This window comes from Theobroma cacao, chromosome 2, assembly GCF_053813885.1.
Source record: "Theobroma cacao isolate CCN51 chromosome 2, ASM5381388v1, whole genome shotgun sequence".
Lineage (NCBI taxonomy): Eukaryota > Viridiplantae > Streptophyta > Magnoliopsida > Malvales > Malvaceae > Theobroma > Theobroma cacao.
Genome location: NC_142640.1, coordinates 2,609,438 through 2,746,463, shown reverse-complemented (window position 1 = coordinate 2,746,463; position 137,026 = coordinate 2,609,438). Strand labels below are relative to the sequence as shown.

Sequence of the window (137,026 nt, the reverse complement as noted above, 5' to 3'; positions counted from 1 at the left end):
TTGCTTAATACCAAAAAAGGTTAAGATGAAGTCTAAAGAAACATCAAGTTCAAGAAAAATAAGTAACATTGGAGTCATATTTTACAAAGGCATTCTAATTGAATTATGTATATATATAATTTTAATGAATAATGAGATTATTAATTTATATATCAAGTGGGACCTATATGTTTTTTTTTTAAATGTATTATCTTATAAATTTAGAAAATTATTAATTTATCACATCGGTCCTAACTCGGGACCAGTCAAAAATATTATTTAATAGAGGTTATTAATTTATCGAATATTAATTTATAAAAGTTTTACTGTACAGCAATAAGCACTCATCTAGTTGTCTAAAATGGAATTTTTAATATGACTCTCAAGAAAACAAAAATAATTACCATCTAAATTAACAAATGATAGAATCCATAAGTTGAGAAACAAATAGCATATATAAAATTTTGGAGCAATAATAAGAGCAGTTATTCTGACAGCTAAACATAAAATATTGAAAAAACCAACCATGAGAGATTTTATTTTAGTTAAATGGTCATTGTATAAAACAATTACGTCTATAGCTATAGAAGTAAGATATTAAAATGAAAAGTACCTCATATGGCCAACCTTCAACAACAAAAACATCTAATGAGTAACCATCTACTGTAGAAAATGCATGTGCTTCCTGGATGTTCAGCCCAATCTCAGCAAGCAATGCGGTCAACTGCAAGTAATGCACAGGCATGACCCAATAGAATGAGGAGCAATATTGAATGGTCAAATATTTAAAAATTATGTCCATTTCACATGTAAGCTCACTGACTCTCTAGTGGAGTAATTCAAGCATGGGTAACAACAAAATGATAGTTGTTTTGACATGAAAAATAACCAGAGAACAATATTAGATGCCAATTGCTTGAACCAAGAGCTCAGATGGAACCTAAGATGAATTTTTTATCATTAATTTTATTCCAATATAATCTAAGAGTGTAACCATCTCGAGTTCACAAAGCACTAACTTAAAAATAACAGGATGATAGAATAAATTTACACTTCTAGTTCAACAAACAAACCTATCATATACCTTACTGAGAAGTTTTGGTTTGTCTTCTGTTGAAAATGTAATTTCGTGCATGGGCCTGCATCAGCACCAATTAAGAAAAGAATGTAAATTTCACCATCCAAATGAATAAGATAGTATCTACAAAGTTTCAACAAAATGACACAAGTATCAGGAGATGAACAATAAGGCAGACGGACAAAAGGTGAACATGAAAATAGATGTCATCACACACAGGCACAGCTAAAACTGAAATCAACAAAAGATAGCAGGTGAGGAAGAATGGCTCTGAGGTAACAAAAGTATCAGGAGATGAACAATAAGGGAGACAGACAACAGGTGAACATGAAAATAGATGTCATCACACACAGGCACACCTAAAACTAAAATCAACAAAAGATAGCAGGTGAGAAAGCATGGCTCTGAGGTAAGAAAAGTTGGACTTTTACAAGAGCTTATCAATTAATGCACTCCTAAATATTTGAAAGAACCAATATAAGAATATTCCAAAACAATAAGTTGATCAAGTCCAAAAACCAAGCTACCACTAACTTTTTTAGAATCTTAGTAGAAACAATCAGCCCTTGCCTAAGGACATTTCAAGGCATAAATAAATACCGGGAAAATTTTGAATTGGCATGTACAGAATTATCTCCATCTTGATCTTGAGATTTATTTGCTTCCAGTGCAAGGGCTTCGAGATTTGGCGATGAGCCGAAGGCAGGTGGTGGATGTATGCTGACAATTGAAAAGCCAGCTAGAATTCTCAGCATCATTAACAACACCACTCAAGGTGCAAAATGAACAACAAAAATATTGAAAGAAAAAATAAGAGGTATATAGAAGTCTTAAAGACAAATTCTGCACCAGACAAGTGAGATCTGCTTTAAGAAATTAACGCATGTACATTATAGATGACAAAATTTTTTGACAAGCAAACCTTTGTCTGCTAGAGTGTTTTGGAGAACTTTGAGCTGATTCCTCACACAGGGGGTTTGAAAGAGTAGAATAATCTAAACTCCCATCAGAAATAGATTGGACCTACACATGCAGGTAACCAACATTAAACAGTTGAAAACAAATCAAGACCTGGGAGCTAAGTATAGCATTGAAATCACATCAATTCAAATTTATAACTTGAATATTTAGAAGAAATCCTCAAGATGCTCACATGAATCTGTTCAGTGATGGGTACAAAAGAAACATCAAATAGAAAAAACAGACATTAAATTTATCCATTGAAGAGTGAGAGAGACAAATGCATCTAAAAAATAACATTGAACTGCATAAGAAATTACAAGGTTAGGGTTTAGAAAGTGAGGAAAAGGAATGACAAAAGGAGTCTGAAAATCATTGAAATAAAACTGCTAATATGTCAATTATGCACATTACATACCGAATAGAACCATTTCACAATCAATTAGCTTCACAACCTCTTTAATAGTTTATGGCGAAATAAGGAAGCATGCAGGAAAGGATGATAGTAGTAGCAACTGCAATCCTCAACTTAATAATTGATGTGTTTATTGACAAGTATAATTTAATGCTATAGATTTATTTTTAGAAGGTTCTAAGAGGATAATTTACAATTGGGATAAATTGTCAAACTGCATCTACAATGCCAATATGCAATTGAACACATTATTATTTCGAAGAACATTCTATATTTCATAAAAACCTCTCTATCTTTCCACTATTACCCTGGAAAGAGACAGCATGAAAATTTACCTACCTGAAGTGAAGATGAAATATACAGGCACAAACCTAAAAATAAATGTCAGCTTCAGCCAACTAAATAGGAGACAAAGTCAAGATTGAATGGACTAGGTCTTTTGAAAGTGACAACTACAGGCAACACCAACCTTGTACTAGCCTACCAAGATTCAGTCAGCTTCGAAGTCTAAAACCAAAAACCTGACACTTATTAATGGAAAATAATGCATGCATTTTCGCAAACATTCTCAAAACGTCAAAGATAAAGCAATCTCACCAACTGAATGTAGTGGCTTGATTACAAAATGTAAAGAACAACTTTGATTTTGTAGCCTACCGTAGAACTGGATCTCAAAAATTGTGAAATATTTTCAGCTTCCAAATTTTTTAGAGATATGACCCTTATACACATAATGAATTGTATACAATGAATGTTTCTAATAATCTAAAAAAGTTAGGTAGTGGGATGTGGGACCTGACAACTTTCAATTTCCAAAACCTGATCAGGTAAGGTGCACCACATCAGTCATAACATGACTCATGACATTAACCACACACCGATATATCATTCTAAGAATGACAAAGAGATTAATGTTTAGAACTAACTAGCAATACCTTTACTTTCACCTTTACCAAAAATGTAGAGCTAATTAATTAAAAGCTTCGTAATGCTTTGTTATGAAATGTAACAGAAAAAAGTAAGTCACTACCTGCACAAGACGAACTTCCATTGCTGGTCTGTTAGCAGGATCATGAGCCAAATGCAGTAACCTCTTGTGCATAAGAACATCTTCTGCTCTTTCCACATTCACATCTAATGCATATCTGCAACGTATAAACTCACGCTTAATAAAAACAACAATTTATTAATTCAACAAGAATCAGAATATTGAATTTTTCAAGAAGATATAATAATAAAAGAAAAAAGAAACTATGAAATCTGCTTCTCTCTACTTGTTTCTGATCTCATCGGCAGCAAGCCAAACACCAAAAAGCAATAAAGAAATAAAAAAAAAAGTTATAATATGATATTAATCCACTAATCAAAACAAACAAAAAATTCCTTAGGCAAGTTAAAATGCATATTAAACGCTACTGATTTACCATAACATTAAGCAAACAGTTCGTTAATGGAAACTCAAACGCTAATCTTCGAAGCACAGAATCCAAACAGGAAAAGAGAGCAAAAAAAAACTCCGTCCCTGAGATTCAGTATTTTGATAAAAAAAACCTTCATAATCACACAACAAATTACAACAGATATAGATGTAAGATAAAAATAAATGAAAATGTTATACATGCAGTCAATTCTGAAGAAAAAAAATTATAAAAGATATACCGAGTAGGGAGACGATGGAAGTGAGTCCAAAGTTCGTCGTCGAAGCCAGGCCGATTAGCCTCTTCTTTGTCGGATTCTCGAAGCCGCCGGAGCACCTCATTGTAAACCTTGAGCTTTTGCCGCTGTTGCCGGCTCTGCACCGGCGACGACGTGTCACTCGCTTTGCTCCCGCAACTCTCGTTATCCTCCATCACCATTGAAAAAGAAACATACAAAAAAGGAAAAAGCGACAGAAAACCAAAAGCAAAGAAAGGCGCAAAGTAAAGGGAAATCAAAGGGCAAGAAAAAGGCGTGATGATCTTTAGCTTTTCGTTTACGTTGAGTTTATATGGAGACGCAGATTTAAGAAAGAAGCTAATCCTTTTTCCAAAATTAAAAATAAAATAAATAAATAAATTCTTTTTTTTATTTTGGTTCCGCGGAATGTTTAACGGTGCAGTGCGCACCACTCAATCACTGCACTGAGGGATTATGCCAAAATGCTTTTATTGTGCTTTCCATTTTCTCATAAAAAAAATAAAACTAAATGGATTAGATGAACAAGCTCGACCCTTGATTTTACTAATTAAGTGGACTTTTTGGGGGGATTTAGGGGTAGGTCAGATCTAGGATCAAGCCGAGTGAGGCGTAAAGGGTGAAGCCACATCAGACATGATGAGGCAGCGCCCCATCATAAATTTGTGTATCGAAATATATTAATTAAGGCAAGATTACAGCACTAATTGAATATTTGTTGCTACTACCCTAATGAATGAAATGACGATATCTTTTAATTAAATAATAAATCCCTATGAATCAGTGATGCCAAAACCAGGCCACCACCCTCCTCTCTGCCCAGTGAGTTTTGGCTGTTCCTCTCACAGTCCACTCGTAACAAAAGAAACTCCCAATTGGCATATTCTGTGTGCCCCCACTGATTTTGGATAAGCTCTTCATTCAGAATGACGATTGTACCCCCACCCCCTCCTCCTAAAGATTACACTTAACCTCATTTTAGGTCAACAATCCAAAGGATTCCAAGGGAGAGGATAAAGTTGGCAAAAAAGAGGATTAATTTATGCCTTCCTCAGTGCTTGGAGCAGTGGTCAATTGGTAGGGTCGCATTTTGATTTTTTGATAGGATTTGGATCTTGATTAAACAGTGCAAGTATCAAATACTCCTATTGTAGAGTTCGGTGAGTATTACACTGATTAAATCAAGCTCTTATTAATAATTATAAATAATAAGGATATTGATAACTAATTTATAATTATGTATCTTATATTATCCAACTCGACTAAGTAAGATCATAATAGCTTATAGTCATATTTTACTATCCGTCATGCATTTCAATAAGATTCAAGTAGTGGTCTTAAGGTACAAACATTACACAAATTTGAATATAAATAATAATTTTTAATATTAAATTTTAATTTTATATATTATGTTATATTTATATATTTTTTATAATTAATGTAATACTTACTAAAATTTATAAATTATTTCAAATATATTTTTAAATTTTCATTTATTTTTTATGAACTAAATTTAATTTATTAATTTACTTTTCATTAATAATATGCATAAAAATTGATTTTAAAGTCATTTTAATCAAATTCAAAATTTTAACTGAATAATGTCTAGAATATTTGAATATGAATTCAAATAATAATCTCAAAATTTTAATCGGATAATTATAAGATTCAAATACCTATATACCAAATAATATATTTCAAAGTAAAGTATTACTGACATTTATAATAATGTCACGGATCTTACATCAGTAATAAATTAAATGGAACTTGAGAATATAAATATGATTCTTTCACCACCTATTAATCATATATTTTGGGTTAGGAACGTCAGTCTGTAATTTATAGGTTTACTTAAATTTTATTTTATAAGTTTAAAGGTGCATGAGATTGTATTTAAATTTCGACTCATGACAATTGATATTAAAACATACCCATATTTTCATTGATGTAGGATCTCCATAAGAAATACAATGGTTGAAGTAGATCCAAATTCGTGTAAGAGTTCCTCTTCTCTACGGGTAAAATAACTAGTGCAATGAGGGTGTTGCATAATTTGGTGAAGTTGAATGTCACGGATTTCACATCAATAACTATACGTTTGATTTGTAGAATAAAATAAAATTAAATAGTTATTTTGTGAGAATAAAATAAGAAATGAATAGAATATAATGATTATTATGTAGTTTGATTTATGGAATGAGATAGAGTAGGATTTGTTATTATAACTCATTTTAATCTTTGATTGGTTAGAAAAGTTTTGAAATAGTTTTGGAATAGTTAAGGAATAAATAATAAAATAACAAAATTACCTTTTATTATAATTTAGTAAACTAGAAAAAATTACTCATTATTATAATTTAATAATATTTTTTATTTTTTAATACTAATAATGTATTGTTAAATTATTAATATGATTTTTTATTGTAGTTTCTTTTTATTTTTTTCTATTTGTATTTTCATTTTTTAATCTTTTAATTTATATTTTCAATCAAAACTTAAATATTAATAATTTATTATTAAATTATTAATATATATTTTATTTTAATTTTTTTTACTTTTTCTTTATTTTTATTTTTTATTTGTAAGTTGTAATTATTTTCAATAAATGGAGACATTTTTATCCAAAAAAATTTTGACTCTATTCCATAGTCATGGAATAGCCATTAACATGGGAGAGGTGGGGAATGGCTAAACCAAGAGTTTGGGTAAAAAACTAACCAAACAAAAGAATAAAAATGATAAAGGAATAAGGAGGGAATGGCTTAGCCATTCCCAGGTACCAAACGTGCCATAAGAGATGGGTTGGGTTTTGAAAATATAAACTTAGGTTTTTCACTAAATATTAGACATATTTTTTTGAGTTGAGAATATGAGCTTGTAATTTATAATTTTATATAAATTTTATTTTTAGAGTTTAAAATCACAGAAAATTGAGCTTAAGTTTTGACCTGTAATGATAAATACTTTTTAAGAAGAGAGATAATTAGGTAAATATAATTACCTCACATGAAATATGTGAATTTTTGCTGAGAGATAAAAAGGTTGGGAAAAAAATGAAGAAATATAACAACAAAAAGGTTCTCTTTGTAGGTGATGTGATGCTGGCTTGTGAGGTTGAGAAATGAACGTGAATGATAAGAACATGATATACATATATTTCGTACAACAATAATAATGGATGGAAACGTGGACTATTGTCCCCAGTGTATGCAACCTATCACCGGCAATACAATCCCACTACGATCCACCAAACACCTGCTTCGTCACCATCATTCTTTTGGCTTCTTTAGGTATCACTTCGCCACCTGTTCTAACCTAGTTCATCGGATCACATTATCCATCCCTGGTTCTTAATAGACCACCTACGGCAACGCTCATTACTAGTTAGACTGTAAGCAAAAAGTTTCATGTCAACTTTCCATCGGTTAGTTAATTTAAATAAATAATATTAGACTTAACGACACAAAAATCGTGAATCGGTTGATCAAGTTGATTAATATAATTGACTTGTACAATTGATTAAAAATTATTATCGACACAATAAGAATCTGACGAGCAATATAATTCACGTTTTTTTGTATCTAATGTTTTTTAACACATAATCAAGATATTTTTCTCAAAGTCTTTGTTTATAATTAAGTTAAGTAACCAATCGGCGCAGGCCCTTATTCACGGGGATGTGGGAAACAAAGACAGCTTAAATCAGGAAAATGAGATTAGTTGCTAATTATTATTATTAAGATTAATTTGCAGGATAGATAATCACGTGGTGTGGGAAGAGGGGACTCGAATTCGTACGTGCACGTGGCTCGAGGAGAGAGGAGGAAAGGGGGAAGTTGACTTGGACAAGCATGCAGACGATCCTAATCTATGTAGGGAATAATCCGAGTTTGGGTCAGATTTGGTGACATGGATGGCCCGTGGAAGATTACGAAAGGTTGACGTGGCAAAGTGACCTTTAGGGGTCTCCAAAGGTCAGGTTGAGGTTAACGAGGTAAAAGAACGTGACGGACATCGCCAGCGAAGCGGCGAGTGGTCGCCGCCGGGATAGCTGGTTTGACGATAACAAGGAAAAAAAAAAAAAACATGTTTAATTGTTTCATATTTAGATCACAGCAATAATCTATAACATATATAAAAAAAAATTCAAAAAAAAATTATCATTTAACCACGTGAAAGGCATAAAAAAATAAAAAAAATAAATAGAAAAAGATCCGCGTGCAACGCACGGGTCATAATCTAATAAATGTTATGCTGGAACCCTTTTCTGCTTAGAAGGTGGGAGGAAAAAATGGGTGAAGTTATTTAGCGGGCAAAATAATTTGAACATGTGGGACCCGATGGGATGCTGATCTGGATGATGCAGATGGCGTGGTTTCTTTTTTTAATATGTTTGGAGTTTGGATTAAGAAGCATGAATCACCCACCTCAGTGAGCATTAATGGGACCCAGTTGTCAGATAAACCTACGTGTAGATAAGTATATGGGTGTCAGCCTGATCGGAAAAGGAATCCAAGTTGACAGCTTGCCAGCCTAACTTAAGTGCATAACACCATTTCTTTTCATTAATTAATTTTTTGACAAAGGACCGATTTTAGCCTTTTATCATGAGAAGAACGTAAAAGAGAACAACAGAATTGAGCATTTCTAGTTTGTAGCCTAATTAATTTAGCAGTTATATAGTTGGTAATGTCAAGTTTTGAAGATGCAGGCACAATAAAATAAAGACATTATTATCACACAACAAATAGAATAAAAAAAGTTATCTTTTCAGTATTTTAAAAGTATATATTTGTCAAATGCAGGGAGGTTGCTTTAATAGTTAGACGTGGATTTACAATTCTACAAGTACGTGGGGATGTGTTACTTTGAAAGATAATGTTATTTAATTAAAATTTTCATATTTATTGATATTTAAATGAGTTTTTAAATTTTAATTTAAATCTAAATAAACTTTTAATGAAAAAAACTCAATCATTTTTATTACATGACATATGATCTGACGAATTAATGTGGTACCTAATAACTGACTGACTAAATGCATTGTATTTTAAAGTCATTTTACCTAACCAAATAATGTGTTGTGTGAGGAAAAAAAGTCTATTAATATTAAATCTGATGAAGGATAAATTTTTGTTAAATTTAAAAATTCATTTGAATGTAATAAAAATAAAAAGTTTGAATGAATAAATAATTTTATTAAATATATATGGATTTATGTCAATAATAATATTTTTGCAAGTAAGCTGGTCGGGCCGTAAGCCATATTTAGGTAGCAAACACTAGTGTTCCTTTGGAAAGGAAATGTTGGGGCAATGCCCGTGGAACATAAAGCATGCATCTCCGATCTTAGAAGAGGATGAAAAATGATACAGAAATCGACAAGGATTTTGTTTGCTGTTTACAGTTGCATCAGTATAAAAATCCAGGATATGTATGTTAGGTTTGTGGTCCAGTCTTTTTCTCCAAACATGGAGGAGAACAATCCTGCTATCTGTCTTCGCAGTCTGTTTTTGTGTTGTTTACTTATATGTTGATAAAGAGGAATATCCACCCACTTTATTTCAGAACAGCAAGAAAAGTGTTATTGGTCAATAACGGCAAATTTAAAACTTTACATAAAAAATACTTAAAAATAAAAAAAAATATTGTTTTACAATTTCAAAGCATATATTAATAACTCCTAATTATTTTTTTTGTTTAAATGAAGTATTTAAGAAAATTTAAATAAAATTATTTATTTTTTATTATGTTTAATTAAATTTTTATATTTTTATTTTAAATCAAATAAATTAACAATTGATGATCTAACATTAATAAAAATATTCCTTATCTTTTTTTATTAATGTGATGTTAACGTGAAAACTGAAAAGTAAAAAATTATCATAAACCATGATAAAGTAAATTCATATAAAATAATTAGTATAAATAGTTATCCATTACTATTATCCTAAAAATTACATATAGTAAAATTATGCCAATGTTTTTTTATTATTATTTTTTTATAAAAGCTGAGGACTTGCAACTCATTCCATGTGATGGGGTATTATATCAATTATCACTGTCTAACTTTTCTTTGCATGATTGATTTTTCTTTTTGTATAATATTTATTGAGTAGGGAAAATGGTATAGATGTACATTGAATCTAGACATTATTTGTCAATTCATTGAATGAAGACAAGTTACCTAATTCTTTGGGTGAATAAAAAAAATTAAATATTTTTGTTCTCGTTAAAATTAATTAAATTAACACCAAGAATAAGTCATTATTCTTAAACACGACATGCTTTTCATGATAAAGATTATTTTCATTTAAAATTTTAGAATCACGATAAAGATTAGTTTCATTTAAAAATTTAGAATTTATGTAATATATATATATATATATGTATAATATATAAATATCATAGATTTCATATTATTAAAAGATGAGAAAAATTTTGAGATTATAAATAAAAATCTTAATTCATTTAATAAATATACCTTTTGATTTGAAAATGTAAACCATTCACATATACATATAATCAAAATTTTCGTCAAAAACGAAATGCTCTTCATTTAAAATATGATTTGGATTATTTTAATCTTCAATTATTTTCATATTGTTTTGTAAAAATAGTTACTAAACGTGCAAAATATTGATTCAATAATCATGACCTCAAAATTATATATACAAAGAGAAAACTTTAAAGGCATCTTCATGTAGCATGTGAAGAATATTTTATTTTTTTTATAATGTGTGAAGAAACACTGTGTTTAGAATATGATTGGCACAACTAATTGCATTATTTCAAATAAATATATTCATTATCGTCTTGTTGTGGTAGTTCAATTCCAAGATCGGCAAAAGATCATTTAGAAATTAGTAACACATGCTTTGCATGAAGATAAGAAAGCATTACAAATAGAATATAAAAGGAAAACCTAAGTTTGACTTTCCTTTAAAAATTCTGCGTTACGTGCAAATTGAGTTTAATTTAGTGTTTATTCGACCGTATATATTCTGTATGTTTTGAACTTTTTCCATGACTGAAAAAGGATTCAAAAATCATTACTGCACCATGGGTTTAACTTTTAAATGTTTTGAAATTTATTTATTTTATAACAGAATAATATTAAGTTAATTTAAACTTAATTTCTATGTGTTATGGATTCGAATAAAAGAAAATGTTACATAATCTTATATTAGATAAGTAAAGATGAGTCATGGGTTTACAAATGCGAGCATTATACATCTTATCAAATTAGTGGCTTTTCCAAGGTCATCAAGACCAGGCAATGTTGTTTGAGTAGAGATTCATCCAACTAAGGGAATGAAGCTCAAGAAAATAGATTTCGACTTGAATTTTAGAAAGAATGAAGAAGAAGCAACTTGAGGCTGAGGCCCACAGACAGTTTTTACAAAGCTGCCACGTCAGATTCATGGACTTGCCAAAAATATCAATCTCAATACGTGGAGGATAAATGGATAAGACTTGAAGCTGAAAGGGCCTTTCACTACAGCTTTCCATGCTGTAGTACTTCTGTTGACCCCCATTAGAATTTAGAAGACCCGTATCTGAGACTGATGCTAGAATTGCACTGGCTCACCTTCACTTTCATCATTTCAGCTTTCGAAGTACAGGTTGGAATGCTGTGGTATATTCAGGACAGAATCGTCTCCCAGTGTCCAAGAGGATTGCCACCGACGCATAGAAGGTAGATGACAACATCACTTTCTGTGGCCGCCGCATTGTTGCGATAGACGGCATATGTGACTTGAGAGGTCTCTAGTCCCTGGGAAAAATTGACAACAGAATTTTACGGGGTTGGGATAAATCGTTGATTGCCAAGAATTCACAATCACCACAGAAACGTTTGCAGTCATGAGCCAATGAACAACAAGGCCACAGCCTACAGACAAATTCATCAGCCCATTGGAATGAGCGGCCATTAGTTTTTGTCCAAGAACTAACAAATTCACACTCTGTGTTTGTAGATGATAAGAAGAAAAATCTATAACCTGAAATATATCAAAGCTTTATGACTGTCAGTCCATGATTCCTTGCTTGTCCTAGCCAAACCTATTAGATTCGGTTATCCAGGAGACCAATGAACACTGGGCAAAAGCACTAGTTCACTGAATCCTATCAAAGAAAACCTTCTGCATTTTGAAAACTAGCAAGGAAGCAAAAATCACCAATAAAACATCCACAGTAATATATTACAGGCAAAGGATTCTAATGGGTCAATGTCTCATCCAACGGTAGGTAGTTTACAAGACTAAAATGTAAATATACTTGCAGATATTATTCCATCAGCAAATCATCTTCAGCATCCTCCATCTCTTCATCATCACTCTCACCCTCTCCTTCCTGAAGCCATTGTTCAAGTTCATCCATCTCCTCATAGTCATGCATGTATAAACCATCTGAGTCGTTCCACAGGTCAGTCCCTAGTTCCTCACCATGGCAAGCAACATGCAAGTATGGTCTATTTCTAGCTAAAGCATCTACAATATCTCTATTTACACTCCCTGTCACGCCAAGCCATCTCAATCTTGGAAAATAAGGTTTCTTCAACCACCGGAATGAAAGTGGTGTGATGCCACCACAGTTGTAAAGATCCAACAATCGCAAACTACTACCATGCCCTCTGTCATCCTCAACCTGCATTGAGGCTAGTGCCATGACTGAAGTGTCACCTATGAGTGGACATTGTCGCATTCGGAGTTCAGATATTGGAACCCGGCTTTTTGCAAGTGTTAAGACTCCATTGTCAGAGAGACCAGGAAGATTAGATAGGTCCAGCTCTTGCAACTCCAGTTTAGAAGAGCCATCAAATAGAGCAGAGATGCATTTATCTGTAAGTTTCTTGCATCCTCTAACAGATAATGAAACCAATGAGCTGATAATTCCCCGATTTAAGTATGCTATTCCTGCATCAGTTACATCAGAGCCATCCAATAATAACATCTTCAATTTACAGAGAGAGCTGATAGCTCGTAGGGCTTCATCCCCAAGACTTTTACAGTCTCTCAAGTCAAGAACTTTAAGACCCAAGTTGCAGACCAAACTCCTGACAGCATGGTTGCTTAGAAGATTACACCATCTCAAGCTAACATGAGTCAAAGAGAGGGACGTTGCAGCAATGTCATGAAAAACCAGATCAGTCAACTGGGATCCATGGGACAACTTAAGCTTGTACAGGCTTGAGCAAGAATGCAGAATTGTCTTGAAACCAGTATCTGTAACACGACAAAAGCCACCAAGGCAAATGCTTTCCATGTTTGCACACTTGTCAGCCATAAGTAGGATCCCAAGATCATTTACTCGCTTAAAGTAAGTAATGACGAACTCCTGGCTCCTGACAAGAGAAAGATGTTTCAATCTCCCATGCTGATTGATCTGTTGAAGGCCAGAGTTGGTAAGATCAAAGGTAACTCTTGGTTCTATGAGGGGTGCATCTCGAAGTTCCAAGTGTGTCAGTAAGATGAGACCTTTTGATATTGTACTGACCATTGTATCTGTAATATAATCTACAGAAAGCGATAATTTCTGGATGCCAGGCAATATAGATGGTCGAATTTGATTTGGGCACTGATGGGGTCCAACATTAGGGCTAAGCAATTCAGTCACTGTAACCGAAGAAATGTAGCCAATCTCAAGAGAAGAGAGCTTTTCTGAAGCTAAAGCCCAAACCCTAGCAAAGTTATGACGAAGAAATAGTGATATGTCAAACATCAGATTCAGTGCCTGCCATAGAATCCAGGAGAAAAATGAATGAATGTCAGGTGGCCTGTGTTGGATCATTCCAAAATGACACAGATGTAGTTTATGCATGAGAAATGTACATCAAGTAACAAGAAGAATATAAATTCAAAAGTCCGCCAGTATTCAGGGTAAGTTTTGTACATGAAACATAGACAGTTTGGTATGATGCCAATAAACAATTGATTATCAGAATGGCCAATAAGAAAGCTAATTTACCAATCCCAGTAAATGTATGAACTAGATGAATATTTCCACTCACTCAACTAGATGAATTCATCCCATACAAGTGATACAAATTCATACAAGTAATATATTACACTTCAAATATGAAACCCTTCCATACAAGTGATACAAATTCATCCCATTAGAAAGTATAAATTGGCATTTCCATCTATTCAAATATATCCTGTAGTACCATTGAATGATATGAATTCAGCAAGGAATCAGAAGATGATTATAATGATTTTGGTGAATATTAATCTGTAACTTGAGAATAGTGTAAAGTATTTTTTGAAAATGCCAAGCATTTCATGCCCTAGCTCTCAGTCCAGGGCTAACCCTTGAAGGGGACTAAAACTCACTTTTATATCAAGGCACAAACATAGAAAAAAGAAACCATAATAGTATATGTCCAAAAACTAGAAACTCTGGGTCCTTTGAAAATATATCAATTCCTCCTCTCTTTGAAAATGAATCAATATAGCTAACCGGTTCCATCTTTATGCTTAATGTATTACCAAAAATTTCCTTGGATCTTCGACTAATTTTTTACACATTTTTTTCATTCATTACTTTCACAAATAAGCCTTACTTCTAATTGGGTGCAACCCCTGAGTAACTCCTCCAGGTCAGAAATATGTACTGCCCGGCCCCTTTTCTCAGCCACTGAACCCAAGTAGAGAGACCTGAATGAAATTTAACATATAAAGCTAATGACAACATCTTTGTAAGTGGTAACAAAACCATCATCATAAATCTATCATCAATACTTTCCCAACAAATCTAACACAGAAAAAGTATCTGTAAAAACACTATGAAAAGTGATATGCACTCTTAATTCAAAAGAAGATATCTACCTTACGTCCTTGCATCGTAATCCAATCTCAGAGAGTAGTTTTCCACTAAAATCTGCACAATTGTGTAAGCAAAGTTCCTGCAAAGAAGGTCGAAGTAAAAGCTCAACTGATGAATCATTAAGCAGACCACAATCAAGCTTTAAGCTTTTAAGGTATGGATTTGGTGGCAATAGTGGCTTGATCAATTCCATTGATGGCGAAATATCCTGCCAAAAGATCAAATTACATCAATGCGCTGTTAAAAAAAAACCAATTATGATTTAACTTGAAACTCCAAAAATCACATCCGAATTCAGATTTTCTTTTGTTCGTGGAGGAATGGGAACCAAAATAATGTAAAAAGTCAATACATTTCTGCCATTCCAACCCCAAATCAAGAATAAACAACTGAGGGAATTTGAAGTTTTTCCCTTTCACTTTCCGCAGCATCCAAAACAAACATCAACAATTTCTTTCACCAAGTAAAGAGAAAGCAACAAAAAAAAAACAGCGTGAGTTCCAAAATTTGATGCAAACAAGGACGATTATACTTACAAGGATATGGAAATTGGGTAGAAAGGAGAGGATATGGGAAGCACAGGAATTGAAATTCCTGCATGTGACAGCCAATGAGCTGATGGAAGAGATATCAAGCTTTGTCATGATGGTAGCGAGAAGGGCCGTAGGCAACTGATCCAGGCTCTCCACGCTCCCACTCGCCATCCCCCTTATTTGCTTTCAGCTTCTTGGTGTTCGGTTCGTTTCTTGGGATTTTTGACTAAGGATTCGATCAGGGTATCTGGGTAGTATTTAGCGTTTTGATTTCTTTATTTTGTTGGGACAGGAGGGGGGATAGAACAAGTGGGGTTCCGTCGCAAACTGTGGCGCATGTTAGATGTTGACCCCCCAACATGACATGGCAGATTAGTAGTAATTCTTTATGGATGATGTAAGGTGGTGGGTAAATATAGGATCCTGTCTTTCTCTTAGTACAGACAATGTAACGTAACGTAGCGTGAAAGTTAAAATTAGTGATCTGTTTGATTAATCAAATTGATCATTCATGTCGAAATAATGGAATGAATGTAACATCATGGGGCTCGCTGCCCTGCGTGACAGACTTGGAGAAAAGCTTGATCTAGCCCTAACCAATATGGCCTTATGGGCTTGCTCAAGGACCCTTTTGCACTTTTCTATGTTTAGTAAGAGGAAAAGAGAAAGAAATGAAAAGAAAATTGCTCACAAGCTGTGGCACTTTACTATCTTTCGTAGGACTAGGAGGCCTTTTTGCCTTCACCCTATTTTCTCCAAATATGGAGATTCACTGGTTGGTTTCAACCAATCTGATATGGGTACAGATGCCTCCCTATTAATATTCTTGGTTTTACTTTGAAGTTAGGCATTGCGTCTTCAACTTACCAAGTCTTTCACGCATGCTGACAAGAACACACAAAAGAATATATTCAGGCTCTTCATGACAACAATTGCTTGTAATTATATTTTTTGACCAATCAGTATCAAGCATCTTACATGTTACTGGCCCTCAATCAAATGAATATAAGTGGGAGAACAAACAAGAGACTCCAGGACTCCTTTAATGACGGATTGTTTTCTTTGTCGACGTCCAATTTGCAGCATTTTTGCTGCCAAAAAGATAGTGTTGAGGAACAAACTAAATGAACTGCCAAGAGGCCAGAAATAAGCACACCTCTGGCCATGAGGCGTTAGCTAAATGCAAACAAAGTACCCTAGGGGCTCCAAAATATCAGCGTGTACTCATTTTTTTCCCCAAACTATGCTGATGATGTATTGTAGCAAATTTCAAGATCAACTAAATTCAATAACATTAAGCGCCTCATCAATTGCAGAATGCAAAAAAATGCATCATTAGCTCAAGTCATCAACATTGAAGTCTCTATAAAAAGCATAATCTATGAAGCTATATAGTGCTGCTACACTCTCACCATACTTGTCAAACCCATCCAATTCGCCCTTAGACTTGGTCTGAAGGTCTTCTGCCACCTCCATCGCCTTCTCAACCCCGTACATACTCACATAACTTTTACCTTTCTTTTGGTTCTTCTCAGTTTCCTCCTTTTCCACCAATTTTGCCTCCAAAACATCATTAACCACTTCATACAATACACCAACAGCTCTCCCATACCTTCTCAACCTTTCTATCTCATCATCTTCAGCACCAGCCAACAAACCCCCACACACTGCAGAGCACTCACTCATTTCACCATATTTTTTCTCTTGAATAAAATCAACAGAATTGGCGTCACCCTTGAGGTCTAGGAACTGCCCAGCAGCCATGCCAGCAGATCCCACTGTGCGGGCAATCTCAGCAATCACACGCAAGATGCGTGCCTCAGGAACAAGTTCAGTAGGTGTTTGAGAGACAATATGGCGGAAGCCAAGAGGGAAGAGTGCATCACCAGCCAGGATTGCCATGTCGACACCATAAATTGTATGGTTAGACGGTTGACCTCTGCGTACTGGATCATCATCCATGCAGGGAAGATCATCATGAATTAGTGAAGCAGTGTGAACCTGTGAAAAAGAGAGTGAAATTCAGTTATAACTTGCAGCTAAGCCAATGCAGTTTTAATAAAGTTATTGGAATTATATACTATCTGGTATCCATTCTAAACTACTTACAGACAATGTAAAAGCCAACTTCACTTTATATAAATACTTCCATACAGCCAAAAGATATCTCCTTGACTTCAGGGCTTAATCTTAACATAGAGATTGGTTATTGTCACGGCCTCTATTCAAATTTGGATGTTTAATTGCTTTGCAAAAGACAACATGAAATATTAAAACAAAGCTAAAACTATGAAGTTATATTGAAGTCTGAATTCCATGGCTCATGAATCTTAAACACTGTACTGAGGATAAAGGACTGAGTGTTTTCTTTCTTTTCATGTATTTCTCTGAATGAGTAAGATGCTTACCTCAGTTCAGGCAATGATATTGTGTAAATGCAATCCAAAAAGTCCTCAGGAAAGATTATTCTTCCCAGGTCAAAGTCAAACTTTAATTCTGGATAAAAAAAATGATCAGTCCTATCCCATTTATTCATGAATTAAGTATGATTAAGGCTGAACTCAGTGGACCAAAAATTTTAAAAGTATACGGCACAGTGAGTTGGGCATCACTGTATATAATCCTGGGAATCGTTCTCATTTTAGTATTCATGAGTTATTTAGGAGATTGATATTATTCAAATAACAATCCTAAAAGCATTGGGAAAGGTTACTTGTTTCATTAGATCCTAGTTCTAGTTGCAAACAACGATCAAATGAACCTCGATTCTATTAAAATTAAAAGGCATGAAAAAACTAACTAGGAGTCTATATTCCATACAGAACCTACTGCAGTACCAGCAAAGGAAGATTCTAAAAAAATTATCGACTTTTTTTACTTCAAATCAACAAATCCAACCAAAGTCTTGTACCATAATCCTTAGACAGATTCTTAAGCCTTGTTTACCCAAAGAAGGATCATATTTAACAGAAACTTACAATCTGAAAAACAGAGGAAGTTGGATAAAAGGAAAAAACAGGACCAACCATTTCAAGAGCACAAGCTGTAGGAAAAGCAGCGAGTCGGTTACCACCAAAGAGTTCATAAGCGGCGACACACATAACGGGAGGGGCTCGCTTAGCACCCTTTGCAAGAACAGAGTACCTCATAGCTTCATAGATCTGCTCTGGGTACTTGACCGGGATTGCTTCTTCAAGCTTCTGATTGATTTCTGCTATAAGGGTAGTCCAGTAAGTCTTTAAATCGAATTGGGTCAACTTTGATGGTTGGCTCGAAGCTGATAAAGATGTCGAAGAAAGGCACCGAATTGGGAAGTGAAAATTCCGGGGTTTCTTTGGAAGGTATAGATTTGGCCCTGATGTTATCACTGTTGAAAAAGCCAACATTTTTTGCTTCTTCTTCGTTCTCTGTTTTTCTCTGTATGAATTGATTTGAGATATTGCTGGTTGGATTTGTAGAAAGTGAAGTGAAATCGAATTGGAAAGTATCAAAGTCAACAGAGGGAAGCTACTGATTTGCCGAATGGACAAAAAAGATGAGATTTTTGGTGAGACAATCCACATACAATTAATCTGCCACGTCAGCATCTCCAAATAGATGTGGTTCATAGTTTTTAGGTCACTCTCTATCAGAGTGCAAGGTTCAAAAGTAGAATGGATTGAAACCTGAAGCACTGTGTTAGTAGGAACCCATTTCCTCCTCAGAGCCCAATTAAGTGCTCAAAAAGTTAAGTTCTTCGACTTCTGTCCCTCTTCAGTAAAGTTTAAGGGTCTTTTGTCAGAAAAAGGATATGAAAATGATCCATCTTTTTGATAAAAAAAAATTTCTTGAACTGTTAAAGGTGATTATATCCGACTCTCTTTCGGCAAAATCAGAGAATGGTCCATGCCCATCCGATACCAATGTCTGCCAGATTATTTGTCTGAATGTCATTGATCTCAAGCACAGGTACAAATTACTAAAATAAGAAACCATTTAGCTGAGCTTGTGTTTCAGATTTCTTTCATCCAGATCGGTTTTGGTTTTAGAGGAACAAGAAGAGCATACATGAAGATTGGTATCAAACAAATGGAACAAAAGAGAGAAAGCCCACTATTCAACAACAGAGCAAACATCTTTCACACTCACACAACAGGTTCTGTGGTTGGTTGGTAGTAAGTACAAGAACCATTATTTTATCACAATATGGGTTAATTTCTAAGGATAAGCTTCAATCACAGATTGCACTGCGCGGATGCGTTTTACGTTGATTCGGGTAAATCCGGCATGTCCAAGAACATACCTCCATTCCTTTAAGGTCCTCTCTTTGCCTTTGTTAGTGTGAGCCATCATCACCATGTCTAGCATCAACCTCAAGAAATCTAGCTTGTCATCTGTATCATCTTCAAGCACGGCTTCAACAATTATAACCTTCCCTTTGTCTTCCGGAATAGCTTCTCTGCATTTCTTCAGGATTTTTGTGCATTCTTCATCATCCCAGTCATGCAAAACCCACTGCAACAAACATATAGATTCATCAAACTTAACAGCTGGGGATTATTATAAGTAGGTTTAGAGAACTATTGTTTTCAGTTAAATTTGGTGTTGGCAAGTGTTAAATTGAAAGTCATTATTTGGTCAGGCAATAACTTTTTAAATTAAGCTTCAAGATTTTTTTTTTTATTATTATAACATCCATGGCCGCATTTCCTTTTGTCGGCCATGCATGCGCATAACCAAAGTTTAGGTTGAGGCCAGATCATACTAACCATAAAGAAAGCTGCATCTGCCTTTGGGATGGACTCGAACATGTCTCCTCCTACATTTTCAATGCCATCGAATTGAGTTGCAGCAGCCACAACATGAGGAAGATCAAAGTTGATGCCTCGAATCCAGGGGAATGCCTTAACCAACGTAGTCAAAGCAGTCCCATTACCTCCACCAACATCAACCAAACTTCCGAGCCCGTCAAACACTTCAGGACATCCTTCAATTATGGCTGGCACCGACACTCTAGCAGCGCAAGCCATCGCTTCGTTTATGAGTGTGCTATGACCAGGGTTCGCCTCAGCGTAGCTCCATATATCCTTCCCATGTGCTGCCTCGAATGGTGAATCCCCGCTTGCAAGGACGCGGGCTCTTAGACTATGCCATGGTGCTAGCATGACAGGGCTGCTCTCTAGTAGAACGAGAGCCGCCATGCTATTTACACCGCTGCTAGTCAAACGGCGAGACAAAGGTGTTTGTGCATAGCCGATGGAGCCTTGGCTGATAGGTTCCTCTTTGAACACTTGGTTGTGAACCATGAACCTCATAATGCGGTGAAGACGCGATGGTTCACACCCGAGGGCAGCCGATAGCTCGGACAGTGTCATGGGGCTTCCATGGTTTTCAATAGCATCAGCAATCCCAAGCTCAATGGCACACTTAACTACTGCCATCTCAACAAATCCGAAGATGTATCTCCAAACATCTATTGCTGCTTCAGCATCTTCTCCCACCCCTACCCCTCTCATTTTCATTTGATCGCCCATCTTGATCACTTCTATCTCTCTTTGAAAAACTTAGTACTTAACAACTCTTGACGGAGAAAGGTTTTGCCGAAGCTTCAATATATAGGGAGCTAAATGTAATAAATTTGGTGATGTAGCTCTCACCAGGATCCTAGAAGATCTAATGACTATTTACTTTCGAATTATATTTATCAGGAAATGGATGCGATTGAATATAGTTTGTTTCCTTTAGCGGCAAGAGATAAGTTGCATGGGCAGATTTTATGGTATCATGACACGTTGGGCTCACTCTGTCACCCGCACACTGTCTTTTGCTTCTATCTTCCCATCTTTATTCTTCAATAGGATCAGAAAAATTAATTAAATAATATAAATTTGATTATAAGATTTACATATTTATCATGTGTTTGGCTTTATGTTATATTTTTTACGATTTTCCATTTTCTTTTTCTCGTCCCTCCGACAAGAATAAGCTGAAATGGTGCATTACATGACCCTCACTATTACGTCTGCCTGGGAAAAACAATAGATTATTCATCGATTGGATTAGCCATGTGAGTATCCTAGAGGTGGTCTAATCAATCATGGATTATTAATTTGATCTCACCTTTCCATTGAATGGAAGGAGGGATTAACGGTTCATGGGTAAAGATACGGTTCACGATATTAACAATTGGATTAATGTTCAAAATATAAAGATTCGATTTATACAAATTATAATAAAAGTCTTAAATTTAACATTTTGATAGAGTACATAGATTAAATTCAGAATTTCACTTTTAAAGAATTATGAAAATACTTCTCAATCAAGAATACATGCATATTGTTTAAGACATTGAGATGCTAACGGATTTGTCATTTCCATTTATACATTTCAAGAATAGTCATATAATTAAAAAATAATTGTTATCCACATTACATGTTTTTTTTTTTGTTTTAAAAATTTCTTATCATTTTGATCATTGTCGATACATGGGTCAAAAATTTTAACTGAAATAAATTTTTACGATATTAACAATTAGACTAATATTAATAAATTTTAAGAGTGCATGGATCATCTCTAGATGATGAAGAAGCTGGGATCATCTATAGAAGATGAAGAAAAAAAAAAAATTCAAGTGGATTAACATGAACATGAAGTTGAGGACGGATTTGTCATCTCATTGATACATTTCATGAGTGGCCCTGTGAAACAAATTTTGCCACAAAATGTAGTATAAATCAGTTCATGTAAAATGTCACGGTTAACACTAACTCCTATTATCCGTTTTAGTCTGTTAGTCTCATGATTTTATCGTATAAAAAATATCTCACAAGTTAAAAGTAGTGTAAACCCTTATATACACAGTATCACTCTAGTACATAGTCGATGAGAGATTTATGACTCTTTTCTCTAAGATCATGATATCGTCCCTTACTCTCTATTCAAAGTTTCTTTTTGATATAAAATTTTATAACTTTATTAAGAGTATTATCATTATTTCAATGATTTGAAATTTATGTCATCAATCAGGATCGTGACACAAGACATTGATAAATGGCATGCGACAATAAAAAATTTGGAAAAAGAAGTAAAAATGAATTAGCTGTGTAGTGTGGGTCTCTTCAGAGATGTCAACGGGTAGAGTACCCGAACCCTAATCCTATTAAAAATCAAATATCCTAACCCTATTAACTACCCGAATAATTTTAAAAATTACTACTTTAACCCTAACTTTAATACATTCCCACTACCTTATAATTACCTTAACTCGTTTAAATACCCGATTAGATAAAAAAATTATTAAAATCTTCTTCATAGGTACCCAATTACCCAATTAACTATTTTAACCTCATAACTTCCCTTTAGATTTATATGTTATAAGTTTACATAAACAAATGTATATATATTATAATTAATAATTTTATGAGTTATAATTTTTGTAATGTAAAAAAAAAAAAAAAAGTAAATATGTTTATATTTAAAGTGTATATATATATATATATATATATATATATATATATATATATATATATATATATATGTATGTATAAACATGCATACTTAAAAAATATTTTAATATATATAAAATAGTAATTATATTCCTTATAAATGAATCTAATATATAAAAACTATGTATATTAAAAGACATTACAAGTTAATTAATAATTATAGTTTTATGAATTAATTTAATTAATTATATGAGTTTGTCCTTAATTACATAAAATTAAAAAAAAAATTTAGAACTATTATAATCTCACAACTTCTCTTTATATTTATATAAGTTTATATAAACAAAGTTATATATATATATTATAATTAATTATTTTATAAGTTATAATTTTACAATATTAACACAAAATATAAAGTAAATATATTTATATTTATATAATAGTAATTATATTTCTTATAAATTAACACAACATATAAACTATATATATTAAAAGACATTACAAATTAATTAATAATAATAATTTCATGAATTAATTTAATTAATTATAAAAATTTATTTTTAATTTTATGAAATTAAAAATAATATTTAATTTTCAAAACTATTCGAATTTTAAAAATTTTATATATGTATACATATATATATATATATTAAAGGGGAAAAAAGTGATGCAATGATGGAACAAAAAAGAAGAAAAAGTGCAGTAACCGTTCCCAAAGCAGGTGCCTTATCGATATACACTGTCGAGAGGATATAAAGATCAAAATCTTTTTCCTAAAGCATTCCTAAAGCAGCTAATTTCATCAATCAGGATCGTGACACAAGGCAATGATCAATGGCATGCGGCAATAAAAAATTTGAAAGAAGTACAGACGAATTAGCTGCGTAGTGTGGGTCTCTTAGCATTGGGGTCATGCACCGATCAACATGCTTGCTTACAGTGTGGTCTTTTCACATCAATATTTTCTTGCTATATTTGGGCTTTGTGTCATTTACTGTTATATGGGCAATGAGTAGGCCGAGTATTCACTCAAACCTTAACTTCCCTTCTTGCTGCTACCGTGCGTTCTTGCACATGCTCGTTATAGAATTTCTCACCCCTTAAAATGACCAAATTAATCCTTACTTGGGATTCTTAACTGCGTTTTGTTCCTATACACAGAATGTCTTAGTTCACAACTGTCCTTTGTTACAAGAGGACTTTCAGTTTCTCAACTTCTTTCAAAAGAGAAGGATTTCCTTCACAGGCTTCCTTGAGTATTTCCAACCTCTCCTCTACATTGCTCCTCTGCAGTGACAAACCTTCCCTCTTCTCAGCCAGTAGAATTGCAGATGGCTTGGTATTTTGAATAAACTCCAGCATCATTCCCTGATATTCCGAAATGATAAACACGTAAATAACGAAACTTGTGAGCACTTATGCAGACAACTTGATAATAGAACATTAAGAAACATCTTTCTTGCCTTCCAAAATATCATCTGGAGAACAATCTATACTAAGAAATAGCGGCTGGCTACACTATAGAGGTTGTATGTCTTAACAAAACCTCTGTATACAGAATACAGTATTTAGTGAGTGGTAGCATAATGCCACCATAATGCTTGTCATGCAGAATTGGTAGATATATTTGAAGCAGTAAAGAAAGTGAGCACACGTGTTTTTACTATTTCTCATTACTTATTGAACTAATACCAAGTTAGTTTGGAGGACTTTTCACAAAAAAACTACATACCTCATGCTGCTTCTTCCTGGAGTAGTCTCGCAGTAGAGACTTCACAAGCTTATTCCGTAGCAATAACTTCTCGCTTTTATGAGAGTTAAAAACAAAAGATGAAAGGTGATGCAGAACTAATGTGAATGCAATTGATCCTCGAGTTGCAGCTCTGTCAAGGGCACCAGAAACCCACGACTTCGCATAAGCCTCCAAAATTCCTTCATTCTCCTGTACAGCAACCAAAATTTCAGACATTCTTATAATGTATAACTTGAAAGTAATCTCCTCTCTGTTAAGATGCAAAATCAGACAGAAACAGCAGTATACAGCTCTATCCTATTTAACAAGTTGCAGTGTAAAACAAAATCTTGTTGTAGGAAATAATTCAACATTCCTCTAGGAAAAGAAACCAGTAGTCTTGCTTTCTCTCCAATTATAATATCACAAACAAAATGGAGTTCATATCTCAGTTAATACCAGAGGAGTTAAAAGCCAGAGCAAACTTTAAAGCAGTTTATTATTTCTATTTCTCCACCTTATATAAAATTTAAAAATAATGTAATATTAAATTTACAACGTTCTCTTATAAAATTTAAAAATAAGCTAATATTAAATTTGCAATGTTCTCTTTGCAAATTTCACACGTTGCAGTCAAATTGGGGTTTCATTATGACAATAGCAGAAATTTCATGAGAAGCGCATTCAATCATATTACCATATACCACAAATTGCTATGCACTCTAAACAGTACCTCAACAGGTTCAAGGTATCCTTCAGCCTCTCCCAGGCATTTCTGCAATGGTGGCAGGAGTTCAAGAACACGAGAATTAGATAATGCATTCCAGGCAGCAAGTCGCACAGGAGCTTCAACACAACGGTGTAAATATACCGCAACTTGCCGACCATAGATCAAATCACCAAATGATACAGCAGCATACTGCTCGACAAGAGTATCAATAAATGTTGAGTAACTTTCATGAATCTCTGTTTGAAACCTTAGAAATTCCCCATCATATTTCTTTCCAGTTTCAGGTAGTAAACTAATAGACATATTCAAGATGGTTTCAGGCCTTCTCTTAGACCTTGTCTTATCAAGAAGCTGTCCAAAAATCTCTTGCAAAGACTCATAAACATCCCTACTCTTCTCCTCTTCAAGCACTGCCATTCCAATGAGTAATATTATGGATAAAGAATGCAGTTTCCAGATTAATGGAACACTCTGAACAGGTGAGGCAACATCTTTAGAAATGAAAGTGGACATGGCTTCCAAACCTAAAAGGAAAAACATTCCAGCTTTCACAACTTCAAGTATATCACTGGGGTCCTGCATAAAATTTTGTATATCAGAGACTCTTCCAAGACCAGCATGTTTGCTATCACAAAGGGTTGATATTGGACTGAGAAACCAGTGCATGGGAAGCGGCAGTCTCTGGTGAGCCCATTCCGTTACCAACAAAGTGGAGCTATGATCTTGACACATCATATTTGATGTGTCCGTGTCCTCTGGTATGGTTTCCAAAGAAACACGACCTTTTGATGTTCTATCACCACTCAGGGCTTTCGATTTTTTCTTATTAGACAACCATCTATTTCTGAAGTGAGAAGCCAATGCCTTACCGAGGAGCATGTAGTCATCTTCCTTATATTCCCACCCATATAATTTCATCCTCCCATTACCCTGGATAAAACGCTGAATACAGAGATCCAGGAACTTAAACATAGGTACTTGAAGCATAACATCCAATGCTTTCTCCACAATAACCTTGTCTCTTGGCCCAGCAATTAAGCATAATTCTAAAGCAGAATGGATCATTTGCATGGTGAAGGTCCTCTCTTCAGTTAGGGGTAACACTTCTATAGACACAATCTGGAAGATCTCAAGCAACTGACTCAGCAATCGTGCATCTGTTTGTGCCAATAAATTAGTTTTTGACCAAAATCCTCCACCAGAGGAACCCCATCCAAGTCCCACCCCAGGAGCAGGGCCTCCTCTACCAAAGATCTCAACTGACTGCATAAAGTACCACTCTGATGCAACACACTTTGAGAAAATACTAAATACACATCTCAGTTCAAACAAAGATTCCATCAGTATCCCTCTAGCGAGTATGTTCTCTTCTTGTGAGAAACGGCGTACTTGAGAAGGATTACAGATCCCAGCCTTAGCTAACTGGATCAAATTGTTAATGAAAATAAAAACCTGGAAGAAGCCATGAAGGCAGCATACAGAAGCTAATGATGTTTCAAATTCACTTTGCTGCCTTGAAGAACAGAGTTGCTCAATAAAAGAACTACATCCAGCCCAGTTAGTTCCATATTCTGCACTGTTCACACATTTAAAGCTCAAAAACCCATTTCTAATAATTTCAAGTCCAACCTTAGGAACAAAATCTGGCAACCATGGCATATGACCACCGTCTTCTTGCAGGCTGATGGTGTCCTCAGGGATCACTCTTCCAAGCACTCTGGAAAGCATGTGCATAACAGCTGAGTACACCCACAATAAAGGAGAGAAAGATTTATCACAGAAAAGAGAGTTTCCCTTCATTCCATTCTGAGAATCAATCAAGCTAGACTTAAATGATATCCACTTCATGGCTAAATCAACCATAGGACCAACATGGCTCCAAGACCAGGTCTCCACATCATCATCAGCTCCTTTAGGTATTCTATCACTTAGACACTTCTGTGAATAAAAATTTGGAAGTGTTCTGGCCAAAGATTCTAGAACAAGGTATGCCTCCTCAGAGACGGAAGCATATTCACTTAAAACATTGTTCTCTACCAGTTTTTCAATAGTAGGGGGATTCAACCACAAGCACAAAGCAGGAAAAATATTGGAGAAGTATGAGACACAGTACCCATTCTGAATGCAGACCTTCCAAAAACGTAGCTGTTCAACCATTAAAGCAGATGAAAGTTTACAGTTTTCTCTCCCCAACTTCAACCATTGTTCAAGAGAGTACGCATTTTGATACAAATGCCATGTCATAGCCTGGAAAATCCCATTCTCTATGAACTGCGCACAGTTCTTCCGGTCAGATTGTGCCAGCACCTTTGCAAAGAAAAAAGAATACCAGTATAAATCCTTTATGTTAAATGTTAGGAAAATGAGCAAAGAACCATTTAATAAGAAACTAGGAACATCTCACACATTTTTTCCATTTTTTATGCAAACACAATGAAGCGGCTCAGGCATCCTCACTATCCCAGAAACAAATGAATAAAAGCTTACCTTCAAAAGGCAAACAGATTTGATCTTAGAGGGATAAACCTCCACATTGTTATTTGCTGCAAATCGGTGGACAACAGTTTGAACTAGTCTTTGGCATTTCATTATTGCATTTGCACACATTGGGGAATGTCTTGCTATTGCAATAAGTATTGAAATCATGCATTCTTCCAGAGGTGCTGCTGGTTCTATCTGAAACCATGCGTAAATACATATCAGAAAGATTCTACAAAGCAAGCATTGATCTTGCCAGGTGAGAAATTATCACTACTATCTTGTTAGGAGTTAGAACAACTCAAATAAACTTGTCAAATTAACATAGAGATTATTGTTAAACTTACTAATTTCTAGAGTCTCACAAAAGTTCTCCAAAAACAAGAAAAAAGAAAAAAGTGAACATAAAAATCTGTGGGAGAGAAAGAGGCAGCTTGCATGAGAGTTTCTCTTCTCACAACCCACAAAAAGGTCAATGGTTGACACTAGACAACAAGTTTATTAAATTTGAATGACATAAGCAGAAACCTGAGGGCAGGTGTATCAAGGCTTTGCCAATCGGATATGAAAATGGATGTTTTCAACAAAACAATGCTCACCTCCAAAAGATATCGAATCCTTGGAAGGACACCCATCCTAACCAAACCTGCAGTAAAATCTTGGCCAGCAACAACAATATCATCCTGAATTGTTTGCTTCCCTTGAGTCTCATCTTCCACAATATCATCACCATAAAGAAGAATATTTGAAGGTTTAGCACTATATTTCCAATAGCCACCATGAAGGAAACCAACATCAATCTCTGGTTTACTTCGAAATATAGGAGCAGTATAAGTATCCTTTGCATCAATTGATGTTTTCTGCAAGTACGTAACATTTAAACTCAACATAACATATAGAAATAAATGAACATGCGTAAATAAAAAAGATAGAAATCTACCTCCAAGAAATCAAAGAAGTTCTCATTTAAATCACAGCTCAATATGCATTGAATAACTTTGGCACTTGCTAAAACAACAGAATTGTGGTTATCATCAAGAGACATCCTACAAGTTTAAAAATATTCAATTAAGGCTCAACATTTCAGAAGAAAAGTTATTTTTATGAATCAATTTATAAATTCTAACAGAAACAAAAGGTGTGGCATAACCTTAATGGTACTTTTAAAAACAAAAATTCCCTTTCATCACCTTAATGATAAGATTAGCTCAGGTTCTGGGCCAAGTGCAAAAGCCCAAACAGCTTCCCAGTCGACAGCATTGTCAACTTTGTTATTATTGGCCAGAGTAGAGCCAACTGGATTGAGATAAATGTTATGTAATGCCTTATAAAGCACAGATGCAAGGAGATGCAGTGCAAGGGCCCGTTGTCCTGGAATCTGAATTCAACAAAATCAGTAAATAACAGGGATCACTATGGTTATATCAAACAGAAATACACAATCTAACTTGTAACTCTGCAACATGTAGTTGCATTCACATTAGATATCTACAATATAAGTGCATATCATCCAATCAACTAATAAATGAAATAGAAACTTACAGTGCTTCTTGAGAGTGCAACTGCTTCTTTAATTGTGTAACCTGCTGCACCTGGGTCTCCCTCAGTCCGTAAGATGTCACGTTCAGCAACATTATCACCACCTGCAATACAGTAATAAAAGAAAAGAGAAAATAATATAAATCTAGTCATATTCTGTTCCTTCTATGGCAAGTACCCTTTTGCACATCTTTTTCTAGACAGCGAAAGAGTACAGATTTTTTTTGAAAAAACAAATGTTGGCAAATCAACCTTAGAAAGCTTATGAATATAGCAACAAGAAGACCCAAAGTCTACCTTAGACACATAAATAAATGATTATTTATAAAAATGTGTGCATGGTTATCTAATCTAAAAATAACTAAATAAATGAACATAAGAATGATTGTGATTTTGCCTTACTTGTCTCTGGTATCTGGAAAAAATCATTTTCAACAACAGTCCCATCCAAGGAAAATCTTAAGTTCCTAACAGCCTCAACTCTTTGGCGCCAAGCATTCCACAAGCTGCCATTCATAGGGCCTAAATTCTGCCCCAAGCCATTATCAAGGCCACTCTTCGTAATATTTGAGCTAGTTGTCACCATCTGGGAATTACTGCTCTCTGTATTTGGAGAGTTTATAGCATTGCTTGACTGATTTTCACTGGTAATATCCCGTTCAATATTGGCAACCAGACTTGAACTTGCGCCTTTTTGTTTCTTTAATTTCTCCTGGCCTCGCTTTTTAAGTAAGTTTAGTAAAGCAGGATCCATCTTCTCCATTATCTCAGCCTGTGCTTGTGCAATTTCTTCAGATGACATGTTCTCTAATCGGGTACGATTCTCAGCATCAATTTCACTCTCAAGAGACATGGACCCTTGTTCATTTCCAAAGTTGTGGAATTGTTTTGGCACCATGGTTTGTGCATGATCTATCTTCTCCGTTCTCCCAAACTGCACATTGGTACTATCATTATGGAACATTCTTTTTGCACCGACCTGGCCATCAATGGCCATCAATCTTGATTCTCTACTAAAGTTATCTGAGTTAGCATCTTTAACATTCTCTTGCAGGTATAATTGAAGCGAGTCATCTAAGTCCATTTCACTGACTGAACTAACACTCGATTCACTCCTCATGGCTTCTTCAGTTTTAGTCAAAGGCCTATGGCCATTTAAATGTGATTCTGCATCTACCTGCATGGAAACTACCACATCTGCATGTGCACCCAAGGAATCACTCAATGTGCTTTTCTTGCCTACAGTTTTCATTGCTTCTCCATCCATCCTTTGACTTTCAGTTTTCCCTAAGCGTGACTTGTTTGTTTCCCTTCCCTTACTCTTGGAAGAATCATCACTCTGCATTAGCTCTTTCCAAAGGTTAAGATCCAAACCTTTTTTCTCTTTCCTCTGCACTGGTTCAGCAAAAATTGATCTGGGATCGAAGCTAGCAAATCCACTTTCATCTTTATCATCCACTTCATCTTCTTCATCAATATTTCTATTGCTTCTTGGAGTCCAATGCTGTGAAAACAAATCCAAATCAGTTTAAACAACTTCTGGTTTGAAAATAATCAAACTCACCAAATAAACAACCCCCTATATTAGTTCAGTCTCCAATTACAAGAGGAAGTGAGATAAAACCAAAAAGAAGCATCTTTAATACACCAGAATTAGCTGATCACAAAAACCATTTATGTTATGCTTCATGATTGGCTTTAACTAAATGTATAGTATCTCCTTCCTCCTTCAAGCAACAACCTTTCCCAAATTTGAAGTAATCAACAACAGTGTACTACCAAGATAACTGAACTTCCCAAAGTATAAGCTAGACACCTCATCATAGAAATGGTGATTCTATGTATCCTAAAAGTAACAAAACAGCATAAATAAATGTGTACACAAGAGTTGTTCATATATCTAATAAATGTTTAAAATTTCCTGAATATGTATAACTCAAAAGAAAACAGAAGAAAACAAGCAAAATAAAACAGGGCTTTTAAAACAGATAACTAAGTAATTGCAAAAGAAGAAAAAGAGTGAATTTGGTGGTGGCTTACAGGGCCATAGGAGCGGTGGCGTGCAACAGGAAAGGGAAGAACTGATGGCTGAGGCGGTTTAATGGGTTTACTAATATCATTGTTTGATGAAACAATTCCCTTTTCGATTATGCTCCCAACTAAGCTTGAAGCATCGTCTCCATTGATCGAAGTACCCCCAAACATCTTCAAAGAACCACCTTTTCTTTCATTCCTTTTGCTGTTGTTGCCGTTTTGTTGCTCCTGCTTCTGCTCCATATGTTCCTGGGTACTAGAGAGGTTCTTCGATGTTGACGCTGAGCTAGAAAATGAAAAACAGTCGCTTTAAGCTTTCAACCCAAAGGAGAGAACTTTCTAGCTGGACTTGGCCCAACGCAAAAGCCCATTTAAACAGACCTCCTCTTCCTTTAACATAGAAGGCTCCCTCGCACTTACGTTGTTCTATTTCTTTTCCATCACTTTCGCGAGAAAATCAGCTATGGCAGATTGGACCCAGCTCCCCAAGGAACTCCTAGACCTTATTTCCAAAAGTCTAGACAAATCCTTCGACGTCAGTCGCTTCCGTTCCGTTTGCTCCACGTGGCGATCCTCCGTTACTTCCCCCAAACGCCACCGTCTAGCTCCCCGTTTCCCGGTCCTCCCGGATGACGGTGGCATCTCGGACACCTCCTTCGGTTTTTGCCTCTCAAAACGTATTGTATTCCTCCTCGGATCACCCGAAACCAATATCCAAGCAGACTCTTCAGCCTCCTGGGTAATCAAAATCGAAGAAGATGTGCCAAACAACAGAATTCAGCTTTTGAATCCTCTCTCAAGGTCCCGTTTCGATTCTCTCCCTTATAATTTCCCCAAACCTTTGAACTTGTTGGATTTTAGAGTTTTTGAATTGGGTGAAGAATATGTGCTTCATTATTTAAATTACCATAGTTATCTAGGTGATGTGGGAAACTTATACATGGAAAAAGTTGTGGTATCTTGTTTAGATAACAATGTTAATGATTTTGTTTTACTTACTATTCATGTTTCTGGGAAATTAGCTATGTTTAAGTCTAGTGAGAAAAAATGGACTATCATTGAAGACATGCCTTCTCCTTATGATGATGTGATATTGTATAAAGGGAATTTCTACGCAGTTGATAATACCGGTAGGACTGTGCATGTGGGAATGGATTTTGAGACAAGTGTGGTTGGGATGCCTGTGTTTGGTGGTGACAAGAAGTTTTTGGTTGAGTCAAAGGGTGAGTTATTGTTGGTTGATATGTATTTGAGTTTTGAAGCTGAGGAAGGTTCGTGTTCATGGACGGGTTTAGGGTTTGTTGAGGAGTATTTTGAGAACCTTGCTATTTATATGAATGAGAGGACAGTTAGGTTTAAGGTTTTTCAGTTGGATGAAGTTGGTAAGGAATGGGTTGAGGTTAAGAACTTGGATGATCGTGTGTTGTTTTTGGGTGATGATTTTACTTTTTCTGCATCGGCGAAAGATTTGTCAGTGTGTAGAGGGAACTGCATAATTTTTGCAGATAATTTCTTTTATTCACTTGGGGCAGAAGATGGGCAATCGGAGCGTTGTGATGTAGGTGTATTTGATTTGGAAAATGGTTCAATAGGACCATTGGGGAAGTTTCCTCAATTTTCCAAGCTGTTCTGGCCACCACCTCGTTGGATTTCCTCAACAACATTGGATGTGAGTATTTTACTTTGCATTCTTGTGATTTTGGTTGAGTTTTATGTACTTTCAATTCGCTATGGCTATTGCAATTTTGATGAAGATTCAAATTTCAAATCGAAGAATCATGCTTAAAATTGGTCAATAATTTATAATTTAAACTTGTCTAGAATTTTGTCTTTTGCAACTGAGAATCCACATAATTTTTTCCAATGAAAAAGCAAGTATATTAAGCATTGGACCTCCTGAGTTAAGAGGAATCATGGATAGAACAAGCACGAAAGCATGACCAACTCCTTGAATATGTTTTGAATCTCATGTTCTGTTATGTGATTACCATTTTTCTATTAAAGTTATGGACTGGTAGTCAACTATAAACTACTGTCGACAATAGAGGAAAGCACAGATTTGATGGTATGGCCTTGTTAATTTGAAGCTATGTCTTGAAATGGTGACCGTTGATGCTATGCATTTAATGTTAACTTACTGAATAAGCGAAAGAGAAATCTTCATGTTAGATGACTCTTGAGTAGCTGGATGGAGTTAGCATGTGGATTTCTTTGCATAGCCACTATTCTATGAGTTTAAGATTGTTTACTTTGACTTTTTGTTGCAATTTGGATCCAAATTCCCTTTGGATTGTAGTTGTATGCACTTTGTCCATAAGGTGGTCACCAAGTTGTCAACTCATAAATGCACATTTTTCCATGTTATTGCACTGACTGTGAATTGAGGATATTTGCCTCTTGTAACTAGTATTTCTGCAGTAAATTTGTACTGTCTGCCAATGTTTTCTTTCATTTCAGTCTTATGTGTAACAGCATGTTAAAAGCTGATTTGGTGAACACAACAGGCACAAATAAACACTGAAGAATCCGCCTAGTACATATTGTACTTCTGCTTCACGGTTGGGTTGTATTTGCCTGATTATCTTGCTATGGGTGCTCTTTGTATATGCATTTGAGATTTGAAGTATTTGGCTGTTCATTTAGCACATCCAGCCAAAAATCTGTCTTTATTTGGATTGCTTACTTGTGGGGCAACAGAAGCTGCTATCATGACAAGAAACGCTTTTGATCCTTAGGGAGTTCAATCATGACCAGATCTGTTGGTGACTTGGCGGTATCCCAGTTCCTTTGAAGGTTTATCTTTTCCCTTCTAGCTTTGAGCACAGGGGCCTAAACTGATTGTCATTTTCTTCCAGGATAACATTGAGGCTGTATCTGTTCCTCCTCATCATCTTTAATTTAATCCCTTATCTTGTCACATGCACATGCATTTGTACAGACTTATCTTAATTTGACAATTGTAAGCAGCTGATTATGGAAAACAGTATAACAGTAGACAAGACAACTATGCAGTCTAACGTTATTCTCTTGAAAGCTGTTAAGAGTAACCCCTTTTAAGGGTTTTCTGTTCTTTTTTTAATTACTTTTTCAGTATTTTAAAAGCCAAAAACAAAAAAGCAGAGAACAAAGCTTTCTTTTGCCTCTTTTCCCTTGTAAAAGCAAAAGAAAAACGTTCTTATTGGTAACTGGCTGGCAACACTTGCCCATTTAAAAGAATCCTGGTTGGTCTGTAGGATCCATCAGGTTGCGCTGATTCAGCCCAATTTTTTTACACCACCTAGAAGTAAGCTCAAAACCACCGACTTCTGATTTATTTTTTCATTTTTTTTCCCTTAATTTCTTGTTTCTTTGTTAGTTGTTTTTGTCGTAAAGTTCCTTAAAGTGGCAGCAAGCGTCCCTCACCAAGTTCAAAGTGCAGCTTCTTGTTGTTTCTAACGTTTGATTTTTGCTTGATGACAGATTGACGGTGGTGCTTGTTCAGTTCATTGTCATGAGTCATCAGCAAACACTTTCTGTTGCTTTCTTTTGTTGGCTACTTAGAAATGAATTCCTTTTTCGGGAGTAACTAGGTCATTTGAATGACAGCTGCAGCATTTATAGAACGTTGACATTAAAAGATTCAGATTTTCTCCTCATGTTTCTTTGATTCTTTAATCTGGAACGTTGCTTGGGTTTAGGTTAGAAATGCAGCTAAGCTAATACAAATTTTTGCTTTATTCTTTTCTGCCATTAGTGAAGCTTGAAGTCGACTATGTGCTCTGACAATTTGCTATGCTATGCTATGCTATGCTATTATGTGTTACCTTTGTCTCCAAATGCAGATGCAAGACAAATTCCTCAAGCTATAATTATTGTTTGGCCTGACATCTTTGCTTCTGTAGTTGCACCTTCTCATGCCATGAGGCATATAAAAACTTTATTTAGTACAAAAACGTACAGTATATGAAATTTTTATTTTTATAAATAAAAATAAATTTAGAGATTATCATTACATTTTCGTTAAATTATTTGTAAATCAAATACTACAATATATCTTTTTAATATTATAATCAATACGAAACATTGTAATGCTGCAATGTTAGTTTTTCAATTTCCTGTCATCTTCAATTGAATCCCTTATGTTGTCACATGGACATGCATTTGTACAGACTTATCCTAATTGCCAATTGTAAGCATCTGAATACTGTCAGAAAATACTATAACAGTAGACAAATCAACTCTGCAGTCAATATTATTTTCTTGAAAAACTGTTAAGAGGAACTCCTGTCAAGGGTTTTCCTTTTTTCTTCTTTAATTACTTTTTCAGTATGATCAAATTCATTTCCAAAACCCAAAAACAATGAAAGCAGAGAGCATTGCTTTTCTTTTCCTCTTTTCCCTTACAAAAGCAAAAGAAAGGCGTTCTTATAGGTAGCAGGCTGGCAACTCCTGTTGGTGCGTAGGGTCCATCAGGTTGGGCAAATTCAGCCCAATATTTACTACTGATTTATTTTCTTTTCCTTGATTCCTCGCTTCTTTGTTAGTTGTTTTGTCGGAAAGTTCCTCGACGTGGCACAAATCCTTGTCTTTTGCTAATTGACTTTCTTGGAACCTGGAAGACAAAAAAGGGCAAAGTATGGAAGCCTGGACGTGCCCTTGACCTTTAGAGCTTGTGCTTGCTCCTCGTCTTACTTCCCTGCAACAATTTTCAAGTTATGGCAGATTGGTCTCAACTCCCACCAGAACTTCTAACTCTAATAGCCAAACGCCTTGAAACCCGTTTTGATGTTCTCCGATTCCGATCTGTCTGCTCTTCGTGGCGCTCCTCTTTTCCACCAAGAGTGTTCCCTTTACCCAAATATCTCCCATCGAAAACCAAAGGTAGATGTGATTACTCCCTCAGCCATATTACCAGACACACCTTTTTCCTTGTTAGATTGCCTGGGAGCCAAAATCATCAAACAGCCCCTGGTTGTTGGTTGGTCAAAATCAGAGATGGTACCGACCGTGTCAGAATGCGATTGTTGCATCCTCTTTCAGATTCTGAGTTGAAACCTCTTCCAGTTCCGATCAATTTTCCTAAGGTATTGGATTTAACGAACTGTCAGGTCATTGAATTGGGTCATGAATTTGTTGGTCGGTATGATGTATACATCGATCATCCCCTAGAGCCTCAAGCCCAAGACTACAGAGAAAAAGTCGCCATCACGTGGTCTAGTACCAACAGCGATGATTTTATGATTGTCGCCTTATTTGGCTTCTTTGTCCAGTACTTGGCTTTTCTGAGGCCGGGAGAAAAGGAATGGACTCTATCTGAAATTGTGCACGGTGCTGAGGATATTATTTCCTTTAATGGCAAGTTCTATGCTATTGAGCGAGGAGGAAGAACTATAGTCGTTGACCAATCGTTAAACGCTAGTTTCCTAGAACATGTTGGCTCTCCCACTAGCAGGAAGTTCTTGGTTCAGTCTTGTAATAATTTGTTGGCTGTGGAAATGTTTTTCCTCAGAAGTTCCAATTCAGATTCTGATTTTGGGAATCCTGTGAATTGTGGTAGCTCTGGAGGCGATGAGGAGATTGGTTTTAGAATTTTCAGGATGGATGAAGAAGAGCAGAGGTGGGATGAGATGGGAAGTTTGGGGGATCAAATCTTGATTCTGGGTATGCGTCAAACCATTTCTGTATCAGCTTCTGAATTTTCTTGGGGTAAAGGAAACCTTATATTCTATTCGACTGATCTCTGCATCTCTCCACGAAATGGTCAATCTCAAGAGATGGGTATGTTTGTTTTTGATTTAGAAATTGGTAGTGCTAGTCCTTTAGAGAATTGCCCTTCCTACTGTAACTTGTTCTGGCCACCTCCTGAGTGGGTAACTTCTGCATTACAAAATGTTGAAAGCAAGGCTTATCCTTTAGTAGTTTCTCCAAGAGAGGTTATAAGAAACTCTACTTCTTCAGCAACTTCCGCTGCAACAGATTTTGATTGCGAGGATCCTGATTCGAGTTCAGCAATCTCTACAAGGGAAGTTGGAGGTAAATCTCCTGGAAGAATAACTTCTGCAGGACAAGAAACTGGCAGCAAGCGTGCCTCTCCAAGTTCAAAGTTCTGCTTCAAATTTTGTTGTTTCTAACTCTTGATCTAAGTCTTTTATTTTTAATGCTAAATTTTCAATTGGCTTGATGACAGATTGACGGTAGTGCTTGTTCAGTTAAATTGTCACTAGTTATCAGCAACTCTTTCTGCTGTAATTCCATTTTGTTTTGCTCTAAGGAACTTGGGTCATTTGAATGACAGCTTGTGGTTAGGTGCACTCTGTTAATTCATATAACAGTTGGATTAAAGCATAATCTTCTTCCCTCGACTAATGCAGTATGAAGTGAATGTCATTTTCTTCCAGGATAACATTGAGGCTGTATCAGTTCCCCATCATCATCTTTAATTTAATTCCTTATCTTGTCACATGCACATGCATTTGTACAGATATGAAAATACTATGACGGTTGACAAAACAAATCTGCAGTCAACGATACTTTCTTGAAAACTGTTTAGAGTTTCCAATTTTTTTCCATAATTTCTTGTTTTTTTCTTCGTAAAATGGCTCAACCTCGGACAATTTTTGTCTGAGTGTGGCTCAAGTGTTCTAGCACGTTAGCACCATCGCTTTCTTGGAACCTGCAAGACAAAAGGAAAAGATAAAGCATGCAAGCTTTGGAAATGCCCTTGACCTTAAACTGCTTGCTGCTCGTCTTACTTCCCTGCAAAAATTTCAAGTTATGGCAGGTTGGTCTCAGCTCCCACCAGAACTTCTAACTCTAATAGCCAAACGCCTTGAAATCCGTTTTGATGTTCTTCGATTCCGATCTGTCTGCTCTTCATGGCGCTCCTCTTTTCCACCAAAAGTTTACCGTTTACCCAAATATCTCCCTCCACAAAACAAAACTCGATATCAGTGCTCCCTCGGCGGTATTACCAGAGACACCTTTGTCCTGGTTAGATTGCCTGGGAGCCACGATCATCAAGCAGCCCCTGGTTGCTGGTTGGTCAAGATCAGAGATGGTACCGTCTGTGTCAGAATGCAACTGTTGCAACCTCTTTCGGATTCTAAGTTGAAATATCTTCCGCCAGTTCCAGCTAGTTTTCCTAAGGTGTTGGATTTAACAAACCTTCAGGCCGCTGAATTGGGTCATGAATTTGTTGGTCAATGTAATGTATATGTCGAACATGACATAGAGCCTGAATACCGTCAATACACAAAAAACAGTTGCCATCATCTGGCCTAGTACTAACAGTGATGATTTTATGATGCTCGCCGAATTTCACGTCTTGGCTGTTTTGAGATCTGGAGAAATGGAATGGACTCTACTTCAAATGGGGTCAAGTGTTGAGGATATGATTTCCTTCAATGGCAAGTCCTATGCTATTGAGCTAGACTGAAGAATTATTGTCGTTGACCAATCTTTAAGCGTTAGTTTCCTAGGACTTGTTGGCTCTCCTACTAGCAGAAAGTTGTTGGTTCAGTCTGGTGTTAATTTGTTGGCTGTTGCTGTGTATCCTGGTAGCCCTGTAGGCGATAAGGCGATTAGTTTTAGAATTTTCAAGATGGATGAAGAAGAGCAGAGGTGGGATGAGATGGAAAGTTTGGGGGATCAAATCTTGTTCCTGGGTATGCGTCAAGCCATTTCTGTATCAGCTTCTGAATTTTCTTGGGGTAAAGGAAACCTTATATTCTATTCGACTGATCTCTGCATCTCTCCACGATATGGTCATTCTCAAGAGAGGGGTATGCTTGTATTTGACTTAGAAAATGGTAGTGCTAGTCCATTAGAGAATTGCCCTGCCTACCGTAACTTGTTCTGACCACCTCCTGAGTGGGTAACTTCTGCATTACCAAAAGTTGAAAACGACGCTTATCCTTCAGTGGTTTCTCCGAGAGAAGTTATAAGCAACTCTACTTCTTCAGCATCTTCCACCAGGGAAGTTGGAGGTAAATCTCTTGAAACAATAACTTCTGGAGGACAAGAATCCGGCGGCAAGCCTCCCTCTCCAAGTTCAAAGTTCAGCTTCAAATTTTGTTGTTGCTAACACTTGATCTAAGTTTTTTGTTTTTCAATGCTAAGTTTTCAGTTTGCTTTCAGTTCATTGTCATAAGTCATCAGCAAACTCTTTCTGCTGTTTTCTTTGTTCTCTGGTTAGAAATGAATTCCTTTTTCCGGCCACCTACTGTTTTGCTCTGAGTAACTTGGGTCATTTGAATGACAGCTGCTGCTCAAGTGCACTAATCAAACTACATTTAATGAACAGCATTAATAGGAATTCGATTAAAGCATAATCTTCTCCCTTTGACTAACACGATTTGAAGTTGAAAAAAAAATATTAAAAAAATCAAAACTTTGATATTTCTACTGCTAAGAAATATACAAAAGATTAGATCACCAATTTTCTCTTAACCTGTCAGCCACCCAACGAAACTGTGCAACTTCTTTTCTACTATTCATAGAACACAGAAACTTTATCTCACAAAGGGTCATGAATCTCTTCATATCAATCTCTCTCAGGAGCATTTTCAGAAATTCTTCTTGCGCTAAGGCTCCCCGTATATGACCACACCCTCTCGAATTCAGCCCCATATGCTTTTTCCAACTTCCAGTCAGGTTCCTCCTTAAGACCATTTCTCTTCAAAGAGGAAGCTGCCCTTCCTGGGCTCCCAGTGAGTGGAGTTGAAGAACAGAAGGTTGGCGTTGCAAAAGGAGAGGCATAAGGGCTGTGCTGAATTGAGAAGGGACTCGGAGACATTCGCTTCTGGATTGGAAGACCACTCAAACTGCTCCGGCTGAAAAGGGAAATTGTTTCTGCCGCAGCACAGCGCTTGATAGCATCATCAACATAGAGGACATCATCTATTCTTGCCATAATGTTGAAGGCCAAGCTCTCCATCACCCTCGAGTAGCTTTCAAGAATTGATTGCCCTACATCCTGCAATTAAAAAATAATAAATGGGGGCTACTTTCAGTGTTGCCTTCTAAGGTCGTCTCCATAAAACAAGAAGTAATGCAAACCGCAAATGTACCAACATTGTGGCATCCACTGCTTACATAATGTACCGAACTAGTGGATGAGATTCAACTTTCGCTTTAAGAGAGATTACCAGAAAAAGATAACATTTATTGTAAATTCACTCATTATAGGCCCCATTATACCACTAAAAAGCTGTGGTCCCAAGATGACGATGCACATTTGCAAAGAAATAAGGAAGCATCATAAGTTGGTCCTATCCTCACTAACTCGACAAGGAGCTCAATCCTATTTATTAGGCCACATGGTTTGACAAGACACATGCTAGAATAATACTCTGATGATAGTGGATAATACAGACAATACATACTTCTTAGGTTTTTTTTTTTTTTTTTTCATAAAGAATAAGTGCAAAATACCTTATTATATTGAATTTTGTTCATATCTAATGCTGTCTGTGGAAGACCAGGAAAACGAAGCCTCAAGCTATGTAAGAGAGTCTCAGCTCTTTGGGCCAGAAAATTATTCTTTTCATTGTCAGCTACAAGGCCCTTGACCTTTCCACCCCACGATGAGCGCCTAACTTTTCCATGAGTCATGTGTTTCCTATGATCTTTCTGCTTCCAAACGTGTACTGCTGCCTCAATTCTGTTAGCTATTTCCAGGGTGTGATGTTCTGTTGACAGATCAAGGCAATCAAGGAGACATTCTGGCGAGAACTGGTCGGCTGTTACATAGCGATAGATGATATCTCCTAGACAAGCTTTTCCATTCTGATGGCAATTGGACATCAAATGGCAAGGAAAATTTGTTAAAATTTAATCAAATGTAAGAAAAGTTATGCTAAAAAAAAGTTGGTTTGTGAGAGCTGTCAAAGAGGGTCAATTTTCAACTCAATGCTACACAAAATACACCTGTTATTTTGACATTCCATGGAGAAATCTAATCATACATGTCCATTCCCTTCCAAAGCCATTCTTAACTTTTCATTCCTACTTTGAGCACCTTCCTTGATTAACAGGTTTCTCGATAACGATTCTCATATGGAGATTAAAATTCCCAAATTGACAAATCAATTCGAGTAGTAACCATTAACATTCAAGTATTATAACCCAAGGTACAGAACCAATGCAGGATAGCTAATGTGGTTTTCAGCAAGACTGCAAAAATATCATTATTTGAGAAACACATACACATACCTTTGGTAAGGTCTCCAAGTAAGCAGTAGGTATCTCCATCTCTGCAAGCACACTGCTATTAATTGCCATGGCTGCCTTCAGTATTTGGTTTGTGCAATCCCTACATTGCTGCAACTTCTTCCTTGCATCCTCTGACAAACCATTCGGTGGCACTTTTGGACAAGGCAACCACCACTTCTCTTCCTGCCTAATTGAGGGCCTCCCTCCAGAAACAGATGATGGATAAGCATCACAGTCACCACCATCACCCACAACTATCCCCCGATCAACATACCAAAACTCAGTCTCGAGAAACCCATCAAGCATGCTAATCAACATTGCGTCCAGCTTCTTAAGGGCAGGAAGGTTTATATACAAATCTGAGCGTGGCCTTGTTGCCATGACTTCATACGTGCCCCCTCCAGGGAATTGCTGTATCGATGGTACAAGTTCAACAATCGAATCGCTCACGCACAAGAGCCACTCCATTTCTCTCCTCCACATTGCCTTCTTCTGCGGTGCTAAAGGCTCTAACCTCCACAGCTCACCAAAGACGGTCGCTGCCATTACAAACAAGAATTCCATTTAGCTTAGGAGAAAATTTATAAATTACATAAAAATAAACAGTACAAGAAATTATAAGCAAAACTACACTAACCAGAGAGATTTGTGATTGCATTCGAAATGGCAAGCGCAGTACACACTCCTTTCCCACCTCCAGACATGTCTTCTCCTAGAAGAAGCTTGGCAAATCTCTCCTTCATCAGCTCAACTTCTACATAACATTGAAAAATACTAAGAAAATCAGTGGAAATTAAAAGAACATCACTTTTGGCTTTCCTTGTTAAAACAGAGACAAATAAAAATGAAAAAAAAAACAATACAAGGATAACTAAAAATGGAAATAAAATAAGTTGTAAAAACTGCAATTTTATCTTTATTTTTCTTCCATACTGTCTCTTTTTTTTTTAAATTGTTTACATTTATCATTTTTGCAATTATAAGGCACAGGAAAGATCATAATTACATTTTTTTGCTACAAATAGAAACAAGGAAAATCATTTCACTCAAAAATGTAGTAAGCATAGATCCCCATCTCGCGTCAGCCCATAATTAGCCAAAATCTTGGAAGAATTTATTATATCTAAGGCAAAAAATACCAAAAAATGAACAAAGAAACCGAGAATACCGGACAAGTTGTTGTCCCGTTTCTCAGGCTTCTCATCATCCCAAATCACGACATCCTTCCCCCCGATGACCGGCAACATCACCGGCACCTGAAAACCGAACCCTCCAGCAGCCAGTAACCTCGGAGATGACGTCATCGAACTCGAACAACCTTCTCCGTCGAAACGCCGACACGAAAAGCTACTGCAACTCTCGGACTCGCTGACGTCAGCACTCAAACTATAACTCCCGCATCGCACGCTCTGCTGATCAGAGCCATCATCTGAAGATACACTTCCCATCACAAGATCCAACGGCTACCAAAAAACAAACAAATCTCAGCCGCACATTTGCTACAATGAGAAGAAATTTGGCGCTAGCTGTGGTGGCTGTGTGGTGAAATGATTGATTGGAAATTTAGAAATAGAAGAAGAAGAAGAAGAAGAAGAAGAAGAGGTATAAAGACTAAAGTGAAAGAGATAAGAAACCCTTTCACATTCTCTCATAAGTTTTTCTCTTTTCTTCACCTTTCTCTCTCTATAAGTACTGAAACTTTTACTTTGGTTTCTCTCTCTAAAATTGTTACTGTGTGCTTAATACTGTTACTGGTACTGATGTGATGTTTTTGTGTGCAAAAGCAAAAGAGACGGCGTTGCCAGTGCTTGTCTTTCCGTCACAGCTCGGCCTCACCACCCGACACGGGCCTTTTCCACTGGACCCCTCCCTATTTCCCCTTTATCATGTTCCTCCACTGCCACCGTGGCTTTTGTTGATGATGTGGCAGCGTATCTCCCCACGTGGCACATATTTTATTTTATCAGAAATTATTCCATAATTGATAATTGCTTCATATCGAGCCTACCGTGAGTTTAATAAATTCATCATGAACACATATTCATCAATGAACCACCTTACTTTCTCTTTCTCCTTTTTCCTCTGCTTGCCACCGTGTAATATTTTAGATGCCTTGGCTTAATTTTTCTCAGCCATGGCGCGAAGTTTGCTTCCGTGGACGGGTGGTGTGGGGCCCATGTGTTGATTTTGGAGGGAATGGCGTGTGAAAGGGACCGAACGGCGGTTAGTTTTTTTGCCGGTGGGAGTGAAGGTTTGGAAGCGGACATTAATATTAAAATAATGTGAGCTCGCATCCCTAAGGCGTTGGATCGATTGGGAACGTAATCGGGTTTTAGAATTCATCTTTCTCAGTGCTAAGTGCAATTAATGGGGTTTGGAAGTTTGGGGCGGGACAGTTTAATGCAATCTCAACCGTTGACAATAAAGTGGGACCCTTGCTTGATTCGACGGTCGGGATGTGAGGAATGTAAAGAATCTTTAGCGGCTAAAAGCCTGACATTGTGCGGACCAGAAGTAATCGATGTCGGATATGGTTACGTCTACAGCCGATACTACGTTTTGAACGTTAAACACGCCATACATCAGCAGCTGATATCAACCAGGAAAAGCTTGTTCCAACACGTGTCACTGTATCACTTGTCGATTTCATAGAAGCAGATTTTCATGTTTGCGTCATTAAAATCGGATCAAGCAGACGGGGTTAAACAATTTGACCAGCGGTCCAAATCAGATCGGACAGTTAGATCATAGCCGTCAATATAGGACCCCAAGCGCATGCTGCTGATTAAAAAGGCATGGGGGAATTATATTGTTCCTAAGTGAGGACCACATCGATAGCGATGGAGCTTCATACACGTGATTGAGCTGAGGCTTATAAAACATCATAGGCCGGCTGGTCGGGTAGTATACATGAATTAATGGTGGTAAGATAAATAAGGTGCCGTTTATTTTGTTTGTTTCTTTCCCATGTAAATCCAACGGCTGATAAGGCAATTTGGATCGTTGATCATTTATTAACGTATGATGGTTGACCCTGGTGAGACTTCAATTAATTAATGGGTAATTAATTAAGTATTAATCAGTTATTGAGACTGGAATGTGGAGTTAATGATACCGCTGATTACGAAGTAATTAAATAAATTAGTAAAATCCCAAAGACGTGTGGGGATAAAACCAGATATGTTTTCTTTAAGCACATGCATGACGCAACTTGTGGTACCAGTAGTCACTACACTTGCCCACTTGTTAATGTGAGCTTTACTCTTCCCAATTAAGTATCCATCGGCATATCGAAATATTCACTGCCACGAGGCTCAATATAAATATTTATTTATTTTATTCAGACGTTAAAATATTTATTAATAAAAATCACAAAATTTTATTGAATAGCAAACATATTTTAAAAATGTTTATGAAAATTTCGATTAATGAATAACCTTACTAATAAATTTATCAATATGTATGTAACTATTAAAAAAAGGTTCAAGCACTGGTAATTGGTATAATATCATATTACTTACATAAAAGGTAAACTTTTGAATATAATCAACTAATTAACCATGAGTGAGTTGTAGCCATTTTTATCATATGAATATAAAATGATAAATAACGTCTGATTAATGATAATTAATTAATTATTAATTATAAAATTTTATTAAATACAAAATAAAAATATAATTACTTAGTTAAATTTAATAAAAAAATATCATTTGAATTTTTTTTAAATAGTTTAAGAGTTTTTTTATCACTTTTATTATATGAATATAAAATGATAAATAACGTCTGATTAATGATAATTAATTAATTATTAATTATAAAAAAATATTTAATATAAAATACTTAGTTGAATGTAATAAAAAAAAAGATATCATTTGAATTTTTTTAAATAATTTAAGAGTTTTTTTAAAAATTACGTTTCATGAATGTGCTAACAAAGTAGGAGAAGTAAAGGTGAGCAATTAGGCGATTTGATTGGTTCGATCTATCATACCTCAAGACCAAACGAATTAAACATTTTTAGAAAAATCGATCAAAACCAAGCAAACATAAAAAAAATCGAATTGATCAAATATCAAATTGACTTGATCGGTTTGATTTTAGATCAAAATGACTAAAATTTTAGCTCTTTTTTTTTTTTTGCAAATTACAGTGTTAAAATTTATAAAATTCATCAATAATTATAAAATATGAAATGAAAATATATATTTTATATAGATTTAAAAATAATATATAATATTAGTTTGATCTTTTGATTGATTCGATTTAAAAATTTTAAAACAAAAAATCGACCAAATAAATTAATTGGATTAAACTTTGTGGACCAATAGGCCTAATAAACCAATTAGATTAAACCATTTTACTCATATCGTATTCGATTCAAAATCCAATTTTTAGTCCGAACCAATAGTACGAATTAATTCATTTTGCTATCACAACTTTTTTGTAACTTTTGTGTATAGTTCTTTAAGGTTCTAAAGCTAGAAACTAGCTGTTGGAACATGTCTGTGGAAAACTTTCCATTTTCAAATCAAAAGCTGTCCAAAAAAAAAAAAACCATGTAAGAGAAGGAATAATGAGCAAATAATGGATCATAGAATAGGAAAAAAGCGGTTGGTGTTGGGGTAGGGGCCAAAGTGAGGAAATGCTTAATGGCAAAAAAGGGTAGAGGACTGCTATATTTATTAAGACAGTTAACTTGTTCATTTTACCAATTTAGTTAGGTGGCTTGACTATGAATGGTTTGAACTACTATTTATGGATTTTTATTAGCTTTGGTCACTTTTTCAAGCTTTCATGCTACTTTGGTATGGTTGAAAGTTGAAACCCATTCCAAAATTTTCTCCCTCAGTGTATAGGTTTTATATATTATTAATAAATTAAAATATTATCATCTCGTTAATAACATAATTTTAAATATAAAAAATTCTAACAAACCAATACTCATAATTTTAAAAATTACTATTGTACATTCACAAGATGACACTCCGTGGTTAAATGATAGTTTATAAATATTTTACTTTGATATTATATTAAATATAAACCCATTCTAAGTTTATATTTGGAATTCTGTTAATGTATACATTCTGTAATTTATCAATAAACCAAAAATTACAACCTCGCTAAAAAATAAATTTAAAAAAGAGAACCCTAAAAATTGTATTCATAATTTTAAAATGATTTATTTTGATTTTTGAAAAAAAAATTATCTTTTTATATTTATGAGGTACTCTGTGATTATTATAAATAGTATAATAAAAATACAAAATACAAAAATTGCAAAGAACTAAACCAAACGAGGCCCAAGGGCTGAGAGTAGTGGGCAAAGGAATGGGAATTATGGGCCCAATTACTATTGACGAGTTGGATTCTACTTAAGAGCACTGGGCCTTCGGTCCATAGTGATAGAAAGCAAGCATTGCAGAAGCCCAACGGTAGAATGTGGCAGGGAATAAATAAACAAAGAAAAGGAGAAAGTATCAAACCCGGGAGTTCGCTCATAACTGTAACCGCTCTTTTGTGATAATCGGTTAAAGCTTCTAAGGTTCAAATCGGCAAGGCAATCAGGAAGTCTTCTGGAATATTCTCACTTCTCAAAATTTATTTTGGATTAATTAATTTATGAAAATATTAAAAAACAAATAGGGATAAAGGAAACCGAAAACCTAAGTCACCCCTAACTCGACGACGAGATGCCGAAAAAGATGGGGGTAAACAACAAAGCCGAGGCGGCGCGTGCACGCAAGAGCGCTACCGAAGCAGAGCGTAAAGAGCGGGAATCTCGGGAGAAAGAGGAGCAGTACTGGCGCGAAGCCGAGGGTCCCAAATCCAAGGCGGCCAAGAAACGCGAGGAGGACGCGGAGAAACGAGCCGAAGCGGCGACTCGTCGTGCGGAGGCGCGTCGTCAAGCCGAGATGGAGGAGAAGGAGATCGAGAAAGCGATGAAGAAACCCGATAAGAAGGCGAACCGCGTGTCGATTCCGGTGCCGAAGGTGACGGAGGTGGAGCTGAGGAAGAAGAGAGAGGAGGAGCAAGCGGAGATGGCGAAGAAAGCGGAGGAGGCGAAGAAGAGGCAGACTAGGACCGCTGCGGAAGAAGAGTATGAGAGGATGGTGTTAGTGACGAACACGAATAGGGATGATTCCTTGATTGAAGCAAGGAGTGTGGAGGAGGCGATTGCGCAAATGTCTGTGGAGGATAATCTTCCCGCGGATCGCCACCCTGAGAGGCGGCTTAAGGCTTCCTTTAAGGTACGTTACACGCGCCGCCTTTCTGCTTTGCTGAATTATCAATTACTTTCTTTATTAGAATTGTAGGTTACTATATTTAGTGCCTTAATCTTTATACCATGCAGCATTAATTATATTATTGAGTTATTTTTATGAATGAATGTAGGCATTTGAGGAAGCTGAGCTTCCCAGGCTGAAAGAAGAGAAGCCGGGTCTTACTCACAATCAGTACAAGGACATGATATGGAAACTATGGAAGAAATCTCCAGACAATCCTCTGAACCAGGCAAGTATGTAGCCAGTTTTGAACCAATGCCGTGTCCATGCCCTCTGCTAACTGGAAATGATCTGATGGGTTGATTTGGTTAGGTTGTGTCAACTACCAATGACAATTTTGTAGTGTTTCTGTTGTCTAACATAAGTTTTATTTTGCTTGTGCAGATTGCTGAGTGATCACTGCTGAATTTTCCTCAGGCTAGAATAGCAGGCGAGTTTTACTTGGAACATATTGGGTGCCGAGATGCATTTGTGGTGTCTAAACTTGTGTCAGTTGCTGGCCTACAATATGTGCAGTGTCTGCTTAAAACTAAATAAAACTTGATTGAACTGATAATGCTGGCTTCTTATCATTACTGTTCAGATCATGCCTCTCTTGTTTAGTTACATAAGTCTGGTTTTTTGCCCTCTTCTTTGTCCTTTTCATAAGGGCTGGAAAATATTGACTGTTGCACATGCAGAGAAATAGTTCTGGGCATGGATTGTGCAAATTACAGATTAAGCTTGTTTGGAAGGTTTTCCTTTCTCTCAAGGATTAGCAAAGATCGATACATGATGTGCATTTGTGACTTAAATAATGTTAGGCTTGCTTCTGAGTCCTCTTCTACTATCCAAATTCCAAAGTATCAATGCACGAATATGTCAGTAGATTTGCTTATTTACGTGAATATCTACCAGCCTGAGGAATATAGTGGGAAGATAAGGCTATGCCTCTTAGTGATATTTCTCAAGTAGCTCAGATCAATGTGATTGGATTATTGGAATGCTTATCGGTTTTTGGTGATTCTGGCTTCAAATTTTTCCATGGACAAATGTTGTAAATTCTTGGATGCCAAGTTTAGTGAAAATTACTGAATGGCTGTTTTAAAGGTATTTATGCTTGAATATTGCAATTGCAAACTTGAAATGCTGATCCAGTAAATGATATTTATCTTGTAGTGGAGCAATTAGATCCTCATGCATTCATTTAAATCTTGTAAGTTTGTTCTTGTGGTTAAATGCTGAACATAATAAATCATGTGGAGCTTTCTTGCATGAGCTTATTTGAAGATGCTTTACCTGGAACGTCATTTGGTTCTCTGGGTGAAAGAATATGGTGGCCATCAACACTTCCGGTAGGGTCAAGTCCACTGGTGGTTGAGCAACATCACTTAATGTGCATTAACTAGTTTCTTTTAATGACCATACCATACCATAACCCCATATTTGAATGGTATAATTTCTTGCTGTGTGACTAGGTGCACTGAGGGAAGAGTGGGGGTACATTTCACCCGCTCTTAACTTATAAGGATGAGAGCTAAGCAAGAAAGTTAGAGAGATATCTTGGAACGTCTTACACCCGGAGATAATTGGATTTTGCTGTCGTCTGATAAATGACTTTTACCAGATATTTCATTGCATTCAGCCATTCAGTGGATCTGGCACATGTTGCAGCAACACCAGCTTCAGGATATCATGGACTGATGCCGACCATCCTGAAATCTAATCCTGACTGTCACTTGAGATCCAATCCTGAAATGCATCCAAACGCTTCTTTACAAATGCAAGTACTACTGTTCGTTCATAACACTTCGCTTGTTTACCATCACTGTCATCCACATTGTATATGGATGCCCTGGTCCTCGATGATAATAATTCTGTTACCGTTTAAAAGCCTTGAACAAATTATCCTGATGCTCAATAGTAAGCCTGTACACCACCTTTGTTTGTTCTTGTCCCTCTGAGGAGTTGAGATCATTAAGATTTTGCACCATAAATCTGTTACAATCAGGCTACCATTGAAAAGGAAAACGAACTGTACACGATCTTTTTGGCAATTAAATGGAATAGAAATGGAATCTAAAACAATGAATAGCTAACTACTTTGTGGGATGGATCCCACAATGTATTAACATCGGATTACAGACTTTGCAACAAAATTATAGGTTCCCCTTTGGTCTCCGTTTAAAGAATCATGGTTAGAGAGTTTTGTTCTCGTACAAGGGAATCGTAAGACCTTAGGCATCTGCCAATCTGTAATTGTATTTGGGAGTTGTGAAGTGAAGGCTTAGCTTTGTCCGGGAAAGTCGTGGTCAAGCATTTCTTGTCTTGGGCAACAAATTAGCCCCATGGTGCTTCAGCGTTGGTAATGTTAGATCTTGCTGTATCTACTTACCTAACTGAAGTAAGTGCTCAGCCAATCAGGGACAACATGTATGTACCAGTCCCAATAAATAGATTTAAAGCAGTGTGTTCCGGTGAGAGGACAGAATCTTATAACTTAAGATGTGCTAGAAGTTTGTCAAACATACTCCCTTCGTATGAAATGGAATGGTGCCTGAAGATCGTTAGTTCTTGATCATGGTTGGAAATGCAAGCATCAATTGCAGAATTATGTCATACCTGAATGGCAGGACAGTGAAGAACAAAACTATTATAGTTGGCCTCAAATCTGATAACAACAGTCGAGAAATGCTACTCCAGTTACTCAGAACGTTTGCCAAGTCAGGGGATAATGTGTTAGCAGTGCATGTCCAAGAAAGAGACGATGCTTTGGATCCGAACAATTTTCACATCCATGAAGATCTTTGTAAATCCAAGCGGGTAAGCGTTTGTTTTCACCAATTTAGCGAAATCAGAATGACGTTAGAGATGTATTGGCTGGTTTACTCATGGTTTACCAATGCAGGTTGATTTTCTTGTTAAAATTTGCACCGGAAACTCCTATATCTCTGCGTTATCTCATCAAGTTCGAGAAAATTATGCAACAATCCTTGCAATTGGATGCAACCTTTCAGGGTAATGAAGCTGACAACTAAGAAGACTGTTTTTTGTATTTTTATGTCTAATTGTTCTATGGTTATGTTTTCCTGTAGCCCAAAGGTTTCAGCTATAAGCAATTGTCTGAAAAGTTTACCTCCCACCTGCACCCTTCTGGTGATGGACGATGCAGGAAGAATCCTAGTCCGGAGGCAGGGAACTTCCCAACAAGGTTCTGCAGGTGTAACTCTTCAATCTTATTTATCATCTACCCAGACAAACTCTATGGTTGATCAATCAACAACCTCCCGTCTGTTACATAAGTCCTTGACAGTACCATCATCCTCAACATCCCAATCAATGTGTCAAATTGACAGTGAAGGACAGCACATTCTCCAGAAGACGGTACAGGATCAATTTAAAAAGTCATTTACTATGCCATCTTCTTCTGCATCATCTTCGAAATGGCAAATGGATAGTGGAGGGCAGCTGAGTCTGAATAAAAATGTGAATGCAAGGAGGAGGTTTCACAGAATCGCGTTCCCAGAAGCAGAGAGATCCTGCAGGTGTTTCAGATCAGATGAGCTCAGTGTTGCCACAGATAATTTCAGCCCCAGTATGGTGATTGGAAAAGGGGGAAATAGTATGGTGTATCGAGCTATGCTTGAGGATGGTAAAGCTGCAGCTGTGAAAGTCCTCAAAACCACACATTGGTCAGCAAAGGATCTTCTCCGAGAAGTTGAGATGTTGTCCAGCATAAAACATGAGAACATAGTTGAGATAATCGGGTACTGTGATAGCATAGAATTGCGTGCAATTGTTTATAATCTTCTGAAGGGAAGCTTGAAAGAATGTTTAAAACAACTCAAGTGGGCTGAGAGGATGGGTATTGCAATCAGTGTAGCTAAGGCTCTGGAGTACCTTCATCATTTTTGTGACCCTCCCATCATTCACAGAAACGTGAAGCCATCTAACATACTTCTCTCTGATAATTGCCAACCGCAAGTAAGTTCTTCACCAACCTTTGAATGTCTGCAATGCTTATGCTATCTCATTCAAGTCTGCCCAGAACAACTACTGATAAGATACAATTTCTCTTCTCTATTGCACCTTTTTGCTGATAAGATTTTCCAAGAAAGACTAAAGCAGCTAAAGTAAAGAAGCTACAATAAATCACCAAACAAAGCAATTAGCCCCTAAATGGATGCTGACCCATTAGCAATGCAAATCTTTGTTTTTAGGAGCCCTCAATTTGAATCCTCTTTTGTGTTTGTTCCTAAAACACAATGTTTATGAAGACTGAATATGATCTCTCAGTAGGGAATTGATCAAAGTGGAACTCAGTGAGAATGTTAGTTTGAGATGACTGTAGCAGAATTTGTGGACCTCAACTAATTCTGTGGAGTAACTTCTTTTTTTAAACATTTCTTGGGACAAAGAATTTGGCCAATGAAAACTTCAACTTGTGCTCTTAACACAGTCAACATTAAATTCTTAAATCCAAGGTATATGCTAATATTCGATATTCTGGATTTCCTTATTAGCTCTCAGACTTTGGAGCAGCAATAGTGCATCATCAATCTTATCAAGTTCCAGCAAACACAAAGCCAATTGACATTGTTAAGACTTTTGGATACTTGGCACCAGAGTACATAGTGTGTGGAAAGATTGACGAAAAGATAGACGTTTATTCCTACGGGGTTGTGCTCCTGGAACTTATCACAGGGAAAGACGCTATTCAAAAAAACCAGAAAAATCATGAAAGCTTAGTGCTTTGGGTAATGTATAGACAAATTATACCTGAAATCATGTTTTTGTATCTCAAAAGCTTTAAGCATTTCTGCATAACTGACATGCAGGCAAGATCTTTACTCCGCTTTGGCCAATGTGAGCGTCTAGTCGATCCTTCCTTGAGCAGAAATTACAAGACAGAAGAGATGGAAGTAATGATGTTTATAGCACGCCTCTGTCTTATGCATTCATCTTCTCAAAGGCCAACAATGAAAATGGTGAACTTTTTTTCTTTTTTCATTTCATAAAATTGCTTCTCACTCACTTCTAGGACATTATGTATGATCTTTGAAGTCTACCATAATCCATTACTTTGCCTGCTTTCTCACAAACAGTGACCAAACTATAATTGCATAAGACCCTGGAATGATATGTCCATTCTATATTTGATTGAACGACCACTAAAAATCTAAAGCAGCTAATTTATTTTTTTCTTCCTAAAAGTAGAAGAGAGCCATGTAGTAGGAAGCACAAGGCATTAAGTAAATGTGTTGGATTCAGATAGTTACTACAGTGCAGAAACTGTTCTAATCAATCTATATGGACAGATATTAAGGTTATTCGAGGACTCAGAGTACTGGCTAGAGATGCAAAGGGAGAAAGATCAAGTCCTAAATGGGTTTGGTTCTACAGCTGAAACAGATTTGTGGAGACTATATGAGTTGTCAAGTGTTGGAACTCTGGCATTGTATGATACCTAGATTAATTGTTAAAATTGTTGGACTTTCTTTCAGAACAGAAGTGGATCTGCTCATGCAGAATTGAAGAATGTCCAACCAGATTTGATCTCTTCTTACTCATTCAACATGTAGATATATCAAATATAGGTCAGAATGAGCTATTTCCGTAGTTATGCTAACGGCGTCATATGTGTAAGAATACATATTCTTTCGTAATCTGTTTCTTTGTTTTATCATCCAATTATGATTTTTCATTAATCTTTCCACATTGTTTCTCATCCAGCTTTATGCACTGTAATCTTTTGCTTGTTATAACCAGTTCTTATATCTATGAATTCAAGGTAGAAAATCCTGGTTATGCCTATTTTTGAGATATCAGGTTGATCTTGGTAAACAAAATTACAGTAATGCTTGGAGTATTACAATAAGATCAACCTCTTATTATTCTGCTTCAAGCAGATAAACTGCAGAGAGCAGTTCAGTTAAGCCTCTGGCAGCTGAGAAAAATTAATGGGGGCTACGAATCTTGGTTCCCCGCTGTATAGGGTAAAAGCTGCCAACCTTGAAGCAGTTTGTGTAGGGTGGAACAAATCCCAAAAGAAGTATCGACGGCGATTTGAGCACAGATTGGCTGTCGGAGTACAAAAGGATTCTGCATTCAATGTGCCGTTCCCACAACATGCGGACATGACATCTGTAATGTCTGAGAGGAATGAAAATTGAGGAGCATTAAGATCATATTTACGATGGGATCTCTCTCTCAGAATATAGATGCTAAGGAGCCAATTTGTAAGGGGCCTCTTGATGTTTCAATGTCTGGGTAGATATGCATGGGTCTTGTTAATATGTAAATGTAGTTTCAGAGTGAAAGCTTACTGAAATTTAGATGGTTGTCAATAACATCAAGTGCCATCTCAACCGCATTTCCAAGAGAATACTTCATGTCCTTGAACTCAGAACTGAGGTTGCGCATGAGGGTGTCCACCATTGAAAAGAAGGCCCTAGCTTGGTCGTTTAACTCCTCCAAGCAATCCCAGTTAGCTGTAAGAAGTCTTTGAGATGGGCAACACCCAACCGGTGGAACACTTACTATGCCAAACTTCCTTGCTCCAACACTAATTAGATTCTGCATATATTTTAAACATGACTTCAGTTCAAGCATGACATAGTTCATCATTATATACCTTAGGCTCGCTTATATGATGGTGATGATCATGATTCAAAGCACAAGAAAAATGGAACTCTCACCCTTAAGTGCTGCTCATATACAAGTCCTAAATTGGGTATGAACTGTTCTTTTGGCATGGGATTGCTCGAATGGTAATTGCCCAGAATGTCATTGCTACCGATGGAGATGAAGAACAGAGACTTCGAGAGAAGATTTTTTGTTTCTGATGGACCTTTGATGGCCAAGAGATCATTGTAGACTGTAGAGAATTGGTATACCTGCTCCCCCATTGGAACAACATTCTTTTGCTGGGTCCATGGAAATCAACTTTCGTCAATGTTAACCAAGAAGCAATTCAGTAGCAAGCTTGAAATAGAAGTGAGGGATGAACAACCAACTTTGTCTCACGCTATGGAGAAAATTAAGAGGCCTTACCGGTGTTTGCCCGGTTGTATCAAGCAGGCCAGATCCTGCTGAGGAAAAATTTATACCTCTAAATCTACGTCTCTTAATAGCAGATGTTGCGTTTAGAGAAAGATAAGATGGTGGACTTCTCTTGAAATTAAATTGTTTAGCTGACAATAGAAACCATCAGAAAAGACAAAGCCAATTTAATGTAATGACATTGCCAATGATCACATCATTGTATATATATACTAACCAAGAAAATCAGCGGTATTGAGGCCATTGCTGAATCTGCCAGTAGCTCTTGCAAAAGGAAAATCGACACCGTTGTGCGGGAAGTCAGCTCTTATACCACTTTCAGGCAAGTAATTGTTGGTTCCAACATCAGCTGTGGAATCACCTAGTATGAAGATGGCTGGAACCTCTGCATTTGCTGATTGAAGAACTCCTATGACCAATGACAACGCTACAAAGACCTCCAGCCCTTTTGCCATGGGAAATCGAGAAAAGAAACCTTGTTTCCTATGAACCCTTCTAATCTTTCTCGATGGAACAATCGATATTTTGGTACATTTTTATATGCGAAGAGGTCCTAGAAAACTATATGGAATACCGAAGGTGCTCAAAACTACAAGGAGTATAGTTGCGTCCTATTAGGCGGAATGTCGTAATAATTCCAAGGCCGGATTGACCCTTCTTGAACGGTTCTTCACATCATTGACCTTACTGACTTTTTCTAGGGAGTTACGATGGAAACAAGGAAACGTATTTCGGTTGCTTACAAATTTTTGTCCTCGAGAATCTACTTCCTTTCAGGGTTTGCTTATCCCGTTCTTCTCATGACAATGAGGGTATCTTTGCATGTTAGGGTATCAAAGGAGTTAAAAGTTTGTGTCAGCAAGTAGAGTAAGCTTTACACAGCTTGTTTACAACAGGAATTGAGCCTTACAATCTTCACTCAGCAAAAAAGAATGTTTAATTTAAACATTTATTGACGATTCTGTAGTTACAAACCAAATACAAATTCTGTTGAAAAAGAATTGAGACCTTAAAAGCTGTGGGTCATTTTTGTACTTGTAATGGTTAATTCAGAACAAACTTCGGCTGCAAATTTGTTTCAGAGAGGTCTTGTGCTTTTTCCTGCGGCTCTGCCACAGAGCAGGGCATTCTTTGGAATGGGGTATTCATCCCTGACTGACTCCACGGGTGAGTATACTCGCAAGTAAAATTGTTGTCCGAGATATTGCCGTGCCCAAAATTCAGTTCTCACGTTCCACATTCCAACATTATCAAGAGCAATGTAGATAGCAGTCCATGATCTAGGATATACCTGCAACACCAACCATAATTTTAGTTTCCTTCTATGTTAGAACAGAGTGGATCTTTATATTGGAGAAAAAGAGGTACTGGGTTTACTAACCTGTGTGGTACTGCGTGAAACTGCATCCCTTAAGTTGTACTGTTTACGACTATCTGGAGTCCACAATCCTCCATCCATGCTGCCATAGAAAAGTAGTGTAAGTTTAGGGAAATTCTGGGATTGGCGTCAAAATTTTGACTCGGTTATTTCTGCAAGTTCTTACCCGACAACCCAGAAGGCGTATCCATTAATATGCCAGCTCTGGACAATGCTTTCATGGTTCTCAAACACAATTTCCACAAAGGCTCTAAAATCAGCACCCATGACCGATGTGTCAAGGTACATCTTTTTGCCGGCTGGACTGTCTGAGATGCTTCCAACTCGAAAAACACCATCAATCTTGAAGTAGTCAGCTAGCTTGAGGGGTGTATCAGCTGGGACAAAGGACACGCTGTTAACTGCGTATCTTTGCTTCCCATTGACTTGAGCAGCTGAACTCACTAGCTTGATCGTTCTGGTGATGTTAATGAGACCGTAGTGGTATGATCCCTGTGGATTCGGCCTTGGTCCACTTGCTGTCAGGTTAGTCCTGAAATGCACCGAAATGAAATACTTACATGAGTTTGATTGGACAAATATGAGTTCCAAGTGGATTTGAATGGAGTAACTGGATCAAGTTTTTACCTTATGGATCGAGCCTGGTTAAGAGACCAATCTATTTGGTCAGTAGGTCCACCAGGAATAGGACCTGACACTGCCTTGTTGGAGTTACTGTAGTGAAGACTGGCAGTGGTGGTAAGGATCTTGTCAGTGAAACGGGTTGAGGCCACAATGTAGAAATCCTTGGCAGTTTGGTCCATTGTAACAAGCACAGAGTAGGACTGACCCACATGGACATCAAGAGATTCGTAGATGGTCTGGACGGTGTGGGTTCCCTCTACCTCGACGAGCTTCATTGAGTGACCTTGAATGCGGAAATTGAGTGTGTTCTGAAGCCCAACATTTGATATCCTAAACCTGTAAGTTTTGCCTGTGGCACACAGAAGAGTACCAATTGTTACCACTACCATATCCCAGAGGCAGATTAAAGAGTTTAAACTGTCTAAGTCCGTCCAAATTTACCTTGTTCAACTGTGAAAATTGCGCCATTAGGTCCATGGCCATTTATCAGAATACCGTCTGGGAAAGGAAGCTTATGACCACCATCTAACCTAGCTTTCAGTTGCTGCAATAATAAGTAAAAGAAATAATGAATGTCAAGTTACATAATTGATTTGGTGATCAGCATAGCTCCGTATGTAATAAGTAACTTGTTTGTTTACCCTGTGATCAGTCTTGTACCAATCTCCAATAAGAACTGTGAAATCACCAGCAGGGTCCGGGAAAGGGACAGGAATCCTGGGCCTACTGAGGATCTTGATGCCTCCAAAGCCGCCAGCAGCCTTATGGAAAGCAAGGGATGGAAAGTAGAAAAAGCTTCCGATTTGATCTTTCACCTGTAAAATGTAAGTGAAGTTCTTGCCTGGAGGGATTGGGCATGTAGTCCCATATACTCCATCCTCATACGAGTTTCTCCTTTGCTGCACCCCATTCCTAGACACATAACAAAAAAAAAAATCTAAAATTAGTATATAACCTCTTGTAAGAGTAGCTGACCAATCACGTTTCATGATGGGAAAACAAACTAAAGTCAAAAGTTAGGTCCGAAGGATGATCATGGTCGCTTTCACAACTTTAATGTACCAAGAATGATCATTATCTGCACATGCTATATGTTTAAATTTTGTACTTATGCCTAGAAATGCAATCGGCAATCACCATCAAAAGCTGGAATGGTGCTGCACTTTGGATTTGATATTCAAGAAGTTTTTAAAGTATTTGTCTCTTGCACGCAAGATTTACACATCAATTATTCTTAAATATCTTCTTCTATAATCTATAATGACAAATAAGAAAAAGAAGCATAGTCATTAATTAAAACACGTTTATTGTCCTGGAATTTCTCACAAGCCAGATATACTCTGCTGTGTAAACTGTTGTTTTTAATAGGACTATAGGAGGTCCGTGGTGCAACAATATTATAACTTTGGGAGGCAAAGGCAGCTTAATTTATAGATACTGAGTTGTAAGCTGCCCAATGCCTAGTATGCATGCTAGGCTGCCTAAGTGTTCATCTTCAGAAAAGATATCTCATGATATGTGAAATCCATTTTAGAAGAAAAGGAGCAAAACTAGACTGATCGGAGTTGCTCACCATGATAGAAGAAAAGGTTCATCCAAGTTGTTGTAGACATTGATGATGAGGTTGTCATTGGTGACAGAATAGAGTTCAGGCCCTGGAAATTGCCCATTAATGAGAATTCCCTGTAAACAACAAATAAAACGTCTCTTTTCAGATGATCTCAGAAGCCTTATATAACCCCAAAGAAAAGAAAACTGATAGCATAAATAATATTAATTTCCAAACCTGCTGGCGAACCCCAAGTGGGTAAATATCACCATAAGTAACATTCCAGTTGAAGAACCTGTAAGGATCCTCTGCCTGAACAACAACAACAGCAGCAGCAAGAACCAAGAAGGCAGCACATCTTTGCCAAAAGCTGGATTCTATCATCAGCAACATTTTGTGATTTGTCCTGGTGGAGAAGAAGAGAATTTGGGATATTGGTTTAAGGGCAGGGTCTGAAGATAGAGAAGGTCTAAGGAAACTAGACAGACAGGCTTCGGTAAACCTACTAAAGAAAGGTTATGCCTTTACAGGACAAGGGACTTCAATGTGGCCTATAGTAACTGATACGTACGTGACTTATTTAAAGTGCATTGCCAAAGAGGGAACCCCCAAAAAGAAAATGAACGAATGAATGAATCAAAGTAATAAAACCAACCAAAAAGAACTGATGATCTGAGAAAGAAAGAAGAAGAGAAAATGAGAGAAGAATTGAGAAGCTTTCGTGTTGGTTGGAGGAGTGTGATCATGTTTATATAGTGTGCTTAGTGGGGTTTTGAATGCGGTGATTGACCCACCAGAAAGATCCAAATTTCGGTCCATTCACAAACTATCCAATAGGAATTTGATACGTAAGCGACATGTCAAATGTAGTGACGAAAATGTCCTTGTTAGGGTGGAAACGAGAGTAGGTAATCAGGAGGAAACCGCGTTGACGGGTTTAAAATTTCACAAATGCATGAGCTGGGGACGAAATGCGCCCGTGATTTCTGACGCTACACACGGCATTTCCATGTGGGTTTAAAACTCTGGTCTGGGTCCTAACAAGCCCACCTTAGGAAGATCAACGGCTGGTATTGCTGCATATCGTTTGGACCCACTATACGGACGGTGGTGATGGCAGATGATCAGCATTATTGTTTTTTTATGCTAAGGAAATAATTGTACACGGAGAATGTAATGGGAGTTGGGACATTCTTTGCTTACACTGCGGGCTCTTTGTGCTGTTGACAGAATGATGACAGTGAGTTTTCATATTGGTTGAATTGATTGGTAAGTCAAATATAATACCCTCATTCATATCATGCTAAACAAATCAATGCTTTTTTTAATATAAGGATGATTTTTTTATATATTAGGGCTTGATTTGTATCTATATGACTCTATATCCCCACAAAATCATTGTAAATCACTTGCCATAAAAGAGTTGGAAATCATAAAGTAATGAAATAAGTAGCAAACACAAGAATAAAACAAATTAGGATGGTGATGAAAAAATCTCTTTTTGTTGTTTTTCTTTTTGATAAATTGTCACGTAATAAATTTACTATGATCAGAAAGAAAACTTAACTTTTAAGTTAGAGTATCTTGAATATATAAATATAATAAAAATTATTCTATTTAAACTCAATTGATTTTAAGTTAGATGTTTGTCTTAAAAATTCAGTGTTGTATTAGAATAGGTATTATCTATTCAATTACTTATTTTTTATGTGGTAGACTGTTATAAATAATAGGGTTTGTTATATTTATACGTGAGAGCATTAGAACAATGATTAAATTGATTAAAAGATAAGCAATCTCACATCTATTAAATCGGATTTTTTTCTGCTTTGTGCTCTTAGTCAATACGTGTTATAAATTTGATGGAGCCTTTTACTCAACACTTTTGTCACAATCTGATCTTTGTATTAAATGTGAAATATGAAAATTGTTCAAATTTATAAACACGACTTAATGGGTGTGTTAATATCGAGAGAAATGACATGAAAACGATAATCATGCATAATTTTTAAAAAAATATTTTCCAAATCATTGTTTTTAAGTAGTTCTCAAGAATTTAAATTTCCAGCTAGCAATTGACAAATACAGGGCCTTAATATTTTACTTTTGGTTCCGTAAGTTGATTAACTAGTTGAGATCAACATTTTTCACACTCCAAAACCAAAAAATGTATGCATGGTTAGTACCCATTTGTGTTCATTGTCAAATTGTTCATACCACAACAAGATTGAAAAGAAGAAAGAAAACTAGGAATAAATACACTGAATAAGACTGGTTTTCTTTTAGCTCCTTTCAGGCGTGATTGAAGAGGCGAGTCTGCCAGTTGGACTCTTGTCCATTTTAGCTAATTTGCTGAGCTGTGTTGCCGTGAGGAAGAATCACACACGGGAAAGAAAGTCAGAAAGGATTTCTTTTTTCTTTTTTTTTTTTTGTATATTGGCAAATATATCAGTTTGCAACCAAATTTTCCAGCCTCAAATCAAGGATGATGATCAACAGGAACTCAAAAAGAAGTTTAATGTATTTGTATCTAAACTGGCTGCTTGATTAACCTGAAAATTGAAGTGATCACTAGAAGTGGTGGATTGGCCTCATTTAGATCAAAAGCAAATTGTCATCATTTCATTACTTTACAAAAAGAAAAGAAGGGAAACAGTACTAGCAATCTCCATTTCAAATTTTTAAAGGGTGTAAAAGGACACCTGTAACTTGCAAGTAAAGTTTAGTCAGATTTATCAAGTCAGTGTCATGAATTGATTTTCCCTTTTTCTTTTTATGGAAATCATGATTCATGAACAGGGAAAAGGAATTCAAGTCAGCAATTGTCAATTGGGATACACTTCTCTGGAACCTGAGTGAAGCCCCAAAGGGGAGATCTAAGCAGGCCAATCTCAATCTGACCCAATAGTTTAACCCAGTTGCTGCAGCCTTTCGGTAACCCAATTAGACTTGGATGAAAATGGGTGAGGGAGATTGGGAAACTTGGTCCATCATCTGATGCAGTCGGGGACCCTGGAGAGTTCAGCCTGGTTACTCCTCAGCCACAAAAGGAAATTGCTTAAAATATTTTACGTGGACGAAACCCAAGCTGAACAACGCAATAAGCAACACCAATGTTATCGTCCCATCCCCGAAAAGAGACCAAAAAATGGATGGCGTTCCTTATCCCGAAATCTCTCCTTCTCGAGATTACACCCAACAGGCGGACGCCACTTCACTTTGCTTAGCTAACTCTTCAAACTCACTTTCCTTGCACTTTCCTTGCACCAGGCATAGGCTCAGGCATGGAAACTCTCTTCGTAAACCAAACTCTCTCTCGTCTCGATCTTTCCCCGAAACCGAAGCTCCCACTTTCTATCTCTCCCCAACCCCTCCAGTTCCTTGCTACGAAAACAAATCTCATCAAACCCAACAGAGGTTTGGCTCTGTTCGCTGTCCAAGACCAAGAAAAGAGCTTCCAAGAAACAGGGTACACACTCCAAGCAGACATTAAGGATGAAGCGGATGAATCTTATGGTGTAGTCAGCAAAATCATCGGCAACAGAGCTCTCCCAGGTGGGAAAGGCATGGAATACTTGATAGAGTGGAAAGACGGTCATGCCCCTTCATGGGTTCCACATGATTTCATAGCCAAGGATGTGGTGGCAGAATACGAAACCCCATGGTGGACAGCGTCTAAGAAAGCTGACGAGAAGGCTTTGGCGGAGCTCTTAGCAGCCGAGGAAGATTGGCGTGACGTGGATGCTGTAGACCCAGATGGCAGAACTGCCCTTCTCTTTGTATCAGGTCTTGGCTCGGAGCCATGTGTTAAGATCCTAGCTGAAGCTGGAGCTGATATTGACCATCGTGACAATGCTGGTGGGTTAACGGCTCTTCATATGGCAGCTGGGTATGTCAAACCTGGTGTAGCTAAATTGTTGTTGGATCTCGGGGCGGATCCTGAACTCGAAGATGACAGGGGTTTGACACCCTTAGCTTTAGCTAAGGAGATTCTAAAGGTGACCCCCAAAGGGAACCCAATGCAATTCGGTAGAAGATTGGGGCTTGAAAGTGTGATAAAGGTATTAGAGGGGGCAATATATGAGTATGCTGAGGTGCAGGAGATATTGGAGAAGAGAGGGAAAGGTGAAAACTTGGAGTATTTGATAAAATGGAAAGACGGTAGTGACAATGAGTGGGTTAAAGCAAGGTTTGTAGCTGAGGATTTGGCGAGGGACTTCGAGGCAGGGTTAGAGTATGCTGTGGCTGAGGGAGTTGTGGGGAAAAGAATGGGTGACGACGGGAAGAATGAGTATCTCGTGAAATGGGCGGATATGGAGGAGGCTACTTGGGAGCCAGAGGAGAATGTTGATCCTGATTTGATTAAGGAGTTCGAGGCAGGGCAGATTGAGGGCAACGGTGCAGTCAAGAGCCAACCAAGTGTTGATGCCTCGGGACAGATTGATGGAAATGGCGCTGTGAAGAACCAATCAAGTGTGGACGGTTCATGAAATCTTATCCTATAGAATTTTTGTGTTGTAATTCTCTTTTCCTCATCAGGATTATTTCGATTGAAAATCAATCTATACCGACTATTAAAATCGAGTGTAAATTGCACTGTAGCTACAATATTCCTTTTAACTGAGTTTTTTTAAATCAAATTGAAAGAGAGAGAGAGAAATAGGGAGAAGGGCTCAGGAGACAGAAGGGTGGTGGAAAAGGTGGTGCCGCCGTTGGCGAAGCCATGGCCGGCGATGGCTAAAGAAAGAACAGGGGTTTAAAGTTTTCAGGGTTGAACTTGATCAGGCTAAAAAGTACTTTTTAAATCCAGTTCTTTTCAACAGCAATAGCAATGTCAAACTAGGTTTATGTGGCATCAACTATCCACCAATGAAGATTAGGTTAACAAAAATAATATTAAAATCAATTAAAAAAATTGTTTAAGAAATAAATATACTCTTACATATTAGATGTAAAAATTTTTAATAAAAAATTTATAAAATACCAATTAAAAAATATATAAAAGAGTCATTTTCTCATAATTTCAAATATTCATACTAAATAATTAAATATTGAAATAATTTTATACACTTCTATTTAATAAAAACATTTACCAACAATTAAGATTAAAAAAAAACCAAAATTTGTCTTTGAAAATGTCAATGGTGTAGACTCATTTTTTAAAAAATTAATTACAATAATTGATAATTAATGTGATAACTTTAAAATAATAAAAAATATATTTATTTAATACAATTTTTTTCTTATTAGAAAAAAAAAATGTAAATTTAGAGTGGTCGATATCATAGCAGAAAATAGTACATAAAGAGGAAGTAACGGTCCCTGGCATTGATGAATGATGATTAATGACCGTTGGATTTGATCTTGCGTGGGGCCCAAAAAATAGTGTCAGTGATACACAGGACCGGCATCCCAAAGTCAGGTCCGCATGCAATGTGCTCATTCCACTCCTAAGAAAAAAATAGACAAAAACAGGAACAATTTCCGTGTCTCGTGACTCGAAAAACCTTGAAGTCGGAAGCACATTAAACGCAAACAGAGCAACTCCTCCCCCTCTGTAACATTGCTTCTCGCTTCCTTCCTTGCGTCACTTTCCTTTCTCGTTTACCAATAATTAATATAAACAAACCCCCCCGAAAGGCTTGTATTGGAAAACCATAGCCTTTGATCTTCTTGATCTTTGTCTCAAAGTGTTGGCCAGAAAAGGGAGGAGAAAAATGCATGCGAAAACGGATTCTGAAGGGACGAGTATTGATGCGTCATGGCCACCGAGGTCCCCTAGAAGGCCTGTTTACTACGTTCAGAGCCCTTCGAACCATGACGTCGAGAAGATGTCGTATGGGTCGAGTCCCACGGCTTCACCAACGCACCATTATTACCATTGCTCCCCCATTCACCACTCCAGGGAGTCGTCTACGTCCAGGTTCTCGGCTTCGCTTAAGAACCCGAGGAGCCTTTCCGCTTGGAAGCATGTGCAGATTGGTCATGGCGATGATGACGATGACGATGACGATGAAATGGACGGTCGCGATGGACGCAGGGCTAACAACGTCAGGCTTTATCTTTGCCTTGTTTTCTTGTTTTTCGTGCTGTTTGCGGTGTTTTCTTTGATCTTGTGGGGTGCTAGCAGAAGTTACAAGCCTAAAGTCTTCGTCAGGGTGAGTTATTTTTTCTGTAAATTGATTTCTACTGAGTTGACTCAGTTGTTCCCGGAGTCGGGTTGGTCAATGGTGATCGTAAACATTAAGCTAATTTTGCTCTTTTTGGTCACTAAACTTTTCCTGTGAACTGAGTAAACTCTGTGATTGCAGTTGTTTTACTTAAAATGTGTAAATCAATAATTACTGATTAGGAAATCATAGTTGGCACTTGGCACCTAGCATTGAATGTTTCCTGAAACCAAAACGGAATTCCCTCTCCATCGATGGAAACGTTTAACCCTCTCTTCGTTGTGAGTCAACTCAGTGACTCAGTTCACGAGTTTCCATCGCGGAATGAGACATTTTGCTGATATCTAGGGGCTAGGAATGTGGAATGGGCGCCGTTTTGATTGCTCAATCCCGCAATTTAAGCTTTATTGTTTTTTTAATTGAACTAATTAATTTAATCAAGTAGTAGTACTAATAAACATTCTTCTCTAAACTATGTGTGTTGGTGTGTGAGCAGCACATAGTGTTCGAGAACTTCTATTATCAGGCAGGAAATGATCAATCAGGGGTGCCAACAGATATGCTTTCACTAAATTCAACGGTCAAGATTTCATACAGAAACCCAGCTACTTTCTATGCCGTCCATGTGACCTCTACCCCTTGGGAGCTTCATCATTTCCAGCTCAAAATTGCCTCTGGACAGGTAAAAGTAAAACCCATTTTTCTAATCCTTGGGGTTGTGGTAAGTAGTAGTTAACATATGGTGGTTCTCGTTAGACTAGGCAAGGAAAGCATTTTGGTCCAAAGTCTTTTTGGGCTAGCAGTTAGCAGCCTAGAGAAGTGGGAAAAATTTTAGCAGAGGGCTTTTGAATGCTATTCGGTTTCTTTATTCGAGTGCCATTAAAAAGGCTGCAAGAACTGCAACTAACATATTCTCAATAGGGCCCCACAGAGAGAAACCCTATGCTATTCGTCTGTTTCGTTATGGAAATGGCCGTTTGCTTTGGAGCTTATCTATTTGCTTTCGTGCAGGGCACAGCTTAGCTGTCTTCCAGGCATTGGGACAAAACATTAGTTCACACTTCACCCCTAGGATAGGAAGGAATGTTCCACAGTTTTAAACTGGGGGGTCTTAACATTGTCAGGTTTGATGGAAAAGATGGTTGGCTTTATGCAATGAGTTTTCTTTTCTTTAAGTCAAGTGTCAAGCATGAGCTAGGCTTTTAGGTGAAGATGAAAGGTGTTAATGGGAAGGGAAAGATTTGTAACTGGAAACTGGATAATCAATTTTCTGAGTAAAATTCATGTACCAATAACATGAAGAAAATTTTTTACCAGGAGTTTAATAATGCTTTCTTTATCTAATTGGTTGGTTATTAACGTATGGAACAGATGAAGAAGTTTACTCTATCAAGAAAGAGTCAGCGGAAAGTGGTAACGATTGTGCAAGGGAATCAAGTGCCACTATATGGTGGGATACCCGCTCTTGTGAACTCTAGAGAGCACTTGGAAGGCATAGCAGTGCCCCTGAACCTGACATTTGTGATGAGGTCAAGGGCCTACATTTTGGGCACATTGGTAAAGACCAAGTTTTATGGGAGATTCAGGTGCTCTGTCACTCTTAGAGGAAACAAACTTGGGAAACCCCTTAACTTGACAGATTCATGTGATTATCAGTGAATGCTGCACTCTTATTTTCAGGTAAAATCATATTATGAGGCATCTGATATTGCCAACCTGAGTTATCACTTTTTGGCCTTTCGGAATCTTTATTTCCCAAGATTTCCAAGAGCTGAAAATTTGAATTAATGCTCCTTGATGCACTAAGACTTGGAGGTAGATGGTGGAACTCTGAGTATATAGAATCTACACTTTTTGCAATGTAAATTTTTGTTTTGTTTCTATTTCTGGAAGAAACCAAGATGAATTTTGTTCAATTGTTAACTTTTCATAGGCTCCTCTTTCTTTGCAAGTTTATTGTTTACAGGTGTGGTTTATTTGATGTTTCTTGTTGTGATCAGTTAGATGTTCTTCTGTATATGGTTGATAAACATGAAGCTGTTTCTGCTTAGCCTTTATCTGCTACTTGTTCCTTGTGTGTCGATTGATGAGAGATGTCTGTTGCCTGTTATATATCTTTTTGCTCTTTTTGCTGCTAAGGTAATAAAAAGTTAGCTTGTCTTTATTTGCAGCCTTCTGTTAGTTTAATAGGTAAGTAAGTGAAGCCTATCCTGTAGCAAACTATCTTTCTCACATGGAATTTTGAGCTTTGAAATGTTAGATGACCCTTCACCAAGTGAAGACTTCGAAGACAACTACTATTACATTACTAGACATTAGGAAGGAAATATCAAATGACTGATGCAACACAGGAATACGACACAAAGACTCCCAAAGCACAAGAAACACTTGTAGGGAGCACATAAACACAATGCAAGCACAAAGACAACATATTCCAAGATACAGTTTTAGTGGCAAGTTTTAACTTCAATTTTCCTTGCCCTTATCCTCTTCAGTCTTGTGTCCATGGTACCCGGGAATCTTCTCCTTGATCTTCTCCAAGATTCCTATCTCCTTTGGCTCACGTTCTGCAGGATGCCCATCCGAGGCATTATCTTCTGGTTTCTTGTTCTGACCAGGAAGTTTCTCCTTTATCTTATCTAGAAAGCCTTTCTTCTCCTCTGGATTCGCAGTTGGGATTGATGTGTCTTTATGCTCTCTTGCCTCTTTGTCGCCAGATATCTTTTCTTTGATCTTGCCCTTCAATCCTTTCTTCTTTTTTTTCTTCTCACCATCTTCTCCTTCCTCTTCTTCATCACTAGACTGCAAAAAATAAATGAAAAGTTCATAAACAACCTGAATAATGATCCTTGGCAAAATGCCATTACGATCCTGCTGAAAAAGAATGGTGCAGTGATGTATAGCTGGCTTTAGTTTAGTGAGTAGGACAGAAGGCTTACTGAGCTAGAGTTGCTATCAGCACGGTGGAGTTTTTCCTTCGGCTTCTCCTTCTCCTATGCATTGTCTGGCTTGTGGGCATCTGCCATGGCCACATCCTCATCCTCCTTCAAGAAATCGAACATACCACGATCTGTTGTTTCCACTGCCTTGTTGTGATCTCCCTCAGCATGGTGACCCTCCATATTGTTGGGAATTAGCAGAATAAATATCAGCAATAAGACTAAAGTGCTAAATCTGTGACGTTTGAATGTCAAATTGTGGTTTCACCCTGAGAAGTGTGTTGTGGGCATTTATAGGTGAAAAACCAAGGAAATCCAAACTCAACTCTGGGTAACATGGCTTACAAATAATATGGACTTGGTCGTCTGTCGGCCCTCGGAGGAAGATAACCAAGATGGTCGGTGTGGACGCTCCACACTAATCAAGAGATGCCGCGTGTGTTCTGATGTGGTGGGGCTTTGAGATCAGGACTGGATTAGTAGGCTAAAAAATGACTCATCTTCTTGTTAATGAAATTAATAGCTCTACTTAATTCAGGGACAAAACATATGAACCTAGGATGCTGTGTAAACTGATGGTAGTACGATGACAATTGACTCGGAAAATGGAACTTGAATATTCAAAGTACATGAGAATCAAGGAGGTCTTGTGGGAGATTGCAGGGTGTCACGTCCTTCAGTCTCTTTTTAGCACTAACTGCTGAGCCAAGCCAAGTAACGAGGTTCCTGATTTTGTCTCTCAACTATTTCAACCTATACCAGGTTTAAGTCAGTTGGTTTTTGACACGTACATTGGTCCCTATGGGCCGAACAGACCCATAAGGGGATTCTGCTTTTTGGGTCAGGGGTCCATAAAGGATTCAAAGCTTCTCTATTAGGCTCAGCATAAAAGCCCAAATAATTTCTAATAAGCCCACCGAGTTGAACTTGAGCCATCCAGAAGACAAGATGCAGCCATCAACCTTCGAATCCATGATTGGGATGAATGAATGATTCTTGAATATTTTGTCAATCCACTTCTATCAAAGTTTTAATTTGAAATCCCAACTTAAATCTTGGTTTACTTATTTATTATATTCATTATTTTTTAACTTGCTAGATTAGCCATTATCACTCAAAATAATGTAGAAGCAACCTGTGTGAGCTTTTTAAAATCTCTTTACTTGTTTTGTATGAGATTGAAATACCTTTTTGAAAGACTTGATATGACATTTTCTCTCATCCAAGTCGAGGATACCCTTATCATTGTCCACCACCTTATCTATCTCTCCTCTAAAAGTGCCTGACATGAATTGAATTTAAATTGAGTTCAATTTAAGATTCCACTTTGTAGTGGGATCATTACTTTCTCTGTAAACAAAATTATGCTGATAAGATAGCAACGCTAAAGTTTTTAAATTTTTTAAGATATTTTACCTGTTGAAATGAGATTGAAATATTGTGAAATAAAGGCAGAAAAAGGGTAAACATTTGGCCGGGGCGTATGGGTGGGAGCAATCCAAATGGGATACGGTTAAGCAAACTGAATGGTAGAGAAAATTCTACAGACAAAATCATCAATGTGAAAATTTGCAAGCTTTTGATCTTTAACAACAGTCAATGTCAGTCATTGGCCTGCTATTTTAATGGTTCATGAACAGGTTGTTAGTTCTAAGTTCCAACCTTGTTATTATGCAAATTCTTCTACTTTTACCTTTTGTCTAAACAAGATTATAACATAAAGAGCAAAAGATTAAGCATACTAATCATTTTGCAGCTTAAAAAAACTACAATCTCACTATCTCAGAAATGTTTCTTGACATCCACTAAAATCCCATGTCAGAAAGTCTAGGTTTAGGCTTTGTCAAAGGTCAAAAGAAGCCATTAGGTAGCTTACAAATGAAGGTGGGATTGCACTACTACAAGTCTACAATGACGCCTCGTTCGTCAAATTGCAAGCCTAATTCTTTGCCTTGCAATAAGCGAGGTGGCCACTATGGGCCTACCGGCGCATGCAATTGGAATTCTCCAAAATGCATGCATTTGAAAGGGTAGTGTTACTTTTAGTAAAAAAATTTATCTTAGTTCATATTGTATCTCAAATTACTAGTGAAACGATTTCTACATAGAAATCTAACAAAGAGCCGAAGAGAACTAAACAGGGATTAGGCTCGAGTCCTTTTTCCTTTTTCTTGTTGCTTTTGAGAGTGGTGATTATGAGGCTGATGGCAATTTAAGGAACTGGGAAGCTTTTATTAATATCAGTTTCTGGCTTTTCCTGTCAGTTATTTGCCTGTTTCTCATGAACAAGAATCATAGTACTTAATAGCTTTCCATGATTATGATTTTTGGAGCTTGATAATTTCAGATATTTAGGCCAGCTACCTCTGCTGTGCATGTCTCCATGTGTTCTCATATATGTTGGATTATGAGCCGGACACTGAGGAATTATTCTATACTTTCAGGACAATGACTTTCATGATATAAAAAAAAAAAAAAAGTGGACATAAAGAAATTAATGAACACTACTTTTTGCATCAGAGATACATGGTGGTTCATGTGTCAGCATGACATTTCAAGCACTGGATATGGAAATCCGGATTGCCCAAGTGCGCATTCTGGACTAAAATTTGATGTTCATGGTGGTGATTACCTGTAGCTCCTTAGGCATTATTGAAGGGATAAAACTCTGGAATAAAAGTACTCCAAGAAAGGCTGTGTAAGTGAAAGGAGGGGGGTCGCTGATTCTTTTCTCTTTGAAATTATTTCTGTGACTTTTGTCCTTCAGATTCATCTTGTCCACCTCCAGTTTTTAGTGGGTATCACACTCTGATGATCACTTTTTACTGGTTTGGCCCCCGCCTAAAGCGTCAAAAGTTCACCACCACAGACATTTCCTTTTCATTCTTTTTGATTCTAGAAGATAAAAGACAGAGCAATTAGTTGTCTTAATTTCTTGATTCATGATCATGTTTTCATATCTGGTGTATGTTCAGATCCTACTATATTCTTGGAATTTATGCAGTATTATTAGGTTTGAGTATGAAAATGTGAATCATATTGAAACTAAACCAATTGATGCTACAAATGCTGTATAATTATCAGGAAACAACTTGTTCTCCAGTTGCAGTTCTTGATATGTATAACAAAAAAAAAATGATTCATTGTCCAAAAAGAAAAATGATTAGGCCTGCTTAAGTTAATGGATATACACATGACTCGAACTTTTATCAAGGTCTGAAGAAGTTGGCATGTAAGCCTTTGTCAGCTAAGTTCCATACAGCAGCAACTATAAGCAAAACGCTTAGCACAATGCCTAAACAACCGAGCCCCAGGTTCAGACTCCACATGGCACCATTTCTCCGGGGTCTTTTGATCGAAATCCACATGAAACATGGATAAGCAAAGGTCAAAGGTACCGTTGCCATTCCTCCGAGTAGAGGTGCCAAGCTTCCCAAGAAGGGAAAAGCCACTGCTATAAAGAATGTCAGCCCTCCAAAGAAAAGGCGTAATCCCACTCGAACCCACCCTGGACATCGTCTGTTTTTACTGCTGGCGTAAATAAACTCTAAGTTGTCGAAAGCAGGCATGGCATAGATTTGGTATGAACTTAAGCAACTTAAAATTAGCCATAGGTAGATTAGGCCTATCACGAACTTTGAAGTGTCTTCTCTGTGAAAATCCGCAAAAGCAGTTAGAATCCCTCCATTTGCAGGTATCTGCAAGAAATGAAAGGAAACTTTTAATATATTAACAAATTAAGTACTGCCCATAGCATATGTATCAACGAAAATGAGATGGATTATGTTATGCATATTGATGGCTATGCCATAAGTATATTCTCGTGTGACAAGTTACAGGAAAGTTAAATGGAGAGTACATGCTTACCTTGTTTCCATAAGCCCAAAATCCAACAATGGCAAGTGGAAATAAACACATTGCTATTATTATGTATGACACCATTACTCCTCTCCACATAGATTTACGACATGGATGCTTTGAACTAGAAGGCAGTGTCCCCTGCATCAACAAGTCAACAGAATTAGTTCCATATTGGTAGTTAAGACTTCATCTCATTGAGTTGGAGGAAATGATAAGACTTTTTTTTTTTAATTAGAAAAAGGAGATTCAAATTCTACATCATGCACCAATCAATAAGTCAAATATTCAGATACGAGGAGTCGATAAAACTTGATTAGCCTTCAGTATTACATTTTGGAACCATAAATCAATACCCCATTATTATCGTGGTTCATATGGGAAGAGCTTTTTATCATTCTTGTTAATATTTGGTTCAATCTAGTTTGCGTGCTCAAGAGTTTTTCAATGAACAGGATTAAGTTTTTACTAGTAAAGACTATTCACCTGAATCTCAAGAATAAGATTGTGACCCCTGAATGAAAGCATAATGATGCCAATGGCATTCAGGATGTTACCAAATCCAGTCATACCAGTTTCTGCGGCATGTGGTATGCTGTAAGAAACACCGTCAGGCCTACCCTTGCTGATTGATAGAGCCCATATCATAGTAAAGTACCCAATCGAAGCTATGGCACCAGTTAGGGAGACTCTGGCTACCGAATGTAAATTGGGCAACTGACCAATGATAAGAGCTATGCAAGTAAACAGGAGAAACAACTCAGTGCCAGTGAGTGACTTGGATTGACACGCGGCCCCTTCCTCACAGATGATCTTGAAAAGCAATTCCATGGTCCCTCCACCTGTGATAATAAGCAAGACGCAAGTGCCTCCTGATAGGTACATTACAGGGAAGATTGCAAGCAACTTCCCAAGCTTTTGACCTGGGACATGTTCAGAAATAGAAAACTTTAAACATTTCGGGCAACAATAAACTTAGGTGACATTTCAAAGACCATTGACTTTGTTTTTTATTTTACACACACTTACCGAAGGCAACAATTGACAGGCGGACGAATCTGCTGTAGCGGGTTCCCGGAACAGGTTCATGAAGATTGACGAGAAGCCATATAGTGTAGAGTTGCCACATAAATACTATGCACAAGCATATTATCCCCCATGTCCTACAACAGAAGAAAATTGTATGAAAATTTAAGCAACAGAAAAAAGAAAAACCCTGCTTCAAAGTCATTCTTTTTTTTTTTTGTTAAAGAAAAGTTAAAGCAATCAGGCTGTGGAAGAAGAAATAATGGGCCACAGGCCACAGTGCTGTAAATGTGAACAACGTTTTTACTTGCTCTGGACGCTATCTGAACCAGCAAAAGTTGTTGGAAACAAGCTGGAATTATAGCTAGGTTCAAACTCAGCCACAAATTGTAGTCCGGGCTAAACTCGAATCCATTTAATGAGAATCTTTTAGCCCAGTTTACACGCAGGTGGTCCTGGAGAAAGACGAGCAGAAATAGGACTAAACTAATGGATTAACATGTGTAGAAATAATAATAACATTGACAGGAGATTATTCTACATCTGAGTCTACTCTTTGGTGCAACCTAACCGACAGTTCTGAAACTTAGATAGTTGGAAGACAGGAGAGCTTTGGGACCAACATATATTGCCAATATTTGAGCCATCTCAGAGTTGATCAAATAACAGAAGGAGAGTGAATATATGCTAATATTTTGGAAAAAAAAAATATTAAGGCAATAGTTATTTTAAGAGTGGGATTACAGTCGCCGCAAAAACTTGCCAAACTCACCATCCAAGAACAGCAAAAGCGACAGGAAGCAAAAGGGCCTGAAACCCAATCCCGGAGCACAAAATATGGAACATTGCAGAGAATATGTTGCCATTTCTCGACTCCGTGATGGGCAGCCAAGATTCAAGTTCCGTAATGTTGATGGCCTGACCACCCGGACGACCCTGCGTGCAACCATCGGGATTGCACGTGAACCCAGGCGTCTCCTTAATGGAGCCCGATTTGATCGTGATGATCTGCAAAGGGCTCGGTGTGGGCGCCATATAGAGTGGTAGCTCTTGGGTTAAACCGTCTTCAATGGGCACTACTTCTCCCATGATTTAATAACGAAAACTCCCAGCAGCTGCCAATAAAACGTTGCTCGAGTTTATGTAGCAAAGTCTCTTGACATGCGAAAAAACATGACGCACCGACTGACCTCGATATACCACTCTCCGTCCCAGACCACGAGAATCAACCAAAGGCTTTATATTTCTGCAGTTGGTTTCAACAATGCATTTCACGACATTGTTCTCTCTTAAACCTTCCACACCTATATATAGGCTGTGAAAACTGACAAGGTAACGGCATACGTCACAACCTATTATGTCATAAATATTTTTTTTCCTTTTAAAAAAATCCCCATCTGTTTTCGTTTCCAAGATGAAATTTTATGAAAATTTATTCCACCACCCAAAAATAGAAATAAAAAAGAATGGGATGTAGAAATTAATTGGAAGTAGAAAAGAAAAATATATGAGTCATAGTTTTCACACCATAAATTAATTGGAGGTATATTTGCAAGATTTAGAGTTTGTAATTTTATATATAATAATGATATTTCATATAGTAAGAAAGATTGTATACATATATAATAGAATTAATATTTGATACATTGATACTATATAGTTTATTTACATTATCACGTCACTTGATATCTCTTTAATGAGATAAAAAGAATAAGGTAAAATACTTTCATCTTTTTAAATTTTAGTCAAAATTTTAAATAAATTTATTAATTTTTAAAATAGATATTTTATCTCAAAAATATAAATACTATTAACAGAGATTAAAAAAAACTAAAATATTTTTTGTATTACTTTAAAAAATTATTTTCATATTTAAAAAAAATAAAAAAAAGTGAACACCAATCAACTCGAGCAGCAGATCTCGGTGCTCCTAATAGAAGGGTGGATTGGTGCATCCCCCAAGGGTAGAGAGCACCCCCATCTAGAGAGATTTTTTTTAATTAATAAAATTATATAATAATAATTTTAAAAATAATAAAAAATAAAATTATTTTTTTTCTTTGTTACGTTATCATATTAATAGTAACACTAATGATTGATTAACAGTTGGACGTAAGTATTTAGTAAAAAGTATTTTTTTGAGACGGAATGTTTATAAATTTTTGTGTAATTTTGATCAAAATTTAAAGAGATAAATATTTTATCCAAAAAAATAAGATTTATTTTTTATTTCCTTTAAATAATAAGGTTTTAATATATTATTAATTTTTTATTTTTAAAAAATAATATTTTATTAATAAAATATCAAAATTTGACGGTATGAAAGTGCTATTAATTCATTAAATATTTTCCTTATAAAGTATTTGCTTTAGAAGATGTTGAACACACGGGGCCGGGGCAGATGACATGGTCATGCTGAGATAAGGCTGTGACGGTGTACATTCCCTAGAAGGTCTTCAACATACATGGGCAACATGATATCATCAAGCTGATTTGAGGCGTGACGTTTACTGTTTACTTTAGTGACATTATGATCCATTAATTTTTATTTTCCGCATCAACAGTTCATCCGTAAATCCTTTTGAATTTCTAAAAAATGTTTAATAAAGGGTGTTCGAGAGTTTGTTATTATAAATTAATGACATAATATTTAAATTTTTTTAAAAATTTTAAATAAATTTTATTATTTTTTATATTTTATTTTTAATCAAATTAATTTTTATAACTAACTGTTAAAACATTATTTGTTATTTTATCGACACAACGAAGGAATGATATATCGATATGGTGTAATAAATGATGGTGTAATATATTGATATGATATAATATATAGTAATATAGTATTTTTATTTTTTTTTAGAGATCGATATTTTCACCTTCTACATTAACGTTGCGTGATAGAAAAATATAAATGGTATTTTAATTATTGATAATCCGTCAACTGTTAATTATAATGAATTGTTTGACTTAAAATAAAAATAAAAATATTTAATTAAATAAAATAAAATTTAGTTAAATTTTTTTGAATAATTCATGAATTTGAGTTGGAATTTTTTTTCCAAATTAAAAAAAGTCGTTATAAAACAAGTAAAGTAATTGAAAATTTTAAATCTTAATCAAGTTGGACGGCTATGGCACGAGAAACTTTGGCGAAGCCAAGATAAAGCAAAACTCTGACGGCCAAGCTCCTTCTTATTCTTCCAAAAGAAGCCCAAAGTCAAAGCACGAAAAGATGATAAATTTCGACACGTTATTTAAATGCCTAACTAAGGAAGACTAGACTTAAGGAATTAGGAATTAGAATTGGGAACTTAGAATGTAACATGTTTGAACAAAGAATGAAGCCCTGTTAACCAGAAAGACAAAACCAAACAGGCTCTATAGCATGGTTTGGTCTCGAGAAAAAGAATGTAAACTTCAACTTCCTTTAGCCTTTGAATTAATTAGCCAAAAAGCAAACGTTAATCAATTAATGAACCATGTTGATGGCCCAAACTTCATGATATACTGTACCAAATTGCTTAATTAGCAATTTAGTGATAAGAAAAGAGAATGATTAATTTTTTAACTAATTAAGCTGCGGTTTTCAATTAATTAGCTTGATAAAAAATGATTATTATTTTTTTCTTTCTAATTTTAAAGCTAAAATCACATACTTAAATTTGAAACAATCAATTTATATAGTAATTGGAATTTTGGGAAATCTTATATTGTTTCTCATTGCCATCAAATGTTATATGTACATCAATGATGGTCCCCTCCCTTTTTGTGGATTAAATAATTAATTTGGTCCCCAGAATTTTCATTCTACTTTGAGTAATTTTTTTTCTTGGGTCAGAATTTTTACTTAGTTGATAATCCTAAATGGGTCTTGATTAAAAAAGACATAATAGTTAAAAAAAATCTTGAATTATTCTGAAAATTTTAAATAAATTTTAATTTTGAAAATCAAAATATTAGATTTTTTTTAGACCAAAAAAGTTTTTATAATTAATGATTGATTAACTGTAATTAATTAAAATATTACTTATTCTTTTATATCATATGATGATGACGTATCATAATAAACGATGATAAAATATACTGATGTGATATAATGATACATAAAAATTATCTCCAATTTTTGAACAATATAAAATTAAAGAAAAAAGGTAGAACTTTGAAATCATATTTCCGATATTGTTATTAATTGAAGAAAAAGATAAATGTAGAAGTTAATAGACTCAACATTGGTTATAATTAATTAATTCTACCTGAATTATAAATTAGTTTAATTTGAGATCATGTATATGAGAAGAAGTGATTCCATCGTGTACAATTTGGTGGTGATTCCATTGCATTTGTGCATTCTTTGTGAAGAAAACCAAACTTCATTTAACTTATGTTCCTTTGAGTTGGAACAAAGGAGTGGCCACTATGGGCTATTAGAGATTCAATTAGAGAAATTTTCTACCCCTTATCTCTAAACATTTCTTCCAAGAGGCATTAAAATATTTTATTTAGGGTCATCATAATAATTTATAGAATATCTTATTATATAAAACAATAGGTATTTTTTCGCAATGTATCGTTGAGTGTAGGTCGATAATACCGTATTAAATCTAATGTCTTGGTAGTATACTATAAGGTTATAGACTTAACTAGACATTCGTGTAATTTCACATTCAACCAATAGATGAAAATTTCTATTTAAAATAAATTGAATTTTGTAAAGATTTTTACATTAAGTTTGAGAATCCAACCCTTTTGTTCCTCACGTACACCTGCCAACATCATAAGCAATGCCACGTCTAAGAAGATACCTTCCACCAAAAATTGAGAGGACTCAACCCCATGTCCAATTGAAGGTACACACACAAATAAAGAAAAAGTAACAAAGAACATTTTCCTTTATGGTGGGGGTGACCAAGAAGCTAATATTTTTCAAACTTGAAATGAAGGCATGGAGCAAGCAATGTGATGACTAAATGCTAGCTTTCACTTTTTAATTTCCCCTTTGGGTTTTTTTTTTTTTTTACTTTTCTCTCTAAAATAAATCTCTTTATTTGGCATCTACAACCCATGTGAATGTGATGCATACTTATTTATTTATTGGGTAGTTGCTTTAGTGCACATCCTTTCAAAGAAAGTAATACTTGTGAGTGCTATCAACCTGTGGCTTACGGTAGCTCCATTTTACTTATAAAGAAAGGACATCGCTTATCCTTTGGTAGGCACATTAACCTATTTTATAAGCCCACTATATTAAAAGGAAAATCTTTTCCTGTCGAAGGGTTTGATCTAACTAACTTGATTGATAAGAATAAAGTGATCTTAAATTCAATACGTACTGTTCCTTTTTTGAACATAAAAAACATCAAACATAATAATTAATTATAAAACGGCGTAGATTAAAAAACCCAAAAATTGTAATTTTTTTTGTTTAAAGTACTCATCAGACAGGAAGCTTGTTTCTAACTAAGAACAAGGGTTCATATGTTGGATGATTAGAGAGCCAAATGGGTGAAGAGACTAGAGATTTTCATGAAAAGGAATTGATTGGGAATAAATCTCTAACACTAGCATAATATGGTGGCTGATGTGAGGAGTAGACATAATCTTGGAGCAGAGTACTCAGGACGGATCATGTCGATACAAGTGGTGTCAAATGACATTATTAAAATATAAAAAAATTTATATTCATTATATTACTTTATATTAAAATTTTATAAAATATTAATAAATTTATTCATTTTTTTTAAATTATTACACTACTCAAAAAAATTCTTGAATCCACCCCTAGGAGCAGTCATGTCTGGGTTTTGCCCCTATTGTGCGTTTCATGTAACATGAGAGCGATGTGTGCTTTCTGGCTACCATTACTGATGAATGTTGACCACACAGAATGGAGAGGGCTTCAATGGTTCTCTCTTTTCATATCTTTTCCCTCTGTCCATTCAACATTCATGGATCTCAAAATTTTATTGCATTTATCTAATTTGTCCAGTCTCTAATGGGTGTCAACAACATCAGCCAGAAAACGTTTGATATAGAAATATCAACTTTAAATTTAACAAGAGACTCTGCAAGAACATTAACTTTTCTGGAAGTGTGCACAGACAGAACATCACCAGCAATTGATTGTTTTCTAAGTTATCAATTCTCTAACAAGCACTCTTCATGCTCTGTTTTGTCAGCTGTTTGCTCAGTTCTCTGCCTAGAGCTCGATAGATCTGCATCATGGGCCATAATAGATTACAGAATCAAGTTAGATTCCATCTTTTCAATAGATTTAGATGCCTTCTTCGATATTCTTTAGGTTGGCTACCTGCCACTTTTAATATTTGAGGTTCAACTAGGCCTAGCATTTTGATTACTTTGCATAGATACAAGAACATAATATTACATTTAAAACTAAAAGAACGAAGCAAAAGATAAGTAGAAGGTTTCTCTCATTGTCTTCCGAATCCTAAAGGTTCTGATCACACTGGACTGTTATAAAATTTTATAGGTAATTAGAAATTTAACCAACCCACTTATCCTTTTATTGGGAAAAAAAGTCTGATGTTGAGCTACGATTCCTCAGGAATTTATCTATCTGACCGACCAAGAAAATTCTGAATTTATTAAATTCTTCGTCCACGATTTCGCGTTCTTGATGAATGCATAAGGCATCTGGAATGTCTATCGAATTTTCAGCTTTTGGTTCAGACTTTGGGTTGGAAATCACAGGCTACAGATTTTAGGACCTAAAAGAAAAGATTAAGCTTTTGGACATGGTGAGACAGTGACTGAATATACATTTTTTGTTTCCCCCCGCTTTGCTCAGCTGTGTTGGGTGGTCTGATATGTCAACGGATGCCAAAGCATGAATTTGGTGATGGGAAGTGCCGAATTCCATGCTGCTGAGTGAGACAACATCAAAACTCGCTGCAGCTGAAGAACATGAAAAATGGATTGATGGGATTGTTTCAGGTCAACTGTTACTGTTAGGCTCTGCTACTACTGTTTTCCTTACTTAGCATTTATAACAAAGAGCATGGAATTCATTCCAGTTCAACAACCACTGATGTGGATTTAAGTCAATTTTATAGTAATTTATTATCAATAAATTAAGTAACCATTGGGGATTAGAATCTTGGGTCAAATCTGTTGCATGGTCCAGTAAGATTGGGCTACTCCATGAGCTCAGCCTGTTCTGCAGCAAGATTGGGCTAAAACTTTCATATCTTTGATAGTTTACAGTTTACATTTTACAGGCCAGAAAAGATGGTTTTACAAAAGGAAAAAGCAAGTGCTGTGGACAAGGAATTGAAGCAAAATACGCTTCCTGACTTCTTTCCTTGGTGGAAAACCAATTTCACCATTACATATAACGAACACAATAGTTGATTTGTCGACCTAATCACACCCTCAATGCTAATTTACGTAGTGAATTAGTGAGGCTTGAAGAAGCTGACCTCAACACCGGTATCAATGATGACATAAATTCCAGCCGCTATCAAAACCCCACTAAGAGCCATCCCGATGACACCTAACATCCAATTCAGCCACCATGATGGGCCAAAAACCTTGGGTTTTTTAATCTTAAGCCACATGAAGCATGGATAAGCTAAGGTCACAGGCAATGCTATGCCTCCAATAAGACCAGCCAAGCTTCCTAAGAAGGGGATTGCCACTGCCACAAAGAAGCATCCATACCCGAACATAGCCCGGAAAATTGCTCGGAGCCACCATGGCAATGGCTTCTTCATCCTTCTAACGTATTGGGATTCCATGTCGTCGAACGTTGGCATGCCATAGATTTGGAATGAGCTGACGGCATTAATTATGACGAATAAACTTGTTAATCCTAGGATGAATTGGGAGGTGTCTTGGCCGTGGAATGCATACAAGGCTGTCAGCATGCCCCCCTCTTTTGGTATCTGCCAACAGGGAAAACAATTTTAGAAATTTGTTGGTTTAGAGAAAACATTTGATTTGTAGCAGAGATAATTGTAAGTGAAAAGATTTTTGGAAGAGAAAAAATAGTACCAGTTGACCATATGCCCAATAGCCTCCAATTGCAAGGGGGAATAAGCACAATGCAACAAGTGTGTATGAAACCTTGACTCCTTTCCACATGGGCGCCCGCGATGGATGCTTCTCGTCTGAGGGCATGGTTGCCTGCAACCAAACAATATTTGCTTCAAAAATTTCGCCATTTTTACTAGCTGTGGGTCAAAGGGTAATCATAATATACATTTTTATCTAATTTCCACTTTCTTTCATAGGAACGAGACAAACCCTTTTCTTGGTTGTTGAGTGTCAAAATATTCGGCTTATAGTTTCATAGGGTCACATGTAATTTTATGATCAGAAGTCAATGGTCAACTTCACTATTTTTCTCCTTTGCGATGGTCAAGTTTCGTTAGCATATTTAATTTCCTTGGCGTAGAAATTCATGGTTATTTGAACTATCAAGCATGGAAAGACTTACTAATTGCTAGGCTGTATCCCGGATTAGAAGAAAGAATAAAAGGAAAGCCTACAGGGTTATGATTCACATGGGCAACATCTAGAAGGAAATGCCACACTTCCAAAATAGAAAATGTAACAAGATGGATTCTTTTGGCTAGGCAGCTGATAAAGATAGTTGCCTAATTAAGCAAAGTACTAGCTTTTTTTTTCTTCGTCATAATTACATTAGGCTATGAAGACAGATGCTTTAAAAAATTCTCCAATAGAAACAAGTCATGTCTTTAAAATTATTTACTTGATATGAACTCTATATCAATTTTGTTTGTCTAAGCAATGATCTGAGTTCTTCGAGCAGTTACCTGAATCTCAAGTATGAGATTGTGGCCTCTGAAAGCAAAAGCAATGATCCCCAGTGCATTGAGAACATCGAAAATCCTAATAACATCAGTACTTCCTTTGACTGGATTGTATGATACTCCTGGCAGTCTTCCCTCAACAACTGAAATAACCCATATAAAGGTGCAGTACCCAATAGCTGTGATGGCACCGATGAGGGACACACCGGCGATTGAGTTCAAGTTAGGCAGCTGAGATAGAAGAACTGCAGCAGAAGTGAATATCAAGTACCACTCCACGGTGGTTGGTGGTTGAGCGTTGCATGTTCCACCGCATACAATATCGAAGAACATCTTTGAAGTTGAGCCTCCAATGATGATCAAGGCCACGCATGTTCCTCCTGATAGGTACATGATGGGGAACAGAGCCAGCCACTTTCCTAACTTCTCACCTGAATTCATGGATAACAATATTAACATTAATCAAACTATCTTCATCTGATTTAACTCGATCAATTTTGCTTGTTTGCCACATGAAAGGCCAGAAATGTTACATTGGCTAATCAAAGGGCAGTTTGGAAGGCAATTGAGAATGTTATAATGCCAGACTGATTTCAATTTCATTTAGTTTAACAACTAAGCTTTCTGATTGGTTTGAGCCTTACCAAAAGTTGCGCTGCAAAGCTGCAGGTATCTGCTGTAACGCATTCCAGTTTCAGTAGATTCATGAAGTTGAACCAGTAAGTATAAGGTGTAAAGCTGCCATATGAAGGCAACAGTCAAGTTTATGATTCCCCAAGTCCTGGAAAATAAAAAAGAAGAACCTTTCAGTTGCGCTGCTAATAAAACAAAAATCAACCTGTTGCGCCATGAACAAGTGTTATCGATCACCTACCACCCAAGAATTGTGAAAGCGACAGGGAGCACAAGGGCCTGAACTCCAATTCCTGAACACAGAGTATGAAACGCAGCGTAGTAGGCGTTCCCATTTCTTGACTCAGTGATTGGAAGCCAAGCATCGTGAGGGTCAAGCCTAGTAAGCTGAAGAGCCCTCCTGATTGGGCTTCCCAAAGGAGTAATAAAGCGTGGGGTTCGAATCCTGGGGGTCGAGTTTTTTGGGGTTTTGTTCGCAGGTTGTATGTGATCAGCTGAGGAAAGAAGTGGTGATCGAGAAAGCGAGGGAGAGTGAAACTGTGAGGGAGGAGCTGATATTGGTGGTGTTGGTGTCACGGAGGCCGGTCTTGGTGTCATAGGCGTGGAGCCAATTTCATTAGCTTCACCCATTTTTCTTTCTTAAATCAAGATCTGTCTCTACTTGGAAACCAATCTATTTGCCTCAGCGGTTTCCCTCCTGTTCTCCCACAGAGTATGCACTTAAAAATAGCCTATATATAGAGGCCTTGGATACAAATGCATGGATAGTGCTATGTGGTTTGGTCTTAAAGAGGTATAAATGGCATTTAATATATGGGACAATGAGGGACAAGTTGAGTTTAGAAAAAAGGGTGCTTAAACTCCTACAATTCTACCAGCATTCGAAGCCAGGAAAATAACTGTAGCAGCTAGGCAGGGACACTTTCTTTCTTTTCTCCTTTTTCAACCCACGGCCTTTTTGTATCTGATTCTTTAGCACTGCCGGTCAGTGAAAGTAGCCCGCCAAAATGTTTTTGGTCAAGTATTACACACTCATTTAACAATAACGTAGAAATTCCTTTCATGTCTTTTTTATGGATTTGACTTGGAATTAGTCCTTGGATAAGCGTTATGGAAAAGGAGCCACGTTGAGTAGGTGGAAAACAAGAACTAACTTGTTCTGTTACTTGACCACCCTCACCAACCAATTACATTTAGTGCAGAATGATAAAACAAAATGAACATGCAAGGTTAAGATGGTAAAAGCATGAGAAAGACAGTGCCATAGTTCTCCGGGTACCATAGTCTATACACAACAAAGATGCTATGGAGTTCCCTATCTAAGACCAAGAACAAAAAAATCTTTGTTTCCTTTCACAGGTTAGTATAGCTTAGCAACTGGATATGCTACCTATCCTGCTGATCTGGTTTTCAAATCTGCAAACCTATTGGATAGAAATTACGGTAATTGTAGACTTCTAGTCAATATATTCACAATATCTCTATAGTTTTTACTAAGGAAACAGAATTTATATAGTAACTTGTCAAAATCCCCTGTTTTGTACTCTAAGAAAAGCGGCTGTAACACAGTTGGAAGGTATGCGAAATCAAATCGCTCAATTTTCACGTTGGACATGTTAATATTAAGTTAATCACAAGGGTTTATACGTTTGAATTTGCTTGTTCAACGGCTCGTCTGCTTCGTATCCCGCATGCCTCCAAAGTACACTAACTGTATATAAAATGCTGGTAAAATGGCTTGGCATAGGCTTGCGTATATGACCATTTTTTCTCTTTTTTTTTTCCCATTTGAAATGGAGAATTCTATTCTCTGTTGATTCTTTTGTACTTTGTCTCCCATAATAAAATACGAAATGAGCCAGGGATGAAACATCGTACAGAGGCGGCTCAATAAGTTCAAAGATTTAAAGTAAAATATTCAAATGAGATTTTTTTAATTAAAATTTTAAAAAATTATTAAAATTTTATTCTTATAACTTTTTGAGATGTAAAATTTTTAACTAAATTTTTATAATAAGTTCTTCTAATATTTCTTTTTCAATTGATAATATAGTTAATTTTTTTAATCTTTTTTGAGATATTATTAATCTTAAATAAGATTTTATTAATTTTAATTTTGAAAAATTTTTTTATCCTGAAGGAATATTTAATAGAATTGTTAACATTATTTTAAAAGTAATATATGCATTTGGAAAAGAATCAAATCTTCTTATATAATTAAGTATGTTAATTGGATTGTTTTCTTCCTATATAATTTTTTTAAAAAATTTTTAATTCTAAAAATAAATATAAACCATCAATATCAGAATAATTATTACTACAAATAGCATTATAAAAATAAAAAAAAGTGATAGAAAAATTGAGATTTATTAAGCACATAATTAATAAAGTGAAAGAACAAATAATTTTATTAATTATTTTTACTTTTATATTTTTTAATTTTTATATATATTTTAATATAATTAATTATATTATAATTATTATAAAATTATAAATCCTTTTTAAATTTGGTATCTTTCCAAATTGGGGCCTAAACGTTTGCTTGGGTGGCTTCAGCCAAGGGCCGGCTTTGCATGGTATCAGGTAAGATGCTGATGCAGAGCATAAATTTTGACCCACTCCCGTGTTGTTAGCCACTTAATTAGAGCAAGGGAAAGATTGTTTTATGGAAGAAAAAATTATTTGTGAAGCACGATGTTGGTTGAGTCAAAACCTGAATTAAATACTGCTACAATTCTCAAAGTGTAAAGCGAGCTTGAAGTGAACAGCATTGAATTTTTAGTTCTTCAATTAAAATTTTCTCGTCTACCTGTAGAAATTAAACAGAAAAAAAGAAACGTTGAATTCAAATTAGGCTTGCTGCGGAAGTAGGAAAAAGAGAAAACCGTCTCGTTCCCACGCAACCAAACTTCGCTTTCTGGGACATTTCTTTGTTCATGAAAAGCACCATATGTTCATCAAGATTACTTATCAGGGCTTTTGAAAATTCGATCAAAAAAAGAAAAAAAAAATGGGGTTATGCTGGAAACTATTTCTGTATCTGTTAATCCAATCAAAAGTGTATCTGATTCATTGACTTTAACCATTCAAAGTTTTATCTGTTCAACTTATTGTTCCCATTGAGGATTAGACTTGGTTTTTGGAGTATGAACCCGAAATTAAAGTATATATAGTGGCAACATCTGAAAAGTTTGAGATTCTCAACGATTTCCCATCAAGAAGAATGACGGGTAGAAGATATGCGGAGGGGTTTACATATCCTCATCAGCTTGCTTGGCAATATCTAGGAAGCGCATTTAATGTCTTTCTTTTACAATAAGAATAAACACAATTAAGATTGAAAAATCACACAGTCAATCCCCTGCAAATAGAAGAGTCAGCAACCAAGGTTGAAGTCCAAATATTTCTAGTTGCCTATTCGCAAAAGTCAAGAAAAGTTCACGCAAGCAACAATGAGTTATATGGTGCTGCCGGCTTAGTTTGAACCTATTACTACACTCCATTTCTATATATACCGACCACCTCACAAGATAGTTTCCTCAACGACAAGTGGTTGATTATCTTGTTAAAAAAAAATCTAGTTGCATCTGTAATAATCACATATAAAATTGATTAGGATTATGTATAATATGAACCCATGGACTTTGGTTGGTCTTGTATCATTCCAAGCTTGTAATCTGAGTCATGACTTGAGAGAAAAGGGTTTGACCTTAATTCCCTCAACATCATAATGAGAAAGGGAATTCGTATATACCCAGAAGGAAATCTTATGATTTGGAAGATAAAATCAGGAACAAAGCTTGCAAATTTCCCATCAATTGTTCTTGAATTAGTCCAACGATTTAAAGATAAAGGCCTCTGACTTGATCTTATTTGTTACAGTCAAGTAATTCACACTCATTTGATACTAGTATTTTATTTATTGTGATAATCTGTTGCGTTATCTGATTATCCTTATGTTATTGTCAACAAAGCAGAGTATTAAAAGGCCCCATGCATTTTTATATTTTCAGGAATTGGGGAATGCAATGACCTTGCTGGATATGGAAAACTCAACCACCCCATGAAGGAATCAAAGTGTAGTTGGAAACTTTCACTATGTATAACGAATTATTAAGCTAATTCTGCATGTGATATTTACAAAATCTTTTTGCCAATCGGCTCAGAAACCACAGACTGGTATCTGCTGGCTAGTTTGATTTAGAGAAAAAGATAATGAGCATCCACAACTACCCATAGAGAGAAGCAGAGATTGCTGCGTATCTCTATCAATTCGCCGTTGAATCAGAGAAACTGCATACTCCATGAAGGCTGCATCACATGGCAATGTGATAGGCCCATCGCTTGGCAGTCCAAATTCTTCCTCAGACATCTTGAAAAGTTCTTGGATGATGTAATTGTTGAGATACGCAATAGGGAAAACAAACCGCCTTTCATCAGCTGTGTAAACTACGAAGTGACCCTTGCCTGCCACTTCTGATGAAAAATCACTACTGTTGTTAACATTTGCAACTCTGTTGGCTCTTGGTAATGAAATTCTTTTCCTTCCAAGAGCAGCTACCCTCTGCCACTTCCTTGCCATCTCGATGAGTTTCTTGGGACTAATCATGATGTATATGTTCAGATGGTGAACTTGAAGAAATTAAGAGAGATGTTTATTTCTTGATGAAAACACTCGAATCTGATTGTTGAGCTGTGGAGAAAGCTTTTGCGGTGGTTCACTTATATATTCAAAACTCAGAGGCACAATCAGACACCAGCTTTACTTGTGGGTTACCTCGTGTAGGGAGTCGTTTGTACATTTGCATGTGATGGTTCAATGAGGAGATAGGGGCGGTGTTGGTGCGCATGCTTTAGTTTCTCTTTAGCAACCGACAGAGTTTCAGCTACCAAGTGGTTTTTGAGTCCTCCAATAGCCTCAAGAGACATTATTAATCAAAGAACTATTATTATCAAGATATCTTTCGACAAGCAAGGTGTGAGAGGACAACCAAATATCTATATTATCTATCCTTTTAGCTGTGTCATGCAATATTGAATGGTCATAATCAATATATATATATATCCACCATATTTATCTTGCTGTATACATTTAAATTACCAGCAACCGGCAAACAATCTGGAGAGATGGATTCTTGTTACTTAACCATAGCTTATTGATACAATTATAAGAAAATGGATGATTATGTTATTACGATAAATCTCAATAGTAAGTCTCATAATAACTCTGAGCAATTAATGCTCAAGTTTCAATATATCATCGTTTATCCCACAATAAATTTGGACTTAAATCTTAAATTTTTTTTTTTGATGGTTTAGAGAAAAGAAATAATGACATAACTATAAAATCACTATATTTTAGATTGTGGTGAACTGTTAAGATGCACAAGTTAAGTAAAATTCAAATAAGATAGAAAAATTAAGTAAGATGTACGCAAAACACACAAATTAAGCAAATTGAACATAAAATACACATATTCAACAAAATGCATATAAAATTCACTTTAAAATGCATACAAAATGCAACCTGTCATATAATAAGATGGATTAAATCATATAATCATATTAGTTAAGAAAGATAATATAGAAGTGATGGTAAAAGTGTAATTGGAAAAACAAGATACACTTATAGATTAAGTAGAGCTTTTAGAGGAGTGTAATTCACCAATAATGTATTTGACCTATTGTATTCATTAAAATGCTTCCATACTCGTTTAAACTGCTTCAAATACAAGGCTTTCTCTCCATATTCATATAGTTTTAAATGTATTTTAGTACAATGCGATTGGTCCCAACAGAACTTCAATCTGTGCCTCTTGTCTCCTAATATTTGATTAAGCACCTCGTCCAAATTTTTACTATACATTTGAAAGAGAAAAGCTTACTATTCATTTGAAGTGATATAATAGATTCAACCATAAACATAAGTATATTATGAGATATACCAGTTTTTGGATGACCAAATATTAGGGTAAATTTCTTAAAATAGAAATCTAAAAAGTCAACATAAGAGTACCTTATAAACATTCCTTTACGACTTCTTCTAATAAACTTATCAGGCATCTTTGCAATCTTGTAAATTATATCAACAAGCATACTCAAACTTCTCGAGATTGATTAGAGATATTTTCAAATTAGATAGAGAGATAAAATTTGTCACTAAAATTTACTCAATCAAATTGGGTGCTTACTTCTATTACATAGATATCAAATCTGTTCAAACATAACAGACACCGTTTGAGACAATTCGTGGAAATAGTTCATCACACCATCTTTGCTTTTTGTCAGCATTTCATGCATTTCTAAGTGGAATTTAGAAACCTGACTGCTCATATGCTGCTTTAGTTCTCTAATATTATGTTGAGTGTCAACAACTTTAATATTTGTATTCTTTTCTTCTTGTTGGATTTCGGGAAATTTGGTTTCATAATCAGAAGGGTCCACATTTGCAAAAATCACTCTTATTCTCCTTTGTCTTATTGATTTTTTACTGTTGTTTTGGTTTCAAACGATTGGGATAGACTTGTATAAAGCTTGACTCAGTGTTTTGCATCATTGTTCTTCTCTCTATGCTTTTTATTAACTTCTTTAACCGAATCTAGACTTATCCCAATTCATTAATTTTATTTACATCAGCAGTTTCTACAAGTAGTCCTAAAGCCTGTACTCTATATTTCTTAAATAAGCAAAAAAATATTTCCAACACATATAAAAAATTAAAGCCCATATAAATTCTTTTTTATCATCTTTTAGTAGTAAAGATGATCAACCGAATCTGTCCAACACGCACAAATTAAGTAAAATCTAAATAAGATAGAAAAATTAAACAAGATGTATGAAAAAGCACAAATTAAGTAAATTACATATAAAATGCACAGATTTGACAAAATGCATATAAAATTCACTTTAAGATGCACATGAAATGCAACCAGTCACATAATAAGATGGATTACATCATATAGAAGGGATTCCATTTGATGGAATTTCTCTGTGTAAGAGATTGTACATAATTAACAATTTCAGTAGTTTGCATGTACCTTTGTATCCATGTTATTGACATACTGTTACAATCAAGCCCACCCCTTGGTAAAACTACCCAAGCAAAGACTTTAGGCCTCAAATTTAGGCAGGTCTCATTATTTTATAATAATTATAATGTAATTAATTATATTAAAAATATATAAAAATTAAGATAATTAATAAAATATTTATCTATTCTCTCATGCCTAATAAATATATATTTTCTCTCACTTTTCCATCGTTATTAATTCTCAATTATTTATCTTATTTCTCATTAAAAATATGTTAAAATAAAAAATAATTAATAAAATGACATATTCTCTCACTTCCATAGTTATGTGCCTAATAAATCTTAATTTTTTATCACTCGCTTAAAAGGTTTTTTTTTTAAATATAAAGAAAATGGATTTGCATATGCTATAATTTATTTTGAAGAAATTGGATTTAAAATAAACATAGAACTTAAATTGGATCTTAATTGCAACAAAAAAGGCCTTATTTGAATATTTCATTTTAAACTTTTGAAGTTATTTAGCCACCATTGGTTACAATAGTTACCTCGAGCTTAAAAGGAGATACAAGTTCTAGTTGGATATATATAAAGAAGGAAATTTGATGTCTCGTTTGATGTCATTTTTATAATTTTATGAAATTTTTTTATATTAATGTTATTGTTATTTGTTTGTGTTGTTTATTTGTTACTGTTACAAAAAAGTTATCAGAGGAAGACAATCAATTACACCAAAAAAAAAAAAAAACTACGAACCAAGCTGCCTACTAAAAGATGGATGCATGAATGGCAGCAGGGCTTTTGAGATAGGGAATGATTCCTAAATTGATATGCTCGGGCCAAGGGACGTCAACCACAAGACTTTTCTTCGGGGTGGAGTGAAATCTGGATGCTATTAGTCAAGGTAGTATACTTGGGTTATAGTTTCTTTTGTGTAATTTGTTGTGATTTTATGTAGCTTTTTGTCTTTGTGTGGTTTTGATGTAATTTTTTGTGTGTAATTTGTTACGTTTTTGGGTCTCTTTGTGTGATTTTAATGTATGTTTTGGTATCTGGTTTATAATCAGTTGATAATTTGATGAATGGGTAAGTACATCCGGATTAAGATTTGTTGGTTATTTGATGAATGGGACAGACTTCTGTTTACTCAAGCGCTCGATTTCCCCTTGATAATACTTTTGTTGTTTGGAATAGTACTACTCTTTGTCTCTCCATGTTCCCTTGATAATGCTTTTGTCATTTGGAGTAGTTGTGTATTACTCTTTTTCTCTTAATAACTTGACTTCTTATACCCTTAGAAGTTTTTTATCTACAAAATTTAAGATTTAATTATGACATGTAAGCTTTTCAAATTGATAAAATTCACTTTTCAAAAAAAAAATTTCAAAGAAAAAGATTGAAATACTTTCATTATATACTGTAAATTGTACAGAATTTGGGTCCGTTTACAAAATGAGAACAAAATTTGCTTTAGAAGCTGCGGACTAATTGGTGTTGGTGTGTTGCTTGTTGAATTAGATTTGAGGATGAGGATGAGCAGCGAGTGCCAGATAAGGACCTCAGCAATGCTTTCACCACATCTTCAGTCACATGCTGTTTGATCAAAACAATTACATATTCAATAAAGGCTGCATCACAAGGAAACGTAAGAGGGCCGACGCTTGGTAGTCCAAATTCTTCTTCCGCCAATGCGAAGAGCTCTGTAACAATTCTGCTCCTTAGATATTCCAAAGGAAGCACGAATCGTATCTGATCAGCACTATACGCAACAAAGTGACCCTTCTCGACAATTGGTGATGATGTGCTGCAATTATTGGTGTTAACGTCGACTCCCGAGGGCCTTGGCGATGTGATCATTTTTGGTCTAATCGCAGCCATAATTTGCCATTTCCTGGCCAACTTGATAAGCTTCTTTGTACTGATCATCTTGATGCTATGGGAGGTAATTTAAGAAAGGAAAAGAATGAAGAGAATTTTAGATCTTGGGAGACTGATATGCTAATGTATTGCTGTATGGGATGAAGCAAAGAGACTGGGTAACTTACATATATACATATATTCATTATCCAGGGACATGCACTTCAATGAAGATGCCTAATGTAGGGAGTAGTGGAAACCAAACTAAGAGATTTGTGGATGTGAGGGACTAATTGTGGAAGTGGGTTTGTCTAGAGCAATGATAAGGTTCATGTTTCCATAACCATGTGATGAATCAAGGGAAAGGGGAGGTCTTGGAAGGTGGCCATGCCTTGGTTTTTTAAGGCAATCGTCATCAGACACATCTTTTGCCTAGTGGGAGTCAATTTGAGACTAACAGGTCCTACCCAGGTTCATCGAAATTGACCCATCAGTGCTTTCTGTGAAAATTATATCAACTATTTCAGGTAAAATCATGAAGCTGGCTTGGCATGTTCAAGACAAAACATGTTAAGCGTGTCCCCACATATACCTAACAAGGAAAGCCTGTGGTTCAAAAGAAGCTTGTGTTCATGGGGTTTCTGCTTTTTCGAAAACAGAAATGAGGAGGTTAGATTCGATGTCTATCTGCACATTGCACGCTTAATTTGAATCATAATGTAAATCACAACCCTTTCTCCTGAAAATTAGTATGCCTTGTTTACAAGCCCTCATGATATCAGACCGTAGAGGGTCCTGGTGGAGCAAAGGAGTCCAATAAATTCATCTTTGCACCTTTTTTTTTTAATTTAAAATTTTTAAAAATAATTTTTACAAACTAAAATACAATAAAGAAGCTACGTATTTAAATTGTTGGTTTGGTAGTAGCTTTATGCCAGTTATTTTTATTGCATGTTATAATAATTTAATTATTTGACTTGTTTCGGTTTTAAAAATTGAAAGAAAAGACATAAGACCCTTTAAAAGAGAAAAAATTGACATAATATTTAAAATAGCTTCTTAATTATTCTGAAAATTTTGAATAAATTTTTATTGTTTTATTATGATCAATTAAATTTTTTTATTTTATTTTGGATTAAATAAAATTTTATGATTAAGAATTAACTAATTGTCATTAATCAAAATATCATTTATCTTTTTATATCACGTGATGTGGATATGACATACTGATATGTCATAGTGGATGGTGATGCGATATGATGACATGATCATATTTTTTTTTATCTTCCACAATAACATTACATGGGTATAAAATGATAAATATTATTTTGATTAATAATAATTAATTAATTATTAACGATAAAAGTTTATTTGATTCAAAATAAAAATACAATAACTCAATTAAATGCAATAAAAAAATTTATTTAAATTTTTTTAAATAATTCATGAATTTTTTAAAACATTATTTCAAGAAATTTCAACACATTAAGCTTGCTCCTATTCCCCCCAAGTCCTAAGGCGGCATTGTCCTCAATATTAAATGATAAAAAAGGGTTATATTAACAGCAAAAATTCCTAAAAGGGGGTCTACTGTTATCTAATATACCAGTGACTAAGGTCAAACTTTTTCTTTTTATTATGAAAGGTCAAACTTTTTTAATTTTTGATGTGTTGAATAGTTTATCCATTTGATTTTTCAAAAAAGAAGTATTTGAAAAGCACTTTAGTTAGAGCTTTTGAAAATTATTAGTAGTACTTAGAAAATTTTAATTCATATTAAAATAGGTCAAAAGTGGGACTTTTGACTAGTAAAATGTTAAATTGGACTATCATTAGGGTACCAAGGTCAGAGAGGGAGCAATTATTTATAGAAAAAAAAAACTTAGACTTATGCTTCATCAAATTAATTAAATATTCTAGATAAGATTAGTATTTCCAAGCTTATCTTTGAAAGTAATTAACCCTTATGTGTTATTTGTAGGGTAGAAAACTAGCAAGGAATTAATTTCCAAGAAGAAAAAAAATCAAATCAAATAAATATAAAGAAAAAAATTTCTCTTTCCTTAATTGCCTTAAATATACAGTAGAGCTGCTCGATTGATGACAGAATTGAAACATTTTGCTTTAGAAGCTGGAGATTAAGAATTGTTGGGTTGTTGATTGTCGATGAACATATGAAGAAGATGAGCAGCGGCTGCTAGCTATGGAGGTGAGCAATGCTTTCTCCACATCTTTAGAGGGTCGCCCTCTGATCAAAGTAATTACATATTCCATAAAGGCTGCATCACAAGGCACCGTTAGAGGACCACTGCTTGGTAGTCCAAATTCTTCTTCCGCCAAAGCGAATAGCTCCCTGACAATTTCATTCTCAAGATATTCCAATGGAAGCACGAAGCGTTTCTGATCATCACTATACACAACAAAATGACCCTTCTCAACCGTTGATGATGTGCTGCAACTATGTGTGCCGACAGCCCCGGAGTTCGTGCTGGACGATGTGATCCTTTTTCGCCTAATGGCAGCCAGTTTCTGCCATTTCCTTGCCAATTTAATAAGCTTCTTAGCACTGATCATCTTGATACTGTTAGAAAACTTGGGGAGAAAATTAGAGGGAGTAAAGGAGGAAGAGACTATTTGGATATTTGGATACTGAAAACTGTTGTTCGATGGGGATAAAAGCAATGGGAGTGGATTAAGTATATATATTCATAAAGCAAGGGACAACTGCTTTATTGAAGATGCCAAATGCTGGGATTCTTATAAGCAAAGCTACGTGATGTGTAGCTGTGGCGGATTGATTAGGAGTTTGATGTGTCTTAAAGCAGTGTAAGTGGTTCAATGATATGGAGGTAACTGAGACACTTTCTCGGATGTGGGTACCCTATGTAGAGGGCTCATGCTTATCTCATCTTCAGGTTTGGGTCGTGACCATGCCTTGGCTCTATCAGGCAATCAAGACCCCCTTTTTTTTCCAAGTGCGTGATATGAAACGACCGGTCCTTAGTCTTCTGTGGACAGTGGGCTCTAATATGCTTGTAACTACTTCAGGACAACCTATGAAGATGCCGTCCGGAGGAATTGATGGAGAACTAGGCATGTCTGTCCCCACATAATTTGGATATCATACCTAACAAGAAAAATATGTGGATCAACAAAATCCTGCTTTGTTGGAGTTTATAATTTTTGAAACTGAGAAAGAGGTTAGATTCAATGTCTATCTGCAGACTGTTTCTTGCTTTTGAATCATTATTTAAAGCAGACCCCTTTTGCTGTATAACAATTGGAATGCCCTGACCAAAAGGCCCCAAGACGCAGACCACAGAGGTCTAGCTGGACAGCTAGAAGCATCCATTTCCATAGCTCTGATAATGATAGAAGCACCCATTTCCAAAGGAATCATAATCATACCGTCTGCAACATGGGTTATGAATTTTACTTATCAACGTTAATTCAGCACCTCTTGCTCAACAAAAAGGTGATTGGTTGGATATCAGAAAACACCGTTAATATCTTGTTAATTTCAGCAGTTTATGCTTCAAATATAGTCAACTTAGCGATAAATGTGGAAGAATGGGATGGAATTTATCTTAGATAAATTACTAATTCTATTATTATTTTACATAAGTTATATTTGATTTATAATTTTTACGTAATAAATAATTTTGAATAATAATTCTTGTTATTAGAGTAAAAATTAAAATTTCCCATGATAGAAGCTAATTCCGAATTTGTTTGCAACAATGTGGCTTGGCTTGTTTTAGATAATGCCAATAAAGACAAATAGACAACAAAATAAAAATAAAACCCCAATTTTCATTAGACTTCAGATAAACCTCTCAATTGTACAGAAGTATCATTCGGTTACAAAATTGAAACATATTTTGCGCTAGAAGCTGCTGATTAGTAATTGTTGATTTGTTGCTTGTTGATGAAGATACGAAGATGATGAGCAGCGACAACTGGCAATGGACGTGAGTAATGCTTTCTTCATATCTTTAGTTGCATGTCGTTTGATCAAAGAAATTACATATTCCATAAAGGCTCCATCACAAGGCAAAGTGAGAGGCCCATTTCTTGGTAGCCCAAATTCTTCTTCAGCCAGAGAGAATAGCTCTCTCACAATTTCATTCTTGAGATATTCCAAAGGAAGAACGAAGCGTCTCTGATCAGAACTATACACCGCAAAATGACCTTTCTCAACAGTTGATGATGTGCTGCAACTAGTTGTGCCAACATTTCCAAGGGTCGTCTCGGACGATGTGATCCTTTTTCGCTTAATAGCAGCCAGTTTCTGCCATTTCCTTGCCAATTTGATGAGCTTCTTAGCACTGATCATCCTGTTACTGATAAAAACAGGGAGAAGATTGTAAAACAAAAGAGGAGAGACTTTGAGATAGTAGGAAACTGAATGCTGTTGCTGTGTTACGAGTTGGCAATGAGAGTTGGATGAACATATAATCACAGAGCCGAAGACAGTCCGGTTGATGAGGCCACCTTTGCATGGTTAGGTAGGAAGCAAACCCATGTGACAGAAATCTGTGTAGTTAATTTGGAGATGGGCATGCCTAGAAGGCCATGGAACTGGTTTATCTGTATGTTAACAACGCTTCTTGGGGACGCTTTCTTACAAGTGGGTTACCCTGTGTTGGCTTCGCTTGTACATAATCATGTGATAATTCAACGAGTTGAGGTCTGGGTGGTGGCCATGATTGGCAGCCTTGGCTCCCATTAGTGAATCGTCAATTTTTTTCTCTGCATGTATGGTTTGAGAGATGCTGTGAGTCCTTTTTTGGAAGTTAAATACATTATATAGCCTTACTAGGTTGGGGCAAGTGCAAGACCAGACATGTTGTACCAACATGGACCAGATGGACTGTACCTAACAAGAAAAAATTGTGGTTCAACGAAAGCCTGCAGGGGATTGCAGTTATAATTTCGAAACAAGATTCCCCAAAAGTCTCTCTCCAGGCTGTCATGCTTTTGGGTCATAATCCATTTCACTTTCCTCTTGTTTCTAAATGGATGCAAGATAAGGCCCCGCAGATCATTCTAGGCTACAAATTATGGGATCAAATTTGATGGATAATATCTGGCTAAGCTGTTGAAATTTTGGGTTTTTGTTTCTGCACAAAGCTTGGTTCATGGAGTTTGGCGCCAAGCAAGACTGACTTTAACGTGTAGAAGAAGATGGTCACGTATTACGAGACCCAGTTACATTCAGTTTTTTAGTTGCTGCATCCATGCTTCCCAAATGGATTTGGGTCTTGGTATTAATTCTCAGAAAAGGCGCAACTACGAACTCGTGTTGGTATTAATTCTGATGTTCATTTGCAGTGAGAGGGTTTAATTATTATTATTTTTTTCCTGTGAAGTGAATATGTAGGACAGTATTGTTAATGTTGCAGTGTAAAAACAAAAGGATAATTGCCATGACTGGGCAGACAGCTAAGCATGAATCAAAATCTGCAGCTTTCTCATTATATATCTTAATGTACATCGTTTGCAAAATTGAAAACATATTTTGCTTTAGAAACTTCGTACTGGAAACTGTTGGCTTGTTTCTTGCCGATGGAGATCCGGTGAGGATAGGCAACGGTCACTAACTACAGACATGAGCAATGCTTTCACCAGTTCTTTGCTTGCTTTCCTTTTGATTAACCCAATTACATATTCCATAAAGGCTGCATCACAAGGCAAGGTGAGGTTGCCGTTGCTAGGTAGTCCAAACTCCTCTTCTGCCAAATTGAACAACTCCATGACAATTTCGTTCTTCAGATACTCCAAAGGAAGCACAAAGCGCTTCTCATCAGCACTATACACCACAAAGTGACCCTTCTCGACCATTGATGAAGTGCTGCAGCAACTATTTGTGTCATCATCCCCGGTGGTTCTTGAGAATGTGATTGTTTTCCTCTTAATTGCTGCCAGATTATGCCATTTCCTTGCCAACCTGATAAGCTTCTTAGCACTGATCATCTTGTCACTTTTCTAAAACAAGGGAGCCAGAATATTTTAGGGCAAGAGAAGGAAGAGACTTTAAGATCTTAGGAAACTGAAAAGCTTTTGTTGTGCTGCGGTGATGGAAAATGCAAATTGGATGAATATATATATACATATACACAAATCCAAAAGAAGTAGTTCTTCGAATGAATCAACTCATTGTAGGGACTCGAAGGGAAGCAATACCATGTGGTTTGAAAATTTGAGCGATACATTTGGGGAGGTGGCCAGTTGGGCATGTCTGGAAGATAATGGAAGCGGTTCAGTCTTCTTTTCAACATCAAATTTATTACAGTTGGCCGAAATTGGCATGTGCAAAACCAGGCATCGTAGTACCCACATGTTCTGGATATATGACCTAACAAGCAAATAGGTTGTGGTTCAAGTATACCCTGGACTGATGGGGTTATATAATTTTTGAAACCAGATTATATTGCCATGAAAGACTAGTTAGAGTGCAACGTCTCCATCTCTAGGCTTATGGTTTTAGACATCGTAATCTGCTCCACATTCATCTGTCTGGTAATGGTTCCAAGAGAGATTGATAACAGCAGAGGTCTTGGTCGTCAAACTTTCTGTACTGATGGTTTTGAATTGTGGGGAAACATTTTGGGTAGCATATCTTTTCATGCCCAGACAATCGACTCCAGAGGTTATGTGTACGGTACGTACTGATCAATTTCAACTATATATTAGTCCTCTTGTATTATTTATCCGTACTGTTTTTGTGACAATGAGAAATCATTTTGAATAACTTAAGAGTAAAATTTAAAATTTCATATTATAGAAACTAATTTCAAATTTATTTGTAATGATGTAGCTTGTCTTGTTTAAATAATCCTGATAAAGACAAATAGACAATTAAATAAAAATAGTATAATACTCAAATAAGTTTTTGAATTAAAAAAAATCACTTAAACGTTTATATTTTTTTAGGTTCAATTAAGTTACTGTATTTTAATTTTGAATCAAATAAGACATTTTTACTAGCTATTAACTAATTTATGTTAATTAGAATTACAGTTATCATATACATGTTACATAATCTATCATTTGACATGTTGGCATATCGTTTTAGAAAATGATACTCCTACGTGGTAGATGATGTGTACAAAGATGTTGTTGATTGAATTTTTTAATTACCGACTTAGATTTTAATTTTTTAGTCTCGAAAAACATTTTTTAAAGGTATGAAAATAAAATGAACTCAACTGGAAGAAGGTAAACTTAATGCCTGAAAATTTACCTTTTAAGTGTGAGTTTTGTGTGGTAGAAGTAGAATAACCATATACAATAAAAATTTGAAAATTAAATAAAAGTCCAGATAACCTTGCCTTACATCGGTGGATACTCAGTGAATTGATTTCGTTAGTGCAAAATACAATTAATCATTAGACTTCATTATATCTTCGAGCTTTATCACTTATAACCTTTTTGCATAAAATTAATGAGGCCAAATAAATTTTGTAAGGACAGTGGTACTATTACAAGCTTTGAAACTATTTTAATTTTTTCTAGTTTGACCATCCAACACTAGGATCATTTAGGAATTTTTATTTAAATCCTGATAGGTTACCGAGAATGGTTTATTGAATTAAAATAAAAGTAAGGGTATTACTTGAACACAATAAAACTAAAAGAATTTAATTGACTTTTTTTTTTTTTTTTTTTATAATTCAAGGGTTTATTGAGGACTAACCATCTTGATAAGCTTGTTAGCACTAACCATCTTGTCACTTTTCTAAAACAAGGGAGCTATAATATATTAGGACAAAAGAAGGAAGAGACTTTAATATCTTAGGAAACTGAAAAGCTTTTTTTGTGCTGCGGTGATGGAAAATGGAAATCGGATGATATATATATACACAAATCCAAAAGTACTTTGAATGAAGCAACTCAATGTAGGGACTCAAAGGGAAGCAAAACCATGTGGCTTGAAAAATTGAGCTATCGTTTGGGGAGGTAGCCAGTTGGGCATGTCTGGAAGGTAATGGAAGTGGTTCAGTCTTCTTTTCAACATCAAATTTATTTAATTTTGGCAGAATTGGGCATTTGCAAGACCAGGCATCGTAGTACCCACATGTTCTGGATTTATGACCTAACAAGAAAAAAGGTTGTGGTTCGAGTAACCCCAGGATTGAAGGGGTTATACAATTTTTGAAACAGGATTGCCATGAAAGACTACTCAGAGTGCAGCGTCTCTATCTCCAGGCTTGTAGTTTTAGACATTGTAATCTACTCCACATTCATCTGTCTGGTAATGGTTCCAAGAGAGATTGCTAACAGCAGAGGTCCTGGTTAACAGCAGAGGTCATACTTTCTGTACTGAAGGTTTTGAGTTGTGGGGTAACATTTCTGGTAGCATATTTATCATGCCCAGAGGAGTAGGCACCGAAGCTTCTGTGTACGGTTCGTCCTGCTCAATTACAACTATGTAATTAGTCCTCTTGTACAAATTCAGTGACTTTCTTGTGTCATTGATTTTGCAGATCGAGATTATTGAAAAAGTTACAAAATTATGTCATATTTCAGTAATTATGTATTTAATATTTCAATAACATGGTAGATACTGAATATCTGTATAAGTTCCATGCGCCTATAATAGGCTTAAAATTAGTCCTTCCTTTACAAATTCAGCGGCTTTTACTGGATAAATACTGTAATTGGTTAGACATCAGAAGATATGTACTAGGTGACCTGAGATGATATCTTTATGCAACTAGCTGGGCTTGGACAAGTTGAGTTATAAACAAAGTAATGGAATGACAACAGCTAGAGCCTGTGAAATTTGAAGAAGCTCATCAAAATGGTCAAGGAAGTTTTACAATGCGGCTTCTAGGGGGAGTAAAAGGGGAGTTTAATTATCTCCTATTGAGAAAAAAAACACTATCATGGCAGATAGATATCTGAGTTCCTGTATATTCTTGGGTGTGTTCTCCTTTCTCTGATACAATTAGTCATAATTCTATTCAGCCCTGAGAAAACCCAAATCTTAATGCTTTAATCCCAAACTATCTGGTCTCTGAAAAAAAAAATTGAGTTAAAGAATTCCAAACTATCTATCCAAAGATGACTAGATGAGGTGAGTCCAAGCCAATTTGGGAGCTAAACCAGTTTGGCTTTCATTTGATGATTGCAGGGGTTTGTGCCTTGCTAATGTGAAAATAGGACTAAACAATTCAAAGGGTCACTTTGCTTATGTCAAATTGTTGATATAATATTGCACGATAAGAACTGCTGCCAAGACTAAGACAATTAAACATGAGAAACAAAAATCCTTGTGTTTTCCGTTATATAATTCGATCTACAGTGATGTGAATCAACTACAAATTGAAAAGAAAAAATGATTCAGAAGCTCCATATCGGCAACTGTTGGCTTGTTTCTTGCTGATAAAGATATGACGATGAGCAACGACCACTGGCTACAGATAGGAGCAATGCTTTCTCCACATCTTTACTTGGTTTCCTTTTGAGCAAAGCAATAATATATTCCATAAAGGTTGCATCACAAGGCAACATGAGAAGCCCATTGCCCGGTAGTCCGAACTCTTCTTCTGCCATGTTAAATAGCTCCATGACAATTTCGTTCTGGAGATACTCCAAAGGGAGCACAAAGCGCTTCTGATCTGCACTATACACAACAAAGTGACCCTTCTCGACCACTGATGATGTGCTGCAACTGTTTGTGTCAGCATCCTCAGTGGTTCTTGGAAATGTAATTCTTTTTCTCCTAATTGCAGCCATTTTTTGCCATTTCCTTGCTAATTTGATAAGCTTCTTAGCACTGATCATCTTTCTTTACTCTAAGTTTAGTAGGAAAGACTTTGAGATGAAAGAAAAAGAGGAAGTTTTTTTTTTTGTCTTAAAACTTTGATTTCGAATGCAGTTGTTTGTGCTGGATATGGGGCAGTGGAATGGATGTATATAAAATCACAAGGCCAGAGACAGTCCCCTCAATGAATTAGTAGAATGCATGTATTCAATGGAAACAAAGCCATGTGATGGGCAGTTATGGGGAGTAATCTGCAAGGTGGCATGTTTTCTTTTATTGGATGATTCATGCAGACACATCTTTATCTATCTGCCAAGTGGTTTAACAACAATATGGTCCAGTATTGCAATTATATTGATTCATAATCAGTTGATCACAGCTCCAGCAGACATTTAGGATCCTGTTTAGATGAGATTCAGTATTCTGAACAGTAGTAAGAAATCTTCTCTCAAGCAAATTGCCACCTGTCTCTTTTCTCTCTCTCTTTCTCACCCACACAGTTTCATGACCTTCCTGTCACTTGTCCATGGGGGCAAATCTATTCCATGTAGTTCTCAATGCAGATTTGAGGGATGCAAAACCATGTGACGGTAGGAGAGAGAATACCTGATGTGTTGATCAGTCCTATTAGTTTCACTTTGCTATTAGCATAGGGAGCTTGAATGTAAAGAGGGTTTGTAAGGCCAAGTGGTCCTGTTATCTTATATGAAATAAACCGTGATCGGCTGATCCACATGATCAAGGAGATTATTTCTGGAATATGAATATCTAGGATGACAGCAAGTGTGAAGTTTTGTTGCTGTTTACATGTGTTTGTTACCATACTTGTCTGTGAGGTGTAAAAACAAATTTTATCAGTCAGTCCAAAACCTGCAAACTACTTCATTCTCCTAGACCTTTTCAAAATTTGCACAAAAAGATTTTCTCCGTTACTAAGTAGATGTGGGATATCTATGGGCCTCTGAATCTGTGTTAGGGAAAAAAGTAATGACCAACTAATTAGTTGTTGATCTTTAATCTTCCTATTTGCACAGTTTCTTATATCATCCTCTTGGGTATAAGAAATTGGTGGGGCATATTATATAAGATAGCCTGAGTATATTTAACTTGAAAATTAATTGCTGTGGTCTTATTAAACTTCAGTCAGAAGAAATGTTAAGTGCTGAATTTGTTGGATGCCATACCTCATTTTTTGTAAAGCAACGATATACTGTCAACAGATTTTCAAAGAGAAACAAATGTGGGGAGAATTAATTCGTTTTCCCTGTAGAATCAGTGTAAAATAGTGTATCATTACAAAATTTGACTACAAGTAGCTTTAGAAGCTGCAAATTAATGATGGTTGATTTCTTGATTCTTGGTGTAGACATGAAGATGATGAGCAATGGCCACTGGCTATGGATGTGAGGAATGCTTTTTCTACATCTTTGGTCAGTTGCAGTTTGATCAAAGAAATTACATACTGCAAAAAGACTGCATCACAAGGCAGTATTAGAGGTCCATTGCTTGGAACTCCAAACTCTTCTTCTGCCAGTTTGAATAACTGTCTGACAATTTCCTTCTTAAGATATTCTAGAGGAAGCATGAAGCGTTTCTGATCTGCACTATACACCACAAAATGACCTTTCTCAACGAATGATGATGTGCTGCAATCATTTGTGTCAACTTCTTGAGACATCCTAGGCAATGCTATCTTCTTGTGCTTGATGGCACCAAGCTTCTGCCATTTCCTAGCCAATTTGATGAGCTTCTTAGCACTGATCATCTTGTTATTTCTCTGAAATGAAAGATTTCAATATGGAATTTTGAGAAGGAGAAGGCGTTTAAATCTTCTTAGGATACTGATACACAGCTTTGGTGGGTTGAGGGAAATGAAAGTAGGATGACATATATATATATATATATATATATATATATATGTATATCAAGATAGATTACACAATGCAGGGGCTCAAGAGAAGCAGAGCCATGTGGTTGGAAGATGTGTGTGTTGGTGAGATAGGGATGTTTACTTTCATCAGACAGCAGCATGACATCGGTGGAGCATGTATTCAACTTATCATTTTCTTAACTTCCTATCTATCAGCCAACAATCTTTAAAAAACCATGTATAAAAGCTGTAGAAAAATTGGTAATCAATGAGAATAGGATAGTTGGCAAAAGTAGGCAAATTGGGATATCCTTGTTTCAGTCTTCATTTGACAGAAGAAATAATTACTACTGGACCTACATGAGTACATGCCTATGAAATAAGATTAGTTAGCAAGAAAAAAAGGGACCTGCAGCTCATACTGTATACTTTTAAGATAAAAATCTTCTACCAATCAAATTTTAACTGAAGCATGTATTTTCTTATATGAGCCTTGCTTTTGTTGCTCATTCCTTTACTTTCTGATGCATTATACTGTGTAGAAAAAGTCAATTCCAAATTTTATTTAATTTACTAGTTTACAAAATTATTCCCCCAAGAGTCACATGGAAGAAAAATAGAAAAAAACAAAGTGTAAATGAAGCCAACAGGATGCATTGGGACTAGATGAAATATCAAAGCTGCTACATTCTTTTTTAGGACTAAAGCCTCTGGACAAAGCGAAGGAAAACAAAAAATGATGGAACTGAAGAGTGCAGTTACATGCACCATAACTTCACAGAGCCTTGCCCCAAAAACTGAAACTGGATGGTCAACTCTTCTTGTCTGATTGGATAACCCGAAAAATACATGCATATGTTTCATCTTCTGTGATGTAAACTAGATTTTGAAGACTTCTCTTTGACCTTGAAGTTTCATACACTGTTTAGAGGTTAACCTTTATATCTATGAGGACAAAGGTTTCCTTGTTTTGGAGATTCTATACAACCAATCTGCAAGCATTTTAGTACTTATCAGTTAGTTAATTGAAGGAGATGAAGGGCACAAGGTGAAGCTTTTCCCCAATGGCCTATGTCCTAGAAAAGCTTGAGGAGTTTGATGAAACAATATATACTTGATTAGTTAGCATTTTACGTCTGATTAATAGAATATTGCAGTAGGCCCCAGAAATTTTTGGTCTTCGTATAAATGAAAGGTGACTAAACTAATTGTAATTAAAATAGCAAAGCCAGGCTCATTCATCCATAACAATTCAAGATAATGGATCCATAGAAAATCAAAATAAGTTGCTCATTCATATTCACAGAACAGAAAATCAAGTACTCAGATTGCAGGTGTCAAAACTGTGACTTGCATACAACAAGACTAGAAGAATTCATCATGATTAGTTCAATAGCCACAAATAAGGGCTTCTTGGTGACTCTGTCCTAGAGAAGGTGCTGAGCAATGACATGTTGTCAGGGTGGTGAGCAATGCTTTCTCTAGATCTTCAGGCACACATCCTTGAGTGAAAGGCGTGATATACTCCAAGAAGGTGCTATCGCAAGGCAAAGTGATCGGTCCATCAGCTGGAATTCCAAACTCTTCCTCAGACATTTTCAGGAGCTCTCTGAAGAGATTTGTATTGAGATATTTCAAGGGAACCACAAATCGCTTCTTATCAGTGGTGTAAACAGCGAAATGGCCTTTACCACTGGTGGCTGCTGGATCTGCATCCGTGTTCTGTTTTGGAAATGAGATTCTCCTACGCTTGATTGCAGCCATTTTCTGCCACTTCCTTGCCAATTCAATGAGCCTTTTTGCATTGATCATTTTAGCTGAATGAGGACTCTTAAGAAACCAGTACAAAGAGATCTATTGCTGAACTTGAAATTTCTAGGAAGGATCTTTTCTGCTGTTATGCTTTAGGCTACAAAGGTCAGTTGATTTTATAGAGTCAGTAGGATAGACAGCAGTTGATGCTTCTGCTTTGTTGTGAGGTTGGTAGGATGTAAAGCCATGTGAATATTGAAGCAAAGAGGTGGTTAGACTTGCATGTATGTTTGTTATCTACAACCATGAAGCAAAAAAACCTTATATGGTAGGCCATTGTAACTTGTTTATCATGCGTTTTGTTTATTTCCATGGAAACACCATTAATTGTGGATTTCTGCTCAAGATATCACCCTCACCCCATGATGTAAATAATTTGTCTCATTGACATTGCCACTTCCTGCAAGGACTGATGAATGCACTCAAGAAGAGTGGAGATTCAAGCTCTTAGATCAGAGAGAAGGTATCAAAATAGGCATTTTTATGTGCACAAGGTTTAATGTATTCCTTCCTCTGTAGCTTTGCTCGACAGAATCGTTTCCATGTAGCTTTCCTGCATTGTGACTTTCTAAGGGAAAAAACATGTGATTCGTTAGAGTGGAATAGATGTTTCAGTAGCTGACATGTTCTTGTACATCTGACTCCTATTAACTAACTGTGATTATTCAGATATAAACTAAGACCGATGTCAGGAATTTCTAAGAGGGAAATTTGGGAGGGTTATGCACTTTGATTCTCAACATGACAGGGTTTGAGTTCCATAGTATACATGTGCAGAGATCATCAATATAATTAAATATATTACTACAAAGATTTCTTCTGGGAATAAAACAAGTGACAAGACAGAGGCCGAGTAGCCCTGCCATAATGAATTATTTATATCAGAATAATTTTGGTTTTATCTGATACTGGGAAAGGAAGATTCAGATAGAATGAAAAATGGAAAATGAGAAGAAAAAACATGTTCTGACCAAGTGGCTATGCCATGTTGCCAGGCTAAACTATTGTCTTGAATCATGATTGTGATCAGAGTTCGTTACCCTGTATGTACTATTCTTCCAGAAGAATAAGCACAGTGGGCAATATTTCTTGCTTTTTTCATTTCCAGACTTGATCATATCAGATCATTGAAGTCCATTTGCATATGTGAAAGACAAATTGTGTCTGGATCAGAACCCTCCTACAGGCAATATCACCATTCTGCCAAGCCTATCAGGATGCAACAACATAGTTTAATCATGGTGCAAATCTGATAAAAAAATATCAAACCGTAAAGGGGCTGTCTTCACTTGTTACTGCTGAGATACGCTAAGGGAACGACACGGCGCTTCTGATCTGTGGTGTAGATGACAAAATGACCCTTTTCAGCCACCGATGATTTATCATCACTGCCTGCAATGACTTTTGCATTAGCCATCCCCTGGAAAGAAATCCTTTTCCTCCCCATGACAGTCATTTGCTGCCACTTCCATGCCATTCTGTTAAGTTTCTTGCTGCTCATCGTTCTGGCTTTACTCTCTGTCTGATAAATGTGTATCTGTCTTACCAAAAGAACCCTGAAAATGGTGTCCTATTGATGGATGGAAGCAATCAACTTGTTGCTTCACCTATATATATAAGGAAAGAAAAGCTCCTATACTTGAAGTTTTCCCAGGGGCGAGAATTTCAATGCAGAAGTACAGTAGGAATTATTATTTTTTTTTTGGGAGTGAACCAATTTCATGCATTGCATTGATATAAACTAAAGACTCACGAGAAGTGGGATCTTCCAACAATACTACCTGCAACTAAGTTTGTTCCCACATGTTAGTTAAAACCTATGTACTTGATCGTTGGACGGTCAAGCTCCAAAGTACAAGGGAAATTGTAAAGATTCCCCTTTGGGAGTTTGGAACCGCCTCTTCAAATTTTATGCTTATAGGCTAAATTGACATTGTTTAAACCAACTAACTTCTTTATCTATCAATTCATTACTATTATACAAGCAGGCAATAAAAAATGGAAAATAAACCTAATAAAAGAAGTTATTATAACAAAAAAATGAAGTAATTTTGTAATGATCCGAACCCAAATACTATAAATCTAGTAATTTTTTGAGTTTTTTTTTTTTAATAATTGGAAGAGAAGGATTCGAACCCTGCTCTTTAGGCAGAAGGATCATGCACCAATTAATAAACCAAATGCTCGAGTGTAGTAAATTTTTGAGTTTAAATCACATGAATCTTAAAAATTTAAATTGAAATTATTCATAATAATTGACTCAAACTTTGATATAAGTTTTAATGATTGCATAATAAGATGGAAGATGAAATAACACCAACTTTTATTATAAAATTTAGGGTAAAATATCCTTATTATTTAAGTCTTGATCGAAATTATATAAAAATCTATTGATTTTTAAAATGAACTCTTTAAGTTTTAATCGAAATTACGTGAGTGTCTATTAGTTTTCAAAATGAACACTCTGTTTCAAAAAAATATTTTCTGATAGACATGTAAGTTCAACAATTAATCAACTGTTAGTGTTTTTATCAATTTAATGATACGACAAAAGTAAAAAATAATAATTTTATCATTAATTAATTTTTAAAATTATTATTATATAATTTTATTAATTAAAAAACACCTCGAGCAACGGATTTCCCTGGCATATCGATTTGGGGTATTTTACCCAATCTATAGATGACAAACGTCATATATAAAATCCACTAGAAATCATATAACCCAACAATATTACTGTCGATACACATTAGCTAGTGCAAAATAATGGAAGATTAAATGGAGTAAACTTGAACCCCTACATCAAGACAAAAAACAAAGGCTTGATCAGGATATACTACTCCCTCTTCAGCTCACCAGCTCTGGCTTCCTCTACAAATAGTGAAATAGATATGAGTTATTCACCGCAGGTTGAATTGAAACAGAAAGATTCATCATCAACTCATTCCGCTCCCTCTCCATTATCTCTATCTTTTGCTTTTCCCTCCCTAGATTGCTGTTTGAGTTTGCTGTTTTCTCAAAACTCGTGCATGTATTCTAGTTGGATCGAGTCTAACTCCCGAAACAGGTGTGGTCATGACGCCTGTCCAGGGATATCAATGTCTTTTGCTCAGTTGTAGTAATCAGATGTATTTTGTCCAGGGATATCAATAGTCAACATACATGTGCAATTTACAATAACAATCTCTTTGTCCTTTAATTTACAAGAATCCTGGTATTATGTTCCGTTTCGGTACCCAGAAAACAAGTTGCTGGCTTCAACATCCTTGACGCAAAGCACTAGCTAAGATTGGCCAAGGGCATTGCGAACCGCCTCCGGTCTGGTCAGCATGTCCAAACAAGTGACTGTTAGTCATCATGTCCTTACGTACTGTATGATGAGAAGCGATAGCCAGTAATAGAACTGAGCACTGCTCTCTCCAAATCCTTAGCTAATAATCCTCGTTTCACCAGGGAGATAATGTAATTCATGACGACTGCATCGCATGGCAATGTTATAGGCCCATCACTTGGCAGTCCGAACTCCTCCTCAGACATCTTTAAGAGTTCCTGGAAAATGCTGTTTCTGAGAAACGCCAAGGGAATCACAAAACGTCTCTCATCAATTGTGTAGATAACAAAGTAGCCTTTCTCAACCACTGATGATTGTTTAGAATGACTTACAGCAGCCATCTTTTTGTAATTTGTCCTTGCTGAAGTAATTCTTTTCCTTCCAATGGCAGCTGTCTTCTGCCACTTTCTTGCCATCCTGATAAGCTTCTTTGTGGTAATCATGCTTGCTTACTTTATGTGTTGTGTGAATGGAAATCTTAGAGCAAGAAAATGAAATAAGGAGGTTGATTGGGATGTGATTGCTAGTGACACTGAGGGAAGGAAGTCAGTCTGCTACTTATACAGGAGGAGCAGAAATTCCTTGCTATATGCTCGACGTACTTGTGTTGTGAATTTCAATGCTGAAGCATGTAATTACTTCTATTGGAATCGACGTTTGCAACTTTACTATGATTCTTTGGATGCTAGTTAAGACCAGTTAGGGAATTCCAAGAGTGAAATTTGGAAGATAATGAAATTTCTCATGTCATATTAAATATTGTGCGAGTACTGAATTCATGCCTTGATGCTGTAAATTGACAAGAAGCAAAACCGAATCATATCTTCTAGAAATTTAACGAAATCACATGGTTTGTTAAACTGTTTTTGTCCATTCGAAGACTGAGGATAAAACTATGTAAACAAGAAACTTGCAGATGACTAAAACAAGGTGTGATAGATTTGGAACTTTAGGTAAATGGCACCCTTGAAGAAATTAGTAATATAATACTAATTGACTGTTGGAGTTCTATACAGAAGTCGAAGACAATCTGCTTTGTTGTGGTGGAATATTTAATAAAGATTAAAGTTAGATACAAGAAGATACTGAAAAACATAAGGACATTGGAAGAAGAAGAAGAAAACAAATGCATTGAAAGGTTCGCTGCTTCTGCCTTCACTTGGTCAGTCCCTGTCAGAGTTGGTTATGTTAAATATTGTAACTGCTATCAATTGCTGCTGCAAGTCCACAAAAACTTTGATCATACAAACTGTTAAACATTGTAAATGCTTGTTTCTGGCATGTTAAGAGACATCCAGAATAGAAATTTATATGAAATCTAATACTACTTCTAGTTTTCAGTTTTCATTATTCCGTCTCATGAGACAGTAGCAGAGAGAGAGCTATCAACTCATTTCAATTATCAAAAGTGCTAATGTTACATTTCACATATATGGTTACTTTTTTACAGAGAAACATCTTTGATAACCAGTACAGTAGTTTCAATCATGTACAAGATACTTTTCTCTTTTATATACATTACTCAGAATCCACAAACAACTGACTGTTGATCTGCATACCCTTCATGGATTAAAGTAGTTTATGATGAACAGCGATATATATTAAGGGAATTAGAACAATTTTCTTAAAACCCTTAGCCAAGCCTTGTTGGGTCGATGAACAAGATTATGTCTTCCTCAGAAAGATAAAAGGCAGTAGCAAGGGGAGAAATTAACTCGTTGTAGTTGTTGAAAAGGTCGACTGCATGTCATGAAGGCACTATACTACAATGAAACATCTTTTTGACTTAGACTACAGTAGCTTTAGTCATTTACAAGTTTCTTCTATTTTCTAGGGGTTGCAGAGTGTTTTACATGGTTAATTTACCCAGAACCCACAAACAAGTGACTGTTGGTCAGCATGTCATTCATGGAAAAATGTAGTGTATGATGAGCAGCGGTGCCCAGTCATGGAATTGAGCACTGCTTTCTCCAAATCCTTAGCTAACCCTCGTTGTACCAACAAGACTATGTAACTCATGGTGACTGAATCACACGGCAATGTTATAGGCCCATCGCTTGACAGTCCAAACTCCTCAGACATCTTGAAAAGTTCTTGGAAAATGCTGTTGCTGAGATACGCCAAGGGAATCACAAGACGCTTCTTATCCATTGTGTAGACAACAAAATGGCCTTTATAAGCGACTGATGATTTATTAGAACCATCTGCAGCAACCATCTTTCCGTTAGTCCTTGGTGAAGTAATTCTTTTCCTCCCAATGGCAGTTATCTTCCTCCACCTCCTTGCCATTCTGATGAGCTTCTTTGTGCTAATCATAATTGCTTGCTTTCCTGACAAAGTGATTGATGAATTAGAGTGGGAATTCTGTGGTGCGGAAGGGAAGGAAATATTGTGATATTTATAGACAAAGAGCGAAAAGGAACTTCATTTGTAGCTTTCCTTCCGCTGTGAATCTCTAAGCAAAAGGTTACGATTATTTCTATTGAAATAGATGTTTGCATGGACACATTTTCACTTGTTTGCCAGCCAACAGGCCTTTTCTAGTTTCTGTCTTGTAGTTTGAGGACGTAGTAGGTGTTACAAGTATTGAAAGGTCATATTCCTCTCTCACAACCACAAGAATAGATATAAACGAAAGAAGATTCTAAACAAGGCGAGATCCAGATTTAGTTCCATAACTTTGTTTTTGCTTTTTAAACCAATGTTAGTTAAAAACAGTTCACTTTAATCTGTTATGCTTTCTAGAAATGATCAATTTACTTGGAATGAAGTGAAGAAAAACAGCTAAAAAAACAATTTATAGTCCTAGACAAGGTTAAGATCTTGTGCTTTTCCTGTGAAGTGGTAACCAATGCAAACCGTTAACTAAGTTTTTATATTCATATGAATGCAAAAGACAAAGGTACGAGAGGAACCAAGGAGATTTAGAACAAGAAAGGAACACTTTGAGAAGTTCTCTTCTTTGTACCTTGATTTGCTCTGTCCCGATCAGAACACAAGAGGAACCAAGGCTGGTTCCCCTGCATCTCACTTGCCATAAAACAATAATCCTAACAAACTGCATCTGGCTTAAATAGCATCAAATTATTAATTTGGAGCCCTAGGAAAAAACTAAAGAAAGATAAAATATGGGCAATAAATAACGGAAAATATATATGCTGCAGTGACAGGAGGTTTGGAACTCTGCCTCTGCACATGGAATAATATTCCACTTGTGTTTGTTGCAGATCTTCTCTCAGTTTACCTATTCAAGCAACTAAAATTAGGCAATCGTGTAATCTTGATGGATGGCAAAAATCAGTTGAACATGTTTTCTGTCTAGTATCCGGGGCACCCTCTTCATATGTTAGAACAGCTGGTCTTTGGTAGGCCTTCTAGTTAGGATACAAGTTAGAGTGGTGGTGCAAAATTATTAAACTGCCTGAAATTAATAGACATGGACTAAAATGGACCTCCCACAGTTATGAATTCTGCTATCTAGCTCCATTGGCTATCCATGTGCATAACATAATCATTTTCTGAGATGGATCATGTTAACGCCCTAAGATTATAGTCACTGATGCTAGGAAAATATCATGTCAGGTTGGTGGATCTGCAGATAACATTTTAGAACTGAACCTAAGTTGTTCGGTGAATTATAAAGCAAAAGGAAGCTAACTTCCTGAAATGTTGCAACTGTATATCAAGGAGATAGGCAACAACTTATTTTAGTTCTCAATGATGTCTATTGCATTTTACAATGATACTAGGATTTTACAATGAAAAATACACTATGATACTTTGTATTATTTACACCTAGAAAGAGATTTAGTTTCTCTATGCTCCTTCCGTATACCACATTGTTTACATGTTTTAATGTCAATTCACTCAGAATCCACAAACAAGTAACTGTCGATCTCCATGTCCTTGATGAAAATAAGTATCTGATGAGCAGCGATAGGTTGTAATGGAATTGAGTACTTCTCTCTCCAAATCCTCAGCTAATCCTTGTTTCACAAGGGAGACAATGTAATTTATGATAACTGAATCAGAAAGCAATTTTATAGGCCCATCACGTGGCAGTCCAAACTCCTCTTCAGACATCTTTAAGAGTTCATGGAAAACGATGTTGCTGAGAAACGCCAAGGGAATCACAAAACGTTTCTCATCCATTGTGTAGATAACAAAGTCGCTTTTATCAACTGCTGATGATTTATTAGAATGACTTGCAGAATCCATCTTTTTATTAGTCCTTGCTGAAGTAATTCTGTTCCTTCCTATGGCTGCTATCTTCTGCCACTTTATTGCCACTCTGATAAGCTTCTTTGTGGTAATCATGCTTGCTTACTTTATGTGTTGCGGAGGGAAATCTTAGAGCAAGAAAATAGAAAGGTTGACTAGGATGTGATTGCTAGTAATACTCTAGGAAGGAAGTCGGTCTACTATTTATACAGAAGGAGCAAAAACTCCTTGCTATGCTGGCCGGCCTTGTGCTATGAAATTCAATGCTGCAGCATGTAATTACTTCTATCGGATTCTACATTTGCAACTTTGCACAATGTTCTCTGGATTCTAGTTAAGACCAATTAAGGGAATTCCAAGAGTGAAATTTGGAAGATAATGAAATTTCTTATATCCTGTAGAATATTGTATGAGTATGGAATTCTTGCCTTGATGCTGTCAATTGACAAGTAAGAAGCAAAACCGAATCATATCTTCTACAAGTTTAACAAAATCACATGGTTAGTTAAATTGTGCCCTTTTGTTGATCCACAGACTGGATAAAACTATGTAAACAAGAAAGTTGCAGATGACTATCACCAGGTGTGCTAGATTTGGAACTTTATGTAAATGGCATCCTTGAAGAAATTAGTAATATTATCACTAATTGACTGTTGCATTTATGTACAAGCTCAAAGACCATGAACTTTGTTGTGGTGGAATATTCAATAAAGAATTTTAATTAAATACATGAGGATACTGAACAACAAAAGGACATGGGGAACCAACAGAAGAAGGCAAAAAAAGAAAAAAAAAGCATTGAAAGGTTCTCTGCTCCCACCTTGATTTGGTCAGTCCCTATCAGAGTTGGTTATGTTGTGGATACACTGTTACTTACTAAGCAAGGTCGATGGACTGTAATACATCATGTTAGACGTTCTTTGCAATTTTCCTTCTTTGGCCAACGCATAGCATTCAATTCCTTCTATTTTTACTGCTAGGTAAACAAAGACAAGAACTTTGCATAACGTCTGGTTTAGCCCTGCAATTATTTCTTTATTGCAGGTGAAGTACAGAGTCCATTAATCAGTGTCCTGGTGGGAAAGATGAACTGTCCCAGAGACACCAAATAGGGTTCCCTTTGCATGAGTTAAGCAGCATGCAAACTTTTACTGTTATCACTAGCTGTTGCTAATGCACAAAAAATTTGATCATACAAACTGTAAAAAAACATTGTAATTGCCATTTCTGGCACATCATGAGTCATCGCTATAACTTTGATATATATGAAACCTAATATTATTGTAGTTGCATTTTTCATTATTTTGTAGATGAGTTCATGAGAAAGTAGCAAAGGGAGAGCCATCAACTCATTTTAATTATCAAAAGGTGTTAGTATTACATTTAACATAAATAGTTACTACCTTTTTACACTGAAACATCTTTGATAACCACTACAGTAGTTTCATTCATTTACATGATACTTTTCTCTCTTTCCCTGAATCATTTACAAGATTCAAGACTATACACGTTACTCAGAATCCGCAAACAAGTGACAGTTGATTTGCATGTCCTTCATTGGAAAAAGTTGTATCATATGATGAACAGCCATAATAATTACGGGAATTGAGCACAGCTTTCTCTAAATCCTTAGCTAAACCTCGTTGGATGAGCAAGATTATGCAATTCATGACAAGTGAATCACATGGCAATGTTATAGGCCCATCACTGGACAGTCCAAACTCCTCTTCAGACATCTTCAAGAGTTTAAGGAAGATGCTGTTGCTGAGATACACCAGGGGTATTGCAAAACGCCTTTTATCCGTTGTGTAGATAACAAAATGGCCTTTATCAACCACTGATGGTTTCTTACTAGCCATCATGTTTGAAGTGATTCTTTTCCTCCCAATGGCAGCCTTCTTCTGCCAATTTCTCGCCATTCTGGTAAGCTTCTTTGTGCTGATCATGTTGCTTGCTTTGAGATTAGTGGATTTATGACTTCAAGCAAGATTGAGAAATGGTAATTTGTGCTGAGGGGAAGCAATAGAACTGATGTTTATATACAAAGAGCAAAAACAACTTGATTTGTACCTTTTCTTTCTGGAGTGAATCTCCAAGCAAAAGCATGTGATTACTTCTATTTTGAAATAGATGCTTGCATGGACATATTTTCGCATGTTTGGCTCCCAACGTACTGCCTTGGTGGAGATCCCTCTTTTCTGTCTTGAGGCTTAAGGACGCAGAAGATGCTACTGCTTCTGCATAGTTATAAATTTCATTCTAACAACAATAAAAATAGATGATATAAAATAAAGAGGACATCTTAGCAAGTGGGAACCACCTAAAATGCTAAAATGCCAGCTGAAACCAAGCTAATTTCATGCTTTTTAGAAGTAATCAACCTTTTACTTTCAATAAGATCGTTATGGAAGAAGATGAGAATCCTTTACATGCTTAAAAAATGAATCTCTAATGATAAGGATGATGCAGTGAAAGGAGATAGGACAACCAGGAGCTATAGGAGTCCTATATGAGGTCATGTGCTTTGGTATTATGATGTGATTATCAATGCAAATCACTGATTAGTTACGTTAAAATACGTATTTAGCTTAATATGAACGCTAAAAGACAAAGATACATGTGGAGCCAACAAAATTTAGAGCAAGAAAATAAAAAGTGAAGCATTGAGAAATTCTCTGCTTTGTCCCTCAGCTTGCTCTGTCTCTATCAAAGTTGGTTATGCCGCGCCTAGTGTTCCTCAATAAGCATAGTTGGGGCATGTTATGTTAGATCCTTGTTTCTCCCCCTTGCATTTCAAGTTGCTTCATTTTAACCGTTAAATACCGATAAATAAAATTAGACTAACTTGCAACTGGCCTAGTGCTGAACTAAAGATTTGAACCCCAGTGAAAATCAGATTAGACAGCAAGATGGGGAAAAAATTATGTGGCAGCAGCATTAGGTATGAGCTCTGAAACCTTGCCATCTCAAAAGAGTAAAAAATTTCATTAAAACTAGCCTGCTACATAATTTAATAGAACCAGACACTATGATTTAAAGCAACATTGAGTGCCCCTCTCATGATAATAGTTGCAGATAGGTCTCCGGTGGTTAGTGTAAAACCCAAGAAAGTATTCTCGGTAGAAGAAAGTCCAATTAATTGCTGGTGCATAGTTAACCTATCTAAAGAAATGGCCATGCCTTCCAATTCCAAAGGCATGAACTAAACAACATGCATAACATTTGGACTTCCCCTGCTACCTACCTCTATTGCGTATGCACATGAGGTTATCAGACCAAAAATTGATGTATGAAAGCTAAAAAAGTTAAATCTGAAGATTGTAGAAACTGATGCAAGAATCTTTGCAGAGACATTCAGTATAGCACTAGCAAAAGGACAGGCGCCAAACCATTATAGTCATTAATATTGCTATTGCATTTCACAAAAAATGACTATATTACACCTTAACATGTACTGGTAACAGGTTTCAACATTTACAAGAGCTTCCATTTTGTTTAACATAAACCATTTACAGTACTGAATACTAATTTCCTTAGAATCCACAAACAAGTGACCGTTGGTCTGCGTGTCCTTGGTGGAAATATGTAGTATTCGTTGAGCAGCGGTAGCTTGCAACAGAGTTCACCACAGCTTTCTCCAAATCCCTAGTTAATCCTCGTTTTACCAGGGAGACAATGTAATTCATGACAACTGAATCACACGGCAATGTTATAGGCCCATCACTTGGCAGTCCAAACTCCTCTTCAGACATCTTCAAGAGCTCGAGAATGATGTTGTTGCAAAGATACGCCAAGGGAATCAGAAAACGCTTCTTATCAGTTGTGTAGATTACAAAATGCCCTTTATCAACCACTGATGATTTATTAGAACGGTTTGCACCAGCCATCTTTCGATCAGTCCTCGATGAAGCAAGCCTCTTCCTGCCAATGGCAGCCGTTTTCTGCCACTTTCTTGCCATTCTGATCAGAATCTTTGTGCTAATCATGCTGGTTTGCTTAGCGGCTAAAGGATGGAGATGGATGTGAGAAAAGGGTAATTTTTCTGTGCTTAGGAGAAACAATGTGCGAGGTATTTATAGAAGACGGGGCTTACAGGAGCCTAGAACTCCTATTGTAGCATTTCCTTCTGTCGTAAATCCCTATGCAACAGCATGTGATTATTTCTATTGAAATAAATGTTATATTTCCATGTGTTCGGCAACCAACTAGCTTAGGGGGGGCTCGTTTTTTCTGTCCTGTGGTTTATAGGCACAGCAAGTTCTAGTACGAGTTTTCCAAAGTCATACCAAAGGAAGAGAGTATATGGTGTAGAGGCCTCTCGATTTTGAACATGTGGATGGAACCCAAACAGGGGAACTCTAGAGTCTCAACAACTTGGACCCTCTTTGCTTCCCTTTTCGTTCTTAATGTTAACCATGGGAAATTCTGTACTATGGGATGTAATCCTACCAAAAGCAAAACTTATTGCTTATGCTTACTAGATTTAAGGTTGTTTTTTTTCGAGAAAGTGGTGCCAGTGTTTAATTTTATTGCCACATAGAAGAAAAAAACAATTTCTAACAAGAGAAAATATGCCTATGGTTTAAGGGTCACCTTCTTGTTACTATTTAAACCATAGCCTGGAAGAAACAAAGAAGAAATGTGTGGCCGTGTAGAAAAGGCTTATCTTCCCAACTGCCAATCTCCCATGCTTAGAGCAACGTATTAAAACGCCCACTTCAAAAAGGAAGGGGAAAGAAAAGAAGAAAAACGGAGGATATTGGGTTATCCCAGAAACAGAGCATGGCAGCCCTGAAACTGCCTCACTCTCCAAGCCCCATTCATGGACGCCAATATCTCGTTCCTTTTCCCGCCTCCCCCATTATATTCCCAAAGCCACCATCCCCACGCCTATCAAATTACAGTTTTCCCATTTCACATGGTAAGAGTTTCTTTCTTTTGTTGTTCTCGATTCTTGTTCTTTTTATAGTTCCCGATTCTACAAACAGTTTTAGTTAAAGTACATTGCTTTGAACTATATTTTACCTCATTAGTCAAGACTCGTGAGTAAAATTGGTTAATTGTTGGGTTCTCTCCTTTATTTTAATTTGGTTTTTGCATTGTTGTTCTTTTTATGGTCCATGATTAGAAAATAAATTTACCAAGTTTAGTTTTTATGCAAATTCTTGAACGTTAAGCTGTAGTTAATCTTATTAGTTGCAAACCCATGTTATTTGGATAGTGAAATTGCTTGCTATTTAGTTCAACTTAGCTTTACATTGTCTAGTTCACAAGGTGTTTGTTTCTGGGTCGTTGATTTCGTTTTAAACAAGAATTTCAGTTTAAGCAGGAAGATAACTCTTTCAAACCCACTTGTTCTTTTCCTTATTTGGTTGGTTTAGTCCATAAAATAGCCTTTAATTGGTTCATTGTATACATTATTGAGATTTTTCTCTTTTTTCTTATGGATATTTTAGTATTTTGGGCTCCTTCGGCTACATGATTTTTCAATTTGAGAGCTCTGGATTCTGTGTTATCGTGTCACAGTCGATATTGGGTTCTCATTGTCTCTTCTTCCCAATTATTTTGGTTTGAGAATCAGTGAACAGTTCCATAATTAAATAGCAAATAATAGCTAGCTAATAAGTACAATTTGTATAAATTTTTTTGAGTTTTTACATAATCTTGGCAACTTTATTTGCTTGATTTCTTGAAATCTACTTTTACATATATAATTGTAATCTTCCATTGATTTTCTTTTTCCTAAGTGAGGCATTGATTACATTGAGATTGTGCTGTGTTTTAGGCTTATGCACTAATTCCTAGATATTTGTGTTCATGTAAACGCAGGCTTTCTTGCAAGAACCTTGGCCCTTTTCTCTCCTGGCATCTTGGTGTGTAGCAATAGTTATTTGAGAGGAGCATGGGGCAATCAGTCAAAAACTAAATCAGGTTGCTATAGTTAATTATGTATTCTACTAGTCACACTGTAGCTTTCATTATCAGTGGATATAGTACTTACCGTGTGACTTTTCAGCATCGGTACAGCCTGTCACAGCAGAATTGATGGAAGATCAGCCAAAGGATTCCCTTGTCAGTGGGGATTCTATACGCCGACGATTTCTTGATTTTTATGCTTCCCGTGGTCACAAGATCATTCCTAGTGCTTCTCTTGTGCCAGATGACCCAACAGTCCTACTGACAATTGCAGGAATGCTTCCCTTCAAGCCTATATTCCTTGGAAAAGTATGGCTAAGATTCTTCATGAATCTATTGTGAGTTTTGCTAATATTTCTAGTCAAACAGGACAAAACTTCAAAAGCACATCCACTAACTGCACCTTTTCTCTAGCAATGAAAATGATGACAAATCTTTGCCTTATAAACTTCTAATACTTCTCAAAATTACACTGCTTTTATGTAACATTGTCAGTTGTAGGTGTATATGGCACTATGATTGTAATGTCATGAAACTTTTCTAAAGAATCCTTCAAATATTGTGAAAAGCCTGAACTTCGATGTGCATTTTTAATTATTTTTTGTGGCTTGAAGCATAGTCATTGACAAACAACACCAACTAAATGCCAAAGATGACAGTTAAATTAATGTGTTAAAGGTAAATTTAGACATTATTCGTTTATTTTGATTGTTAAAGCTTGATGTGATTAAACTAGCTCTGTATGTTTAGATTCCCAGACAAGTACCTTGTGCTACTACTGCACAAAGGTGTATACGTACAAATGATGTGGAGAATGTTGGCAGAACGGCAAGGCATCATACATTTTTTGAAATGCTAGGCAATTTCTCCTTTGGAGATTACTTTAAGAAGGAAGCAATCCAATGGTCATGGGAGCTTTCCACCGTGGAGTAAGCATGAATTTAGTATTGCTTTTTGGATGCAAATTTAAGATTGATTGATTCATTATATTTATTAAGCATGATGATACCTTCATAGACATCCATTTCTTCCATGCCAAAATGAAAGTTGTTTGAGCTTACAGATTTGGGTTGCCACCTGAGAGATTATGGATAAGTGTGTATGAAGATGATGATGAAGCTTTTGAAATATGGCACAAGGAGGTAATCTGGGCTGCGCTTTACACTTGTTAGATTTTTGCTTCATGTATGTTCCCCTTGTAGACGTGCTCTACGTTTGCAGTTCCCTTGTTTGGTCAATGTGGCTTGTCCATTGAGTTTGGTGTCTTTTTCGTGATTGTTTTCCTTCTATTTACCTCATGGTTATTTAAAATGATTTTAATGTTGCAAGTTTGCATCAGGTGGGTGTTCCTGTTGAACGCATAAAAAGAATGGGTGAAGATGACAACTTTTGGATGAGTGGTGCTACTGGTCCCTGTGGCCCATGCTCTGAGATTTATTATGATTTCCATCCTGAGAGGGGATATGCAGATGTGGTACTAACTCACTTAGGAATTTTTTTTTTATCTTTCATTCGGGAAGGGGGTTTTTCGGAGGTTGTTTAGGCATAAGGGAGGTTTTAACTCATAGGTTCTGAATTCCAGTTCCTTTTTGTTAACCTGGATGAGTAACTTGCAGGATCTTGGGGATGATACAAGGTTTATAGAGTTCTACAATCTGGTTTTCATGGAATACAATAAAAAGGATGATGGAACACTTGAGCCCCTAAAACAAAAGAACATCGACACTGGTCTTGGCTTGGAGCGTATGGCTCGCATCCTTCAAAAGGTAATCATGATCTTTTCTTTCTCACGTCAAAGTAAAATTAATATTTCACTTAAGGCATATCCTATTGGTATCATTTGCTAGGTCATGTGCTTTGAAGCATTAAGAGTCATATTTTATTCTTTTTTATTGCAGGTTCCAAACAACTATGAAACTGACTTGATTTATCCAATTATAGAAAAGGCATCAGAACTGGCTAATATGTCATATGCCTTGGCAGATGAGCAAACAAAATTGAAATTGAAGGTACATTTTTCGATTTGTACGTAACAGCCTGTACTATTATTAGGATACTTGGTTTGGCAAATAAAGTTTCTTACTCTATTTAATAGATATGTCTCATTATTTGAAGTTTTTTACTGTTTTCAGGTTGTAGGAGATCATCTACGTGCAATAGTATATCTCATATCCGATGGTGTTTTGCCATCAAATATTGGTAGAGGTTATGTGGTTCGACGACTTATAAGAAGGGTTGTTCGTGCTGGCAGGTCCCTTGGTATAAAGGGGGAAGTACAAGATAATCTTGAAGGAGCATTTTTACCAGCAATTGCAGAAATAGTAATGGAATTAAGTACCCATATTGATTCAGATGTCAAGATTAAAGCACCCCGTATTCTTGAGGAGCTGAAGAAGGAAGAGCTTCATTTTGTGCAAACTCTAGAGAGAGGAGAAATCTTACTGGAAAAAATGTTAGCAGATGCATTATCAAATGCTCAGAAAAGTGGGACTATGCCTTGCTTGTCTGGAAAAGACGCATTTCTTCTATATGACACTTTTGGATTTCCAGTGGAGTTAACAACAGAAATTGCTGAAGAACATGGTGTTACTGTAGATATGAATGGTTTTGATCAAGAGATGGAAAACCAAAGGCGTCTATCTCGGGCTGCTCATAATGTTGTTAAAATTGAGGCTGAAGATGGTGCTAGTCCTACAGAATATATAAATGAAACTGAATTTGTAGGATATGAAAGCCTTTCCGCTCAAGCAGTAGTAGAAAGCCTCATGGTAAATGGAAGTCCAGTGATACAGGTTTCTGAAGGAAATGATGTAGAGGTTTTGCTGAATAGAACACCATTTTATGCTGAATCAGGTGGTCAAATTGGAGATCATGGTTTTCTATATGTTACTGGAGGTGAAAACCAACAGACAGCTGTTGTCGAGATCAAGGATGTCCAAAAATCCCTGGGTGACATATTTGTTCATAAGGGGACTATCAGAGAGGGGGTTTTGGAAGTTGGCAGAGAAGTTGAAGCAGCTGTGGATGCAAAACTCAGGCAGCGGGCAAAGGTACCAGCTTAATTCTTAATTGTGGCTTTATGGTTTTTTTTTCCCTTAAGCTAGTAAAACCAGAGCTTCCTTTTATGCATGAAATCCATTCAAGCGAAATTGATTGACAAACTAGAAAGTTTACTACTGTATTATGTATTCTTTGGATCTCTTCTACCTTATTGTTTAAACTATCTTGGTTTTTGTTGTTTTCTTCTTTCAGGTTCATCACACTGCTACCCATTTGTTACAAGCAGCACTTAAGAAATTAATTGGCCAGGAAATATCACAAGCTGGTTCATTGGTGGCCTTTGATCGTCTCAGATTTGATTTCAACTATGGCCATGCCCTTACTGACACTCAGCTTGAAGATATTGAGCGACTGATAAATGGGTGGGTTGGGGCTGCAGCATTTCTTGAAACAAAAGTGATGCCTCTTAAGGACGCAAAAGAAGCTGGTGCCATTGCAATGTTTGGGGAAAAATATGGTGAGCAGGTTTGTGTTCATTCTTCATTATAACAATGAATTTTATGCAAGCATTGCTAGCTTATTTTGGGTTTGGGGTCATCGTACCTTTTTGTTAATTAACTTATGAACATACGTCACATTCTGACAATCATAACTTATTCAGATATTCTTTGTTAATTCCTAGTTGAAAAGAGTGATTTTGTTTGTTAACCTAGTTCTAGCTGAAGAGGCATTCAGGGTTTAGAAAGTAGAAAGCTCCCTTGTTTGACTTTTTCATGGTCTTAGTGTTTCTTTTTTTCTTAACTCTTGGGCTTCTATAATTTCAGAACTTCTAACCTGACAAATCTCACAACTTCTATAATAGCATCATGAATGTGAATTTTCCAGTGTGGGTGTAAGGTCATCATGCTACATGTGTCCTACTTGGAACTTAGAATTGTAATCACTAATGGAAAGATCATGGTTTATGATTACTTCAATGAAAACAAGCACATTGTCTTGAAAACTCTAGCCATTTCTAGAAAATGCTACAGATCAGTTTTTTCCAAAGTAGAAGATACTGTGGAGAAAAGCATAAGAAAATGGTCTTCCCAGTTCTCTAAGCATTGGATTTGACTCTGACAAGGAGGAATAAGCACGTAAAGACAGACTAGCAAAACAAATTAAACTTTGAATCATTTTGTTTTCATCCTTCAACTAGATCTCATGCCACTTTATCTTAGCGGTCTCTATCATAGCACTATGGAAGTTCCTACTCGGCAACTCAAATGTTTACAGACTTTTACCTTACTAAAAGTTGTCCTTATTTTGTAATGCCTTGCAGGTAAGAGTTGTGGAAGTTCCTGGCATATCAATGGAACTTTGTGGTGGGACCCATGTCAGAAATACTTCTGAAATACGTGTCTTCAAAATAATATCTGAGCAAGGGATTGCATCTGGAGTCAGGCGCATAGAAGCTGTTGCTGGTGAAGCATTCATCGAATATATCAATGCCAGGGAATATCATATGAAGAATCTATGCTCCATGCTCAAGGTATGTTCTCTTTTCCACCCTTGTGGTTATGACATAATACTTAAACCTTTTCCCAACTTGCTTCATTCTGAAAAATTGAAGTCAATCCGAAAAGACTCTTCCTAGTGGGATTTGTATGTATCTACAAGTACCATAGCTATTTCTTTCTGTCTCACTGTACACATTTACATTTTTACTTGAGTCTGTCAATATCAGAAGCCCATCTAAATGTATGGTCCCTTGCCCCACTCACCAAAAATTCTTTCTTTTGGGTATGGCTTGGCGATGTATTCATGTTTCCCCTCTTATCATGTAGAGCTTATGCATCATTTTCAGAAAATGCCTGACTCAGCTTGAACCTCTGATTGCTCCAAAATGATGTATTCTATTTTTTTCTGCTTCTGTGACCTTACGGCTTTTTAATTACGCATGAGTCAGCAGTTGATTCTTCTGTTTTGACGCTCCAGTACTTGAAACATTCTCCTTTGGCCACTATCAGAGATTTTTAATGTTATTTAGCATCATTTTTGCAGGTGAAAGCTGAAGAAGTGACAACCAGGGTAGAAAAACTCTTAGAGGAGTTACGAATGTCAAGAAATGAAGTTGCCAATTTGCATACAAAAGCAGCAGTGTATAAAGCATTAACGATTGCAAGCAAGGCATTCGAAGTAGGAACTTCACAAAAGATAAGGTAATTTCCTTTTTTTTCTTTTTAATTCAGTTTTATATATTTCCTATTTCAAGTCGAAGGACCTACAAAAGGAAAAAGGTCACAATACTTGTAATTTATGTCGTAAACATATTCTCTTTATTAGTTCAGGAGTTCTCACGATCCTAAGGGTTACTTGTCATTACTACTGGTTATGACTTTATACCTGTTCATCTGTAAATATATCTTATCTTGTTTTCAAGATTGATGATAAAAATATCATTTCAAATATATCAAATAGTTTTTGCTATTTAATGGAACACATTTGTGATTTTTGTTCTTTGGCTTTTGAACATTCTACTCCAGGGTACTAGTTGAGTCCTTGGATGATGTGGATGCTGATTCACTAAAAGTTGCTGCTGAGCATTTAATTGATACACTGCAAGATCCTGCAGCAGTAATCTTGGGCTCCTGTCCAGATGAAGGGAAGGTTAGTTTAGTTGCTGCTTTCACTCCAGCAGTGGTTGATCTCGGTATACAGGCTGGGAAGTTTATAGGCCCCATAGCTAAGCTGTGTGGTGGAGGAGGTGGTGGCAGGGCAAATTTTGCTCAAGCTGGTGGGAGGAAGCCTGAGAATCTGCCAAGTGCCCTTGGAAAGGCACGGGAAGAGATTGTCTCTATTCTATCTGAAAAAGCAAGCTGAGATACTTCTAACTTTATACATGGTCAAAATACAGCGTCATCCATTTTTTTTAATATAAAAATATGGTAAAGATGGCAGGGGCCGATGAGAATGCCTTTATATAAGATGGGTGGGCAGGAGGGAAACTGGAAAACTGTACAGGTAATCTTACATTCTTTTTAAAGATGAATGTCATAGCCAAAATTGTATGTCATAGAAGAATATAGTGTTTCCTCAACTACTACATTGCTGGTAGTTTTAGCTAATGCTGGGTAAATGATAGCCGCACTTACTGGTAGTTTTAGCTAATGCTAGGTAAGTGATAGCCGCACTATCATGGGCATTCATAGGCTGTTGCCCCCTTTTTGTTTCCCGACGGTCTTTTCATTTCAGTGTTATGCTTTTAATATGCAATTTGTTGTGCTGGACTAGTAGGGTCTGCCTAAGACAATTTTCAAGCAAAGTTACACGTGAATATATATATATATATATATATATATATATATATATATATATATATATATTAAGGCCATAATCATTGCACCATCAGAAGGCATTATGAGCTGTCGTGCTGTATGTATTTTAGTATTGTAGATGGGTTGACATTGGTATCGCCATGATTTGGAGATCAAATTTTATGCTTATGTATTGATTAAGTAATAACCATGTCATGACCATCAAAGAAAAAAAAGAATGTAATTGCCATATATGGTGTTCAATGGTCTTGCGATTAGGCAGCGCTTTCCTCCACATGGGACCCCATGAAGCCATGAACTGTCTGTTTGCTATTGCAAGACTTTCCTTTTGTCTTTTTCTTATTCCTTTTCCGAGAAGTGAACTGAAAAATGCCACGGTGAGCCAACCAATGAGATCATGATGACGTAAACATGGGGATAGAAGAAGTGTCGATGAGTTGAGTTTGCCCCTTCATTTTTGTTTCTGTCATAACCCTCATTTGGGCCTTGGCCGGTTTGATTGCTGAGACATGAAGCAAATATCCTTAAAATGATTTTTGCAGGGAACAACTGTCGGCTATCAGGCTATGTCAGTAGTGGATGTTATGGTCTAGTCCCAATTCCCACTGCTAGAAAATTTAAGGCAAGCATTGAAAATGTGAGCAACCAGAGACAGTTTTTGCTTGACTTTGACCCAAAAGGTACAGGGATGAAGCATCAAGTTTCAGGCAGCTGGATCCGATAGTTTCGAATTGATGTTGTCTGCTCTAAGTGGTATCCACTTGGGAGTCCATTGACCCAGGCTATGATGCCGAATGTATACGTTTTCTTGATATAATTGACGCTTAAAGGTAGGCAGTGGATCCAACTCATAGAGTGGGGGATGGTCCTTGGAATTATGGCTTTGAAAGCACGGAAGAAAATGGGATAATTTTGGGGCACTGAGCTGAGGAAAATTGTTACCATTTTGGAAAATATCTTGTCAGGTTGTGTATGATTTATTAATTTTGATAATACCACAATTTAATGAGACGAGCGAATTCTTAATTAGAGTAAAAATGAAGTCAAATTCAATAGATCTATAATAAAAAGCTAATCCTGGATTCATTAATTAACCAGCTTAAGATGGAAAGATTAGTCATATAGTTGAAAAAGGGGAGGTTCTCTTTGCCTGTAGCCCACAATAGCTGTTTAGTTTTTGGCAATATGCTTGCTTGGCAAGTGGGTGTTGCTTAGAATTTGTTCTTATCTTTCCACTCATTAACAAGCAATTATCATCGTTCATCTTTGCCAATCTTATCTTCTTCCATCGATTTTCCTTTTCCCCTTTTTGATCTTTGGGTCCATACACGCTATGCCACTTTAATCAACAAATCTTACCAAAATTTCAAGTTTTACTTAAAGAATCTCAAATAGAAAAACTTTTTCTGACCAAGGGCTTGTCTATCTGCCATGAATGAACATAAAGAAAGCTTTTGCTTTGCCTTAGAACATCAGAGAATTCCCCCTCTTTGATTGCCCATATTTGCAAGGTTAATGTGTAGTATTTTGCAGTACAATTTATTTTCCTAAACATGGGGAATGGAAACAGATCTCCTAAAAGTGCCAAAACTTTGCAAACTTTCGCTTACATATACCCATCAATCCCACTGTCAGAAAACCCGAAGAAGGACACATAAAAGCTACTCCTATTTAAAACTACAACAAGTCCTCGACTTCTCACTGCTTGCTGGCACAGCTGTTTGGACATTGGCAAAGAGTCGGTGACAATTATCTTTTTGTTTTACTGTTGTTTTTGTCTCTCCGCGTTGGAGCAACTGCCTGTAACTTTCCTTACCATGTAATCAGAAAAGGATTGTCAAAAAGTAATAAAAAAACCAATCCATGCTATCCCGGAATTGCTGACCTGTTGTCCACACTGATCTTCCTGTGTGCCACACTATAAATAAAACTCAAGACTGTCTTTCTTTGCTAGTCACCTACATTTCTCAACTCAACTCAACGCGAAATGGCTCTCTTTCTTTGCTTGTTGTTCGTCCTCGTTTCTTCTGCTAATGCTTGTGATCGCTGCGTGCACCAGTCCAAGGCTGCTTATTTCTCCAAAGCCTCTGCACTTTCATGTAAGCAGCCGCAAAGTTCCATCTTATTTTCATTTTCCTGGTTTTCTTTTTTTTTTTCTATCGATTTGATTGATACCCAGAGTAGTTTTCTTCCTTGAAAAACGAAATAGGCAAAGACCCATATGATATTTCTGTGAGAAATTTGGTGGGTAACATTTGTTTTGTGGCTTTGATATTTGCAGCTGGAGCTTGTGGATATGGTTCCTTGGCATTAGGCTTAAGCGGTGGACACCTTGCAGCTGGTGTGTCTTCTCTGTACAAAGATGGAGCTGGTTGTGGTGCCTGCTTTCAGGTCTGTAATTTTACAAAAACAATTAATTCTGTTATCTGTACCATCCATAGTGGAAACTGAGTTTGATTATTAACATATTTTTGGCAGATAAGGTGCATAAATTCAACTTTGTGCAGCAGTAAAGGGACTAGGGTGACACTAACTGATCTCAATCACAACAATCAAACAGACTTTGTTCTTAGCAGCAGAGCTTTCATGGCCATGGCTAACCAGGGCATGGGCCAAGACATTTTGAAACTTGGGATTGTCGACGTTGAATATAAAAGGTGGGCGTGATCAAACATTTAATCAAATTACTATACCAAACAAAATAGTAATACTAGTGATGAAAATGAATGATTATGATATATTTTTTTGAAGTTTTCTCATCCGATGGTTTTGTTACAACCACCACATAGAAAAAGTCAGTCCCGGCGTGGACCAACTTATAATATTATGTGGCACCCCGGCAGGCACATTAATTGCTATAACGGTCCAATATCTTCATTATCATATTCCTATAATTTACAATGCTGGGGTATTATCGTGATTCGTGATTGGTTCAATAAATATTGTTTTAACTTTGGTTAGCATTTATATCATCAATACTACAATGCTGATCAACTTATTATGTGAAACAGGATACCTTGTGAATACAAAAACCAGAACTTAGCTGTTAGAGTTGAAGAATCAAGCCAAAAACCAAATTACTTGGCGATTAAATTGCTGTTCCAGGGTGGTCAGACAGAGATAGTAGGCATGGATGTGGCTCAGGTCAGCTCAGATAAAGTACTCAAAGAGTGCTAAATTTACATTATAGCTAAAACAATTTGTTTGTATTCATTACACTGATGTTCTGATATCGCTATGTATCATTCCAGGTTGGTTCTTCAAACTGGAATTTCATGAGCAGGAATTATGGAGCAGTGTGGGACACAAGCAGAGTTCCAACTGGTGCCCTGCAATTTAGATTTGTGGTGACATCTGGGTTTGATGGCAAGTGGATTTGGGCAAAGAGCGTACTTCCAGCTGACTGGAAAACTGGAGTTATATATGATTCTGGTGTTCAAATCACCGATATTGCAAAAGAAGGTTGCTCTCCTTGTGATGATGGGAGTTGGAGATGAGAGGGTCTTGCTTTGCCAATCTTGTGTGAATACACATATTTATAGTGAATTTGAATAATTTAGAAGATAAAAAAAAATGAATATATAGTATTTTTTTTCCTCGTTGTTATTTTCTAGGTTTGCTCTTGAAGATGTCTAACATATTTTTTTTCCTACTCTACCATAATAAAATGCTCCTTTGTTTCTTTCTTTCTTTTTCTCTTTTGAATATTTGGTTTGCTAGCAAAGAATAATTACTATGAAATTTCTTTTTAAAATAAACAATTGAAATAGTTATTTTTTCCGTTTATTAATTTTCTTATTCAATTATGATCATTCATCCTTTATCTTATAAAAGAATGTGATTAAAAGATAATCTTGTTTTTTAAACCCCTTACTCGATTAATTTGTATGTTATTTAAAATTGTTGCATGAAACATCCTTCCCATCAAAAAGAAAAAAAAAATCTTGAAGATATAATAATAGCATTAATTTGATTTTTTTCAATTTCATATACTGATTTTCTCAATTTAAATTACCCAAAAGGAAAGGGAAAAATGAAGCAGGCTCAAGGTCCCAAATTTTGCTTAATATAAAATAAAAATGATTAACTTCATATTACGTACTAATTAATTGCCAACATTAAAATTTTATCTCCATAGGTTAAGAAATTATTTAATATAATTTTTAGTTATGTGACTTCATGATAAGATATTGGAATTGAATAGGCCCAAAGCTCTTTTTTCTAGTGCCGGCATTTGGTACATCTTTATTGGGCAAAACTTAGAAGCTCAGGGCCCAAATCAATTGAAATGATTTAAATAAAGTGGCTGCAGCCTGCATTTACTGCCACGTAACTGTTAGCAAGGACAAAAGCCTGGACCTGGTAATGTGAAGCCCCGAGATCATACAAGATAGAAATCGTCTTGGCTTCTTTATTTTTTGTTTTGTTTACAAACCTCTTATTGGCAAAATAGTGTACTTATTACATATGAAATTATGAAATCCCACTTTGATGAACTAGATTTAAATTAATTACAGTCATGTGGAAGAATAATTAAACAAATAAATGAATAAAATCAGGCTCATCAACATTTTGGATTACGCCTAGTTAAAGTGGGAACGGCAGATTAAGCTCATCCTCATGATCAGGTGGTTTTTCTCTGCGGATCTGAGTGGTCAAACCAAGATGTGCCATAAGAAGGGCAACATGAGTAAGCAGCTCCCCACCGTGCCTCAATTGTTGAGCATGCTCTTTCCAAGAACAATGACTAGCAGCATAAGTCATCATCTCCACCCACACTTTACTAATCATTTTCCATTTCTCTTCATGATCCCGCCGCAACTCTGTGATAACACTCTGCAATTTTTCGGCAAACCTACACCCACCGTTTATCACTTCCAAGCTATTACTTTCACTGAGAAAATTTTGGTGCCCAAGCACCGCTGATGTAAATCTCTTCCTGACTTCTATTTTTCTCATGTTTTTTGTCATATCCTCTGGGAAAAAAAATTTGGCTCGGCAGTAGTTTTCATTGTTTATCACTTCACTGAACCCTTTAGGCAGCATCAATGGACGGACGAGTACGAGGTACATCATGTAATCAGACAAAGACATGGCAATTTCGCAGGATGAACCGAGCGTACCTGTTCGAAAATTGTCGAGATCATTGTAGTAAACAAGCTTTGTAGCAAAATGCCAACAAAAAATGCCTTGTATAAAATCTGTTGTGCCGACCAAGTCCTCCATAACATGTTCATCTAACATGTTTTCACCTTTCGAATTTAATAACTTCTCGAGATCCTCCTGTCCGAAACCCTTCTCGGCCAACGTCTGACGCTTCTCTTTTAGATGATCATAGATGAATTGCTTCAATTCACAATCAACAGGCTTCCAATTGGTATGCCCATACTTCTGTAAAAGATTACCAGTGTCAATAATCCTTACAGCTTCAGTGAACTTGTTTCTCTTGGCCTCGACGAAATAATTTATTAGATCATGTTGTGCCATTGATTTGATTTCCATCTTGGCTTCAACCAAATTCATCCTGGAAGCAACAACCTTGGAGTACATTTTTTGCACCATGTTTTTTGGAATGGGGGACCTGATCATTGCCCATGTAGAGAGAGCGTGCATTATAAATGAATATACGTCGAGAGAAATAGCTCCCAGCAACAGCAGATAAGTAATGACAATGTCGACTTTTGAATGCACACTCTTATCCATGATTGCTGAGAAAGCAATCAGTGATGACACAGCAGACAGAAAGCACAAGGCACGAAGACTTAAACTCAATTTAGGCTGATGGTGATGAAGGGGCATCTTGGTGAAAAGCAAGTCGTAAAGGTATCCCAGTTCAGACCCTACCAATTTGAAGGCATCTTCCGCGGATTTAGACTTGATGTAGACCATGTCGTCATAAAATTTTGCGGAAAGCCCAAATGGGAGGCCAAGGAAGAGAGGCTTGAAAATAACAAAAGATGAATAAGCTTGGCGGAGCAAGTTGAGCTCGGAAACGTTGCCTTTGCCTTTGAAAGAATCGTTTATTGCAGACTCAGACAGCCCTATTCTGATATTTTTATTTTCCTGTGGCCAAGCCTTTCCTTTTGAAGAGTACAAGGAATTTATGAGCTGCTTGTCGCTTGCAGATCTGAGAGCCCATATCCTTTCTCCGTACTTGCAAACTCCAGCAAGGAATATTGGAGCAGCCATAAAATTGAGGTCGGTGTCTGATCGAAACCTGATATAGATATATACCGCCTCTGACACTTGGAAGACCATGCCAAGAAAGTGTCGTAGCCACAGCTCATTGTCTTCTAAAGAATAAGCTGTAATGTTATGAGGGCTGCCAAGATGCCACAAAAGGAAGGGCGTCCAAAATACAATAAGGCCATGTTTAAGCTTAACATCGCCCATAAGAAGGGTACTCAGCACAATAGTTGCCATCCAGTCTGCTGACAAATACACTAACCATACAATTATCGCCACATAAGGCAATTTTTTCCCAACGTATCCTCGTCGAAGATTCCCAGATATGACGAGAAGAAGCTGGAGGATAAGGCTGACTATAACCATCAAACGAAGCTCCCATTCACTCCAAAATTTTTTTGTGATTTCTGTGAATATTCTTCTCAAGATGGAATTCTTGATCTCCACGTAGATGTGAGAGAAAGCAACTGAAATTTCAAAAATGGTTTATGTAATCAATGTTCTTATCAAAAATTCATGTTACTATGTTATTTATCTAAGTTGTTTCAAACCATTCAAATTAAATGTAAATGTAAACTCCAAGTATGTTGTTTTTCACTTAGATGAAACCAGATTTGAGAAAATATATATAATTCAGACACTTAAAAAAATAAATTTAATTCTAAAAGAAATGCACATAATTAATTCCACTTGAATTTACATAAAATTGCACTTACTTGTGAGAAGCATCACTATTCACTTGTGCTAGCGTTGCAACAAAATGCTTCCACGATCTGATGGTCTAATAATGCTAAGCTTCTTGTGACCTCTGGTTAATGTAAATGGTGAAAAAGTGTTTTCATTCTTCTATTTTTCTCATCACTGAATTAGCCGACTCCTCTAGCTAATTAAGTAGAAATATTGATTAAGTAAGCACTGTTTATACCTATAAAAAGAGATTTCAACGTTTAACACGAGTGAATCTTTCAAATTCTAGGTTATGAAGTAAAGAATTAAAACTTTAAAACGAGGAAGAAAACTTATAATTCTAATTAAGAAAAGAACCATTGCATTGCCCAATTACCATTTAGGATTCTGGTTTGCTCACCTTAAAAAATTACTTCACAAACTAATTAAAGAGAGCTTCAGTTGGCTCTTTCGCTACTTTGTCTTGCTTTTGAGGATAAACAATGTAAAATTAAAGGAAAAACTTGTAGCTTTTCCACAATTAGGCGTTAAATTAATACTACTACAAGCTAGAGAGGCGCATCAAGGTAAGTATATTTGGTAATCTATATCCCAATAAGAAGAGAATATAATAAAGTATTTGGACATCGATGCACAAAACTTTTACTTTTATTTTTTATTTTTAACAATTGGATATAGTTCGATTAGTTCTTGGAGTGGCGTGGTAGTAAAAGCCAGAGTGGAACATAGAAAAGTGATAATTTAATATTAAATTATAAAAGTAATTCTCACTTAATCAATTAAATATGAAATAGTTTAACATTTAAATATGATAAGTATCATTCAATTAATTATTGATTGATTTTATACTAAATGGCTGTACTAAAATTTTAACATGGATAGTATTGATTTGGCATAGCTAGCTATCTTCTTGCTAGCGGACATCTTGGCATTTACACTGCTGATAATCCCACTGCTTTCTGCAGTATATTAATGAATCCCACTTTTGGCTAAAATATATATATATATATATATATATATATTATCAGAAATCTCTTGGAAATTCGGATTGAAATTCATGCCAATTTATTCTTTCTTTAATTTTTTTTAATGCAAATAATAGTCTATACATAAATTACATTTCCATCAAAGAGAAAAAGCAAGCCGAATGTGAGGATAGGTAAATCATAGTAGCTAATTAAGTGGGGCAAGTCGGGAAAATGATTGGCCATTAAGGAATGAAGATATTTTTCTTATATAGCACCCTCAATATTTGAACCTCTACGGATTTTGGTGGTCAAGCCAAAATGTGCCATGAGAAGGGAAACGTGAGTGAGGACCTCTCCACCGGTCCTCAATGCTTCAGCGTGCTCCTTCCATGAACAACAGTTAGCAGCATAAGTCAACATTTCCATCCACACTTCACTAATGAATTCCCATATTTCTTCTTGATCCCAACGCTCGCTCTTTACCAAATACAGCAATTTGTTGGCGGAGATACAACCGTTTGAGAACTCCGAGTACTTTGCAGGAAACTTAATTTCCTCATCGGGATTAAACCCTATACTCATATTGGGATTATAGTTAAGCAGTGCCGATGTACAGTCCTTCCTCGAATCCTTCAACTTTGCTACGTCGCCGGTAGTAGGATTAAAGTTGTCAAAAAGCTTATAGGTATCTCGGTTTGTTGCCTCAGTGAATCCTAAAGGCAGCATCAGCGGACGAGCAACTGCTAGGTACATCATGTAATCTGATAACGACTTTCCAATTTTGCGGACTGTGCCGCCTGTCCCTCTTCGATGTTGGTCAACATCATCGTTGTAAACAAGGCTGGTAGCAATATGCCAACGAAAGACACAACCCGTGAAATCTGTTGTGTCTATTTCCCATTCGTCGTCCTGTAGGTCTAATTTTGATTTCTCTTCACACAGCCTATTAAACACTTGACCAACTTTAAACTCATTTAATAACTTAGAGAGAGACTCAAGGTCAAAATTACTAACGGAGCACTTATCACGTTTTTTTTTAAGGCGAGAAAGTATGAATTCGTCCAAAATCAGGGTCAATTGGATTCCATTGGCTATGCCAAAACGTCAGCGTCTTATTTTCAAGAATAAACCTCCAGAATCTTTTCGCTAACTTTCTTGTCCTGACCTTGATGTAAAAATCTAGTAGATCAAGTTGTCCCATTGTTTTTACTCCTCTCTTAGTCCATGATTCTAACCTCGAGTTGAGCCACTTTTGAGGAATGAGCGTCCTGTTCCTTGTCCTGGCCCTCTTGAGAGCATCAACATAAAATGCATATCCTTCCAAAAGAATAGCTCCAAACAGCAGCGAGTAGGTTACAGCAATGTCAGGGTACTCTGTCTTTCGGCTGCGCATTGCTGCTAGCCTCTGATAATTGATCAGTGTACAAGCAACCAGAGCAGAAACAACGGACAAGAAGCCAAAGATTTGAAGAGTGAAACTCAATTTTTTGTTGGATCTTCTTTTGGGAATCTTGGTGTAAAGCGGATCATGAAAGAAACGTAATTCAGAACCAACCAATCTGAAGGCTTCATCCGCAGACTTAGACCTGGTGAAGACCATATCATCATGAGCTTCTTCGTCAACTCCGAACGGGAGATGCGTTAAGAGAGGCTGTAGAATAATATGTGATAATTCTGCTTCTCCGAATAATGTGACACTAGGAACAACGCCGCTGACCCTTGAAGCTCTGATCGTTGCTGCATTGCCATTGGTATCCCTTCTTGAGATCAAGGAATTCCGGAGCTGTGCTTTGCTTGCAGACCTGAGAGCCAAAACTCTTTCTAGATACCTGAGAACTCCAGCAATGAATATTGGAGTCGCCACAAAGTTCAAGGAAGTTATAGGTGATCGAAATTTGATGCAAATGTAAAATGCCTCTCCAACTTGGACGAGTAGCCCAAAAAGGTGTCGTAGCCACAGCTCATTGTCCTCAACAGTATACGCCGTAATGTTATAGGGGCTTCCGAGATGCCATAGGATGAAGGAGATCCAGAGTACAAGGTCATTTTTCTGATCAGTAGCTTCGCCCCGGAGAATGTTACTCAGCACAACAGTTGCCATCCAATCGGCTAGTAAGTACACTGACCACACCATGGCTTCAAAGATGGTTAAGCATTTTCCTCTGTATCTTCGTCGAATATGCCCACTGCAGAGTAGAAGAAGCTGGAGAAGCTGGCTCGACACAACCATTGTTCGGAGCTCCCATTCGTTCCAGAATTCTGACACAACAGCACTAAAGAACTTTCGGAGGACAGAGTTCTTGATCTCAACGTAGGCTAGAGCTAAAGCAACTGAAAAATGGAAAAAAGAGGTTTCAACACAATCAGTTTTGGTGGGTGTGTACGGATGAAATCCATGCCAAAGTCCCTCCATTTTCTCCATTTACATATCTAAACGTATAACTTAATTAATTTAGATGCAATTAATTTGCAACCTAATCCAATCTAAATCTATAATCAGCCAAGCTTTTGACAGAATTAAAGGCAATAAACATCTATGACCGTGTGTTATCGACTTAATTAATGATTGATTCTAACCAAATTAATTATATCTATTTTTAATAGCTTAAATTTCCCTAACTTAATTCTAATATCCTTAATTTTTAATACCCTACTTCAAAACTATAAAGTATTAATTGCTTTGATGCAAATGTAGTATAAATATATAAAAAAACCAAAACCTTTGACCATGGGCGGAGCGGCCAACCCCTAAAATTTTTAAAAATTTATATATATATATATTTTTCATGATTTTTAAAGTTTTTTAATTTTATATTATTATTACTTATATTTGTTTATTTTTATCAATTCAATTCTGTTTATTCATATATTCTAAATTTTCTATAAACTTTCTTGTCCAAATTTCTATGAATCATTAACTATATTCATTTCTTTTTTCTTTTTTGTTATGTGAGCTACATTTTCTACTTGTCATGTTCTTTTTTTTTCTATTATATGAATTTTATTTGCAATGATTTGTTTTTGAAAAATAAAAAATTATTATATAATTCTCAAATATAAATTATAGCATTGCATTATTGGTTGTTGTTTAAAATTTCACCGATTTATCATTTTTTTTATTAATCTTGATTATATAGGAAGGAATTATCGTGAGTATATCTTTTTTATGTGTTTTACATTTTTTATATATAGTTGAAAGGAAATAATCTTGAATATTAAGTCTTCAAACAATCCTGATTATATAAGAAAAAAGTATTAATCATGTATATCATATTTAACTATTTGTATTTTATGAATTATAGTTTTATATTTAGTATTTTAAGTTTAAATAAAAATAAAATAAGAATATTAAGTGTTGATTGTATTAATTTTTTAGTTGTTTATATTAAGAAAAATAAGTATCCAAAACAAAATAGATGATGGGTTTTTTACAGATAATTTAATTATTTCTAATAAAAAGGGCATTACTAGTCTTTTCAGTATAGAGTCAATATTAATCCTGATTATATAAAAAGAAATTATCTTGAATATATCTTTTTTATGTGCTTTATGCATTTTATATATAGTTAAAAGAAATTATTTAGAGTATTTAGTCTTTAAACAATTTTGATTATACAAGAAAAAATTATTAATCATGTATATCATATTTAACTATTTATATTTTATTAATTGTAGTTTTATATTTAGTATTTTAAGTTTAAATAAAAATAAAATAAAAATATTAGATATTTATTGCATTAATTTTTTAGTTGTTTATATTGTGAAAGATAATAATCTAAAATAATATAGATGATAAGTTCCTTGTAGATAATTTAATTAGTTATATTAAGAAAATCATTATTAATCTTTTCAGTACATAATTAATAATTGATTAATTTGAATCCAAAAAATATGGTTAAGCACAACTTTCCAAAAAAATTATTATAAGTTTTTCTTTTAATATTTCTTTTGATTTATATATTATATAAAATTATTGTTTATTATGAATCTTTTAATTGTTAATGATTAAGTTCCATATATTAATTTTAAACATTTTTAACTTTTATTCTTTTTCATCTTTGGTCTCCTCAACAAAAATTGGTTAGCTCTATCTCTGCCTTTGGCAAAAAAAAAAAAAAAACTACCACATGATCATGAATAGTCTATTCGTTTGACAAACACACATTCTAATATATATGTTGACTTGAATATAATATTTTATGTACTATATATTATAATCAGCTTGTTACCTTGTAACAGTTTTTTTTTTTTTATAATTAACCTACATTTATCCCTAAAAAATAGAGTTTGGAAAGCGGAAAAATAAATATAAAGAAAATGCATACATCAAAAGCTAATAATCAAACAGAAATGAACTTATTATTACTTGTGAGAAGCATCGCTGGTGTTGCTAGCAACAAAATATATGCCTGCAAGAAGCCCAATACATGCATTAATATATAATGTTCAACTCATAATATAAAAGTAATGAAAAGCAGAATAGGTAGCTTTTGAGTTGTGAAGCACCCACAATTTTTAGTGCTAAATGACTTGACTCTTAGAGAATGCAAGCTCAGAAAGGATACGTATGTAACTTGGCAGAGAATAAGGAAACAAGATGAAGGTTTTTGCTGATCTTTGGGAGCCGATATGTTATTATATATATAAATGGAGTGCGTGAACAACGTGGCACATGCCTTCCAAATGAAGGTAAAGAATTTTATAAGAATATAAAAAGGAAAAAGAAAGCTTGTAGCTTCTGGGGAAACCGTACCAAGGAGAATAGGTACATAACTTGGCATTAAAGAAATGGATCAATATCAACACACGATCCACGCAGACTTTTTAATCTCTCTCATTGTTTTGTATTAGTGATTAAAGAAAAACTCAAAATAAAAAGAAGCCATGGATGTAGCTCAGGTCAGCCCAAATTATAAAGGACTCCAAGAGTGCTAAACTTACATTATAGCCAAAACAATTTTCTCGTATTCTTTACACTGATGTTGTTCTGATCATATCGCTATGTATCATTCCAGGTTGGCTCTTCATACTGGAATTTCATGAACAGGAACCATGGGGCGGTTGGTGCCCTTAAGGGACGGGGCAATGGCTTCTCAAAATTTTTAAAATTTTTTTCATATTGTATATAAAATTTTTAAATTTTTTTTATAAATTCTCTTAATGGTCTC

General features: G+C 36.1%; 22 protein-coding genes and 13 pseudogenes across 29 annotated transcripts in view; 9 read left to right on the top strand and 26 right to left on the bottom strand.

The window, feature by feature from the left end:
* Positions 1-4,815, bottom strand: part of LOC18607478 (serine/threonine-protein kinase STY46) — a 9,783-nt gene extending 4,968 nt beyond the window's left edge. Inside the window, exons 1-6 of one of the 3 annotated variants that reach the window (XR_001926782.2) lie at positions 4,092-4,815; positions 3,463-3,577; positions 1,980-2,080; positions 1,658-1,777; positions 1,064-1,118; positions 593-703 (exon numbers count right to left, since the gene is read on the bottom strand). Coding sequence is in view for 2 of the 3 variants with exons in the window: in XM_018116206.2 (XP_017971695.2) it covers positions 593-703; positions 1,064-1,118; positions 1,658-1,777; positions 1,980-2,080; positions 3,463-3,577; positions 4,092-4,288 (699 nt within the window). In the remaining variant the exon portion in view is untranslated. The remainder of the gene's footprint in view (positions 1-592; positions 704-1,063; positions 1,119-1,657; positions 1,778-1,979; positions 2,081-3,462; positions 3,578-4,091) is intronic. The other 2 variants (XM_018116206.2, XM_018116205.2) reach the window with 2 other exon arrangements.
* Positions 4,816-12,078: 7,263 nt separating this feature from the next.
* On the bottom strand, positions 12,079-15,818 carry LOC18607477 (F-box/RNI-like superfamily protein). The gene is made up of 4 exons (XM_007041659.3): positions 15,470-15,818; positions 14,936-15,141; positions 14,671-14,764; positions 12,079-13,841 (listed from the first exon to the last, which is right to left on the bottom strand). Exons 1-4 carry the CDS (start codon positions 15,635-15,637, stop codon positions 12,396-12,398), a joined length of 1,914 nt encoding a protein of 637 aa, XP_007041721.1. The 5' UTR covers positions 15,638-15,818; the 3' UTR covers positions 12,079-12,395.
* A 932-nt stretch (positions 15,819-16,750) lies between these two features.
* On the bottom strand, positions 16,751-19,001 carry GGR (geranylgeranyl reductase). Its single transcript, XM_007041658.3, has 2 exons — positions 18,493-19,001; positions 16,751-17,467 (listed from the first exon to the last, which is right to left on the bottom strand). Exons 1-2 carry the CDS (start codon positions 18,850-18,852, stop codon positions 16,802-16,804), a joined length of 1,026 nt encoding a protein of 341 aa, XP_007041720.3. The 5' UTR covers positions 18,853-19,001; the 3' UTR covers positions 16,751-16,801.
* Positions 19,002-19,535: 534 nt separating this feature from the next.
* On the bottom strand, positions 19,536-21,114 carry LOC18607475 (acetylserotonin O-methyltransferase-like). Its single transcript, XM_007041657.3, has 2 exons — positions 20,215-21,114; positions 19,536-19,960 (listed from the first exon to the last, which is right to left on the bottom strand). Exons 1-2 carry the CDS (start codon positions 20,977-20,979, stop codon positions 19,664-19,666), a joined length of 1,062 nt encoding a protein of 353 aa, XP_007041719.1. The 5' UTR covers positions 20,980-21,114; the 3' UTR covers positions 19,536-19,663.
* A 2,737-nt stretch (positions 21,115-23,851) lies between these two features.
* On the bottom strand, positions 23,852-31,719 carry IYO (RPAP1-like, carboxy-terminal protein). Its single transcript, XM_007041656.3, has 10 exons — positions 31,410-31,719; positions 29,772-30,873; positions 29,373-29,473; positions 29,021-29,208; positions 28,771-28,876; positions 28,430-28,690; positions 27,840-28,028; positions 25,356-27,659; positions 24,623-24,832; positions 23,852-24,258 (listed from the first exon to the last, which is right to left on the bottom strand). Exons 1-10 carry the CDS (start codon positions 31,644-31,646, stop codon positions 24,079-24,081), a joined length of 4,878 nt encoding a protein of 1,625 aa, XP_007041718.3. The 5' UTR covers positions 31,647-31,719; the 3' UTR covers positions 23,852-24,078.
* Positions 31,720-31,807: 88 nt separating this feature from the next.
* LOC18607473 (F-box protein SKIP23) lies at positions 31,808-34,436 on the top strand. 2 transcript variants are annotated; one of them, XM_088803606.1, is made up of 2 exons: positions 31,808-33,072; positions 33,876-34,436. In XM_088803606.1, the coding sequence occupies exons 1-2, from the start codon at positions 31,867-31,869 to the stop codon at positions 33,888-33,890; spliced, it is 1,221 nt and encodes a 406-aa protein (XP_088659732.1). In that variant the 5' UTR covers positions 31,808-31,866; the 3' UTR covers positions 33,891-34,436. The 2 variants fall into 2 exon arrangements, with proteins under 2 accessions (XP_088659732.1, XP_007041715.3); XM_007041653.3 differs by having other exon boundaries at positions 31,812-33,072; positions 33,908-34,436.
* A 1,468-nt stretch (positions 34,437-35,904) lies between these two features.
* Positions 35,905-37,748, top strand: LOC18607472 (F-box protein SKIP23-like). The gene has a single exon (XM_088803605.1). The coding sequence runs from the start codon at positions 36,098-36,100 to the stop codon at positions 37,511-37,513; it is 1,416 nt and encodes a 471-aa protein (XP_088659731.1). The 5' UTR covers positions 35,905-36,097; the 3' UTR covers positions 37,514-37,748.
* A 147-nt stretch (positions 37,749-37,895) lies between these two features.
* LOC148763919 (F-box protein SKIP23-like) lies at positions 37,896-39,566 on the top strand (annotated as a pseudogene).
* A 190-nt stretch (positions 39,567-39,756) lies between these two features.
* Positions 39,757-43,348, bottom strand: ROPGEF1 (rho guanyl-nucleotide exchange factor 1). The gene is made up of 5 exons (XM_007041650.3): positions 42,763-43,348; positions 42,232-42,348; positions 41,595-42,133; positions 40,815-41,168; positions 39,757-40,356 (listed from the first exon to the last, which is right to left on the bottom strand). The coding sequence occupies exons 1-5, from the start codon at positions 43,040-43,042 to the stop codon at positions 39,925-39,927; spliced, it is 1,722 nt and encodes a 573-aa protein (XP_007041712.3). The 5' UTR covers positions 43,043-43,348; the 3' UTR covers positions 39,757-39,924.
* Positions 43,349-47,078: 3,730 nt separating this feature from the next.
* On the top strand, positions 47,079-48,713 carry LOC18607469 (coiled-coil protein). 2 transcript variants are annotated; one of them, XM_007041648.3, is made up of 3 exons: positions 47,079-47,842; positions 47,988-48,111; positions 48,263-48,713. In XM_007041648.3, exons 1-3 carry the CDS (start codon positions 47,285-47,287, stop codon positions 48,268-48,270), a joined length of 690 nt encoding a protein of 229 aa, XP_007041710.3. In that variant the 5' UTR covers positions 47,079-47,284; the 3' UTR covers positions 48,271-48,713. The 2 variants fall into 2 exon arrangements, with proteins under 2 accessions (XP_007041710.3, XP_017970973.2); XM_018115484.2 differs by having other exon boundaries at positions 47,082-47,842; positions 47,988-48,107.
* Positions 48,714-49,024: 311 nt separating this feature from the next.
* LOC18607468 (protein kinase STUNTED-like) lies at positions 49,025-53,540 on the top strand. The gene is made up of 7 exons (XM_007041645.3): positions 49,025-49,212; positions 49,336-50,680; positions 50,766-50,875; positions 50,953-51,841; positions 52,381-52,614; positions 52,696-52,845; positions 53,176-53,540. The coding sequence occupies exons 2-7, from the start codon at positions 50,438-50,440 to the stop codon at positions 53,326-53,328; spliced, it is 1,779 nt and encodes a 592-aa protein (XP_007041707.3). The 5' UTR covers positions 49,025-49,212; positions 49,336-50,437; the 3' UTR covers positions 53,329-53,540.
* A 123-nt stretch (positions 53,541-53,663) lies between these two features.
* On the bottom strand, positions 53,664-55,689 carry LOC18607467 (GDSL esterase/lipase At5g55050-like). 2 transcript variants are annotated; one of them, XM_088803395.1, is made up of 5 exons: positions 55,137-55,689; positions 54,884-55,050; positions 54,556-54,783; positions 54,184-54,433; positions 53,664-54,010 (listed from the first exon to the last, which is right to left on the bottom strand). In XM_088803395.1, exons 1-5 carry the CDS (start codon positions 55,372-55,374, stop codon positions 53,790-53,792), a joined length of 1,104 nt encoding a protein of 367 aa, XP_088659521.1. In that variant the 5' UTR covers positions 55,375-55,689; the 3' UTR covers positions 53,664-53,789. The 2 variants fall into 2 exon arrangements, with proteins under 2 accessions (XP_088659521.1, XP_007041706.3); XM_007041644.3 differs by having other exon boundaries at positions 54,911-55,050.
* Positions 55,690-55,838: 149 nt separating this feature from the next.
* LOC18607466 (L-ascorbate oxidase homolog) lies at positions 55,839-59,180 on the bottom strand. The gene is made up of 8 exons (XM_007041643.3): positions 58,708-59,180; positions 58,495-58,604; positions 57,563-57,833; positions 57,363-57,465; positions 56,925-57,270; positions 56,464-56,829; positions 56,301-56,379; positions 55,839-56,210 (listed from the first exon to the last, which is right to left on the bottom strand). Exons 1-8 carry the CDS (start codon positions 58,861-58,863, stop codon positions 55,998-56,000), a joined length of 1,644 nt encoding a protein of 547 aa, XP_007041705.3. The 5' UTR covers positions 58,864-59,180; the 3' UTR covers positions 55,839-55,997.
* Positions 59,181-61,615: 2,435 nt separating this feature from the next.
* On the top strand, positions 61,616-63,054 carry CAO (chloroplast signal recognition particle component (CAO)). The gene has a single exon (XM_018116522.2). It carries the CDS (start codon positions 61,755-61,757, stop codon positions 62,958-62,960), a length of 1,206 nt encoding a protein of 401 aa, XP_017972011.2. The 5' UTR covers positions 61,616-61,754; the 3' UTR covers positions 62,961-63,054.
* Positions 63,055-63,885: 831 nt separating this feature from the next.
* LOC18607464 (uncharacterized) lies at positions 63,886-66,697 on the top strand. The gene is made up of 3 exons (XM_007041640.3): positions 63,886-64,628; positions 65,137-65,322; positions 66,012-66,697. The coding sequence occupies exons 1-3, from the start codon at positions 64,188-64,190 to the stop codon at positions 66,297-66,299; spliced, it is 915 nt and encodes a 304-aa protein (XP_007041702.1). The 5' UTR covers positions 63,886-64,187; the 3' UTR covers positions 66,300-66,697.
* Positions 66,698-66,891: 194 nt separating this feature from the next.
* On the bottom strand, positions 66,892-68,276 carry LOC18607463 (uncharacterized; annotated as a pseudogene). Its single transcript, XR_016024817.1, has 2 exons — positions 67,580-68,276; positions 66,892-67,442 (listed from the first exon to the last, which is right to left on the bottom strand). The product of XR_016024817.1 is annotated as an uncharacterized LOC18607463 (transcript).
* Positions 68,277-70,699: 2,423 nt separating this feature from the next.
* LOC18607462 (lysine histidine transporter-like 7) lies at positions 70,700-73,728 on the bottom strand. Its single transcript, XM_018114617.2, has 5 exons — positions 73,236-73,728; positions 72,467-72,600; positions 71,924-72,360; positions 71,447-71,578; positions 70,700-71,277 (listed from the first exon to the last, which is right to left on the bottom strand). The coding sequence occupies exons 1-5, from the start codon at positions 73,550-73,552 to the stop codon at positions 70,789-70,791; spliced, it is 1,509 nt and encodes a 502-aa protein (XP_017970106.2). The 5' UTR covers positions 73,553-73,728; the 3' UTR covers positions 70,700-70,788.
* A 5,910-nt stretch (positions 73,729-79,638) lies between these two features.
* Positions 79,639-82,800, bottom strand: LOC18607461 (lysine histidine transporter-like 8). Its single transcript, XM_018114640.2, has 5 exons — positions 82,133-82,800; positions 81,903-82,039; positions 81,262-81,689; positions 80,477-80,608; positions 79,639-80,367 (listed from the first exon to the last, which is right to left on the bottom strand). The coding sequence occupies exons 1-5, from the start codon at positions 82,519-82,521 to the stop codon at positions 79,879-79,881; spliced, it is 1,575 nt and encodes a 524-aa protein (XP_017970129.2). The 5' UTR covers positions 82,522-82,800; the 3' UTR covers positions 79,639-79,878.
* A 3,072-nt stretch (positions 82,801-85,872) lies between these two features.
* Positions 85,873-86,929, bottom strand: LOC18607460 (auxin-responsive protein SAUR67-like). Its single transcript, XM_007041635.3, has one exon. The coding sequence runs from the start codon at positions 86,498-86,500 to the stop codon at positions 86,054-86,056; it is 447 nt and encodes a 148-aa protein (XP_007041697.3). The 5' UTR covers positions 86,501-86,929; the 3' UTR covers positions 85,873-86,053.
* A 3,411-nt stretch (positions 86,930-90,340) lies between these two features.
* On the bottom strand, positions 90,341-91,131 carry LOC148763918 (auxin-responsive protein SAUR68 pseudogene; annotated as a pseudogene).
* A 1,687-nt stretch (positions 91,132-92,818) lies between these two features.
* Positions 92,819-93,646, bottom strand: LOC18607458 (auxin-responsive protein SAUR63 pseudogene; annotated as a pseudogene).
* Positions 93,647-94,571: 925 nt separating this feature from the next.
* On the bottom strand, positions 94,572-95,859 carry LOC108660991 (auxin-responsive protein SAUR63 pseudogene; annotated as a pseudogene).
* Positions 95,860-96,224: 365 nt separating this feature from the next.
* Positions 96,225-97,110, bottom strand: LOC18607456 (auxin-responsive protein SAUR68 pseudogene; annotated as a pseudogene).
* Positions 97,111-100,040: 2,930 nt separating this feature from the next.
* Positions 100,041-100,691, bottom strand: LOC18607455 (auxin-responsive protein SAUR67 pseudogene; annotated as a pseudogene).
* Positions 100,692-101,868: 1,177 nt separating this feature from the next.
* LOC18607454 (auxin-responsive protein SAUR68 pseudogene) lies at positions 101,869-102,357 on the bottom strand (annotated as a pseudogene).
* A 1,342-nt stretch (positions 102,358-103,699) lies between these two features.
* On the bottom strand, positions 103,700-104,298 carry LOC108660787 (auxin-responsive protein SAUR68 pseudogene; annotated as a pseudogene).
* Positions 104,299-107,595: 3,297 nt separating this feature from the next.
* Positions 107,596-108,015, bottom strand: LOC18607452 (auxin-responsive protein SAUR68-like). The gene has a single exon (XM_018114833.2). It carries the CDS (start codon positions 108,004-108,006, stop codon positions 107,596-107,598), a length of 411 nt encoding a protein of 136 aa, XP_017970322.2. The 5' UTR covers positions 108,007-108,015.
* Positions 108,016-109,453: 1,438 nt separating this feature from the next.
* On the bottom strand, positions 109,454-109,879 carry LOC18607451 (auxin-responsive protein SAUR68 pseudogene; annotated as a pseudogene).
* A 1,551-nt stretch (positions 109,880-111,430) lies between these two features.
* On the bottom strand, positions 111,431-111,880 carry LOC108660865 (auxin-responsive protein SAUR68 pseudogene; annotated as a pseudogene).
* Positions 111,881-113,298: 1,418 nt separating this feature from the next.
* On the bottom strand, positions 113,299-113,730 carry LOC18607450 (auxin-responsive protein SAUR68 pseudogene; annotated as a pseudogene).
* Positions 113,731-115,138: 1,408 nt separating this feature from the next.
* Positions 115,139-116,283, bottom strand: LOC18607449 (auxin-responsive protein SAUR68 pseudogene; annotated as a pseudogene).
* Positions 116,284-116,455: 172 nt separating this feature from the next.
* On the top strand, positions 116,456-123,972 carry EMB1030 (Alanyl-tRNA synthetase, class IIc). Of its 2 annotated transcripts, none has more exons than XM_007041618.3 (13): positions 116,456-116,705; positions 117,614-117,715; positions 117,801-118,009; positions 118,451-118,629; positions 118,764-118,842; positions 119,040-119,174; positions 119,317-119,466; positions 119,599-119,709; positions 119,833-120,750; positions 120,953-121,225; positions 122,022-122,231; positions 122,744-122,901; positions 123,226-123,972. In XM_007041618.3, the coding sequence occupies exons 1-13, from the start codon at positions 116,567-116,569 to the stop codon at positions 123,560-123,562; spliced, it is 3,000 nt and encodes a 999-aa protein (XP_007041680.3). In that variant the 5' UTR covers positions 116,456-116,566; the 3' UTR covers positions 123,563-123,972. The 2 variants fall into 2 exon arrangements, with proteins under 2 accessions (XP_007041680.3, XP_017971706.2); XM_018116217.2 differs by having other exon boundaries at positions 116,691-116,705; positions 117,812-118,009.
* Positions 123,973-125,955: 1,983 nt separating this feature from the next.
* Positions 125,956-127,703, top strand: LOC18607447 (expansin-like A1). The gene is made up of 5 exons (XM_007041616.3): positions 125,956-126,116; positions 126,299-126,408; positions 126,496-126,674; positions 127,029-127,161; positions 127,269-127,703. Exons 1-5 carry the CDS (start codon positions 126,005-126,007, stop codon positions 127,512-127,514), a joined length of 780 nt encoding a protein of 259 aa, XP_007041678.3. The 5' UTR covers positions 125,956-126,004; the 3' UTR covers positions 127,515-127,703.
* A 237-nt stretch (positions 127,704-127,940) lies between these two features.
* LOC18607446 (uncharacterized) lies at positions 127,941-130,932 on the bottom strand. Its single transcript, XM_007041615.3, has 2 exons — positions 130,920-130,932; positions 127,941-130,670 (listed from the first exon to the last, which is right to left on the bottom strand). The coding sequence occupies exons 1-2, from the start codon at positions 130,930-130,932 to the stop codon at positions 128,605-128,607; spliced, it is 2,079 nt and encodes a 692-aa protein (XP_007041677.3). The 3' UTR covers positions 127,941-128,604.
* Positions 130,933-132,122: 1,190 nt separating this feature from the next.
* LOC148763917 (uncharacterized) lies at positions 132,123-134,280 on the bottom strand. Its single transcript, XM_088803311.1, has 2 exons — positions 133,094-134,280; positions 132,123-132,801 (listed from the first exon to the last, which is right to left on the bottom strand). The coding sequence occupies exons 1-2, from the start codon at positions 134,278-134,280 to the stop codon at positions 132,123-132,125; spliced, it is 1,866 nt and encodes a 621-aa protein (XP_088659437.1).
* Between the last annotated feature and the right edge of the window lie 2,746 nt (positions 134,281-137,026).

Coding starts and splice junctions, on each gene's coding strand:
- LOC18607477 (XM_007041659.3), bottom strand. CDS start 15,637: ATGGCGAGTGGGAGCGTGGAGAGCCTGGATCAGTTGCCTACGGCCCTT. Junction 15,142..15,469: donor TACCCAATTTCCATATCCTT/GTAAGTATAATC, acceptor ATCTTTTGGCAG/GATATTTCGCCATCAATGGA. Junction 13,842..14,670: donor GGGGTTGCACCCAATTAGAA/GTAAGGCTTATT, acceptor ATTCTATGGCAG/GCACTGAATCTGATGTTTGA.
- LOC18607462 (XM_018114617.2), bottom strand. CDS start 73,552: ATGGGAGAAGTAGTGCCCATTGAAGACGGTTTAACCCAAGAGCTACCA. Junction 71,579..71,923: donor ATCTTATTCTTGAGATTCAG/GTGAATAGTCTT, acceptor TTGTTGATGCAG/GGGACACTGCCTTCTAGTTC. Junction 71,278..71,446: donor TTTGGGCTTATGGAAACAAG/GTAAGCATGTAC, acceptor CATTTCTTGCAG/ATACCTGCAAATGGAGGGAT.
- IYO (XM_007041656.3), bottom strand. CDS start 31,646: ATGGAGCAGAAGCAGGAGCAACAAAACGGCAACAACAGCAAAAGGAAT. Junction 29,474..29,771: donor TTTCCAGATACCAGAGACAA/GTAAGGCAAAAT, acceptor ACTGTATTGCAG/GTGGTGATAATGTTGCTGAA. Junction 24,833..25,355: donor GATACCTTGAACCTGTTGAG/GTACTGTTTAGA, acceptor GTTGCTGTACAG/GAGAATGAAGGAATTTTGGA.
- ROPGEF1 (XM_007041650.3), bottom strand. CDS start 43,042: ATGGGAAGTGTATCTTCAGATGATGGCTCTGATCAGCAGAGCGTGCGA. Junction 42,349..42,762: donor ACGGGACAACAACTTGTCCG/GTATTCTCGGTT, acceptor AATGTTATGTAG/AAGTTGAGCTGATGAAGGAG. Junction 41,169..41,594: donor ACTTGGAGACCTTACCAAAG/GTATGTGTATGT, acceptor AATTGCCATCAG/AATGGAAAAGCTTGTCTAGG.
- LOC18607467 (XM_088803395.1), bottom strand. CDS start 55,374: ATGGCAAAAGGGCTGGAGGTCTTTGTAGCGTTGTCATTGGTCATAGGA. Junction 54,784..54,883: donor CTCTTAATTTTCTCCATAGC/GTGAGACAAAGT, acceptor CCATGGACCCAG/CAAAAGAATGTTGTTCCAAT. Junction 54,011..54,183: donor TGACAACCATCTAAATTTCA/GTAAGCTTTCAC, acceptor CATTCCTCTCAG/ACATTACAGATGTCATGTCC.
- LOC18607460 (XM_007041635.3), bottom strand. CDS start 86,500: ATGATTAGTCCCAAGAAACTCATCGAGATGGCAAGGAAGTGGCAGAGG.
- LOC148763917 (XM_088803311.1), bottom strand. CDS start 134,280: ATGGAGAAAATGGAGGGACTTTGGCATGGATTTCATCCGTACACACCC. Junction 132,802..133,093: donor CAAAAGTGGCTCAACTCGAG/GTTAGAATCATG, acceptor AGTGTTTAATAG/GCTGTGTGAAGAGAAATCAA.
- LOC18607452 (XM_018114833.2), bottom strand. CDS start 108,006: ATGATTACCACAAAGAAGCTTATCAGGATGGCAAGAAAGTGGCAGAAG.
- LOC18607447 (XM_007041616.3), top strand. CDS start 126,005: ATGGCTCTCTTTCTTTGCTTGTTGTTCGTCCTCGTTTCTTCTGCTAAT. Junction 126,117..126,298: donor CAAAGCCTCTGCACTTTCAT/GTAAGCAGCCGC, acceptor TGATATTTGCAG/CTGGAGCTTGTGGATATGGT. Junction 126,675..127,028: donor GTCGACGTTGAATATAAAAG/GTGGGCGTGATC, acceptor TATGTGAAACAG/GATACCTTGTGAATACAAAA.
- CAO (XM_018116522.2), top strand. CDS start 61,755: ATGGAAACTCTCTTCGTAAACCAAACTCTCTCTCGTCTCGATCTTTCC.
- LOC18607469 (XM_007041648.3), top strand. CDS start 47,285: ATGCCGAAAAAGATGGGGGTAAACAACAAAGCCGAGGCGGCGCGTGCA. Junction 47,843..47,987: donor GGCTTAAGGCTTCCTTTAAG/GTACGTTACACG, acceptor GAATGAATGTAG/GCATTTGAGGAAGCTGAGCT.
- LOC18607464 (XM_007041640.3), top strand. CDS start 64,188: ATGCATGCGAAAACGGATTCTGAAGGGACGAGTATTGATGCGTCATGG. Junction 64,629..65,136: donor AGCCTAAAGTCTTCGTCAGG/GTGAGTTATTTT, acceptor GTGTGTGAGCAG/CACATAGTGTTCGAGAACTT. Junction 65,323..66,011: donor TCAAAATTGCCTCTGGACAG/GTAAAAGTAAAA, acceptor CGTATGGAACAG/ATGAAGAAGTTTACTCTATC.
- EMB1030 (XM_007041618.3), top strand. CDS start 116,567: ATGGCAGCCCTGAAACTGCCTCACTCTCCAAGCCCCATTCATGGACGC. Junction 116,706..117,613: donor CAGTTTTCCCATTTCACATG/GTAAGAGTTTCT, acceptor ATGTAAACGCAG/GCTTTCTTGCAAGAACCTTG. Junction 121,226..122,021: donor GGGAAAAATATGGTGAGCAG/GTTTGTGTTCAT, acceptor AATGCCTTGCAG/GTAAGAGTTGTGGAAGTTCC.
- LOC18607461 (XM_018114640.2), bottom strand. CDS start 82,521: ATGGGTGAAGCTAATGAAATTGGCTCCACGCCTATGACACCAAGACCG. Junction 81,690..81,902: donor GCTTTGCAGCGCAACTTTTG/GTAAGGCTCAAA, acceptor CCATGAATTCAG/GTGAGAAGTTAGGAAAGTGG. Junction 80,609..81,261: donor ATCTCATACTTGAGATTCAG/GTAACTGCTCGA, acceptor GTTTGGTTGCAG/GCAACCATGCCCTCAGACGA.
- GGR (XM_007041658.3), bottom strand. CDS start 18,852: ATGTTGGCTTTTTCAACAGTGATAACATCAGGGCCAAATCTATACCTT. Junction 17,468..18,492: donor CAGCTTGTGCTCTTGAAATG/GTTGGTCCTGTT, acceptor TCTTTTTCACAG/GTTCACACTGCTTCACTAAT.
- LOC18607472 (XM_088803605.1), top strand. CDS start 36,098: ATGGCAGATTGGTCTCAACTCCCACCAGAACTTCTAACTCTAATAGCC.
- LOC18607473 (XM_007041653.3), top strand. CDS start 31,867: ATGGCAGATTGGACCCAGCTCCCCAAGGAACTCCTAGACCTTATTTCC. Junction 33,073..33,907: donor TTTCCTCAACAACATTGGAT/GTGAGTATTTTA, acceptor TGAACACAACAG/GCACAAATAAACACTGAAGA.
- LOC18607475 (XM_007041657.3), bottom strand. CDS start 20,979: ATGGGCGATCAAATGAAAATGAGAGGGGTAGGGGTGGGAGAAGATGCT. Junction 19,961..20,214: donor CAGATGCAGCTTTCTTTATG/GTTAGTATGATC, acceptor TGTTTGTTGCAG/TGGGTTTTGCATGACTGGGA.
- LOC18607466 (XM_007041643.3), bottom strand. CDS start 58,863: ATGTTGCTGATGATAGAATCCAGCTTTTGGCAAAGATGTGCTGCCTTC. Junction 56,830..56,924: donor AACCAGGCTCGATCCATAAG/GTAAAAACTTGA, acceptor GGTGCATTTCAG/GACTAACCTGACAGCAAGTG. Junction 56,211..56,300: donor TTTCACGCAGTACCACACAG/GTTAGTAAACCC, acceptor TTGGTGTTGCAG/GTATATCCTAGATCATGGAC.
- LOC18607468 (XM_007041645.3), top strand. CDS start 50,438: ATGGTTGGAAATGCAAGCATCAATTGCAGAATTATGTCATACCTGAAT. Junction 50,681..50,765: donor ATCTTTGTAAATCCAAGCGG/GTAAGCGTTTGT, acceptor TTACCAATGCAG/GTTGATTTTCTTGTTAAAAT. Junction 52,615..52,695: donor ATGAAAGCTTAGTGCTTTGG/GTAATGTATAGA, acceptor ACTGACATGCAG/GCAAGATCTTTACTCCGCTT.